A 111,684-nucleotide genomic window follows, 5' to 3' on the forward strand; every position below is an offset into this window, starting at 1 on the left:
TAACAGCGGGGCTCGGCTCGAGCAACAGCACCCGCACCGAAATCGGGGTGGATTTCGTCTTTGACCGTGCCAGTCATCTCTATCTTTTGGCCGCTGCGACTGGACAGCTGAGCCACAGCGACCTGCAGCCGTTGAAACCCCGGATGCCTGCCCTAATCGCTTCATCGGAGCAACCTCCTTCTGCGGCGATAGCCGCCACTACCTCGTCCAGATCCATGACGCGTATCTCGACGCATTTGGTAGGCCGATGGATCTGGACTTCGTCCCGATCGAGGTCCTCCCGGAGCTTGGCTGCGAAGGCGTCCGCCGCCTTCTCTGGTTCCTCGCCCCCCGTGGCTGTTGTCCTGAAGCGCACGGAGGGGAGGCTGACCTCGCCGAGTTTAACTCGGCTTTTGGCCTCAGCGAGAACGCTCTCGTACCTGGCCCCTTTCTTCTCGGCACCCGGTTTCAATGTGATCGTAATCACCCCGTTGCGAAGAGGGCGAAGTTTCCTTTGCTAGGGGCCTTCTTCTCTTCCTTTGCAGTTTGTTTGGGTTTCGCCGGGTTTTTGGGCGGCTGTTCGGTTGTTTACGAACAACGGCCGTCCATGACGTTCCGGAACTGCCCGGCTTCGATGGCGCTGGAGGGGCAGTTGTATTACCCGCAGCTGCTGCTGCTTCTTGAGCAGCCTTACTGGGCTTTGTCTTCTTCTTTTTTCCCTTGGCTTGAGCCGGTTTACAGCTCTCAGCTCTCGCCGTGTTCAGAGGGACGGGCGGCTGCGATGGAGTCATCACCCGTGCAGCTGCGACTGCAGTATGCGCCGTCTTTTGGTCCACAGCCAACGGAGGTCGCAGCCGAGACTCCGGAAGGAGGCGCCGCTCGATGCCTTCCATCCGGGCATTCAGCATATTGCCGAACTGCTCCCGGTTGGAGAGCAGTGCCTCCTCCATTATGCGCTGGATGGCTGCCTCGTCCATGTTCGCAGGCTGCATGCGCATCAGGGCCACTTCCCTTCTCAGCTCGGCCAACTGGCCCGAGAGCTGTGCGTTCGAAGCCTCCAGCCGGGCCACCTCTTCTGACATGGTCAAGGCTCTCAGATCCGCAACTGCACCTTTTATGGTGTCAGCGGCAGTCTTCAAAGCCCTAACGAAGGTGCCCTTCAGGTTGCCCGATTTGTCTACAACCTGAAGCACCACGTCAAGCGCCTGCTGGACCTTCGCGTCTAAGGCCGCTGACTTCTTCGGTATGTCGGTTTCCATTCCGGTCGTCGGCGTGCGATTCGTAGAGCGAGCCGCCCTTTGTTCCATAGTGCCGTTCCTTCTCCTTTTGAGACAACGTACATCCGGTGAGTAGGTGGTCTGCCACGCCCTCTCCTACTCGAGCGTTTCATACACTTACTCACTGACGATTCCGAGAATTCTGCGTCGCTAAAATTTGCGCTCGCAGCGCTCTCGGAGCCCGAGAAGCTATATGCCGTGCGAGACCGCTTCTCCCCTTTCCATCGTGTATCAAATCCGGGTTGTTTGGTGGACGAGCCCGACTCAGAGAGTCGTTCAAGTCGCACCACTGGAATTTTACGTGCTATTTGCACGCCATGGGGGCGCCCAATTCCATCTCCTCATGCGTAATCGTACTTATAATACTATTTATATAACTTAAACTACTTATACCTACACCTTCTCTTTCCGTTTCGGTGTCCATGTTGGTTTCGCTGTGGTCGTCGTTAAAAGGCTCTGGTGCGACTTTGTCCCTCCAGATTTCGAGTTGGGACGGTCCGACCCGTAAAGCGGTTCGGAGAGGGTGTGACATCCTCCTGGAGAATTATTTTCTTTAGTTGCACTCATTGTTTTAAAAATTGCCGGGCCTGCCGGCGTGACGCAGTCTTAACCGGAATACCCTCCGGCCATGCATCCCATCGCGCTGCGTCGCCACTAAGAATTCGGGTACACAAAAATAAAACAAAAGAAACAAAATATACACACCTCACCACCACAGGACCATAGGTTCCTTCAGCAGGCAAGGGTCTATGTTTGCGCCCACATCCAACTCCTTACTATTTACACTATTACATCTACTATCTACAGTACTTAAAAATAGGTGTATTTTTAACTTTTAACTTGTTGGCAACCTGTAGCACCACGTCTAACGCCTGCTGGACGGTAGCGTCCAAAGTGGCGGACGTTTTCGGTGAATCTTCGGGTCGTGTGTCGGCTTGTCGGTTCCTGCATCGAGCTGCATGGAGGATAGAGAGTCTCCTCCATTGCCGACTTAGCCGCTTCGTTATAAGCGGCCAACGCGTCTTCGGTCTGGAATCGATCCTCCTTCGTCTCGGCAGGTTTAAGCCACCTGCTTGCCGAGGATTCCGAGTTTTCACTCAGCTGCACGCTCGCGTCGCTCTCGGAGCCAGAGCAGCTATCCTCGGCTGGGTCCGCTTTTCAACCTTCCGCCGTGTCACATCCTTGTGTGGTATGTCTATCGACTCCACTGTCCGTATGCTGCAGACCGACGAGTCCGACTCGGAGAGTCCTTCAGATCGGCCAGCAAGTCCCTCCTTCGTGCCATGGCGCCCGCCACCACCACCATGTCGTCGTTGTACGATCGTTAAGGAGATCGGAGTCCTTTTTTAGTTTTTTGTTTTTTGTCTCCCATATAAAATCCCACGAGTAAGGGGGAAGTGACGGTCCATTCAGGTGGTGCCCCCTGTACCTGGATAAGCCTTACGTAACTCGTCGAGGGTGTCGGCCGGTACCCTGACGAGGATCGCAGTAGCGACTGAACATCCCATCAGCCATGCATCCCCTCGTGCCGCGTCGCCACTTGGAATTAGGGGTGATTTTTATAGAGGTTGTCTTCCTCACGGTCCGGCCGGTTAAGGCAAGACCCACGGTCCCGCTCTAAGCCGCAAGACATGTTCCACGACAACTCACTTAGCAGGATTACGCGTTACTCCTTCAGGTCAAGGTAAAAAAAAACCTTGGAGACACAGCAACAAAACATGCTACATACGAACTTACAAATTCTTACAAATTAATAACAACAACATAGAAACGATTAACGACAAGTATGTTAACAAATACAAAACAACACAACAAAACGTTACACGAAAAACTCCCCTTTGCCACGAAGCCGCTCGCACAGTCCTCTCTGCTAATCAGAGAAGTACCAGGAGCGGTCCGTGGCATCCTGTCAGTCTTAGCCGTTGCCGACGACAAAAGGTCGTCGACACCGTTGCCCAGGGTGCGCCACGAGGAGGCGACTAACATGCAACAACATTACCTTTTTTTTTTCAGAACCGTGACGGACTCCCCCGAGTCCGCCACTGGAGGCTAGGCGGCAGCGGATTTAAAGGTCTGCTGCCACTACGCTTTGTCCCGATCAATGCATCCGGCCTTAATATCCGCGGTGCCATCGACCAGTTCTTCGTCGACGCAACGGGAGGGAGTTGGTGTCGTCCTCTCGCTGTCGTTCAACCTTCTCCTTGGCGGACATTACGACCTCGCTAAATGCTCGTAATGCCGCCCACGCTTCTTAACTCACGACCATTTTGCGCACTAAGGCCAGAAGCGAAATGTCTGGTCCAATGGCCATGAACAGGGCTGCGCGAGGCCCCGCCCAGGCTGGGCACTCTCCGCGTGTGTGCTCGCTGAGGCCCTTCTCCTCGGCATCGGGCTTTAATGTGATCCTAATCACCGCGGTGCGAGGAGGGCGAAGTCTTTTGCGAGCCCTTCTTTCTCTTTGGCAGGGACGGTCTTCGGTGTCTCTACCTTCGCCGGTTTTGTGGACGGTTCTACCGCCTTCTTGGGTGGCTTGTTCGGCCGCTGCCGAACAACAGCCAGAACCAGAACTGCCCGGCTTCGTAGTTGGCGCGGGGGCGCCTCCTGGGCAGCCATAGTGGGGCGTTTTGCCTTCTTTTTGCGCTGGGTGGCTGTGGTGCTTCCAACGTTCTTAGCGACGTTACCTGATAGTGTCGTCGTCGGCTCAGCTGGTGCTGTCACTCTCGCAGATGCGGCTGCATTCTGCGCCGCTTTGCGGACTGCGGCCAGCGAAGGTCGCAGCCGAGGCTCCGGAAGGAGGCGCCGCTTTATGCCCTCCATCCGGGCGTTCAGCATGGTGCTGAACTGCTCCCGGCTACACCTCAAAGTTTCTTCCATTATCCGCTTCAGTTCGTTTGAGTCGCTCAGTTCCGCGGGTTTCTGCCGCATCTGGGCCACCTCTCTACGTAATTCGGCCAGCTGGCCCGATAGTTTTGCGTTGGCAACTTCCAGGCGGGCCACCTCCTCGGACATGGTCAGGGCTCTGAGATCCGCAACTGCACCTTTTATGGAGTCAGCGGCAGTCTTCAGAGCCCTGACGAAGGTGCCCTTCAGGTTGCCCGATTTGTCGGCAACCTGGAACACGTCTAGCACCTGCTGGACTTTAGTGTCTAAAGCGGCGGACGTCTTTGGCATCTCGTCGGTTACGGACGGCGCGCGATTCCTCAAGCGGGCCGCCCTTTCTTCGATGGCCGCCTTGGCCGCTTCGGTGTATGCGACCAGCTACCCGCCGTGCGGGACCGCTTCTATCCTTTTCGTCGCGTGTCTTGTCCGGTTTATGTGTCAATTACCAAATTGTCATATTAATTTGCCGGCACTGCACCGCACCTTACATATTATTATCATTACATAGTAAAACGAAGTCGCTCACCGCTGTCTGTCCTCATGTATACTATTATGATAATTATGATGCGTTTTTTTAATAGAGAGGAATCGAGAGGAAGAATTTTGTATATAATACTTACATGTATAACAGTAAAGAAACAAGAAAATTTTTGTATAATATTGTATCATTAGTTCCGTTCCTTACAAACCAAATTTGACCGTTTTTTTTATAATTTTAGTATAGTTTATAGATATTATAGAAAGTATATATAATATAGATTATTTTTATATTAATAAAAAATGTATAATACAGAATTAATGTATATCTCTATGTATATTACAATTTGGACAAGGGGCATAACTTGTTACTTCACGAGGTGTGTGGCTCCATCTCGTAGAGCATATGCCCTTCCGCCTTTAGAATATTAAAAAATTGAAATTATATGTAATGCTAAAATGTAAAAATGCATTTATGTAAAATAATCAAAAGCAATATTAGGTTAATAATTCATTGTCTTTATGTAAATATATGGAATAAAAGCAATAATTTAACATCTATGTTGTTTTATTTATGGATGGGTTATTTCCAAGGTAATATCTCGATAAGCTTGGTAAGTCAACGTCAAATAATTAGAGACGCTCAGGGTATTCAAATAAATAGACGTAACCAAAAAGTCAACAATATCGGTACACACAAAGTTTTCTTATTCTAACAATTTATCATAAAAATAATTGTAGACTAAGTTACTCCACATTAAATCAGCTATCTGCCAGTGAGAGTTCCGTCAAAATCAGTCCAGCCGGTCCAAAGATTAGCCGGAAGAAACAGACGGACAAAAATTGTTCAAAAATCAAAATCAAAATAAACTTTATTCAAGTAGGCTTTTATAAGCACTTTTGAATCGTCATTTTACAATTAAGTGAAGCTACCACCGGTTCGGAAAGTAAATTCTACCGAGAAGAACCGGCAAGAAACTCAGTAGTTACTCTTTTTAAAAATGTTATTTCGGTATATGTACCATGTATAAATATGCATTGAGTAAAAAGGGCTATTTTAATATTACAAACAGACACTCCAATTTTATTATTATATATGTACAGATTAACAGTACTATTGAAAATTACATACTAAGAAATAAATGTATTTGTATCAAACACATGGCTACACAAAATAATTTATTTAATTAAGAAATAGTTGATCTCTAAACAGTAGTCGATCATGGCCCGAACTGTGTTTTATAAATACCTACATAATAATTCGTTCAAATAATTTCAGTGTATTTTCATATTGTGCCCCAGATTTGAAATTAAAAAACACAATCAGGCGAAATTATTTATTCACAATTATAAATATTATCACAATTATTGAGATACCTTGAGATTTTCAGTTCCGATTCTTGTTCCTTTTCCACTTCACTTCTAAAAAAAAAACAAAATACGTGTTAATTTTATTACATTTTAATCCTCACACAATGTTGCTTTACAACTAACTGCCAGGCTGTCCTCAAATTTGAGACTTTATGTATAAATATAAGTTATTCGACGACCTCCGTGGTCCAGTAGTGTGTACATCGGTTTTCATGGGTACGCCAATCCGAGGCCCCGGGTTCGATTCCCGGCCGAGTCGATGTAGAAAAGTTCATTAGTATTCCCAAACCCAAGACAACAGTCTTGATGCTACATCAAGTTGTGTTGTACTATACCTTGTGTTTAGCGGCGCAGTGCGCTCGTAGGGCGGAGGCCTGCGCGAAAGCGGCGCCGCAGGGGCACGTGTGCGGGCGCTCCCCTGTGTGTGTGCGCATATGCACACGCAGGACATATTTACGCTGAAAATGCAATAAATATTTAATTACTTATAAAAAAATTATACCTACAACAAAAAGAATCATTAATCCACATGATAATAAAAATACGAAAGTATATGACCACATAATTAAACTTGTTACAACTTGTTTTTTTTTTTTGTCAACGGTACTAGTATCAACACCGTCAGTTTGTAACGGGCGACGACCGAGTCGACGCGATGCCGTTCCAGTACAGGAGATCAACACTACGAGAGTGAGTTAAAAGGTCCTGCAAATACACATATATATATGTGGGATATAGCTAGATTTAATGCACAACACGGTTATTTAATTCATATTAACTTTATTATTTCTTTCAACGTAATTATATCAATCTTAGTGACAGACAGAATATAAAAACTAACAGACGTTTCTCACATTACAAGTGGCCAGTCATTATCAAATACATAATATACTTAAAAATATATAAACTATTTCCACATATATATATATATATATATATATATATATATATATATATATATATATATATATATACGGAGTATGGTCTCACGGAGAAGACGCGCGCGCAGAGCGGGCAGGGCAGCGCGCGCGGCGGCGGCGCGTGCGCGCGGCGCGTGTGCCCGCGCAGCGCGTCGGCGCTGCTGTAGCGGCGCGCGCACTCGCCGCAGCGCGCCGGCTTGTCGGCGCCGTGCGCCGCCGCGCCGTGCGTGGCCAGCGTCGCCGCAGACGCGAAGCGCTGCTCGCACTGCGGGCACGCGTGCCTGCGAGCCGGGGCGCCACCGTTAGTCTCCGGCTAACTCATGCGGCTGAGGTCTCATAGTTCTGAGTAGGGTTGTTGAGGAAGAGGATTTTTCGAATGCAAATTTAGAGGATGCGGATGAGGATGAGGATATTTTTCGAGAAAGAGGATGCGGATGAGGAAGCGGCAGAGAGAGCGGATTAGGATGATAGGAAAATATAAATACTAGCGGACCCAACCGAAAAGCCATTGTCCTGTCTGTACATAACATGCATACATAGTTCTGAGTTAAAAACTCAGATCAGACCCATTATTGGATTTTTAACCGATTTTAAATTGAATTGGATTTTCTTTTGAGGTAGATTTCCGTTTGGAAATATTTTAATTTGAAGTATAAGTACCACTTCTGAGGGTCGGAGTGTTTTTTAAAATACAACTTAATGATAACTGTATTTTGTAACATAGAATATGGTATTGAGATTTTAACCGATTTAAAAAAAATGCATTGGCTTTTTGAGGTTTCCATTTGATTTCATTCAAATTTATAGAGAAATTGAAATACGTAATTTATTTCCTCGAAATATTATTTAAATATACCTTAATAATATTTTTATTTTGTAACATAGAATATTACATCTTAACTTGTCAGTATTGACCATCCCATATCTTGAAATTCGTTGCCCTGTTTGTGTCATTATCCTTAAGAAAGATCATTTCATAAAATTTAACCTCAGTTCACTTTGCTCAAACTAACTTTAAAACAAAAGGCGGATGAACATCGCCTAACGTTACAGTGAAGCTACAAAATGAATCAAGAGTTACGTTACCTTAAATAACAAAATTCAGTAAACAAACTCACTTGTACGATGACGCGTCTCGGTGTCTCTTGGCTCGTTTCAAGTGCTGTTTCAAATTATCCTACGAAAAGAAAATATAGTACTTCTCTTAGTACTGATATATAGCGATGGAGACTTCTTAAAGTAGTCGAGTAACTCACCATCGACTTGAACATGATGTCACACTCCACGCAATAATAGTCCTTACGTTCGTGCACCGACTGCATATGTTTGGTCAGCTGGGTGGCGTAGACGAACGAGCTCGTACATATGTCGCACTGATGCAACTTTTTACCATCGTGACGCCTGGTTTGGGGAGAAGTTGCATTCATTATGTTACAACATCTAACAGATATAGGTTTAGGTTTAAAGAGAAGTTTATTTCCAAAAAGAACAAAGTTCGCTTACAAAGGAAATTTTAAAATTATAACTACAATTAAGATATTACAAATAATAAACAGTAGTGATATTAAACAAGATCAGTGAAATCATCTAATATATGGGTTCTTAATCGTTTTTTAAATAAATTTAGAGATTTTGAATTTACAACACTTATGATATAACAATAGTTATCTTACTGATATATTAAGTTTCATGTTTAGAACTGAATTACGCTAAAACAGCTGAACGAGTCTTAATGAAATTTTACACAGTGATAGATAAGTTTCTGGGATAACACAAATTTCACAAAGTTTATGGTGCCATGGAAAAGCTAGAGACATTCAAAATTACTTACATATCCTTATTGATTACATAGTATACAACAAAGTCGCTTACCGCCATCTGTATCTATGTATCCTTAGATCTTTGAAATAACGCAACGGATTTTGATGCGGTTCCTTTTAATAGGTAGAGTGATTCGAGAGGAAAGTTTTTGTATATAATACATAGACAATATAGTTAAGAAACACTGATAATTTTAGATGTTTGAAATGTCTTAAATAAACAAATTCTGTTGAATATTTAATATCAGTATTGTACCCGTGCGAATCCGGGTCGCTAGTGCAAGATCGATATTAGTTTTATAAATGTGAAAGTAACTCTGTCTGTCTGTAGATCTGTCATGATTAAACCGCAACTCAATTAGTTGAAAATTGCTATGAAGCTAACTTGAACACCAAAAAAAGTCATAGGCTCATTTTTGTATTATTATAATTATAATTGTATTTAACTAACATGACTTTGTATTTTTAAATGTTAAAAAAAGAGTAACTACTGAGTTTCTTGCCGGTTCTTCTCGGTTGAATCTACATTCCGAACCGGTGGTAGCTTCACTTGGTTGTAAAATGACGATTCAAAAGTGCTTGTAAAGGCCTTCTTGAATAAAGTTTATTTTGATTTGATTTGTGCCTGACATATGACAACCAACCAATGATATTCTAACAAACAGATACGTTATACCCATACTAAACAACAGAAAAAAGTGTGCCGCGCCGGGGACCGTTTATTTTAGTTTATTTTTACATTTCGTTAAAAGTAAAAAGGATAGCTTGATAAGAACAATAAGTAAAAGGGACAACTAGATGTTTTAATTACGCAAAACGTATTACTACATAATTATGATGTATTATAACGTATCACTACGTAAAACGACTAAAGGCAAACGTCCCAATTGGGACGTTTTCTAGTCTTCACTTTTTGCGCGTTAATGACATATCTGTTTACTAGAACATCATTGCAACCAACACACTAAGCGCGACCCAAGCCCGGGGCGACTGCTAGTATAATATAAACAACTCACATAGTATGCACTCGCAAAGACTCCTTGCTCTTATAAAACTTCCCGCACAGTTTACACTTCAGAGGCTCGCTAGTCGAATGCAACCTCACGTGACGCTGCATCACTGTGCGCTTGCTGAAATAAATAATAATAATATTCTAACCTACGATGTTTGATTGCCGTTTGGGGCATGTGAGCCAGTGTAGTAGCCCACAAGGGGCATAACATCCTTAATTGTGTTAGAGTAAACAATTAACACAATTTGACATAACATATGCAGACAAAAAAGGCAGTCATAGGTCATAGGCAATTTAGTGAGTATGGGGCACTTAGGACGTAATAACATTTCTAAAGTTATCAACAGTTCATACCTAATAAGTGGTAACGGGGCAAATGGGATATCTCTTCAAAACTACTTGCAACGAACTATCATGGCGCTAGATGCGTGGGGCACTTAGGACATATTTATAACACAACGTCCTAGGATGGTATTATTGAACCCTTTACATAACTGGACCTACATATGCTCCTATGGCTTCCAAAAAAAGCGAGAATAAAAGATCATAAATATTTAAGGGCATGGGGCACATAGGATATATCACGATCATAAAATTTACAACAGCTTAAGTGGACTTATTGGTGACGAGGGATATAGAAAATCTGTTTATACTGCTACTTGCAACAAACGATCATGGCGTTTACATGCGTGGGGCACTTAGGATATATTTATAACTCTGCTAAATCAATAGCAGTCCATACGTACTTAGTGGTGTGGGGGCACTTGGGGCATCTATACAACGCGGCTGAATCCGTGTGCTCTAGCGAGTAGTGTTCCAGTATGTGCTGTCGCGATAATCTAATTAGATCGCACAATTTACATTTATATCTGAAAAATAATTAGTTATTACCGACCAAGCAATAGACATATAACTATATGATCATGTAATTAAACTGGAATTTCCGTTGTTATTATTAAAACAGCTTTTTACTAAATGCATCTGTACGTATACACGGTATATATACCAAATTATATATTCATCTTTGTCTGTCCATCTGTCTGTTTGTTCCGGCTAATCTCTGGAACAGCTAAACCGATTTTGACGGGACTTTCACTGGTAGATAGCTTATATAATAAGGAGTTACTTAGTATACACCAATAAGATTTTTTTTTTAATTCAAACGCGCAAGCGGGCACAGCTGGTATACAACATAAACCGAAAATAATTTCGTTCCAACCCACGACGGCCGTCGTTTGCATTTAGGGTCAAAAACAATATTAGCCGTACACAATATTACCAGACGTCCAGGACAATCATATAAATAGTTGATACACGAACATAAAACATTTTTATACTGGTGGTAGAATATCTGATGAGTGGGTGGTACCCAGACAGAGGGTTTGCACAAAGCCCTACCACCAAGTAAACACACACTTGTATTAATACAGGTGTCTTACCTCGTCGAATGCGACTTCATATGACCCCGCAGTGACACTTTACTTGGACAAAACTGTTCGCATATTTCGCACTGAAACGGACCGTTGCTCTGAGGAAGAAACCTTATTATTTAGCCAATTCATAGCACAGACACACAGACATTAAGAAAGAAAGAAAGAAAGAAAGAAAGAAATAACACTTTTATTTGGGACAAGATGACAATTGGTACAAAATAAAAAGTAAAAATAATATTTAAAAAAAAAATTAAGTACTAATAAATTATCATTTACACAAAATAAATAAAATGAACAATAAAAAAAGTAACAATACAAAAAAAAAATAAAGAAAAAGAACAACTACAATATACGTGACGTGTCCCAAATAGGTATACCATTCAGCAATTCATAGGTGTGGACACCTAATGCTGGTTTTCTTGAACTATATATTTAAAACAACATTATGTATGTTCATAGTAAGATCACTTTGATAAATAATGTGATCATTGCACAAGAAGCAAGGATAAGCTTATAACGCCAAGTTTCCGACTTCGCAAAGTCAATAAATCCTTCTTGGGGCAAGGTATCTTATCTATAATAAAATTCCACAGACATTTTTAGCTTTGCCGTTTCCAAAATTTATACCATTTGTAAAAAATACACTGGTAAAGAAGACATATTATTCGATACAAGATTTTATAGACGATAAAAAAGCGTGGAGTTAATACCTGTTGACTTACAGGCAGGATATATTACGTACATATATAATTGTGTTTAACTAAAATGACTGTATTTTTAAATGTTGTAAAAGAGTAACTACTGAGTTTCTTGCCGGTTTGTCTCGGTAGAGTCTACATTCCGCACCGGTGGTAGCTTCACTTAATATATTTGTTAAATGACGATTGAAAAGTGCTCGTAAAAGCCCACTTGAATAAAGTATATTTTGTTTTGATTTTAATTGTAAAATACACATTATTGTATCCATATTACTACGCCTTAATTAAGCTATTTGTCATTCTTCACATTGTGAAATTATATATAATTATACAACGAATTAATTTTGGAAATTTTGGAAAATATGTTTTGGTACCAAAATTACTTTGATTCTTTATGGACATTTCTTTTACCTTATATTCCATCACAGCGAATCTTATTAGCAATAAGGGAACTATAAATAGTCCTATAGGTATAAATCCCAATAGATATTTTCCCTAAAGCCCAAAAAACATCGTAAATAAGAGCATACTTACAGGGGAGTGCTTTTCCATATGTGATTGCAGAACGTCCTCGAAGTTGAATCCTCTGACACACTTCTCACATTTATACGGTAATATTTTATACTTCTCGCTGTTCGAATGTTCCTTCATTTCTTCCAATATCTATAAGGAATAGGTAAGATAAAATACCTACCTGACTCTAGCCCTACCTATCATGAACAAGATAGCCAGACTGAGAGAGTGAAATGGAAAAAGGACCACTTGTGAAACCCACTGCAACTTTTGCGTTAAATGCGATCAAAACTATTTCTTTTCTCTCCACTATTACTATGAAGAGGAAGGAGGAGAATTTTGTTTGTTTATATATTAGCCATAATCTCCGGAACTAACATTCATATTCCAAAACTTTTTCATTGGAATAGCTATATTATACTTGAGTGCAAATTTCGTCGAAATTTGCTAGTATATAAAATACAAATTGGATCATAACTTCCATCGTGTCTATAATTACACTGGCTTACTCTAGATAGGCTTGAATAAAGTAAGTTGATGGTGCCTACTCAGATGAGATGAGATGAAACAAGTACAAATCCTACTTAAGGATATCTTACTTACCTGTTCCTTCGTTAGTTTGATAACAACGTATTCATTCGTTTCGGTCACCATTCTCGACGTAAATCCTTCTTTCACCTGTTTCTTCTTGGTTTTCTTTGTTCCACCGTTCGGAATGACATCGTCTAAATCGTCGAAATCTTCCTTTTTGACTTCAATTTTGTTATCCTAACATATAACAAAGATATCCGCTCTTTATCGAGGAATACCAGGTGCTAATACCACTAACAGCTGTTGTAATACATTTTTGATTATATACCGATCCAAATGCTGTTCTTCTGAATAACACTCAGGCTAATTTTAATTTCCCAATAATATTCCCAATAATTTAATAATACTGCTGAGTAAATGTCTCATTTTCCTTTAAGGAGGTTTGAAGCTTATGCCACCACTCTCTAATGGGGTTTAATGGACACACATGTGTCAGATTTCGTTGAAATTAGACACATGTAGGTTTCCTCACGATTTCTTTCATCGCCGAGCACGAGATGAATTATAAACACAAATTAAGCACATATATATAGTGGAGATGCACACGTTCTGACCGAGCGACCATACATGGCATTTTCATTATCTATTGGCAAATCTATGACTGGCATGGGATATAAATAATATAAATATGAGACAACATCACATACATTACTCTGATCCCAATGTATGTAGTTGAAGCACTTGTGTTATGGAAATCAGAAGTAACGACGGTACCACAAACACCCAGACCCAAGACAACATAGAAAACTAATGGTAATCTACATCGACTCGGCCGGGAATCGAACCCGGGACCTCAGAGTGGCGTACCCATGAAAACCGGTGTACACACCACTCGACCACGGGGGTCGTCGTGTACTAAGATCTATTATCAACACTTACCAATGGCTCTTGATAGTCATTACAATCTTCATCGTTGCTCTGGTTCAGTAACACTAACGGTATGTCGTCTTCGGCGTCTGATTCCTCGTCTTTGAGGGCATCGCTTGCAATCAAGTCTGTACCGTTATTTGGCCCTATGTAATAGCAGGTTGTTTTTGATGTACTTAAATGTTCTAATCTTACTTTTGGAAACACGCCCGGATTCTGTAAAGAATACTTATTATGTTAACGACATATTCAAAAAATCAAAATCAAAAAAGTCTTTTTACAAGAAGGCTCATAATGGCAGTTTTGAATTGGCACGTCAGAACTGAAGAACCGTAAAGAAACTCAGTGATTACTCTGTAACCAACAAATATTTTTAATATAATCTTGCATTGAGTAATGCGCCATATTAATCAATATTTTTTACCATGTACGTTCTTAAACGTTCTTGACGTTTGCCACTTATGCCATAAAAAAGTCCTACCAAGTTGGAATTGCACAAAACCTGGGAGGGTTATAGTACAAACCAAGAAACAAAACACTATCTATAAATCTTCAGGGTTCTTTAGGCTCTAAACTTACCTCGTCATAGTAATCGCACTCGCCGTCGCGGTTACTGTGATTTAGCAAAACTAACGGTATCTCGTCTTCGTCATCTGATGCCTCGTTTTTGAGATTAGCTTCTACTTTAAAATTTAAACCATTATGTTTAACATACTTTTTTGTTATTTTTGATTTACCAAAATTATCACTTATCGCTTTAGGTAAAACTTCTGGAATCTAGAAAGAACACTCACTAATTAAAAGCAGTTTCAAATTATCGTTAATAAACTAGTTTAAGAATCGCAAATGGCTAGAGTAAGGAATGAGAGAGTCGAGATGGCCCAGTGGTTAGAACGCGTGCATCTTAACCGATGATTGCGGGTTCAAACCCAGGCAAGCACCGCTGATTCATGTGCTTAATTTGTGTTTATAATTCGTTTCGTGCTCGGCGGTGAAGGAAAACATCGTGAGGAAACCTGCATGTGTCTAATTTCATCGAAATTCTGCCACATGTGTATTCCACCAACCCGCATTGGAACAGCGTGGTGGAATATGTTCCGAACCTTCTCCTCAAAGGGAGAGGAGACCTTTAGCCCAGCAGTGGGAATTTACAGGCTGTTGTTGTTTGTTTGTTGTTAAGGAATGAGTATATAAGAGGATATTTGAAAAGGGCACCGATAGCCGAGATCTTATGTGGAAGGCGGCTGTCATGGTGCAGGCATGTAACGCGGAGGAATGAGGAAAATATTGTGAGGAAGGTCTTAAGGTGCGATAGAGAAGTATGGTGGAAGAAATGCTGCGCTGACCGCAAGGACTAAGCAATAAGACAACGGATAAGCACTATAAATATATTATTAGTATTGTACATCAGAATATACAGAGCTTATCCAGCAAAGATAACGAAATTGAATTATTTTTAAAGTACTATAATATTGACATATTTTGTATTAGCGAACACTGGATCTTGTCACATCAGCTACCACCTAGTATTAATAACTATAAATTGTCAAGTGCGTTCTTTAGAAAATTAACTAAACATGGAGGATCATTAATATACACAAAACAGAATATACATTGTAAAGAGCGAAAAGACATTGTGGATCTTTCAATAGAGCGCACTGTTGAACTGTCATGCGTGGAACTCGAGCATACTATAGCTATGTGCGTATACCGACCTCCACAATCGGATTTTAACCTTTTTGAATGTGTGATGGAGGACGCCCTTAAGCGAGTCTGTACTGGGCGAAAGAATATAGTTATTTGTGGAGATTTTAACATTGACATTTTAGTGCAATCTTCTATAAGTACTAGGTTCATAAATTTATTTCAATCTTATAATCTAAATAACATATTTTGTGAACCTACAAGAATATCAGCGACTTCCGCAACCTGCATAGATAACGTGTTTTGTAGTTGTGAGGCCGTTAATAAGAAAATCTTATCAAACCTTACATCAGATCACTTTGGCCAAATGGTGTCAATAGGTATAAAAAAAAATCAAAAGAAACGAAAAATCACTTGTAGGCCAATTACTGTAAAAGGTTTAATCAACTTCAATAATGCTTTACACTGTAGCTTTCCAAAATTGAATCTTAGCTCAAATGATCCCAACTCTTTATATAATTCTCTTTTACAAGTAATTAATAACGAATTTAATAAAATATTTCAGTTAAAAACCTTTTATCAAAACAATGAAATGCAGTTCTCAGACTGGGCCACTACCGGTATCTATATAAGTCGAAATAAATTGTATGAGCTATATGAACTTAAGAAATATAATCGTGATTGTAAATTTATCAATTTTGTTAAAAAATATTCCAAGTTATTTAAACAAGTTTGTCAAACAGCTCGTTCGTTGCATATTAAAAATAAAATCTTAAAATCTAATAATAAAATGAAAACTACTTGGGATATTATAAGTTCGGAAACAGGTAGGTTGAAGTTTGATGCAGGGCAGTTATCCCTTAGTATAAAAGGCAAAATTGTAAGCAAAGATCTAGATGTGGCCAATGAATTCGAAGAATATTTCTCTAATATTCCTCTGAATATTACTAAAGGACTTAATGCGTCTCCTAATGACGCTTTAGACCTACTCAAGTGTTATGTTCCCCAGAATGAGTTAGAATTTTCTTTTGAGAATATAACTCCGTACGAAATATTAAAAATATTTAAAACATTAAATCTGAAAAAAACCTGTGATCTTTGGGATTTATCAGTCACAATTATTAACAATGTAATTGTTGACTTGGCTCCTTATTTAGCTATAATCTTTAATAAATGTGTACAATCTGATATTTTTCCTGATATGTTTAAATTAAGTAAAGTAATCCCATTATTTAAGTCCGGTGATAAAAATGATCCAAACAATTACAGACCGATCTCTATTTTGCCAGTATTAAGTAAAATTTTTGAGAAAATCATGCTTAATCAATTGCTATTATACTTTAACTCGAATAAGCTATTGCATTCTCAACAGTTTGGTTTTACTAAGGGTCGCTCGACTGCTGATGCGGGTGTAGCATTTGTTAAGCACATTTATGATGCGTGGGAAAAGTCACAAAACGCTATTGGAGTTTTTTGTGATTTATCAAAAGCTTTCGATTGCGTTAGGCATGATATTCTCCTAGAAAAGCTTAAATATTATGGTATCAGGGGCCCTGCATTGAAATTAATTTCCTCCTACCTTAGTGAAAGAGTTTTGAAGGTTGTGGTTAATGGTGCAAAATCAAATGGCGCTGTGGCGCAAATGGGTGTACCACAGGGTTCAATTTTGGGACCTCTCTTGTTCTTAATATATATAAATGATTTACCTTATTTCGTAAAAAATACTTGCGATATTGTACTGTTTGCAGATGATACATCCCTCATTTTTAAACTTGATAGAAAAATAAACAACTATGACGTTGTAAGCAGTGCTCTGTCGCGGGTTCTTGGTTGGTTTGACATAAATAATTTAGTACTAAATGCTAAAAAGACTAAATGTGTTTTGTTTTCCTTGCCAAATGTCAAATCAAATCCTGCTGCAATAACTTTGAAAAATGAAAGGCTTGAGTTTGTTGAGTCGACGGTCTTTTTAGGGATAACCCTTGACTCCAAACTGCAGTGGGGCACCCATTTGTATGCCCTGGCAAGAAAACTAAGTAGTGCCATTTATGCAATAAAAATAATTAGAAAACTTACGGACATAAGTACTGCTAGACTAGTTTATTTTAGTAATTTTCACAGTATTATGTCATATGGAATGTTGTTATGGGGTAATGCAGCAGAGATTGAAGTTGTTTTTATTCTACAGAAAAGAGCTATCCGATCTATTTACAATATTAGCTCCAGAACATCATTACGCGAAAAATTTAAAGAAATAGGTGTATTAACGGCTGTTTCACAATATATTTATGATAATATAATCTTTATACAAAAGAATATTAAAAATTATTCTATCAATGCTGATGTACATACTATTAATACAAGAAATAAGAATAAACTTGTAACCCCCAGTTTCCGTTTGCATACGGTAAATAGAACGTTTTTGGGCAATGGTATACGCATATATAATAAGATACCGGAAAATATAATCAATTTACCATTTTCAAAATTTAAAAATATTATTAAGACTAAATTAATAAATAAATCATACTATTCATTAAAAGAGTACTTTTTAGAAAGAAACGCCTGGAGTTAGGCTCGGGTTCCATGATAGGACGCTAATTACTGTCAATAACGGCATTGTAAATGTGTTTATTTGAAAAGAGCAACTATGCGAGTTTCTTGCCGTTTCTTCTCGCTAGAAGCTGCTTTCCGAAACGGTGGTAGTATTTGATTATTGACGATTCAAAAACGCTTCATTGTGAAGTTTACTTGAATAAAATTGATTTGATTTGATTTGATTTGATTTGATTTGACGCTGTAAGGAATATTTAACATTCCTTATATCGATAATGCCACACCAACCTTAGGCACAAATAATTTAGACATTTGAGCCTCTAGTTTTACTGCCTCACTCACCTGCTTCATGCCAAATTCGTTTTTAACTAACCAACTAATCTCTATGATCTAAACTTACCGCTTCTTCATCATAACCATTACAACCTCCATCACCATTGCTGTGACTCAATAACACTACCGGTATCACATCCTCATCACCAGTTGCCTCATTTTTAAGATTGATTACTTTCAAATCTAAATCACTATTGGGTCCCACATAATTGTATGTTGTTTTCGATGTACCCAGATGGTCAACTCTTACTTTAGATAATACTTCTGGATCCTAAAAAGAAATATGATTAAAGCAAAGCACTTTCTCATAAGTTACCATTAATGAGGCGTGATGCCCCAGTGGTTAGAACGCGTGCATATTAACCGATGATTACGGGTTGAATAGTTATATTTAATTAGTGTTTATATTTTATCTCGTTCTAGGCGGTAAAGCAAAACAATGTAAGAAAATCTGCATGTGTCTAATTTCATCAAAATTCTGCTATATGTGTATTCCCCCAACCAACATTGGAACAGTGAGGTGGAATATGTTCCAAATCTTTTCCTGAAAAGGAGAGGAGGCCTTAGCCAAACAGTGAGAAATTTACAGGCTGTTTTTGTTGTTGTATTCTATATTTCATCCAAAAAAGAGTCCTTTGTAAGCAACACTACACTAAAAAAGAGGACTATTCTAATATATATATTTTTTAAATCCCTAATCAATAACAGGTATAATATACAGCCAATAAATACTTACTTTACTGAACGCTTCCTTTATAAATACATCTGAGAGGCGACATTGCTCAATAAATTTCACAATTCTGCGCAAAATGCTTTTACAGTATATACAGATGTACATAATAATTAGTGGATCTTCTACCTAAAATAGTTTAACAAATTGAAGTCTCGCCACACACTCTATACAAATAAACAATACAATTAAACATGCCCCATGTGGTAATAATTTATATGCACCATAAAATATACTTGGGGCACTATGTGTAATTTATTTGTTTGAGGTGTTATTTGTGTGCAAATTTTACTTAATCTTATTTCCAATAATGGTTTTGCAGGTTTTATATTTAATAATATGTTGTATTTTGTGTACCAATAGGACAAAAATTGATTATGTTTTATTATGTTTGCTGATTTCATACAGCAATAGAGCCAAGGATTAATTTATTCACAGAAAAACATAGGGGCTAAAGTGTGCTGTGTTATAAAGCAGAAATAATTAAATTGATTGTTGTAAGTAATCTTATTGATTCGTGATTATTAGTAAATTTTATATTATTTTAAGAGTAGCGATCCACTCGGGCTTAGCATGGATGTGATTTGTTAATAAAGGAAATGTTATAATAATTAAGACCTGAGACATGCCAGTGGTAAGGAATGATTACTTGATTGAACCCAGACAGGAATCACTAAATATCTTAATGGAAATTCAAAATTTAAGATTCATCTCAATCTCGGTAAAAGAAAACACTGTAAGGTAACCAGCATGTTTTTCAATGAAATTCTACCACATGTGTATTTGAACAATGTAGTAATATTAGTTACAAACAGTCTCCTCGATTTAAAATAAGGCTTTAGACTAGCAGTTGGTCATTCACAGTTGGTCATTCATACTTCTCCTTTTTTAATATAATTTATACTTTATAACTCTCAGATACAATGTAAAATTATCTATACTATTGAATTTATTTAGAATTTGATCATTAGTTCCCTACTTACGTACAAACAGACCAAATAGACCTCTTTATAATATTATTACACATATAAATTCAACTTTTATCACTTGTAAAATGTGATGTTCATGTAAATTATTGTCTAAGGAGCAAGGGGGACAAATGATTGTCAAAACTGACATAATTATCATAAACTAGCGACCCCGGCTTCGCACGGAGGCAATGCTGATACTAAATATATTGCAGAATGTCTTACAACATTTACAGCTAGATTGTCATAAAAATTGTTTATTTACATCACATAAGAAACCTCTAAAATTATCAGTGTTTCTCTACTATATTGTGCATGTATTATACATAGAAACCTTCCTCTTGAATCAATCTATTTATTAAAATAAAACCGCATCAAGATCTAAGCGTACATAGGGACAGACAGCGGTAAGTGACTTTGTTTTATACTGTGTATTAATAATAATAATGACTCAGAAATTCATAGGATTTAAAGCCGCATGTAATAGCTAGGTTTTATAAATTATACCTTCGTTATAAACAAGCGGTAACGTTTTAAATCTTCGACAGACATGGGCTGAACATAATCGCCAGTTCTTAGACAAGCTTGACATATTTCCATATTATTATATGTTGTTCCTAGTTTAACATTCATATGCTCTTATTTATCTTTCTTCAAGACTTTGTGATATACACAATTGCAAACGAAAACACTTTGAAACACAAAACAAAAATCGTGTTTTTAGTATTCAAACAGTGTTTACACTTGTCAAATTTTTTTTTTTTATTTTCGAAACATCAATTCAAAACAAAGCAAAGGTATTGCGACATACAGTCAAGAAAAGTTAAATTTTAAATATTTAACCCTTACTATCTTTTTGCGTTAATTAAATTTATGTATTCATTTTATAACACATGATGAAATTATATAAAAATTAACCGTCTTTGTAATAAAAATAGGAAGCTTCTTCAACTAAAAAGTAGGTATTTAGCATTTTGAATAACGAGAAAATGATTTGTTAACATTATAATATTATCTAGTAACTTTTCCGAATATCGCGATTTAGTTGAATTAAACTTAAATCTGACTGTACAAACAATCATGTTTTATTTAAGCCATTTAGCTAAATTATATTTAAAGGTTGTTTCATTAGACAAATAACCAACGGCATACGCTGGCTTTTCGATGCTGTGATTATAACTAATTAAAAAAAAAATCATTATTTTATACACTTTTATACATTTTATTCTATATTTCGTTTATTACTGTATGTGTTTGATTGATTACTCTTATATTTCTAATTATGTCTTTTATTTAATTATTTTTTGTGTGCATTTACTGTGTCACCTAAGGAGTCAGCATCCGTCGAAGTAACTACATCGACGAAATTTCTATATAATGAGGATGTTAATCCTTAAAAAAAATGAAAAAAATATATATCGAAAACAAACTTTATTCATATCACAACAAAAAAATATTCAAATTATTACAATATTTTAAATACATATATCATTACAGCAGTATATACAAATTATTTCATCGTCTATATATAAACAAACAAAAAAAATTATGTCAATAGACAATTTACAATTTTTTTTATTGATACTATTGTTAAATCTAAATATTATATATCCAAGGAGGCACTTTTATCGAGACACAGTATAAGCCGTCACCTTTCGACTTTTACCCTACTATAAGTTATTTGTATCCTTAATAAAAATAAAGACTAAACATAATCAAACATCAGCCTAGCTATTTTGTACATTAGATTAATTCAAGTTGTACAACCTCGAGGTCAGTGACGTAGCTATCGTAGGGGCAGTAAACCAGGGCCCCGGTGTTCAGGGGGCCCTCTAAACTAAACCTTAAGCTTCTGAAGCTAGAAAATCACGACACTGCGCACGGAATTCTCATTTGATATCTTTAATTTTAAAGGGTAATTATTATTTAAAGAGGGGGTGAGGGCCCGATTCTTTTTCTATGTACCGGGGCCCTTCCTCACCTAGCTACACCACCGCTAGGCCCGTACTCTGCTCGACCAAGACAAGCAGGAATACCACGATGGTGATGGTATAACCAACCAACATTTCATGATACAGTATTTGATGTAATTTTATATCTTCCGTACATTACGGTACAGTACTACATATTAAATAACAAAAACAATTATTATGCATACACCCCAATTTATTCCTGATTGTTTCAAAATATTGCTTTTCAAAGATAGATAGAAAGTATCGTGTCTGTTAAAACGGGGTATTTATTATGTCTTTAATTTTTTTAGTCTTGTGAACAAGACATTCGTAGATAATATCGAAACATACCACCAAAAAAAATAATAATCAAAAGCATGTTAAACATCCCGTTTTAAACACTTTTAGTAATTAAAATAACCATGTTAATTTAAAATCATATATAGTCTGTGTTTCACAGCCAATGCCTGTACTAGATTCGATAAAATTTAATCTTAACCGAGCTTGAAGCATACGGAAAAATATGGGGTAATGTTTTATATGTATAACCTACCACAAATAAATTAAATTGAATGTACATTTCTATCGTAATAAATATTTATGACAACAATAAAACTAATAATTTAAATATATACAATAAAATTACATTATTTATATACCTACAAGTTCAAATTTGTAATGCATTAAAATGAGTTATATTAAATAATTTAGTAAAGTAAATAAAGTCTAAAAAAGCCTCCTCTTCCATTAAGGAGGGGGTTTGGAACATATTCCAACACGCTGTCCCAATGCAGGTTAGTGGAATGCACATGTGGCAGAATTTCGATGAAATTAGACACATGCAGGTTTCCTCAAGATGTTTTCCTTCACCGCCGAGGAAGAGATGAATTATAAACACAAATTAAGCACATATGTATAGTGGTGCTTGCCTGTTCTAACCACGCGGCCATCTCAGCTCATTGTAAAATAACTTATAAATAATTAGTTGTGATGATAAATATACACCATTTGGAATCTTTTTTTTTATTAATAACAGTAAGTCTTTCAACGGTCTGATTAAGCGTAAATGAAAAAAAAATCACCTAAATCTATGTAGAGATCTCTCCATCCAAAGAGGTCTCATGTTAAATTAATAGCTTAAGTTAGTGTGTGTGATGCTCGTGCTTACATTATGTTAGTGTGCGTAAAACAACGAAACAGCGAAAACGAAAAATAAACAATATTCATTATTTTATAATTTTAACGTAACGCCTTCGTAAATGAATATATCTATAATATACTTAATAATAATATATATATGTAAAAAATATCTATAGTCCGTTCCCAGTGGCGGATTTACCAATAGGCTAAGTAGGCTGGAGCCTAGGGCGGCAGATTTAGCCCAAATTTGTCTCCCAGAAATTAAAAAAAATCTTATAATTACATGTATACACATTACGTCCGTAATCTACTCGTCACTACATAGCGGGTTGGTAAACTAACCTAGTAACTGACAGAAATATCACCTATTTTATAATCACACTAATAACGGGAAAGAACCGATGTAATGAGGACGATAGAACACAAATCATAAATGTTGCAAAAAAATAGGGGCCGCAAAAATTGAATAGCCTACTAGCGGCAGATTTGTAAATCCGCCACTGTCCACTCCATTAGTCGAACTTCTGAGGTATTAAATACTTACCTCATTTAACTTAAGTTGTATTAAATTATACAACTTAATATCGTGAATAATGTCAAATTTATTATTATCATACTCTTATGGTCATTTATATATTGATAACATAACTATAAAACAAAAAAAAATCGATTGATAAGCATTGACACGATCATTGTCCCTATTTCTCACACAAATCAACCTAAGCTGAATCACGATGTTCTTAAATGTTAAAAAAGTGTAACTACTGAGTTTCTTGCCGGTTCTTCCCGGTAGAATCTACTTTCCGAAATCCGAACCGGTGGTAGCTTCACTTAATTGTAAAATAACGATTCAAAAGTGCGTGTAAAAGCCTACTTGAATAAAGCTTATTTTGATTTGATTTGAATCATTCTACTAATTTATAAGTATAACAATACGTTCTCGATTTAAATCCGATCGATTCGCAACTGGGTCGTTAGTTGTTGAATTGGAATATTCCAAAATGGCAGTTATTTTTCCATTTGATTGCAAAAATGTATCAATTTATTAGTAATAATCGGATCAATGATCTGTGTTGGTTTTGCATTTCTATATACATAGTAGGAATGTTAATAATGTCTTAAAACAGCTCAACGTAACAACCACTAAAGAATAATATTCTTATATAGATGTTAATTGAGCCAAAATACAGCTTAAAAGTATTTATAATACTTTTTCTTTTTATATGGTATTGGTTGGCGAACGAGTATATGGGCCATGTGATGGTAAGTAGTCACTATCACCCATAGACAATGACGCTGTAAGTCATGTTAACTATTCCTTACACCGTCAATGTACCACCAACCTTGGAACTAAGGTGTTATAACCCTTGTGCCTGTAGTTACACTGACTCACTGTTCAAACCGGAACACAACAATACTGAGTACTGTTATTTAACGGTAGAATAACTGATGAGTGGGTGGTACCTACCCAGAAGGGCTTGTACAAAGCCGTACCACCAGGAGAACTACTACGCATGACATTAGGGTACATGTCGATTTAAATTAAAAGCCTCGTGAACAAGACATTAGTAGCTAACATCGAAATGTAACTCCACCAAATGAAAAAAAAAAAGATAAATATCCTGTTTCAAATACTTATAGTAATAAAAATAACCATGTTAATTAATGTTATATGTCAACAAAAGTATTACATGCAAAAAGTCCCCGTTTTGACATAAATAATGACAGGCAAACGAGGAGCATCCCCGAAAGAAAACTACGTAAAATGAGAAACGAGTCTGTACAAAACTGGTCTACGTCTTAATTCCATCAAGATATAGCTTTTGGTCTTGTTACTGTACTGACCTTATTCCATTCGAGGGTCGGAAACGTAAACACTGCATTTCAATAGATTCCAAGTTGCGAGGCAGTATTTTTGGACCATTGTTTGGTCTAATTAGCTTGAAACGAGGATTAAACCTGTAACCTCAAGATCAGCAGCATTATAAAATAGCCGCTAGGCATAATTGTGCCACACTAGGGAACTGTACGAGTAAGTTGTATTTGGTTGTTTACACAAACAACGCCAAAACTTACGCTTCTCCAAAAATTGAGCAAACTAGAAAGTGTTGAAGTAACTGTCAATAGAACTCTCGTCTTTTCATAGGAGATTATCACAAAGATCATTATATTTTTAGGTATCAGAAATGATTTTCTATAAAAAAAAAATAATTAAATATCAGCTACGATTAATTTAAGGTGAACTAAATCAGTTAAACAATCTATTTATTTTGACATAGCCGAATCGTGTGAACACTCCGACGACCGACGAGCAAATGCTCCCGACATTTTTTTTTTTTTTCGACGTGTGTATTGCCGTTGGCCCTATTGGCCTCTACAGCGTCACCGGGTGGGGTAGGCGAGCTAAATACTCAAGCCTAGTGATGGGAGCCCACTGAAGGGCTCAGAATACGCGCATCCTAAGGGTGCCTCCTATGAGGCCGGACCTCGGCTTAGGACGCCGTCGTCGACTCCAGGGAGGAATGACGTGTGCATTCAACGCCATACGCCTAGGCTACTCTTCGTTTGACGTTTCGTTTTATAGGCACGTCGCTGGTGTTGCTACTTGTCAGTCCTATTTCCTAACAAACGAGAAAACCTAAAAGGAAACATCCCCCCCCCCCTTCAAAAACCGTTTAATATCTAAGTCGTAAATACTTTGGTTTCATCACTGATCAAATATGACTTAACAAATCAAACAATACTACGTTTCTAGAAGTGGTAGCTTGAATTTTAACCCAAAACAATTGTCGATCATACAGGATATATAACTGTGTATGTACGAGTATATAATATCGAAATACAACTCAACGATTTATCACGAGATCTATAACTTGTACAAACAGAAACTATAACTGGTACAAACTTGAAATTTGACAGGTAGGTTTAAATTTGACAGGGTGTAGAAATCCGCTAAGATTGGATTCGACGAATTACCCCTAAAGGTAAAGGTAAAAGGTAAATTGGAGTTTGTGATATGCGTTTTAAAATTTTCACGCGGGCTAAGCCGCAGTTTCAACTACTTACTTATATCTTTTCGGGCCTTTTTAATTACTTGTAATTAATTATTATTAAATAAATAAATATAAACAAATTTCCATACTATTAAACCCTAAAAAGGTACTAACTTCATACTAACAAAATTGTGACCAAAAGTAGTAAAATCACAGATATAATTATGGCAATCTCTTGCCATTTAGGACATCTCTAATCATCATCATCACACAGTATGAAACAAAGTCGCTTACCGCTGTCTGTCTCTATGTATGCTTAGATCTTTAATACGCAACGGATTTTGATGCGGTTTTTTTTAATACATAGTGATTCGAGAGGAAGGTTTTTGTATATAACACTATTGGTCTAAAGCTTCCTCTCCCTTTGAAGAGAACGTTTGGAACACATTCTACCACGCTGTTCCAATGCGGGTTCGTGGATAATACATGTGGAAGAATTTCGTTGAAATTAGACACATAATCAGCATGTGTCCTCACGATGTTTTCCTTCACCGAGCACGAGATTAATTACAAACACAAATTAAGCACATGAATGTTCAGAGGTGCATGCGTGGGTTTGAATCCGCGATTAAGTTAAGATGACATTGACATCGGCACAAGTGAATGATCTCATGGACGAGAATCGAAACGACGTAAGTCGAGACATATAAGATTGAGATTATTTCGTTTTCATCTTCTTGGGAAATCAACTTGTGACGAGGCAATGTCAACTTAATTCCCCAATTCTAGAAATCGAAACAGCTGACGTAGGTTTGAAGAATGGTGTCAAAACATTCTTGGACGTCACTTTTTTTTTTAAATGACTTTTCTTTGTACCAAGAGGGCACAGATTATTTCGCCAATGTCACGTGCGATTGGACGTAACTTGAGACATAAGATTGAGATTACTTCATTGTTTTTTGTTAGCACTAAGAAACAACTGAATTCTCCTATACTGAAAATCTGACGTATGTTTGAGGAAGTGTCATAACATCGTCGCCGTAACTCGAAACAACGAAAATCGAAACGACGACGTAAGTCGACGACTGCTGTTACATTCATCCCTATCTTGAAACAGACCATTAGAAACTCTTTTAAAAAACTCATATTGCTTTAAGGCAAATATTTATCAACAGTCCATTCCACGAGTTGAACTCCTAGGGAATCAAATTCTAGCATCTGATTGGTGCAAATGTGCATAAGACATAAGAGACTAATCCGGCAATCCTTAGAAATGAACCTTCTTCATTTCTAAGGATTGCCGGAATCCTTGTCAATGTAAACCCACATATTGACTACAGTAGAATCCCGATTGTCTGATCGATTATCCGAATAACCGATTATCCGGACTCATTCGTCTCGTCTCTAATTAGTAAAAAAAATAATTTAAAAATGTTTTGACGGCGCAACGAGGCATGTTACGACTAGTTTGCTCCCGCCACCGACAGTGTACTGCCGCTCTTATTTGTTTGCCGGTTCTAAGTAAAACCAAAAATATTAAATTTTAAATATTGTTCGATTTGCTTCATAATCGATTATCCGGATTATCGATAGTAGGGAATACCCTTGGTTTTATTAGATCCGGATAATCGGGATTCAAATGCAAGCTACGGATTCCTTTTGGGTGCTCAATTAGATTCATAGAATGGACTTAAGATGTATCATCATACCTGTATAGGCGTTAAACTCTCAATTTTACTAATCTTACACTGTAGTTTACCTCTATTCCTTTTCTTTTTATTACAATTGTGACGTATAAAGAAGTAGGACCTTTTAAACGTCATATTACAGTTATTACAGTGATGCTTCTTCACTTCTCCATGCTTCTCATCGTAATGCTTCTTGAAATCCCTATCCAATACCACCATTTTGCATATTTCACATTCAGTCGTTGTGACACGGTTGCCAGTCGGATAGAACGCTGTCAAATCAAGAAGTACCTTGCATTCTTGTACCCTTACATTCTTGTTATCAGTGTATTTTCTTACTAAGAGAACATTGTCACTGGATTTCTTAATTTCTACGATACTATCTGTGTTTAGAACCTTTTCGAACCAGACTTGATTGATTTGTTTCTTACTGTACGCCGGTATTTTGGTTACTAGATTGAAGTGCGACCGTCTTATGTGGTACTTCAGCCCTCCCTTGTTGGAGAATGACTTCTCACAGGCACTGCAGGTGTTGGACGGTAGCTGTTTCGTTTTCAGACTGTAAATGAAAGTTATTAATGAGTAATGTGAAATTAACCCAACGTGGGTAAGAGTCAAAATGGCCCAGTGGTTAGAACGCGTGCATCTTAACCGATGATTGCGGGTTCAAACCCAGGCAAGCACCGCTGATTCATGTGCTTAATTTGTCTTTATAATTCATCTCGTGCTCAGCGGTGAAGGAAAACATCGTGAGGAAACCTGCATGTATTCCAATGAAATTTCATAGAAATTGCATTGGAACAGCATGGTGGAATATGTTCCAAACCTTCTCCTCAAAGGGAGAGGAGGCCTTTAGCCTAACAGTGGGAAATTACAGGCTGTTGTCGGGTGTCATGTGAAATTAATGTTTATCAATCTTAATGTTGATGTCTGTATATATTGTTGTCATCTTTATGTTTCTAATTTATTCGTCCAATTTTTACGAGCCTTCAGGTCATTGCCCTCAGCAATGTTTATATGTAAGGCTGACCTTTTTCCATTTATTAAAATAAACAAGAGGTCCAATAAATAAACCATCAGTTTGCAAGTGGTCACCTCATGTTGAAACTAAAAATTAGTAACCATCCCTAACATCATAAATGGTACCATAACCTTGATAACTAAGATGTTGTGTCCCTTGTGCTCATATTACAACTGGTTTATTCACCCTGTAAGCCAGAACACAACAAATCTAAGTGTTACTGTTAGATATTACAATATTGGTTAAGGGGGATAGTACCTACACAGATGGGCTTGAACAGAAATTTTTTTTATATAGTATAGGCTAGCAAATGAGCATGTGGGCCAACTGATGGTAAGTGTCACCAATCATATATCTGTAAGAAATATTATCCACTCCTTAGGAGCTTAAATGTTATGTCCCTTGTGCCTGGAACACAACAATACTATGTTCTGGTGTTTGGTGGCAGAATATGCTGATGGGCAGGTGGTAGCTAGGCTAGGCTTGCATAAAATTCGTCAATGGTTGATCTACTGAAACGAATCTTTGTGAGTTTACTCATCAACTCGCAACAGTGATGGATAATGGTGGTCAGGTGGATGTTGTGTACACGGACTATTCAAAAGCCTTTGATAAGATCTCTCATTCTTTGTTGGTAAAAAAACTTGCTGCCGTTGGTATTCACGGTGACTTGCTTCGTTGGCTCGAATCATATTTGAGGGATCGTAGCCAAGCTGTTTCTATCAAAGGTTTTTGTTCATCGTTTGTGCCCGTTACCTCCGGTGTTCCTCAAGGTTCTCATCTCGGGCCATTATTATTTAATATTTTTATTAACGACATTAGTCAATCTATTCATAATTGTAACATATTACTTTATGCGGATGACATGAAAATTTTCAAAATAATTAAGTCGCCTCAAAATTGTTTAAAACTTCAAACTGATCTCAATAGCTTAGATAATTGCTGTGATAAAAACCTCTTACGCTTAAATATTAAAAAATGTAACATTCTAACATTTACTAGGAAACTGAGGCCAATAATATTTGATTATAAATTGCAGAATACCTGTCTGGTTAGAGTTTCCGAGATTAGAGATTTGGGTGTTTACTTAGACCAGAAGCTAACTTTTACCTATCATGTGAATTATATAACAGCTAAAGCGTATCAAATGCTGGGATTTATTCTTAGATTGACTAAGGAATTTAAAAATAGCTTTACCTTAATTCTACTTTTCAATGCTTATGTTAGATCTATCTTGGAATATTGCTCTACAGTTTGGAACCCTTATTATAAAACGTATGTAAACAAAATAGAAAAAATTCAGTCAAAATTTTTGAAACATTTGCGATTAAGAGGTGGCCTTTCTGATAATACTGACAATAATGATATTTCGGGTATCATTCCGTTAAATATGCGTAGAAGTATAAGAGACCAAATATTTTTATATAAAATTGTTCATAACATTGTTGATTCTAAGAGCCTTAACTTTATTTTTTGTACCCCTTTGTAAGTGTGACTATTCAAAGAATATGTTCTTGTTACGTGCATGTAAAAGTTATAACAAACATTGTACAGAATTAGATATATTTAACTCAAAACTTAGCGAATTTAAATTTAGTTTACGTTTCACTTGCATTCTGTGCTTTCTGTTTTTGTTTTTGTTTTTAATATAATATGTCATTTATTTGTATTAATTTTAAGTGGAAACTTGATTGATTTATGTTTTTCTTATATTTGTTTTTTACTATTAAGTGTAATTATAATTGTTTGTTTCCCAAAAAATAAATAAATAAAATAAATAAATAAAACATTGCCACCAAGTATGGATAGGTAAGATGCTACATAATAGCTATGTTTCAATGTACTTAATTTAATTTAATGCATATTCCATATCATGTGTAAAAACTGCTTTTGTTTTATGTACTACTTCAGTAAACAATTTCAAATCAAACTTAATTTTATTCAACTCAAGTAGGCTCATACTTGCACTTTTTAATTGTCATTTTATAAGATGTAAATTATATTTAATGTAACCACCATTTAACAATACAGATTATACCAAGAAAAACAAAAATTTATGTTAGTTTTATGCATGTCAAAATATATTTCAAAATTTTATTAAATTGGTTCATATATTTTGCATGAAAATCCACAAATACTAACTCTAACTCCATGCTATTTTATCGTCTAGTTATTCTTTTGATCCCATTCTTAGTCAGTCATAGAGACTAACAATATAAACAGTATCTTAAAAACTAGTAATATTCTATGTGTTTCAACTTTGTTATAAACATCGTAAGATATATCGTTAATCTGTGTTACGTACCTTTTATCGTTGTGGATGTAGTAAGCATGCGTAACGAGATTGCCACGGTTTTTAAAAACTATATTGCACCATTCGCAAGTACGGGCACTAAGGCAAGTTAGTACATGTTCCTCTATTATTTGTTTCGTTAAAAATTTCCTCTCACAATAGTGGCATATGAAATACTTATTGAAACTACTTGTATGTTCAAATTTAAACTTATTTTCTTCCGAGTTTGAATATGTACTTTTCAAGAATGCCATTGTTTACAAAATGTTTGACCATTTTATGTTATGTACATGTTTATTAACGGTTTTGATACAAGTTTTGAGATAACATTTTTTATCGTTTGTTTTGTACGACCATCTGTTTGGGTCTTTGTTTATTGTTATGAAATATTACATTTATAATTCGGATTTATTACAAAAAAGTACATTTTCGCACTGTTCTGTTGACATTTTTGTTTATGACAACAAATGGACACAGATAATAACCTAAAAGTTATATAGATCAACGACTTCGAATGATTCGTTCGATTATCCAACACTAATTAATTATCCCAAAATATTCGATTCTAAAACGATATCAAAATACTTTTTTTTCTATTCGTACAATAATTTTTAATACATTATTTGTGATTTATAATTAGATCGTAAGAATATCGTATATTTTTCTGCCTTGCAACCAACTTGCAACTGTGTAACTTAAACAAAAATGTAACTTAAAACAGCCTTGAATTACAGACATTTATTTTCTATTACAAATTGTAATATACGCTTTCCTGAATTTAAGTACCCATTAATAAACCAAGAACCAATTATAAAAACATTATAACATATACCTTTTTTATTATTTATTAAATTATGATGGCTTGGCAACATTGACTATAATATTTCTTTTTTTGTTTATGACGTTTAACAATAATTACAAAAAATATTAAAAAAGTATAATTACGTGATGATTTACTTTCAAAATACGTGATGTTTTAAAAACTATATGTTAATTATTTAAACTCTATCGTAAGTTATAATTTTATTAACGATTTAAAAATGGGGAAAAACAAAATGATAGCGAAGAGCTGCCCAAAATGCGAATTACAGGTAAAAAAACTCTTTTTAATTCTCTGCCTAATATAGTTAAAAAAAGGACATAAGCTTACCAACAAAGAATCATAACTTATTATAAGATAAATTATTTTAACTCGGAAGTTAGATCAGTTTTACCTCTTCCGTTTTTTTTAATACACAGATTTTATTCAAAAGTTTTATAAATCTTTCATAACCCTTTGATGTTGGGTGCCAATTGACCTTAGTCAAAAAGACCTCCGGTTTATTATTATATTTAATATTTTTAGGATTTTTGCCAGTATAACACTTTCACTCTGTTAGGCATAGAAAAAGCTATGTAAAATTTAAATTAATCCAAAAAGCTTCCAAAATAATCTAACATGAACAATCTGTTTGTAAGACCTACCTACTTCCTACCCTTCCTACCTACCTCTACCTTTAGGTCATAGATATTGATTTTAAATTGCTAGAACTTCCAACAATAACAATATATTTATTAATAAATTAGTTATTGATCTAATATACTACATGATATGATATAATATATATGGGGAAATGCTGCTAGCATTCTTGCCACGATTCCACGCGGTCAAGATTTATACAGTAACTAGTTTTAGTTAATATTTGTATATAATATATTTAAGCATTTAATGTTGTTAATTCTTATGTTAATAAATTATCAGCACACAAAATATATGCACTAAAGTTTTGTAGCTTGTATAAATATTCTTTCACATTTCTTTATTAATTAGCTTCAAGATAGTACTTAATGGCAGGCAGGCAAGCCTGCTGAGTAATACATACTGATAAAATATTCTAGCACCATACAACAATACTCAGTTTTGTTGTGTTCTTGTCTGAATGGTATGATATTTGAGTTAGTGATAACAGGCTCAGGACATAACATATGTTAACATTTTACTATTATTATTATATTAAAATAAAACAGAAAATTTAAACATTAAAACATTTTAATTTAATACAATGAACATTACAATTAGTACAATAATCTTACCTTTAATTTACTGTAACCATCAAAGCCCTAAAACGAACTGATAGTAAATCTATGCACACAGTGCTTTTAAAAGCTTTAGCCTTAACATTTACAATTTATTTAACTACCCGCTTTGCTGATTTTATTCACATTTTAATAAAAATAGTCAAATCATAATCATATTTATGTTTATATATTGTTTATTTTTAAATGGCTTACACATAATAGTTCCCAAGGTAGGGAGTGCATTAGCGATGTAAGGAATGGTTAATTTTTCTTACAACACCAGTATGTGTAGGGTCTAACTGGTGGCCCATTTAACCATCCTCTAATGATTTAATATATCAAAATGTTGTGTTTCTTTCTACCAGATTTATAGCGGTCAGTCATGCTCCAGAGTCTTCCTACAAATTAAATGGTTCTTTTATTGGTGAAATCAATTCTAAAAGGATGTCAACCCTATAAGGAACCTACCTATCAAATTTCCCGTTTGTAGGTTTTATAGTTTCTGAGATTTTAGTATCAATCAATGAGCAGTATTTCACTTTTATAAATATAGATATATATATTGCATAAATAAGGAATATATGGAGTTTGAAATGTACATAATTAAATAGTATATTGATAAAATAAAGTCATCAATTTACATCAAGACTCATAAATTTTTAATTACTGTTTTATTTTGATTTTTTGTTTGTTTGGTATTTGTACCAAAGAAACAAAATATAGTAATCAGAATGGGTAATTAATTAAAAAAAACAATCTACCAACAAAACACGCTTATTTTATGTTTTATCGAAATAAAGAATTTAACCATAACTTTTATTACACTAAATGGCTGACAATAATAACAATTTGCGAACGCCTTATATAGCCTATAGCAGGTAGGATGGTGTGGTAGGGATGACACTCCTTACAATAGAAAAAATTAAGAAGTAGGAGATGTTAATTAATATTATAATTGTAACAAGTTTAAAGAATAGATAAATTTAATTTGTACATAAGGAACTCTGGAGTACCCTTTAACTCTCTCTTATTATTTAAGGTTATGGTGAAAAGTTACCACCTCGTAGATCATCTGCCATAATGGTTGTGATTTTGTACATATCGCAGGTAGCGGTCGCGTCCAAGTCGTGTAAATGCGGGCACACGTTCTTCGCAGCGAGACGCGCTGCAGACACTCTACCAGCGGTGGAAGACATTAAACGCAGGACCGGTAGGGTGAGGCGCTCTCAGCCACAGTTCTACGACGCCCAGCATTATCAGAAGCAGAAGAGAAAGGTTGGTATTGAATTACTTGGTATTGGGACCGAGATGGCCCAGTGGTTAGAACGCGTGCGTCTTAACCGATGATTGCGGGTTCAAACCCAGGCAAACTCCACTGAATATTCATGTGTTAAATTTGTATTTATAATTCATCTCGTGCTCGGCGGTGAAGGATAATATCGCGATTAAAATACATGTGTCTAATTTAATAGAAATTCTGCCACATGTGTATTCCACATTGCAATGGAACAGCGTGGTGGAATATGTTCCAAGTATTACTTTCTCAAACGTTACGGTGTCTAATAAGTCCCGTACCGGTACTTTGATATTTTTCATACGAGGTCTTAAACGCCCCATACTGCAGGAATGTAAAAAAAAATGATTTCGCAAATAAGTTAAGGCTCACTCACCGGCTCAAGGGATACAACATCTTAGTTTCCAAAAGTTGGTGTCACATTGGCGATGCAAGGAAGTGTTAATATGTTTAACACGATCTATAATTTAAATAATTGTCTTTAATTAACATGACGTTGTATTTTTAAATATTAAAAAAGAGTAACTACTGAGCTTCTTGCCGGTTCTTCTCGGTAGAATCTACTTTCCGAACCGGTGGTAACTTCACTTAATTGTAAAATGACGATTCAAAAGTGCTTATAAAGTTACTTAAGCCTACTTGAATAAAGTTTATTTTGATTTTGATTTTGATTATGGACCGGCCGTGCCTCTTTTGGACCACCAGTTGTTCTTATTGCACGATGTACGCCATGTACCATAAAACTCATACATGGCCGTAGGCAGGCGGGGGTTTTGGGGGTTCAAACCCCCCCCCCGAAATTTTTTCACTAACCGCTATCGTATTATCAAAAAAAATATTTTGCGCTAATTAAACAAACAAAACGTAAGTATTTATTGATTTCTTCAGAAAATTAAGCCATTTTGTCTAGATACGACAATAAATCTAAACAAAATGAATCATTTTACGCAAAGACTAGGGGCAATAAATACCCTTATTCACATTTTATTAAGATACTAATTTTTGATGTCATAATATCACGTTAGTAATTTTAGATACTAAAGAAGATAAAAGAATGTAAGACAGATTGTAAAATTTCTGATACATGTACTGTACATATGTACAGGGTTATTGGTAATTCGACGTATATCCGTTAGGAGGAATAATTTTAACCCCCATATGCATAATCGAAAAGTGAACCATTTTTGAGTTATCACGTTTTTGAGCTTTTTTCAATTTATTTAAAAAAAGTATCAATTAATAGCTATGTTTTTCTTTTGTTATATAAAAACGATTAAACACTGGATATTTGTCAATATTTAAACAATAATTATCGGTCCAAATTTAGAAATGGGAGACGGAAAACGAAATTTATTCAATATTTTTTCTCAAAAATGCCTTAAAAACTAAAAAAAATCATTATAATAAATCTTGGCGTGCAGATTATTTTAAAAACATAACCGTTTTCTTAGCTTTAAAAAAATTTATTAAAAAAGAAGGAAATTATTTCAAAACAATCGAAATAAAATGATCAGAAAGGACGCTGGTGGAAATTCGTAGTCGAACATGAACGAATTCGTACTAATGGTCGCTCTTTAAAATTCCCTCAAAATTAACTAAAAATAACAACCAATGAAAAAAAAACTTACTTACTTAATACAAATTTAAAATAAAATTTAGGAACAGAAATAGTTCAATAGCTAAGTTATAAATAAGAGATTTTGTAATATAGCTTAAATAAAGTATTAATAATCGAATCCGAGAAACTATCTATAAAAGAACATAGCAAACACGGCATGTTCTACAGTGTATAATGCAGAATTCTATCCTTACTATTCTCACGAAGAAGGAAGGAAAGGAAATTATTTTTTTATAAATTTGAGCTTAACGCGTATTCAGGAGTCGCATCTTATTTGGAAAATAACTCTGAACCATTAGAAGCTACATTTGATCAAGATGGGGTTACTAAATATCATAATGGCATGTTCATTGGAGTGAAAAAGTGTACAAAAATATCCTCATGTGAAATCCTCCTCAATAGTCCAAATAGTCACCCCTTATCACCGTCAAATTACCAATAACCCTTATATATATATAAGGTAAATTACCAATAACCCTGTATATTTTATTGAGAATATTCCTACTATATTATTAAAAAACGGATAGTCGGCGCTCTTTACCGAATAGTCGCCGACTACGAAAGCAGCCGAACTCCTGGAAGACTACTTTGGTGCATCCTATCCCTAAAAAGAGCAACCGCCCAGACCCGTCCAATTATAGGCCAATAGCCGTCATCTCCTTGTTTCGATTCCATCGGGGTCGTTCAGCCAGTGATCTTCTAGCCTTCTTACCTTAGTCATAGATGGGCGGAAGCAGTTGAGAGCAAGTGGGAGGCATTGGCGGCCAGTCTGGACATAGCGAAGGCCTTCGATAGCGTATGGCACAAAGCGCTTCTTTCGAAGCTCCCTTCCTACGGGCTTACCGGGAAATTATGCAATTGGATCACCAGCTTTTTGGCAGATCGGAACATTAAAGTCGTTATATGGAGCATGCTCTCATTTTAAATTCGTTAATGCCTGTGTTCCACAAGGCTGCGTTCTATCACCCACTCTGTTTCTTCTGCATATCAGTGACATGTTGCAAATCTGTAACATTCACTGCTACGCAGATAACAGTACTGTAGACACCTTATACACCGGCAAGGCTAATATTTCTCAGGAAAACTTCGGAGAAAACCGGAACAAACTTGTGTCTTGTGGCTCGAATTATTGACAATCAAGCCCTTTTCGACCTGCTCGATTCTTTAGCTTTGCGTAGAGATGTTAGATCACTCTGCATCTTCTACTTTCGAATATTTCACGGAAAATGTTCGGACGCATTGTTTGGATTAATCCCGGCTGCGGAATTTCACCTTCGGACAACTCGTCAAAATTCTAAGTTTCACCCGCACCACCTTAATGTTCGAAAAACCACAACATCATGATTTTTAAGACTTTTCTACCTTGCACAACCACTCTGTTGCGCCAGCATTCGCCGACGCTTTTTCCGAACTGATACGACTTCGGAACCTTAAAAAAAAGAGCGTACTCCTTCCTTAAAGGCCGGTAACGCACCTGCGAGCCCCACAGATGTCCATGGGCGATGATAATCACTTTCCATCAGGTGAGCTTCATGGTCGTTGGCCCCTATAACATAAAATAGCCATCGATTGTCTTTTAAACAAATGTGTATAAATTATGTCTAATTTTAATATATCTACTTATGCTTATTAAAAAAAAAACCTGTTGTTTTTTTTTCCTAGAGCACGAAATGAAATCCCCCCGAAATGAAATCCTGGCTACGGCCCTGAAACTCAATACCAAATATATCATGACATTACTTTATAATCAGTAAGAAGTATTTGTTGATATTAATTTATTCCGTTTCAGTCGCCGAAGAAGAGGATAATATCGAAAACGTACAGCGACGAAGATTACAAAGGGAAGGGAAAGATCGAAAGTGGTATGTTTGTTTGTAAGTGAATCTTTAAAAGGTGATAAGTTGCTGGGCAATTTTATATATAACAATAATCATTGTATTACAAGGCAATATGGTTTATTTATCTCTGTCAACGTCTGTTCGTCACCGTCCGCTTCTATTCGTCAACGTCCGCTTCTATCCGTCAATGTCCGCTTCTATCCGTCAATGTCCGCTTCTATCCGTCAATGTCCGCTTCTATCCGTCAATGTCCGCTTCTATCCGTCACCGTCCGCTTCTGTTCGTCATCGTCCGCGTCTGTTCGCTACCGTCCGCTACTATCCGTCACTGTCCGCTTCTATTCGTCACTGTAAGCGTCTGTTCGTCAACGTAAGCGACTGTTCGTCACTATCCTGGTCACCACATAATGCTACTTATTTCTGCGTCCGTCCGCGTTCTTGTTTATCGCTTATATATGGACTACTCTCGTTTTTCACTGTTTGATAAGATTCTTCATCCATCTAAGATTAGACATTTTATAATAAGAGTCAATATGTAAACATATTTTACATATATATAGCAACAGCGAGGGCCAGACGACGTCGCGCCCTCCGCAGAGCCCAGCGGGAGCCGCCACAGGGCGACAGGACGAGGGATCCGACGCCACAGCTCAGGCCGGCGCAGCTCGCTCGCTGTAGACTGATCTTATCTGAGATAAATAGAAAAATGCGCGCCGTTACCTGGCAACCGCCAACGGATGCATGAACGTGTACTTGTGATGATATTACAGTACTAAATTAATTATAAATAAATTGATATTGTATAAAGTTACATAAGGGGGGGGGGGCATATTCATTTATTACGTAAGACTATTTTCGCTAGTTCTTGATACCCTTGTATAATAATTATTACATAAGAATCTAAAAAAATGATTGAATGTTGGGTCTATTTTAATTTCCAAGTAACAATTTTTTGATTTGTAATTTCGTAGGTACTACAAGTGTGTAGGTACTAACCCGTTTTTCTTTTTTCAAATAATTTAAAATTCTTTAAGCACTTTTAAGCACTAGCGCACATTCAAGTCCGTGAATGTGTACAGATGCAGACACAAATGTCACCCAATTGTCACGTCGTAACGTGCGCGCACCTCCATACATATTCATGGACTCGACAAGAGTGATCAAACAGTCACCGTTGCAAAAGTCAACAGTGCGCGCTAGTTCTTAAACTCCTTCACAAGAAAATATAAGACATGTTCGACTCCCCTCCCCCCTAGATCGTTTTAATAAATGAATGGCCCCCTAATGAAGAATTAAAATCGATTATTTCTACATATCGATTTTATTTTAATCTATTGTATATAAGATAAAATCAATTTTATTTGAATTTGGAAATCGATAATGAATTATAGAATAAATTAATCTGTTTTAAAATACAATAGGTATGACAATTGAATCGAAATTATTTATAATAACGTGCATACAGACAAAGTAGTTTCCAATGGGAAGATGAGTGAAGAGAAATGAAGCTCTAGGATCTTAATATGCCATGAGATCTAAATTAAACAAATACTTTCGTAGATATTACAGATTTAAAACGCAGGGACATAGCGGTTTGTATATTAAGACATTCTGTAGTGTATTTAGTACTGGCTGTGCTCGTGACCTTGTACGCGTTTGGATTTAACAAAAACAAATATTATTGTAACCTAACTTATTCCCTATTGTAGGATTTATCTGCCCGAGAAAGTCCCGTCAAAATCGGTCCAGCCGATCCAGATAAAAAGACAGACAGACAAAAATTGTAAAAAATGTTATTTTGGTATATGTACCATGTGTACATACAATATGCATTGAGTGAAAAAGGGCAGAGTGATTTACAAACATACACTCCAATTTTATTATATGTATAGAACAGCGTTGCGACCGTGCGATGCCGTGCCGGATAGCTATGTATAAAGAGATAGAAAATGTAAATGTAAGGTTTGTTTAACTTTACTCTTCTTGCCATTGGAATACAATTCATAACAAGCACAGATAAGAAATAAACGTATAAAAAAATGGAATAGTATCAAGAACGAATTTATTAAATGTAATTAGTTATTTTTAATTAATTTTTAATTAAAGATCTCGCTTATAAGTTTAAATTTTAATTTTTTAAATGAAATGATTTTTTTTTGTCGTCTGGCAACATTAAATTTAATATATTAAGTATAAAACAATTTTATTTCCTATTATTGTAACATAATTTATAATTGTAAATAAATAATTATTATTAATAAGATTTTTTTGTTTTAGTCTGATTCATAATAAAAAGCTTTAGATAATTCTAAAATCTTCAACAAAGTTCCCCTTTTCGATATCCCAAACATTTTTGCGAATTTTCTTAATATTAAAACAAAAAACAACAACAACAATTATACGCAGTCAACAGTACTCAGTATTGTTGTGTTCCAGTTTGTGAGTGGGTGAGCCAGTGTAACTACAGGCACAAGGGACATAACATATTAGTTCCCAAGGTTGGTGGCGCGTTGATGATGTAAGGAATAGTTAATATTTCTTACAGCGTCATTGTCTGTTGGTGATGGTGACCACTTACCATCAGGTGGCCCACATGCTCGCCCGCCAACCTATTCCATAAAAAAAAATCGGCAAAATAAACGTTTTGCCATCAAAATAAGTTATATTTTAAACGTTTTTTTTTAATCATAATTCAAAATAGGAAAAGGTTTACATTCGTACACGTGTACAAATTCTAGCATTGAAACTTCAGAACCGTTGTTTATCAAATTGCCTGGTGATACTGAAGTTTTTGCCTATATGACGTCACACCATGGTGACTCGTGTTTTGGTTTTGTATATTTTTTTTTCAGGCAACATTTAAAAATTCTTCGTTGTGTAAAGACCATCCTCGTATAGTACGACACAAATTAGATGTAGCATCGGAAAATACAATGGAATGAAAATAAAACCGATTACTGCCGATTCACACAACCAATAGAAATAGCTCCCTATCGCGCCATTCGACGCTATTCGTCGCTATAGATTCACGCGTCAGAGAAGGCAAGTGCATGTAAATCGACGCGTCAAATGGACGAATATATTCGGTCATATGATATTACAAGTTATCACGTTTATGCAAAGATCATATTAGCATAAGAAATATATATTGATAATTTGGGATAGCGTACTCAATTCGGATGTGATCGGTTTTACGAATTTTGCCGATGCGACATCTAAGTTGTGTCGTACTATATATACTTCAAGGAATATTCTAATTTACTGCACTTAGCAGCAAATTCATTGATTCATTTGTATGTTATAGTTTAGCTTCAGCAAATCAAAAGCAAAAAATCACAAAGACAAATATCAATAAATATATTAATATAAAATATAGCAATATCTTGGTGGTAGAACTTTGTGCAAGCCCGCCTGGGTAGGTACCACCCACTCATCAGATATGCTACCGCCAAACAACAGTACGCAGTATTTATGTGTTCCGGTTTGAAGGGTGAGTGAGCCAGTGGCAGACACAAGGGACATAACATCTTAGTTCCCAAGGTTGAAGGGCGTTGACGATGTAAGGGATAGTTAATATTTCTTACTGCGTCATTGTCTATGGGTGATGGTGACAACTTACCATCAGGTAGCCCAAGCTCGTCCGTCAACCTATACCATAAAAAAAAATATAAAAATATCGTTTCGCGTCGACGCGAGCAGCGAGACTCGAGTTTGCCGCCGCTGACAGCGGACCGCGCGTCAATTATAGATACCAATTTCAGTTCAAAAAGATTCGTGACCCATTCGAATGCGCGCGAATTGCTATAGATTGTAGTGTTGGAATAAACAAGCAACATCAGCGTCAAGTCATACAACTTCACTATTTAAAAAAAAAAAAAGGCGGGAGATTTGTAGTTGACACATTGAGAATTGCAATTATAATTATTACTGTGTAATGTGATTATTGATGGTTATTTGTGTTGTAGACTAAATGTTTTTCTTTTGTGGTAGATTGATTGTTATTATAAATTAAAGATAATTGTTTTAGAGGTTAACCTACTTCCTACTTCTGGTTCTAAAAGTAGTTATTGTATTATATACTCTTTGGTATTCTCTTCTACACTTGACAGATTTGTAAACGTGTGCGTCAAATTATACATAATAATTTCAATCAATTTGATACGAGTGGTCAGACGTGTGAACGTTTCACGAGAAGATTAACTATATTATTTATATCGCTCGAAGGGAGTCATAGATCACTGATGAGATAACAGGCGTGTATATGAACTGATTTATTGAATAGTTCCGTTATTAACTTATGAAACATGAGAGAATACACAAAATGGTTCCTTGTAATATCTGTGCTTGGAGGCGCGAATTGTTATGTGTAAGTTTTTTTTTAATTATGTATGTTGATGAACATTGAAATTCTTACAGCCGATTTTGGATCTGTTTTCTTAAAAAATATAGTCTTGATTTTGAAATTAATAAAAACAATTTAAGATTTAAATAAAAAATGACTCAATTAAAAAAATACTATAAATCAAAATTATTGTAAATAATTCGAGCCCATTAAATACTTTAATTATATATTTTGTTTAAATTTATTTAGGTTCCAAATAAAATATAAAAAAACAGGTTTACGAAAAACATAAACGCCATGAAACAGTTAACATAATACGATTAAATTCATCAATGTTGTATGGAGTCGTCAGTATATATTCCTATCTGTCTTTATATACTTATATCATAGTAAAATTGATACCTTCATGTTGCTAGGAATATAGGAAAGGACATATAATTTAAGATACCTCCTCCTCTCAAACTAGGCTGATGTTAACTAATCATTACATAATATAAAACAAAGTCGCTTACCGCTGTCTGTCCCTATGTATGCTTAGATCTTTGAAATTACGCAACGGATTTTGATGCGGGTTTTTGTAATAGATAGAGTGATTGGAGGGCAAGGTTTTTGTATATAATACATGGACAATATAGTAAAGAAACACTGATAATTTTAGATGTTTTGCTAATGGCGTAATATAATAACAGACAATTCAAGAGCAATTTGTAAATAAGATAGCGTGCTACATTAACCTTATTTGTTAAACAGCCGATGTTTTATCTGTGGTCGAAGGTGATTGACGCTAAGGTTAAAAATCAATTAAACATAATATGTTATCAATACATATGACAAAATTGGAGTGTCTGTTTGTAAACTAAAATGTAAATTAAAATAACAGCTTTTTACTAAATGCATATGTCTATGTACATGGTACAAATACCAAAATAATATTTTTTACTGTTTTTGCCTGTGTATTTATTTCTCTGGAACGTCTGGACTGATTTTGAGGGGAATATTACAGGCAGATTTGTAATAAGGGAATATCACTGTCAAATAACTTTTTTTTTTCGAACTGATTGTTTACTGTTGGCCAGAGTGGCCTCTACAGCGTCACCGGGGATCAAATAACTAGCGGCTCGCAGCATCAGCTGATTCCTCTATAGATGTTTTATGTAATAAGTCTCGTGCTTTGAAAGCAAGTACATCCGATATTCCTACGCCTGTTTTTTAACTCTTCCCGGTCTTTTTCTTTGGTTGGCTTGCGCATAGATATGCGTTATAATAATCTGACAATTTGAAAAATAAATTGTGAATGATTGTAATTTGTAATCAGTGTATATTATGAGTTTAAAAATGGTTATTTAGTAACGAAAGTTGATTTTTTGCGTTATGGTCACCTGTTGGTAAATGGTCGCCACTACAGACAATGGTGCTGTAAGAAACATTAACTATTCCTTACATCGTCAATGCGCCACCAACCTTGGGAACTAAGGTGTTGTGTCCCTTGTGTCAGTAGTTACACCGACTCACTCTTCAAACCGGAACACAACAACACTACGAACTGTTGTTTGGCGGTAGAATATCTGATGAGTGGGTGGAGTACCACCCAGAGGAACTTGCAGAAAACCCTACCACCAAGAATTTTCTTATATTTGTTATTTATACATATGTATATTTATGTACACCCATAGCCCCGCTCTTTACCCGGTCAGTAACTGTGCAGTATTAAGAATTGATGATTGATATATATATTGTTATATAATACAATAAAATTAAAATATCAACAACAGTTTTGTCGACGTTTTTTTTTTCAAATCCATAGTGAATATTATAAATTTAGAAAGCTCTCCACTAACGACATCGCATCACTTTGTTGTTAAATTTTGTTTATTTGGTTTTTCTCCTTTCTATGGTTGGAATAGAGTAAAATCAAAATAAAATTTATTCAAGTAGGCTCTGACTAGCACTTTTGAATCGTCATTTAACAATTAAGTGAAGCTACCACCGGTTCGGAAAGTAGATTCCGAATTTACGAAACGGCAAAGTTAAAAATGCCTGCGGAATTTTGTTAGATATTAGAAAATAGCGGAAAATACGTAAATCAAATATTTGTTTATTTTTATTCCTACGTCTATTGGTAAACCGAAACGACTGAAAAGAGTTCAAGCGCTTCCAATGCTTTAAGCGTTTTCCATAGGTCGGAAATGCAAACACTGTTAACATTCTGATTCTTGGCAGTTGCCCTTATGATATTGTTTTAACAAAAGAGCCTTTTAGTGGCTTTGAAGCGCTTTCCAGCCTTATAACCTAAACTGTCATTATAAGAGACGTTTTTATTTTATTACCAACTATAAACTAAGACTAACTAATTTATTCAAGTAAGCTTCGCACACGCACCAAATAACCGTCATTTTACAATACTATTTTAAGTTTCGTTACGATGAAAATACTAAATTTTACTGAGAAGACCCGACCCGGCAAAAACTCCATAGAACTTATGCTTTTCAGGCATTTTAGGTTAGTTAAATACAAATGTAACCTAAATCCTGCCTGGTAATGAAGAAGTATGGCCCATAAAAGCTGTGGATTTAATTTTCTTTAATAATTACTTATGAATACTGTCACTAAATTGATTGACAATTTAAAGATAAATCGAAACGTTTATCCGTTCTGAAATCAAATATTGAATAAATACTCTTTTGTTTTATTTAACACTGTTTATGATAATATTGTATTACTATGTGATAATCGTTTATTGTTAATATTCAATCCGTTTCGCTTATCAACTTATTGTGATAACGATAAAACGAAATGTTACGAGACATCGTAATCGGAGTCTCTGTCTCAACCCTAAGCTAAGCACGTGTGACATTTAACGTCAAAGTTATCAATAATCAAATAAAGTGATGAATTTGTGAATTTTCATTTTAAAAATAATTTTATAATACTTAGATTACGCCTATATAATTACGTAACAAAAAACAGCATTGGATTATTAAGAGTATATATCTTTATTCTGCGTAGAACGAAATATCTTAACAAATATTTAAGGTATGTTTTTATTTTTTTTTATATAGAATCGAATAAGAAACAAGTGTTCTAAGAAACGAGTATTTTATCACGCTTGAGATAAAAGCTATTGTTCAAATCCGTATTTATGCCTTTGTTTATTCCTGCAATGGCAGTTTAAATGCTAATAATAAAAGCATAACGAATTTGTTATTGTAATTTACGTATTGTTAAACATAATAGATACTAAACCTATTAGATGATATGAATTTATTTACATGTATAGAATTTTTTTAAATAATATTAATTTAATAAGTGAGATAGAAATCAATAAAATGTTTTTTTTTTATATTACATTGGCAGAATATTTTGCGCACAATAGGCGTACGATACGATACGCGCCAGAAAAAAATAATTGTATTAAAATATTTTGTTTAATTTATCTACTTGGCAATACATAAATATATAATATTTATAATCAAAAATATAAGCTGTAAATGTATACATTGAACTAAGATATTCACTTATTAGCTGGCCGAAATTTCATAGGCAGAAAATTCAATTTAAAAAAAATTTGCTGATCAACTTGACAATTTGATACTTTGTATGTTTGTAGATATTATTTAACTATAGTCTGTTCCAGTTGAACTAGGAATAATGATATACAAACCTTAGATATACATAGTAAATTTGCTAATGAATGGATAATATATCTTTATTTATAATAGAATACTAAGCCTTTCAACTACTTATACCCACTAATCAAGCCAACCCATTAATCAATAAGTAAATAATCTGTGAAATATAGATTATTCAGGCTCTTGACGAATGATATTGCATCAATTTAATATCAATAGACTCTGTATAGCATCTAATTAACATAAGGAATGGTTTATATTCCTTACAATGCTGTTGACTATATGGAGTGGTGACTGCCTCATTGGCCAGTATGAATGTACAATTTATAACATACTAGTGACCCGCACCAGGTATATTGTTCATGTATTAAGTATAAAAACCTACCTCTCGAATCAATCTTATCTATTAAAAAAAAACCACAAGATCTGTTGCATAGTTTTAAACATTTACGCAAACATAGGAATATAGGGACAGGGAAAGAGACTTTGTTTTATAATATACAGTAATTAGATATTTTATAATGTTGATTACTTAATAAAGTAACATTGTACTTGATTACTTAATAAAGTAACAATAAAGTAACATATATGATTACCACAACTGATATACATTACAACACAAATGTAACTTAAGCATGATTTAAAAAAAGAAGCAATTAGTTTTTAAATCATCTGCTTGTTAATGACAATGTTCTTGATGAAATTTAAATATTTTAAAATGTTCCGTATACGAAAAAATAGTTCTTTACATTCAAAGTGTTTTAATATGTTACCAAAGAGGTAGGAATATTTAATTTTATTTCAATCCAGTTCTCCTTCTGTAATCTTAAGCAAAAGATTATTCTAATGAATAATTTCTGAGGTTATAAAAACTCTTTACCTCCATAATGAATATATTTTTATATAAGACATAATTGGATTATTAAAATAGTGTGGGATTGTAAATAAGGATATTTTAATCAAGAACTGTTTGTAATACTCAATAAAGCAGAGCTATTAGCAAATCATATTGAATATGTTAGGGTAAGCTATGTTTATCTGTTTTCCTTTGATTGTGGAAGCATAGCAAACAAAAGTATAGCATGGTAGGATTAAAATAACTGAATAATCGGTTCTATTAAAACAGATCTGTTCAAGATCTTTTTACCAGTGAAATGTATGTAAGCCCTAAAGTTTATAAGCATTATTTCTCTTTCCTACTCTAAACATTGATTCGACATAAGAAAAAAAGAGACGACACTCTGCCACCAACCCCTACATGAAATTTATTGGATAGTTATCTCACTTGTAAATCCTAAATATTGTTATGAGTTCAGCTTTAGTTTAACAAGGGTTTAGTCATCTCTATCTGCGACTATTGATTTGGCATTCGAAAAAAAGAGATGGCTATATATCATCAACTCCCTTCCAAAATTATCTGAAATTACTTCATAAGCCTAACTAATGTTTTCAATTCATACATGATTTTGACGTCTTACAACAGCTGATCATTATGAAATTCTGCAACCATTCTCAGTACAGAATGGGTTACAGGGTTATTCAATGATATTCTAATAAACAGATATGTTATATCCATACTAAACAACACAAAAAAGGGTGCCACACCGGGGACCGTTTATTTTAGTTTATTTTTACATTTCGTTAAAAGTAAAAAGGATAGCTTGATAAAAACAATAAGTAAAGGGGATAACTAGATGTTTTAATTACGCAAAACGTATTACTACGTAATTATGATGTATTATAACGTATTACTACGTAAAACGACTAAAGGCAAACGTCCCAATTAGGACGTTTTATAGTCTTCACTTTTTGCGCGTTAATAACATGTCTGATTACTAAAACATCATTGGGGTTATTCTTATTACCACATGGATCATTAAAGTTTACTTCAAAAATGCAGAAAATAGTGCTAAATAAAGTATTTCATTCCGCAGTTCCAGTATGCCTAATAACTATGACACGATCGTGGTCGGTCTCGGCTCGGCTGGCGTGACAGCGGCTTCTACCCTCGCGAATGCCGGCAGGAGGGTCCTCGGCCTTGAGGCTCAAGACCGGATTGGTGGGAGGGTCATGACTGTCCCATTTGGTGATGGCGTCGTCGAAGTTGGCGCTGAATGGTAAGTACTATTTAATTATGTACTTGGTTTTGGCATCTGATGTCAAGTGGTTACCACCTCCCATAGACAACTGCCCTGCGCATTAGGACGCAATAACATAACTATTCAAGATTGCTGTTTGCACAGAACCTGCCGAGATGGCCTATTGGTTGGATCACGTGCATCTTACTGAATATTCATGTGCTCAATTTGTGTTTATAATTCATCTCGTGCTCGGCGGTGAAGGAAAACGTCGCGAGGAAACATGCATGTGTCCTATTTCATAGAAATTCTGCCACAAGTGGATTCCACCAAACCGTATTGGAACAGCGTGTTGGAATATGTTCAAAACCTCTTCCTCAAAGGGAGAGGAGGCCTTAGCCCAGCAGTGGGCAGTTTACAGGCTGTTGTTATCGTTGAGTGAGATGTACAGTCGGAGTAAGAAAAGGTTCGTCACCTTAAGATCTATTTTCGTGTGCACATTATGAGCGATAATCTGCTTCACCGATCGAGAATGACATATCGCGTCGCAATGATTCGATGTTTAGTTACAAAAGGTACTAAGAGTTGAAGACTTGATAAAGGAATGAATTTGAAAACTGACGAAGGTTTTCTCTTACTGTACTATGTTTTGACTGTAATTTCTTTAACAGGATACATGGTACGGAAGGAAGTCGCGTCTATCAGATGGCCATTCAGAACAACGTTTCAGTCCTACCCCAGGACTTGGGTTTCCAGGTGTACATGTCAGACGGGAGCCTCGGTAACAAGGCGCTCGTCAACGAGCTCATAGAGTTTTGTCTTCAAATCGTAGAGAGTCCGCCAGAGAAGCCCGAGGCGCTGGGAAAGTTTATTACCAGAGAGTGAGTATATCTTAAACGAATTAAAAAACAAGATGACTGTGATTGTGTTTGTTTATTTCAGCGTTACGTCATTTGTGAATAGATTTGGGTAATTGCAAGTGTTTTTGTAGGTTCGTTGCACATAAATATAATATAGTATCTTTATTATTGAAATGGAAACTTCCTGGCGACTGATTTTTTACGCCATGTTTAAAAAATTTCGTTCTATTTCAACTTATTTACACAAAGTCTTAAGTAAATGATATACCAAAACCTTCCTTATGAATCACTAATTATGTTATATTCTATTAGAGAAAACCGCAAAAAATCCGCTCAGTAGTTTCATTTTCTAATATTTAGTGATAACCTACCTAGACGGGCCTGTACAATGCTTACCAATGATAGAAAAACCACTGATTCGATTTAGATATTAGTTTGTATGATCAGAGCTGAGATGGCCCAGTAGTTAGAACACGTGCATCTTAACCGATGATTGCGGGTTCAAACCCAGGTAAGCACCACTATATATATATATAATTTTGTGGTTAATTTGTGTTTATAATTCATCTCGTGCTCGGCGGTGAAGGAAAACATCGTGAGGAAACCTGCATGTGTCTAATTTCATCAAAATTCTGCCAATGTGCATTCCACCAACCCGCATTGGAACAGCGTGTTGGAATATGTTCCAAACCCTCTCCTTAATGGAAGAGGAGACCTTATCCCAGCAGTGGGAAATTAACAGGCTGTTACTTTACTTTTTAATTTTTTGTATGATTGAACAACAATTTAAAATTTAAAGGATTACATGACGACTAACCCCGAAAATGCGAGTGCAGCCGCGTGTCTCAACTAGTATCACATTAAAAATTAAACATGTTTTCAGATTAATGAAATACATAGACGAGAAACATCCAGAACTGTTGAACGATAAAGATTTCATCGATGAATTTTTGGAGATGATGAACCTTTTCATCAACAACTACGAAGCGTCGAACGATTGGAACGACGTCAGCGCGCAGACGAACTACGAGGAGCTTGGTGGTCACCAGCACACGAGCTGGCACAGACACGGCTATAAGACCTTCTTCGAAATACTCTTGGTAAGTGTTTTAAGGACAGCATTGCCAATGGGCGGGGAATTCCCCAAAATGCGGGGAATTGCAAGTCGATCGGGAATTTGTGTGGGGATTTTCACTGTGCGGGGAAAACGAGGGGAATTTTATATTGTACCAAAAAAGATTGGTAATTGATTCTTTAGCCGATGTTTTGTTAGTACGAAAATTGAAATTGTAGTCGATTATTAGTTGGCATGTTAGCAAATACTTTTTCATTATACGACACCCTTAGTTTGTGTACAGTAAAGGACTACACATAGACGAAATAGTTTCCTTTGTAGAGACGCAATATAATGTAAAAAAGGTCAACACGAAAACAGACATCGAATACCATGTTTTTCCCTTTATTTCTGTGTGGGAAAGTGGGTCATTTTTTTCCCCGACTTTGGGTAATTTCGCTTAGAATTTTAGGGAATTAGATGAATTAGCATTGGCAACCCTGGTTAAGGTAGTCTGGCATTAGGATTAATTGATTTCCATACAAGATTATTTTGGGTAGAATCTATATCCCCAAGGAAAATGTCGTGAGGAAACTTACATGTTTCAGATTAATACAAAGATAATACAGTGGTTAGAACTCGTGCATCTTAACCGATAATTGCGGGTTCAAACCCAAGCAAGCACCGCTAATATGTGCTTAATTTGTGTTTATAATTCATCTCGTGCTCGGCGGTGAAGGAAAACATCGTGAGAAAATCTGCATGTGTCTAATTTCATCGAATTTCTGCCACATGTGCATTCCACCAATCCGCATTGGAGCAGCGTGTTGGAATATGTTCTAAACCCTCTCCTTAATGGAAGAGGAGGCCTTATCCCTGCAGTGGAAAATTTACTAGCTGTTACTGAATACAAGCTAACTTAATAGTAAGATTGTTGACCCACTATTTTGGGGGTACAGGGTCTCTTTAATGTACGGATCATTTATCATAATAAAATAATTTAAACTTCTATGCTAATTTTATAAATGCGAACGGTAGCTCTTTCGAAACCAAACCACTGAACCGAATTCGATGAAATTTCCTATGAGACAAAGCATCAGGACAGAAGAATATCAGGATATAAGCCCCTAAAACTACTAAGTCTACTAGTAATAATTATTGCTGTTTAGTGGTAGAATATCTAATGAGCCCTACCCCAAGTAAGAAGGAATTAGTTAAAGCCTAGGTTATCTAATTAAACAATCCTGCCAACAGAATACGTACAACAACGGCACAGGCCTACCAACGTTAGACATCAAATTGAACAAGGAGGTTACATTAATAAAATGGCCGAAGAACACAACGGGGAATGTCCAGGTTATATGTAAAGATGGCGACGTTTATACAGCAAGTAATGTGATCGTTACCGTCTCACTTGGGGTCTTGAAGGAAAGGTAAGAATCTTGATAATAATTACAGTGGACTCCCGGATATCCGGCACATCATGTACATGTATATTTTAGTTGAATATTATTTTGATTGCTTGTGACACCGCTATTGTTTTAATTATGATTGCTTAGTTGGGATTTGACTACATTGGTAGGATGTTTGGTACTACAGAGTGTAACATACAGAATCTGTCGTTACATATGTAATTTGTCGGATTACAAGGTACACTTTTTTGTTTTGGGTAGTACGCTATTATATGAAAAATTCGATAGTCCGACACAGCCCTGCAAAATTAAAATTGTTTGTCGGATTATTGAGAACATACTGGTAATATGTTGATTTTGTTCGAATTTTGTACACACCGCTAATACTCATTTTTTTATAAATATATGTAATCTCTTTAGCTATTGAATAATTTATGGGGGGGAGGCGTCGCTTGTGTATTTTTATGTTTCCTTATTTATAATCAAATAAAATTAAGAAGTTTTACGTAATGTATGTTCTAGACATTTTATCGACATGGATGACAGTTTCGTTGGTCTAATGGATAGGTAGTAAAGCTGATTTCCGAAAGGTCGTGAGTTTTGTGGCCTTGGTCTCTGTCAAGATATTCTTTATCTAGACAAATTCAAGTAACAGAACTGGAGAGCAGCACCGCGTGTAATATTGAACGAACTTTTGAAGCCACTTTTGATTCCCTCATAACTCAAAAACTATTTCAAAGAATCGTGTAAAATCTGTCTCATCTCTTGAGATTCATGATAACAATGTTACACTACCCTTCAAACTGCAAAATGTACTATGATTAGCTGGCAGTACTTACCCTAACAAAGATTTACCAACAAGTATATACAGAATTACAGACTGTATCCATTTTGCCATAAATAGATGAGTTGCTAGTATTGGAAATAAATTACAAAAATATCTTTGAGGCAATTAGTATAAGTATCCCTATCTTTTAGTTTCGACTTTGACCCAAAATCCCCAGTGATTTAGTAACAGCCTGTAAATGTAACAGTGCTGGGCTAAGGGGCTCCCACCACGCTGCTACAATGTCTTAAGAATGCAATACCATAACGCTCTTCACTTTTTAGTGAAGCAGTCGTTTGTCCTAAACCCATATCAGCTACTGCGAAAGTCTCAAATTTCTTTGCCATTCTCAGATTAAGAGCAGGTTCATTCTGGCAAATGAGATGCAGACAATTTCGAGTAATTTAATTGTAAAAGACCTAAGTAATCCCCTTTCCAAATTTTATATATATAGGTATATATATATATTTTATATAACGGTATAGGACGGTGTTGTTTTTTTAGGGTATAGGTTGGCGGACGAGCATATGGGCCAACTGATAGTAAGTGGTCACCATCACCCATAGACAATGACGCTGTAAGAAATATTGACTAAGGAATAGTCAAGAAGGTACCACCCACTCATCAGATATTCTACCGCCAAACAACAGTACTCAGTATTGTTGTGTTCCGGTTTGAAGGGTGAGTGAGCTGTAACTACAGACACAAGGGACATGGCATCTTATTTCCCAAGGTTGCTGGCACATTGACGATTTAAGGAATAGTTAATACTTCTTACAGCGTCATTGTCTATGGGTGATGGTAAGTCACCTAAGTGGTCTAACTCGCTCGTCCGTCTAACAAGCTCGTCCGTCAACCTGTACCATAAAAAAAACGGCTTTGATGTTTTGATTAAAAAAAAACAATTACAGATATTCATCCCTTTTCTCACCGCCGATACCCGAAGCGAAAGTCACTTCGATTGATAAGCTATCGATAGGGGTTATAGGAAAAATAATTCTATCGTTCCCTGAGAAATGGTGGAATTACAACAGTTACATATTCTTCTGGAAGAGTGACCATAGGAAACTCTACAGCCGCGAAGATTACTGGGTCACCAAGTTGCAAAGCACATCTTCACCAGCTGGATCTAGCAATACGATGACCTTCTGGACTTCTGGGGATACAACCAGATTGGTCAGTTGCTTCGATACCAAACTCATCATCACTCAGGGAATGATCATTATGACCAAAAGCAAAATACAAAAACTTCGCTTTCACTACTGTTCCATATCATAGAAGTGAAACTTCTTAAATGTAACACGTTCTCGTTAGGTGATTTTTCTTCTGTAAAAAGCTTAAATTTTTTAAAGAAGTTTCACTTCGAATCTGCTATATCGTACCTTATATACAAGTCTCAGCTGGTAACCGTTGAACAGTTCTTGGGGCTAATACCGATCGTGGCATCAGGTCTAACTTACCATATACTAGCATTGTCATTGGAATCTACTTAAATGTTACACATCAAACTTTTTCAATTAAGCAAGATTTGATGAAACTAACATTGCAAGTTGATAAAAGTTTTTGCAAATGGAATTAAATTGACTTAAATTTTCGCGATTATTACACATTGAAATAAAACTAGTTATAACGGATCTACCCGTGATCACGAACGCTGTAAAGTGCTTGAAACGTCGGGATGTTAAAAATAACTAATATACGCGATTCAAATCCGTTGTAACTAGTTTTATTTCAATGTGGAATTAAATTGGTTGGATTGGATTTCTTTCATTAGCGCCTTTCAAATGGGATCACGTCTCAATTTGCATGGTTAACTATTATGATTTGATTTGATTTGGTAGGCAGATTAGTAGACATTAGTACTGCAGGAAATATTAATCTAAGATAACGTCCTCAATGCATTACTAGCTTTGATAACTTAGGAGTTGGTAAAAAGCAGGATACTCACCTATTGAAAAGCGACTCAAACGCTGATTGATATCTGCAACACCACGGAGCTCGTGCTCCTAGATGGTTCCAAGGTATCGGTACAGAAAACCGCTGGTGGAAACTTATGCCTTCTGCGTGCAACCGGAACGTTACTCAAGATACCAATTAAGAAATCGTTGGCGGTAGTTGTAAATAATATTTTTTTTTTACATCAAATAGACAAATGTCACCTCAGTCTACCCGCGACCACGAACGGTGTAAAGTACTCGAAACGTCGGGATGATAAAAATAATTAATATACGCGATTTAAATCCGATCAAACCAGTTTTATTTCAATGTGTAATAATCGCGAAAATCTAAGACTACATTATGGTGAAAACTTGTTCATTTAAGATGCGAATTAAACTTCGAATTTTGACGCGATATCCGAAGGTGAAATTCCCTTTAAAATGCGCTGGAAGATGCAGAGTTATCCAACACAGCTAAGCCTAGAATTAATCAAATTGTAAAAAGCTCGGTCGTTGATAAATCCGACAAGACAGAAAGCGTTCAGACCACCAGAGATAGGACCAGCAACTTTACGTACTTTCTGAAGATCAGGAGTTCACACTTCCGACTAGATTCCGGGTTATAACTGAATTTTTTCGATAGAAAAATCCAATTATATTTAACTTCCTTAACTCGGGATCGGCGGCCATATTGTCTTAAAGCTAGAGGTATCAAGAGTAATTGGTATTCGAAAAATAAATCCATGTAACTTAGCAATGCTGACAAGATGAATGCCGAAACGATTGGAGTAATATCTTGGTGAGGCATTTGTTTGACGCGCTTTTTCTTATCCAATGATTTCTTCGTCGTCTAAAAGATGTATACAGTGGCAAAAGTGAAAAGTATAGTATCTTTTTGTTTGTTTGGAAAAACGATCTTTTTTTCAATAGCTTTAGTAATTTAGTGTTATCAATAAGAATAATGAGTAATGTATTCTTCTTTTACTTATTTTAATGCGAATTGTATTGTTGATAAAATGTCTAGAATGTTTTTTTATTTTTTATTACGGGTAATTGCTTAAAGCAATAGTCATAAGGTACTAATTGAAGTATTGCTTCGTAAATTAACAGCTAAAATTTACTTATATATAATTTGAAGAATAAACGCGGAGTACGATTGAATTAAATAAAAAAATATTGCCATATGAAAAAAAAAATTAAAAGAAAACAAACGAAATTTTCGCTTGCAGACATTCACATCTTTTCTTACCGTCATTGCCGCAGGAAAAAATAACGATAATAGAGAAAATGTCGATAGGAGTTATGGACAAAGTGATTTTGAATTTCGAGAAACAATGGTTACCTAACGGTACATTCTTCGGGTTTATTTGGAAGGGGGAGGATAAGAAGAGGCTAAGTAAAGATGATTACTGGACGACGAGGATATTCGGGGTCTCGACGCCCATGGGTTCGAAAACTGCTCTGACGTTTTGGACCAGCGGCGATGTCGGTAAAATGGTATGTCATTGTCTATTAATGTTGCCTTATCTGTGTTCTATTTTTGACGTTTGAATATTTACGCGGGAATCGGAATAGATGCGTTCATAAAACGAGCATATTTTTTTTTTATTTGAGTTTGTAAATAGAAAATTTCTTGTATTCTATATATTATCAGAGCATGTGATACCATATTCATAAATGATGGTGATATTTTTGGTTTTATTTTTAACAATTACAAGCTTTGACCTCCAAATTAACAAAATCAGTGTTATGGCAAAGCCTAAATGTTTAAATATTTGTCATAAAATATGGTTAAAAATAAAAACAGAAAGATGCGATGCAACGAATGGCGGGAATTTGTTATTAAGTTAATGCTAAATGCATTGGGCTATGTCAATTCATTATTTACATAAATCATAAATGCATGTAATTACAGGGAATTTTATTTAAATCCATTAATTGGGTGCTGCATAATATTAAATTAATTACTTTAGAAATAATTGGTTTATTAAATTCATTCTGACATCACAACTGTCAGACGAGAACTGTCAACTTGATAGACAGTTATATTTCCAAAGATTAAAAATAGAAATAAATAAATATTGTCTAGAACAGTCATTTAAAAAAAAATAGAAAACGTCAAATTTCTTCTGTCGTATGAGATCGGTTTTTTAATACGTGTGCCTGTTTTCGATCTCGACAATATGTTCTTTTTGTATAATGGATTAAAACATACAGACGAGTTAATCGCTTGGTGCTTTTTGTAGGTAGAAACGTTACCCGAGGACGTTGTCAAGAGGAAAGCTATGGAGCTCTTGAGGAAGTTCATGGGGAAAAATATGACGATACCTGAACCAACAGATATGATAAGGTATGTGAAGTTTCATTAATTAATAATTATTATAATTGATTCCACGAAACGAGCTCCCAAAGGAAATTTAGCATGCGCTCTCATTGGTTCAAACGCGTGACTTTCATTGGATGAATCATTTTTTTAAATTGCGTTCCATCCCGGATTCGTCTGGTTTATGTCAAGTCGCGCGAATCGACCAATGACGTGCGAATGTTTTGTGCTCTAGGAGTTCGATTGGTGGAATATGCAGTAATGTGTTCCGTCGCCCCTAAATTTTCTCCATTTTTATTTAAAAAATGTACGGCTAGCTGTGGCAGTTAATACTTTGATATGATGGCAATTGTCCAACAGTTATCTCTATATCGACAAACAACCCTTAATAAAACCCTTTGCAATGTTTAAAGGTAAGCTGTTATGTCTCATTCTGTGTAGTCCTTCCGACTCACTCTCTTCCTCCCCCTTAAAGTAGGAAAAAAATAAATAAACCTTAGATGTGCGTATTTCACGCGTTTCACTAATAGCTCAGCTATAGTGCGCACTACTAAGAGTTTGTGAATCATATATCTTTATTTATAACAACACTATTACACTTAACCAATTATATCCAATTTAATTTTACTCCCAAAATTCCGATAACAGTTACGTCGACGTTCAGAACGCCATTTTTTCGCAAATGATAAATTGAATTCTTGGTTTAGTGTTGAGCCGTCAGGGCGAAAGCCGTCTTCGCGTTCGGACTCCACTGCCACTAATAATAATCAGATGGAGTGGAGTCTTATGTCTTTTTTATGGTATAGGTTGGCGGACGAGCATATGGGCCACCTGATAGTAAGTGGTCACCATCACCCATAGACGATGACGCTGTAAGAAATATTAACTATTTCTTACATCGTCAATGTGCCACCAACCTTGGGAACTAAGATGTTATGTCCCTTGTGCCTGTAGTTACACTGGCTCACTCACCCTTCAAACCGGAACATAACAATACTGAGTACTGTTGTTTGGCGGTAGAATAACTGATGAGTGGGTGGTACCTACCCAGACGGGCTTGCACAAAGCCCTACCACCAAGTAAAAGTCTTACACGATTGTTACTAAAAAATCTACCAATATCCAGTTTAATTTTATTTGGAACATTTCGATAATTGTTTTTTTCACGTTCTGAATGCCACTCATTCGCAGATCCGTAGCGAATATGACAGATTAATCAAGCAATCAAATGTTACCATCATTAAAAAATACATTCCTTACAGATCGACGTGGTTTTCGAATCCATTCACGAGAGGCAGCTACACTTACGACAATCTCCTCGTGCACGAGTATCCGAACGCGAGGGCGATTCTAGGGGAACCCCTGGTCGACGATTCGGGGGCTCCCAAGGTACTGTTCGCGGGTGAGGCGACGGATCTGACTCACTTCTCGACCGTCCACGGGGCCAGCGACTCGGGCTTCAGGGAAGCGATGAGGCTCCTGCCTACCAGTAAGGTTTAATAATATCATCACACAGTATAAAACAAAGTCGCTCGCCGTTGTCTTTTCATATGTATGCTTAGATCTTGAAAATTACGCAACGGTTTTTGTATATGTCACCGTAAGATTACAAACATCGTTAGATTACAATCTAACTTGTTAGATTGTTAACTGTCGAAAGATAAACAACTTTTATACAACTTACAATAAAACATACAATTTCGGTAGTTCATAATATTTCGGTTAGGTTAGAGTTTTTATAATTTAACTGAAATTTACTTCGATAGATTATAATCTACCAAAGAGTAATTGTTAAGTGTTAAATAGGCTATTTGAGAATGCGAAAAATAAATTGTGAATTATTGTATTCAGTGTATATTATGAGTTTAAAAATGGTTATTTACTAACCAAAGTTGAAAATAATACTTAAGTTATTCAAAAGTCCATAAATAAAAGTGCATTTTTTCAAACGTTTGTCACGTGACACAAAACGCTCCTGATTGGCCGGGCTTATGATGAAGTCACTTTCTTGTTAACCTTGCTTTTCTACTATATGTACCACAGATTAAAATACAAGAAAATGACGTCACCGACCCCATTGCAGCGCCATATTGTCCAAGTAGGGTTTTCGCGCGTTATTTAAATATGGAATTTTTAATACATTTTTCGGCAAATAGGTACTCGATATAAAAAAAACAACTTTTACTGGGTTCCTTAACTTCTACTAAATAATATAAAATGGATTTTAAAAACCAGTCAAATAGCCTATTGTTAACAATATGTTATGGTTCATAATCTTTCGACGGTTCGCAATCTTGCGAGATAGATTATAATCTCACGGTTTTACGGTGACATATATAGTACGTGAACAATATAGCAATGAAACAAGAAAATGTCTATAGTATATTTAGTATCAGCATTGCGCCCGTGCGAAGTCGGTCGCTAGTGTTTTTATATATCTAACGTACAGTCAAAATCTGTTATAACGACATCGGAAGGGTAGTCATAATTATTATTATTCTACCGAGGAGAATCAGCAAATAACCCAATATAGTAACTACTGTAATTTCAGTAGTTCGTAATGGCCAAAATAATATTATCGTTTTACAATGATGCTCCAATCTCTCTATGTTTTGTTACAATGCCACGCTGTCGTCCAATTGTTTTCTAATGACAGCTCAGTCATATTTAAAATAAGAAATAGTGTTACATGCCAGTATTAAATGCTGTGCCGTATAAAATAATATTAATTACAGTTTAACAAATTATTGATCAATTAATTACAATAATAATTGTATATAATAAAGTAAATTCAATAGCCTCTGCTATATTCATAATATGCAATAATAATGTGATATAAATTATGATGTAGAATCAAATGTCATAACACCGTTTTGACGGCTAAGGTTACTCTCGTAACACTACTTTCCCTCCATTTTAATTATAGACTATATCAATAAAAGTACAAATAAATTTATCCTATCTAAAAATTAACACATACTTTACGCCTTTTTATCTGTTTTAATATTATAAATGCGAAAGTAACTCTGTCTGTCTGTCTTTTACGACCAAACCGCTGAACCGAATTTGACCTCCAAGAATAGATATAGGTTACTTTTTTGCCTGACCTATGACAACCGACGATCGTATGCGATAGAAGGCTTTGCAACTACTAAAAAAAACAGTGACATTTTATAGTCTGTCATTATTTACAATTAATCTGATATAGATGTCTTTGTAAACGATTCTGACTGTATTTAATTTTTTTTTTGTTTTTTACTTCCAAAATTTCGATGCAAATATTTTTCATTTTATCTAGAATCTGTGTCAGATATGTCACATTAAAACGTTGCACGCAGTTTTGGCGCAAGTGTTACCCTAATCTCCCAATTATGTCCAAAGAGGTTTTTTTGAAATTATTTATTTTATTGTGTGTGACCAATGGTGAAATTGTTCCTAATTGAGATTTCCATATTTAAATCAGAGCTAACTTTTTTAAAATATATATTTTGTCGCATTTAAAGATAAGACTTACAGTGTAGCTTTGTCTGATTTTATTAAGGCCCCCGCCTGAAGGGAGGCCTCGAAGTTTCAAAGTCCAATGTTAATCGTTTAGTTTTGTAAAAGTTTTCTGGTTCTTAAAGGCCCTATACGACGAGGCCCCTAAGACAACTCTTTTTTTATGCATTTTTAATAAACTAGATGATTACAATGTTATATATCCTTATTAATATACAATAACATATTTTTCTAACATAACATAAATGTATGACTAACGATGCCTTTATATATAAAACTGTTCCATTTTTAGTTTAAAATAATTGATACAATAACGAATTTACAATGCTGTATTTTTTTCATACTGATTTCAGAAACATGTATAATTAACTTGCTATGTCTTTCTATCGTTACATGCAAGAAAGAGATAAAATATTGTCAACGGTTACAATACCCGTTTCTATTCCAATGTAACTTCCACTGAACTGCCATTGATGACTTTGTTTTGATATGATTGTTACTTTTTGATATTGGTCGGTATTATTCAATTAATTTATATAGGCAAATGTCTGACTATAAAAACGTGTTTAATTAGATTCATACCTATCGAGGCTAACAAAGATGGCCGTCAGTAAGGTAATAATAATCGTTTAGAAATATGAACTTTTGAGGCCTGATAACATCGAGCAATATGCATTTTGTAAATTATGTCTGAGAATAAAAAAAAAAATTGGCGCCAATATTTTGACATTCTGTCAAACCGTCCGTCACAAAATGGATCCATAATTGATTTACATTTCTTTATACGATCTTTTATTTAGATTGCGAGTTAAATAATTTAAATGGATTATTAATATGTTTTACTAAACATATTGAGCAGATATTATCTGTTGTATTAAAAAAAAAATTGTAAAAAGTGTGTTTTAGCTAAATTATTTTCGTCTATTGCTTTTAATTCCGAATTGTTCTCAATTGTTATTTTTTAAATTTTATTATTAATTATAATTTATAAGCCACAAGATGTCTGTAACGCCTTTGTCATATCAACTTAGTAAATAAAAAAAATGTGTAGTCATTTGTGGTAAATATTTTTTTAACATGAATACGTGTTTTTTTTTAAATCTAGAATTGACCTTGGATTATATGTGAGATAAAAAGGAATTGTACGATAGCCATTTTTATACCAAATTTTAAGAAAAAATAACAATATATTTTATATTAAGAACTATTTATATATTTATCTTCCAAATATGAAATGTTATGATTGTAATACAGATGTATTATTTGTACCATTTTTACAGCTTTTAATAAAATATATGGAAAATAAGAAATTGTTTTTTTTTTTTAAACTTGTAGTGAGGCTTGAGATGTGATTGATTGTGATTTGTAATTATTTTTTTATAGCTTTGAAATTCAATTTAATTCACATTATTTTTAATATTTCTAACTTCATAAAACAATGATTCGTGAAATATATTTCAATTATATTTTGCTTTCTATTTTTTTATTAAAAACAAAGTGCGTTCCAATTAAAACGAATTCGTCCAAAATAGCGGGAAAATATGACATTGATGCTCATTTGAATTTCGAACATGTCAGAAATATTTGCTCGAATAGTGTTCCGATTTGTAAAAGCAACGACTCGAATATTTGTGCCACGAGAGTTATTAGTGACAAAATGGAATACAGAGATTTTGAAAACTCCTGTTTTTTATTCATAAATAACATGTGTCATAATTATGGTAAAGGTGAGGTCTTAATTTTATTTTAACTTTTTATTTGTAAAGATTTAAATTATAGATTAAAAAAAAATTAAAGCTAAAATTGTCATCGAAGTATTTTGAACTATTTTTCTCGCTTTTGTTGTTTTTTTTCAAGTAGGTATAAACAATTGCTCATTAATTTACAATAATAGCCCGTAAATGTTTCACCGCTGGGCAAATGCTTTAACTAATTATCATATGACAGATCATTCCAGGTTTCCTTTATTTCACTACATATTATGAAACAAAATCCCCCGGCCGCGTCTGTCTGTCTGTATGTTCGCCATAAAATTCTAAACTTTACTTGGTGGTGGAGCTTTGTGCAAGCCCGCGTGGGTTGGTACCACGCACTCGTCAGATACTACAGCTAAACAATAGTACGCAGTATTGTTGTGTTCCGATTTGAAAGGTGAGTGAGCCAGTGTAACTACAGACACAAGGGGCATAGCATCTTAGTTCCCAAGGTTGGTGTTTCGGTTTGAATGGTGAGTGAGCCAGTGCAACTACAGGCACAAGGGACATGACATCTTAGTTCCCAAGGTTGGTGGCGCATTGATAACGTAAGGAATTGTTGATAATTCTTACAGCCTCATTGTCTATGGGCGATGGTGACCACTTACCATCAGGTGGCCCATATGCTCGTCCGCCAACCTATACCATAAAAAAAATTATCGAACGAAGTTTCATGGCGTTTTCACTAATAGACAGACGGCTTGAATTGAAAGGTTTAGGTATATAATATATTAAGGTCTTGTGTAAATAAGTTCAAATAGAATGACAATTGTTAAAAATGTCGGACAAAACAATAACAAAAGTATATAAATAAAAGGTATAAAAAAGCAACTTATGATCCCGTTTTTTTCGCTGGAAAAACGCTTAACGCGCTTCCCCCACTTGATGGGAAGGGGGGAGACTCCCCAGTTTCCTGGACGCCGAGTGTGCCCAGGTCCACCGGGTTTACCCACTAACAAAACCAGCGGTACCACTTACGCATGCTACCGTGACGCCCTGAACTTTGACCCCCTATGCGAAGCCATTAATTTCACAAAATCAATAAGGAAATAATTATCAAGTCTATCAACTATCTTTCAGAGTTTTCAATTATTACAACTGGCCGATGTTCTGATTATTTCAAATATAGAAGAAGTGAAGATGTCAAGAATAAAAAAAATGTGAATACTAGCACTAAAATTAAGACGACTCTCACTTCGAAAACTACGAAAGGGGGTAAACTAATCACGCCTTGAATTATTTAAAGATTTAGGTTTTTTTTATGGTATAGGTTGGCAGACGAGCATATAGGCAACCTGATGGTAAGTGGTCACTATCACCTATAGACAATGACACTGTAAGAAATATTAACTATTCCTTACATTGTCAATGTGCCACTAACCTTGGGAACTAAGATGTTATGTCCCTTGTGCCTGTAGTTACACTGGCTCACTCACCCTTCAAACAGGAACACAAAAATACTGAGTACTGTTATTTGGCGGAAGAATAACTGTGGGTATAAGTGGGTGGTACGTACCCAGACGAGGTAGCACAAAGCCCTACCACCAATTTAGGTAGTGTCGAACTACAAAAAAAAAAAGACCGCCCCAACTTTACTTCTCCCTGCTTTAATACAGCTATTCTTGACAGGCGCCGAACGTCATACTACTTTGCTAGTAGTGTTGGGCGTAATAGTTCGAAACTGAGATCGCTCAGTTTAGGTGGCCGAACCTAAAGGAACCAGTTTGCTCTTTCAGTTCAGCTCCCAGCTGCTCTGAAAGCTGACGAACAGATGAACTAAAGCAGAGGTCTGACTTTTATTGACTCAAAAAAAGAACAGATCGTTCACTTGTTTTGATACTGCACTTAAGAGAGATATTAAAATAATTAAAATTAAATGGATTCAAAATAAAAGATAAACGAAATGAATGCATGAGTATTTGACGATATTAGTTTCATTGGCTTTTCTACGCTCTTTCTAACTATGGAGCTAAAAATCGAGAATCTAGTTCGCGTAGTTCGTCTGTGGATTCTTGTACTAACATTATAATTGTTTCTTAATCAATAAAATACATAAACATAAATAACGTATTAAAATTTGAATACTTATAACTGTAAAATAATTGTAACTATCAAACTGACGTTTTTACCTTTAATCATAGTAGTAGGCTGGAGCCTAGGGCGGCAGATTTAGCCCAAATTTGTTTTACAGAAATTAATAATATAACTTATTATTATATGCATACACATTACGTCCGTAATCCGTATACTCGTCACTGCATGGCGGGTTGGAAAAATAATCAAGTAACTGACAGAAATATCACCTATAGTCTGTTCGCGTTAAGAATGCAGTGAGTTGTCATTGTTTACCGGCCTTACTCCGCCCCCTGACCAATCAAATCTTTTTAAAAGAAGGATAAAGGTTTATGTATATTTGTGTTAAAATTCCAACAAATTATATTCGTTTTAAAAAATACACATTAACGTAAGAAATCGAAATTAAGTCATTAATATTTTAATCACTATTACTAGTGTCGTCGTTAGTGTTTATAGTAAAATAATTTTCTGCAGCGAGTTCCATAACATCATCTAAATCCCACATGGCAATTCTTGTAAGACGTGGTCGCAGAATTTAACGCACTTTTATTTTTACAAATTGGCGTGGAATCCTTTTTTTTAAATATCAGTTAATAATAATAAAAAAATAATTTAAATTATAAAAATATCAATTAATAATTAATTAAATCCACAACCGTCACGTTCGAACTTATGTCTTTACTTGTTCAATGTGAACTTGACTTTGTAATTTGAAAAGATTTGATTGGTCAGGGGGCGGAGTCAGGCCGATAAACAATGACAACTCACTGCATTCTTAACGCGAACAAACTATAGTTCATAATCATAATAATAACGGGAAAAACCGATGTAATGAGGACGATAGAACACAAATCATAAAGATTGCAAAAAGGAGCGGCAAAAATTTGAATAGCCTACTAGCCTACTAGCGGCAGTTTTGTAAATCCGACAGCACAGACTTGACATAATACAGCCATTTATTATTCAGACATTATTCAGCCGTGGTCTAGCCGTGACCACGAACGCTGTAAAGTGCTCGAAACGTCGGGATGTCAAAAATAACTAATATACGCGATTCAAATCCTTTATAACTAGTAAATGTGTAATAATCGCGAAAATTTAAGACAACATTATTATACAGCCATTTTTTTTAGTGACAAAGAAACCAGTAATACGTTCGGAAACGACAATGAGCGCTCTATATGAAATAGACACGGCGTTTGATTTTCACATCTGTCCACTGTCTTGTCCCAATGTCTACAGCCCCGTGTGTGTTGGCGTCAACCGTGGTCACGGATTGTATTACAAATTCTACACGTTCGTTAACCACTGTTCCGGTGATTTGTATTACTGTAAGAATTGGAGAGGTAAGTATCATTACATTGTATAAAACAAAGCTTGCGTACTGCTGTCTGCGCCTATGTATGCTTAGATCTTTGAAATTACGCAACGGATTTTGATGAGGATTTTTAATAGATAGAGTGATTCGAGAGGAGGGTTTTTGTATATACGTGGACAATATTGGAAAGAAACGCTGATAATTTTGGCTTCTAATGAGATGTCGTAAATTAACAAATTCTGTAATTTTTTTAGCAATATTGCCCGTGCGAAGCATGGTGGGTCGCTAGTACAAAATAAACCTCTATGTAATGTACTGTAAACAATCTTAAAACAACATTTACAATTGTTTACAGTACATTGCTGATTATATTTATAACTGACAAAGTAATTACTTTAGAAATGCGTCAAGCTAAAGTGTCCTTATTTAGTTAATCATTCATAAGAGTTCTCCGGTAAAAAATCATACTTCTTTCATTTGTATATTTACTATTCCTACTCTCATTTATATTTTTGTTTAAATATTATCTTTGATACCAATCAAAGATATATTCTATATTAATATTATAAATGTGAAAGTCTGTCGTTCTTCACGGCCAAACCGCTGAACCGAATTTGACGAAATTTGGTATTAAGTAAACATGATCTCTAAGGAAGGACAAAGGACACTTTTACTAACACATGGCAACCAACACCCAAAAACGCGAGAGAGACCGCGGTAGAATACTAGTGTATTTATAACCTTTTGATATTTCTTTCATGAGAATTCAGCCCACCTCCCGATGAAGAAGAAATGGTGAAAAGTTCTCCATTGAGCTGGTCGTATTGCGCAGCAAATAGGCAAGTCAAGTATTACTATGGTATTAGATTTCGTCCTCTAGGTGACCAGCGCTCGTAACTTTTTATATAAGTAAGTGAAAAATTTGGGGACAATCGACCTGGTCGAGTAGTTTGTACACCGGTTTTCACGGATACACTGCTCTGAAGACTCGTGTTTAATTCCCGGACGATTCGATGTTGAAAAAGTTGATTAGCTTTCTATGTTGTCTTGGGTCTGGGTGTTTGTGGTGCCGTCGTTACTTCTGATGTTCCATAACACAAGTGATTTGGCTACTTACATTGGGATTAGAGTAATGTATGTGATGTTGTCTCATATTTATTTATTATTTATAAATTGCAAACAGACAATAACGCGTAATAAAGATTTTTAAGAGATCTATTATCCTAAGACTTGATTATGATCGGCATGACGCCCCCTAAAACAGATTAAGACTGGCACTAACAAAGAATCTATATTTTAGATACATTCAATTCGCAAGGTTCACAGAAATGACGTCATCAATGGGCCACTATGGATGGCTGGCTGGTGATCACAAGTACGTTATCCTGTTATCATTAACGTATTATAATCCTGGACTTTGAAACCAGTATAAATAAAATTAAGTAAGGAACGTTGGGCAAATCCAGATAGTTATTTTCGCAACTCCCTTTATAATTACTAAATTTAAATTAATTACATTAGCTGCGATATTAATAAGAAGGCACATAAAACAAGGCATATAAAATCAAAATCAAAAGAAACTTAATTCTTAAACTTAATTTTAAAAAATACAAAGTCAAGTTAGTTAAACACAATTATTCAACAGGAATTAACTGCACGATTTTTTAACATCTAAAAATCTTGTATCGAATGTGCCTTTTTGACCAATGTATTCTTTATGAACGATTTGAAGTTACGAAACGGCAAAGTTAAAAATGTCTGTGGAATTTTGTTATATAGCCCACGCAATTCTCTTAGACTATCCAATTCTCCTCAACCCCTACCTCACACTGCTACTAAAGCTTCAAGCTCTTCAACAACTGCCTCCCACTTCACTTCACTCATTACTAGGCATGGGCATAGGATATTCGAATTTCGTGACATCAGTTGTATAACAACGACAACAACAACCTCTAAATTTTCCTCTGCTGGGTGAAAGTCTCCTTTCCATTCGAGGAGAAGGATTGTGTATAAAACACCACTCGTTCCCAAAACAAAGACAGTTTATTCGTTTGAATTTTCCAGTCTTATATATTTTCCTTAGACAAAGTATATCGCCATTTAGAAAATGAAACTTTTTGAACAACGACATCTATTAACAAATGTTTGAAAATCATACAGATTGGGGTGATCCAATTCTTTCAATAGGTTGGTGGAATACATATGGTTATACACAAGGTTAAGAGCCTATTCCACCACATTGTCCATTGCAAGGTGGTTTTACATGCGTCAGTTTCCTTGAAATTAGACACTTGTAGGTTTCCTCACGATGTTTTCCTTCACCGCCGAGCACGAGATGAGTTATAAACACATAAAAAATCAGTGATTCTTGCCTTGGTTTGTACCCCAATCATCAGTTAAGATTTAGGCGTTCTGAAGACACGTTGCGTCAATTTGCTAATGATGAATGAAAAAGTTATTTATTTGGCTTTTCTCGTCTTGTAATAGAATATAATATGTATGTTTGCCTCGCTCGTGAAAAACATTGTGAATAGATGTTTATTTTTTCAGACCAACTCACATTGTGGAGCCGCATGAACGAATACCAGGTTATGGATAAAGAAACTAAACTAAATAATAATTGGTGGCGTTTTAATTTTAGCTAATAAGTCATTTTTGAAGTGAAAACTTATTTAGGCAAGTTTGGCACTTTTTGTTAAGGGAAAATCTTATGGATTCGCAGCAGTCGTGTGCTGTACGCTGTGCTGTTTGGCTGGATGAAATGACATACTTAATAGCGTAACGTTTATTTGGCTTTTCTTTTCTTGATTGGAATAGAGTGTAGATTTTATTCCGATCCATTGTACTTTTTGTAAGGTTACGCTACATAAAGTAAAGTAACAGCCTGAAAATTTGCCACTTGCTGGGCTAATGGCTTCCTCTCCCATTAAGGAGAGGGCTTGGAACATATCACCACGCTGTTCCATTGCGGTTAGTTTAATGCATTTGTGACAGAATTTCAATGAAATTTGACACATGAAGTTTTCCTCACGATGTTTTCCTTCACCGCCGAGCACGAGATGAATTATAAACACAAATTAAGCACATATATATAGTGGAGCTTGCCTGAGTTTGAACCCGAAATCATCGGTTAAGATGCACGTGTTCTAACCACTGGGCCATCTCGGCTCCTACATACGCTACATATTCGATTCTATTTTCAATCCAACTTCAAACGACGACGACCTCCGTCGTCGAGTAGTGTGTACACCGGTTTTTCATGAATACGGTATGTTAGTAAAATTGGGAAACTACTAGACAGCAGCACGTGCATTTCGATTCGATTGTGTATTTTTATTATTAGAATTGTAGAATCCTGGTTCTCACGGACAAACTGGGGTTATAAAAAGGAGTCCAGCAGGGGTCAACTTTTGGTCAGTTTTTGTTTTTAAAGTACATCAATGATATTCTGTCATATGTCTTCAGTGTTTAGTATGTTATTATTAACAAAACAAAATTACTTTTATAACAAATCAGTAACAACAAAATACTTAAATCAATTTCTGGTTTTCTTATAATATTACAAAAACAGTAAAACAATGATACGCCTGACCGTATTTCGCGCCACCACCCGCCAAAAAGAGAAAGAATTTTAAAAGCCATCTGTCAGCCTGACGTATGACGTTCGAAAAGTCACACTAATTCCCCTTATGTTATACATCAGCAGCCTGTAAATTCCCACTGCTGGGCTAAAGGCCTCCTCTCCCTTTGAAGAGAAGGTTTGGAACATATCACCACGCTGTTCCATTGCGGGTTGGTGGAATGCACATGTGGTAGAATTTCTATGAAATTTGTCACATGCAGGTTTCCTCACGATGTTTTCCTTCACCGCTGAGCACGAGATGAATTATAAAGACAAATTAAGCACATGAATCAGCGGTGCTCGCCTGGGTTTGAACCCGCAATCACCTTAACCTTACATACGTAACAACTAATCATAATTTGGCAATTGGCAATTAAAGAGGCCTATGACCAGTAGTGGACGAACATGGGCTGTTGGTGATGATGAATTATAATTAATTAAAGAGGTGAGTTAAGAGTTACGAGAGTTACCCTAGCCTTCAATACGGTTTTATGACATTTGATTCTATATCATAATTTATAGCACATTATTATTGCATATTATTAATATAGCAGGAGCTATTGAATTTACTTTATTATATATAACGGAGCAGGCATGTCCGAGCGCGTTTTTAAAAAGCATGACGTCAGCATAGCTGACGTCACGAGTGTCAGAGTTTCGATCTTTAACCATTTTCGGTGGTATGAAATAAAACTCAGGAATTAATCCTCTCTGATTTATTCCAATATGAGACGGTCCGATCGCTCCGACGGCTCGACCAAGTCTGTCGAAACTAGCGGTCGCTTGATCTTTTATAACAAAAATAGGTGGGTAGACTTATTCACTCAAGATAACAGTTGTTTACAAACATTAAATTTTTCAGAGTAATTTAACATTTCAAAATTCACTAGAAATTATTCATTTAACAATGAAACAGTTTTAAATTAATAAAATAATCATTTCTGGACACGTGTTTTTCTTAAATTCGTGGTTCCGCGCCGACACGGCCATTCTGACAAGCGGTGCGCGCTCTGCACCTGCCTAAGTTGTGCGATTGGAAATCTGCGAATCAAAAAACATTTTTGAAGCAGGTATCTGTAAGCAACACATCATGTTGACCTTTGATAATTGTTTTGTAAAACAGTACACAAAGAAATCTCTCATGCACCTTTATTATAATAAATATGGGCAGATTTTACGCATACTATGCTCATAACTGTGTCATAATAACTGTTAAAGTTTCTCGTAGATCTGTGGTGTATACATGTCTATACCACGGTCCACAAGGTCTCCCTACGGTATCTCATGGTTCTCTGTGGATACATCAAGGATCCGTGGGTAGCTCGAGGGTAACACGTGGTTAGCTCAGAGGTATCACTCTCCAGACTATGGTATATACATGGCTACTAAAGGTTCTCGTAGATCTGTGGTGTATACATGTCTAACCACGGTCCACAAGGTCTCCCTACGGTATCTCATGGTTCTCTGTGGATACATCAAGGATCCGCGGGTAGCTCAAGGGTAACACGTGGTTAGCTCAGAGGTATCACTCTCCAGATTACGGTATATAAATGGCTACCACGGCTCCACAACGCCTCCCAACGGTATCTCATGGTTCACTTTTGGATACATCAAGGATCCGTGAGTAGTACGAGGGTAACACGTGGTTAGCTCAGAGGTATCACTCTCAAACGAGAGTGTACGTGTGTAGTTATGGTTGCATGAGGAATCTCAATGGTAATTAATATTCAAAATTTTTTTTTTTTTTTTCTTTTTTGTTATTGCTCTTTTTTATTTCTTTAGATTTTAAGAGATAAGATAAGTAAATTTTGCCTCACAGTTTTATGCGATGATTAGTTCTCGTCGATGCTGACCACTCGCACTGACTGACCAGCTCGTGATATGGACGACAACTCCCACTGTCACGGCCATTCTGCGGGACGGTGCGTGCTCTGCACCGGTCGCGTTTCTGGTTGTGGTGCTCGGCGAAGCTGATTACGAGCGCCCTCTCCCGACCACCTTCTCCGCTGTCGTAATTTTTATGAAACCTGTAAACCTCGAAAGGCACACCTAATTAGTCATATCAAGTAATAGTGGTTACGCGGACTCTTAATCTTTATGTTGAAAATAATTAATTTTAGTTTTCTGAGAATAGAAACGATGACCGTTATATTTCGAACAAGAGTCATTCGTTGCTGTAGTTGTGTTATTAGTGCCATTCTGCGGGATGGTGCGTGCTCTGCACCAGTCGCATTTCTTGGTCGCCCGGCTGCGGTGCACGACGAAGCTGATCACGAGCGCCCTCTGCCGACCACCTTCTTCACTGTCGTTATTTTTATGACACCTGTAAAAATCGAAAGAGACACTTAATTAGTCAGATCAGAAGTAATGGTGGTTACGTAGACTCTTTAATCTTTATGCTGAAAATAATTAATTTTAGTTTTTGAGAAAAGAAGCGATGACTGTTCTATTCCGCACGAGATTAATTCGTTGCTGTAGTTGTGTTGTTAGTGTTGCAATGTCCTTTGTTTGGTTATTGATGTAGATCAGGTTTAAGAAGTTCAGATGGTATGCAAAGTTTTCTTTGTGTAATAAGTGAGTGGTGCAACTCCATATACTAAATGCACTGTTCGGTCTCATAGTTCTTCATTATCATTAAATCGTTTTTGAGGGTAGTAATAATTCTTTCCACTTGGCCATTTGCTCGGCTGGTTCCTGACGTGTTGTTTATCTTAGTGTCTCATTTCCCCGTGATATCCATGTTCTCCGTGATCCACATGGTCACTTGTTGATTTTTCAATTAAGATGTTCCACACATATGCATGGCAGCATGGCAAATGAGGATGCCCTTGAAGCGTATTGTTCTTAATTGTAAGAAGTAGCCGCCTCAAGTGTTGCCGAACTGGGTACTCCCGCACTAGTCGGCCTTGGAGCTGATGAATGATTTATTGGATTCGTGGTTTGCGGTCCTCCCACATAGATGAGCCCCGTTACACCGAAGTTGCAGGCAGTTAGTGTGCAGTGCTTAGAGATCTTCTTATCACTTCGCAATATGGTTTTGTCTTGTAGCGATCCTTATGTGACAGGTGGAACCGAAGCTGATGAGGACGCGGCAGAGATCGGAGCTTGTTCCGATCCCGCTTCTGATAACGGAGCAGGCATGTCCGAGCGCGTTTTTAAAAAGCATGACGTCAGCATAGCTGACATCACGAGTGTCAGAGTTTCGATCTTTAACCATTTTCGGTGGTATGAAATAAAACTCAGGAATTAATCCTCTCTGATTTATTCCAATATGAGACGGTCCGATCGCTCCGACGGCTCGACCAAGTCTGTCGAAACTAGCGGTCGCTTGATCTTTTATAACAAAAATAGGTGGGTAGACTTATTCACTCAAGATAACAGTTGTTTACAAACATTAAATTTTTCAGAGTAATTTAACATTTCAAAATTCACTAGAAATTATTCATTTAACAATGAAACAGTTTTAAATTAATAAAATAATCATTTCTGGACACGTGTTTTTCTTAAATTCGTGGTTCCGCGCCGACATATATAATTATTATTGTAATTAATTGATCAATAATTTGTAAAACTGTAATTAATATTATTTTATATGGCATAGCATTTAATACTGGCGAGTAACACTATTTCTTATTTTAAATATGATTGAGCTGTCATTAGAAAACAATTGGACTATAGCGTGGGGCATTCTAGCAAAAGATAGAGAGATTGAAGCATCATTGTAAAACGATAATATTATTTTGGCCATCCCGAACTACTGAAATTACATAAGAGTTTTGGTATAAATAAAAAAACAGTTCTTTATTGGTTGTTTATAATTTAATTTACATAATAATATTAATATTTTTATATCTTTATAATTAGAAAACACATTCCAATTCGAATATAAATAATCGTCTGAAGTTTGGAGGGGGGGGGCATGTGTACTACACCTCCCACCCGCTCCCCGAACATTACCCTCGTGACAAGCGGCATTACTTTAGTTTGACATATTTTGGCTTTGGGTTATTGACCTTCTAATATTTTTATAATAATATCTTCGATAATCTTAAAGGATGTTGTAAAGTAATCAAATGAAAAAAAATCCTGTAGTTAGCGACCCGCCCCACCTTCTCACGGGTGCAATACTGATACTAAATATACTAAAGAATTTGTTTATTCACATTATATTAGAATCTTCTAATTTTTTTTTTTATAGTATACGTTGGCTGACGAGCATATGGGCCACCTGGTGGTAAGTGGTCACCATCGCCCATAGACAATGACGCTGTAAGAAATATTAACTATTCCTTACATAGTCAATGCGCCACCAACCTTGGGAACTAAGATGTTATGTCCCTTGTGCCTGTAGTTACACTGGCTCGCACACCCTTCAAAACGGAACACAACAATACTGCGTACTGTTGTTTAGCGGTAGAATAACTTATCAGTGTTTTGTTACTATATTGTCCATGTATTATATACAAAAACCTTCCTCTCGAATCCCTGCATCTCTAAAAAACCGCATCAAAATCCGTTGCGTAATTTTAAAGATCTAAGCACGCATAAACAGACAGGGGTAAGACTTTGTTTTATACTATGTAACGATAAATTAAAAATTCATCACGCCATGATACCATGAGTCCTTAATATGGATATATCTATGACCTTCTCATTGACGGATTGGTTTGGGTGGTGAATTAGATGCAAGAGAATCCTGGGCTTGCTGTTAGATGACCAATCACAGAGGGCGCATTTGAACGTATCACTCTTTGCCTTCTTATATCTCTTATCTGGCTTTCCATGATCCATAATCTTGTGAACAGTCAATAATGTTTTCGTGCAGGTTTTATGGTTGCATTCGTCACACTTCTTCTGAGTCTTCTTGTGGACGCTCAACGCCTCCTTATCATCGAACACTTTATCACATGTCCCGCATTTCGTCACATCCTTATCCGCAACGTGACACTTCCTCTTGTGACACGCGAGACCGCGTCTGTGTTTCGCGATGTAGGTGCAATTTGGACACTTCAGCGGGTTATCTGGACGATGGATCAGTTCGTGCTTCTTCAGATTCTTCTTGGATACGTTCGTGTGGGGGCAGAATGAGCACTTGTAGGGCTTTATGCCCTGGTGTATCCTCACGTGCTCTTCAAATAGCACCTTATTACACGTGCTGTAATCGCACATCGCACATTGGAACGGATTCTCTCCTCTGTGTATCTTTCTTATGTGTCGGATTAGCTGTTCTTCATTTTCGGCTGTGTATCGACTGCATTCGGGGCACTGAATACGTCTAAAAATAAAAGAATATTAATCAAATCAAATAAAATCAAAATAAACTTTATTCAAGTAGGTTTTTGAATAGTCATTGAACAATTAACTAAGCTACCACCAGTTCGGAAAGTAGATTCTATCGTAACGAACCGACAAGAATATCAGTAGTTACTTTTATTCATCATTTAAAAAATACAGTCATATTAGTTAAATACAATTATATATGTATGTAATATATCCTGCTCGGAAGTCAACAGGTATTATCTCCACGCTTTTTTATCCTCTATAAAATCTTGTATCGAATAATATGCCCTTTTTACACAATGTAAAAATGCCTTTTTTATACAATGTAAAAAAGGCCTATTATTCCTTACTTATATCTTAAACCTCAATAGCTTCAATATTGTAAAACTGTGATGGTAGGTTGTGTGCCTACTTGGGAAGGTACCACTCATTATATATTGTACCGTCAAACAGAAATACTTAGTAGTGTTTCAGTAACCTAAGATCAGTGTAAGGTTTATGGCGCAGTGGTGATATAAGGAATAGTTAATCTTACAGCGACAATGTCTGTGGTGGTGAACACTTACCACCAGGTGACAAGCTGGCCTGTGTCTAACTATAACATAAAATCTATACATGTAATAATTTTGGAGTGTCTGTTTATAATTAAATAGCCCTTTTTACTCAATGCATATGTATGTATACACGGTACATATACCAAAATTAAACATTTTTTGCAATTTTTGTCGGTCTTTGTGTCTGTTCCAGCTAAGCTCTAGAACTGCTGGACCGATTTTGACGGGACTTTCACTGGCAGATAACTGATATAATAGGGAGTAACTTAGGCTAGAATCATATATATTTTTTTAATATTCAAAGGTCGCGGGCACATCTAGTAATTAATAAAAATAGACATTAAAATTAAATCACTGTTCAAATTTGAGTATATATCTGGTTATCTCAAAAGAAATAGTCTTAGGAGCGTTCAAGTTTACGTAACGCAATTTTTGAAGATTTTGACCATCTTCCTCTTGTGTCGCATCCTAACGTTTTTCTGTATAACAAATTAAAAATGACGACTAGACTAATAAAATCGAGGGATTCCCGTAAAACGCAAATGAAAAGGGTTGCCAATGGGAGTTTTGATTCCCTAATTTTTTATTTAAAAAAAAACAATGTTACATAAAGTGTTGTAAGACCCTCTCCGGCCCCTGTAACGCATAATAAAAATAAAACACCAACAACAACAACAGCCTGTAAATTCCCACTGCTGGGCTAAAGGCCTCCTCTCCCTTTGAGGAGAAGGTTTGCCATCTCGACTCAAATCGAGGCACCCCCTCCGCCTAAATTGCGTTACATAATACTTGAACACCCCCTTACAGCACAGGACAAATTCCAGTGTGTGGGTAAATACAAGTATACTCTATTCCTTCTCCAATTAAGTAACAACTGATGAAAGGACTAATTGAACATTACCAGAAACTGTTCAGGCACAAGATTAACCACTTTTGAGGAACTTAAGTTTATGCTCTTAAATTGTGAAGTCAAAAAGTCTTTCAGCTAAAAGCATATTACGCTTTTAGCATAGCTAAGCCCTATACCAAGAGTAGAAATAAAAAAACATATTCAGTTGTATATTGTATATGTATAACATGCAAGTGACGGATAGTGCGCTTAGGTAAAGTTTTATTAATTTTGCAGCTGGTTACTTATAATACAAATTCAACATTGTTAAGCTGCACAATACTGTTAGTATAACATCAACTTACTTTAAAAATAAATATTGAACAACATCACACACATTACTCTGATCCCAACATAACTAGCTGAAGCACTTGTGTTGTGGAAGATCACCCAAGACAACATGGAAAAGTAATTAGCATATTCTACATCAACCTGGCCGGGAATGGAACCCAGGACCTCAGAGGTTGTCTAACTTACTTTGTTGCAACTGTTGTGTATTCAACATCATCGCTGTTCAAATTCTCCGCCACTTCTATGAATACTGGTGCCTCATTTATCTTTTCCTCCATTTCGTTATAAATTACAGATCTTACTGAAAAAGAATGTCTTTATTAAAACCAATAGCATTTGCTTAAAACTATGAAAAACAACAGAAAATTATTAAAAAAATTATCTAATTAATTTACCAAATTTTAATTAATAAATGGTACAGTGTGTTTTAGATGTGTACTTTTTATGTGTTGTTACAAGCAGTGTTTACCTATAATTAGTTGTTACACTATTCTATGTATATATTTTAAATGTTTTATGTGTTATATTCAGTGTAAACAACTGTTGATAAACCTAAATAAAATAAAAAAATAAAAAAAAGATGTTTTAGTATATAATATTATTGTTTAAGAAGCTGCAATATTGACAAGGCAATAGGTTGATTTGATACCTCGGTTGTTCTAAGCCTGTGGAAGCTGCTATACTCTTAGTCAAGTAGGAAATTGATATAAAAAAATCTATTTAGTATTTTTTTATGTTTTTGCAGTATCAGCCTCTCTTTTAAGTCTTTAAAGTTTGATGTCTGAGTTTAAAATAACTACTAAAAATACTATAAGTGTAAATTTTAAGTTCTCCTAATACTTAGGGATTTCTGCTTGCATACATCTGGAGCACCAACTTGAACAATTTATGCATCAGATGTGTATACTCGACAATATGGTATTGTTTTGTCATGGTGGTGAGCCAGTAATACAAAAACATATAACAAACTTTTTGGATACTTAAGTTGCCAGTAAATCATATGTAAGCTGTTTGATATGGATCATTTGCACAACTAAATTAAAAATAAATGTTTTGTACATTTTTAGTGTGTAAAAACTGATGATTTTTAAAAATTAAAATTAAATTATGTAAAATAATATCTAATATTTAAAATTAATTGCATTTAGGCTTTTATAACAGTATTAAGCTATAACTTTCTTCTCGTCAAATGCTACTTTGGCGCCCTGGACACTGGACTTGTATTAATCGAGCGCTTACCAATTTTTTTGTTTACAAATAAAAAAACTTTATAGATTTATACATACTTCGCTGACGCATGATTTATAATGAAAAGTTTCAACGTTTAATGAAATAAATACCCTATATATCTTACCTTATTCGATTATAAGAAGAGTTATATTTTGTCTTATTTAACTTTTTTATATAAACAGTCAAATAGTTTGTTGTGTTACGGATTAGGCCGTTTACGATTAATGATTGTTTTATCATTTATGACATACCATAGTTTGTTTTGATACATTACTTTTTCTTCTATGATTTATTGCTGTGGATACTACAGTTTTAGCCCACAGAATAAAGAAAATGATATGAATGTTTTTAAATAATCGGATTTTTTTGCCAAAGCGCTTTCTTGTAATTGGTGAAAAAAATACAGCCCGCAAGTGTCCCACAGCTGGACTTTTTATCTTTGCAAAGAGAAAAATACGAATATATTCTACCAAACTGTCATAACGTAATAGGTACATTAAAAAATAATGCTGTGTTTATTTTTTTAATATTGCCTTGCAAGCATTTATATATGTATGCCAGCATTACTATAATTGATCAGTATTTGCAGTTTTTTAATTGGAATTCGATCCTTGTTTTGCACAATCCACTACAATACATTCTTATACATTGTGAACTAATTTATTGTAACTCGTTTTGTTAAATGTTTTCGAATATATTTTTAAGTAAATTCTAATGTTGATCAAAATACGTTGCGAAAATTTTTTTAGAACATCATAATATGTGTTTTGGTAACTCTGGCATAATATAGAGTATAAATAATTTTGAACATCTTAAGAGTTGTTTCATTCAAATTAATTTTTTGAACATAAATGAAAAATACCCTCAAAGATTTAAGAGATTCTATAAATTTGAATATAATCAACAGTAACAGATCTAAACGGGAATGCTTCAAGATGTCTAGACCAGCTTTACGAAAACCTAAATTTTCAAAAGAATCGGATAAGAAGAATGTTGTTGATCAACAATTTATAATATTAACATTAAAAAGTGGAATGAAACTAGTGGTATCCTCCGACAGTTTCCACGGAATTCTCATGATAGGAAAGACATATCGCTGCGTGTTTTGTGACGTGGAAATAGAGACTGCGGCCTTCAAGGAACAGCATAAGAATTTAGTTGGACACAAAAAGCTATTAAACAAATTTCCATACGTCGCAGAGCTTTCCGAAAATTTAATAAGACAGGTGTGTTCATTGTTTTTTTTAATTTTTGTACTATCTATATTTGGTTCAGAGTGTTCTAGCAGATCTGCTGGGATGCTCCTGGAGTTCTAGTTAATAGATGTTAATAATAAATTATGTCAAAACAAAAGATTGGTACTATGAGACTTGCTTGTGTTTATTTAGTCAAATTAAAGTAGATTATGGTAAAAATATTTTCATTTCTTTAAGTAGATAGTGGTTATTGTAAACACATTGATATTTTGGGCCCATTCCGACATTCCATGGGTAAGATTTTTTAATAAAGAATATGATGTGATATAGTTATAATTTATAACACTTAAGAATAACAGCTTTCTACCAGTTTTTTTTAGAATTGGAACATTAGTTCCACAGATTACACTCTATATGCAAAAGAAAACTACCTTTTTTATTACACAATATTAAGTACATAGTACAAATAGATTATGCAAATAATATTTATTCTGACAAATATAAGCAATATATATTTACAATATATATTTTTTTAATTTATGTTCATCTTAATTTTTGTTTTTATACTGTTGCTATATTTGTTATATTGATTTGTTACAGATAAACAAAATAGATTGTTATTGCACAATTTGCAATGTAACAACGGGATCTGTATCAGTAATGCTTCATATTAGGACAGACGAACATATTAATGAACTAAACAGAGCTATTTTAAGAGCTGACACTTATAAACCTCTAGATGTAAACAATAATGTTGCATAAGTTTAATATATTAATGTTTTTGTATAATTTTTTTTCAATTAAATTAATTCATATTATAAAATTGGGTTTTATTGATGTTAGGATTTATAATTATGGTCATGTACATGAATGAAATGGCAAATTAAAAAAAAAACAGCTGATTAATTTAAAGACTATATTTGTTACTTAGAAACATGTCTTACATGTAATGTAAGAAATAATTGGTGTGGTTTGGAGTTTTAAGTTTATAGTACATATGTTAACCTTCAGTAGGTCTTTTTTGTAAAACCACTTGTTAAAAAACATTGTTGCACTGTGTGGCAATAGAACAGGTAAAAGAGTGTTAAATAAAATCACATTTTTATACACCTATGGGACTTAACTACCGTCGACGTTTCTTAGATTTCTTCTTTAAGCCCTTTTTAGATTGTGTCAATTTCGCAACTTTACGCTTGTGCAGCCAAACAGGATACTGGCCGTTTTGGTCTTTTAATGTTTTCGTACTGAAGATCCTTTTTTTACCGTTATCAGCGTCGACCTCAACTTTCTCATCATCTGAACTCATTTCAACGTCCTCTTCCTCTTCTGGTGGTTTCTCCTCTTTCTTCTTTTTGCCTATTTTTCCTGCATCCAAGAATATTACTTGGTCAGACTCCATAACCTCATTTTCGGTAACTTTTTCTTCTTCCTTAATGCCTAACATTTTCTTTAAACGGGCCAGTTCTTTTACTGCATATCGTTCTCGCTTTATTGCCCTGCATTTCCTCTTCCATTTGCTTCTGATTGACTTCGCCATTGCTCTTAAATTTGTTTTTATTTAAAAATAAATACTTGACTTCTGTCAAGTAACACGTGAAAGGATATTTAAAAACAAATTACTAAACGAGGGTTGCCAGTCAACTTTATATTGATTTTTTGAAATGGTTACATTATATTTTAAGTATTTATCAAAATACGTAAATGATAATTAAATGTTGTGTTTTTATTATTGTTGAAGAAACTATAATTTTTCAAAAAAATTGGCGTTACTTTTATATTTTTCTTAGAGTCCCATAAACTAAAAAATTGTTGTCTATTACTGTAATCGGAAATCGGAATATCAATTCTTGTTTTTTGCTGACTGCTGGGTGCTGTCATAATTTTCTTATTTTCGGGTATTTGGGGATGATATTGCCTTTAGCTTGGAATCGTTCCAATTTCGTGAAATAAACTGTTTACCTCTTAAGATTAAGCTTACTCACCGGGTCGTCGTAATGAATCCGCAGTCCTTTGTGTCGTGTGTATTTTAGTATTGACTTCGAAGGAAGTCAAAAGTGGTATTTTGTGGGTCTTATACCAGTATTTCTGCTTTAAAATGGGTTCAGTGCACATAGAATGTGATACAAAACGCGAATTGGATGATAGCGGCTGCGTACAAGATGGTAGTATAATATATTTCAATTAAAACCTTTGTTTTCTTTGACTTAAAAGATCGCTGTCGATAATCAATAAAAACAAATTGGTATTGATTTTATAGGAAAAGTATAAATAAATGTATGAATCGATTTTATTGTATTAAATAGACCGTCCTCCTTGGTGTATTATATATTTTATTTTATTTATTGCTAAGTGATCTTTGTCTATTTTGCTTAATAAAAAAAAAACTTGTTTTCAATGCATGTTATATCTAGATGAATATATTTAAAATTTCAAAATAAGATAATTATATGTTTATTTGATTTTTTATTTATATCCAGGCTCCATTCTTAATATCCTCTATATGCTCTTAAGAGAAATTAAATTAAATTTAAAAATAAACAATTATTTAAAAAAGAGTTTGTATATTTTAATATCTATTATATACAGTGCTTATAGGGCATTACATATTATGACTATAGTTATAACAAAGTAGAAAAAAAAGCATTATTTTTTCAAATCTTTTTTATTTCGACTGTAAATATTTTGTGACCCATTATTTAAATTCGTTCATCCAATGAAGTTATTTCTATTTATTTAAAAATAAATAATTCAAATAAATATCAATGTTTGAAATAATTAATATTTAATAAGCATATTTGATTCCATTGGAGTGATATTGATATAACTTTTTCTAAGCGCAAGTGTGTGGTCATACCACCCACTCAGTAGATATTCTACTGCAATACTTAGTATTGATGTGTTCGCGTTTAAGGGGTGGGTGAGTCAGTGTAATTAAAGGCACAAGGGACAAAACATCTTAGTTCCCAAGATTGATAGCTTTAAATTTCTTATGGATTTGATATCTATAGTTCAGTATTGTGATAGGTTTGTCTTCCATGTTAAAAAAAAAAAAACAAAAGAATTAAGCATATATAGTGTAAACTCGTTATAACGAAATTCAAGGGACTGAGCAATTTTTGTCGTTATAGAGAGTTATTGTTATATGGAGTGAACAAAGAAAAACCAAATTGATTGAATCTAAATCAAAATAGAAAAATTAGCTTATAAATTATTGTTTGCACATATAGTCCGATAACTTTGTGTGACTTTTTTTCTATGCCAGTAATTTTTATGTACGTATTTTATTCATTCATCATAGATATGTGGTGGAATCGTTTTGATTAAACAACAAAAATAATTCTATCAACTTAGCAACAATTGGTGGTGATTCGGTTTCGTCCACTTGATCATCTTCTTCATCTTAATTAAAAAAATACTGGTTGTATTAGCAGCGAAAAATGCTAACTCTTTGATTCGAAGATTAGATATGATTGGATGAGCAGGATAATAAATAGTTACTGTCTAAAATTATGGACACATTTCTTCTTGTTTACGAAGAAATGTGTGTGTGTGTGGATGGCTGTATTGCTATAAAGAGTGTATCAATATGTGGGTTTTAACGCAAACCAACCAAGTCATGCTCACTTCTACTTTATAGAGAGTTTAACATTATAGAGTTTACACTGTATTTACAAACTGCATATTTACAAATTCAATATGCATATAGGTACATGCTTTAATACACTTTAATTTTGCTTCTCAAGGTCCATAAATAGCTTTTTCAATATTCAATATTTCGGCCAATTACATAGCAACAAAAAAAGGTTGATATTGTATAAACAACTTTAACTCCAATCACAGAACCAGTAAATAATTGAGTACTCGTTCTGTGATTGGATAAGGTTGTACACACTTTGTTAATTAATAAAATTTTGTAATTCTAAGTGTTTTTTTTTTAAGTTTACGATTAAATTAATTAGTTTTCTTAGCGGCCATTCTATATAAAGACTCACTATAGGCATGTACACTGTAAATAGTAAAGTAATATTGTACTGGTGGCATTAACTTATATATAGTTGTAAAAGAGAATTTAAAAATATATTTCTGGAAAAAATATTTAATGATTTTAAAAAAAAATGCACGGAAAAAAATCTGTGTTGGAAGTGATATTTATGATAAAGTCTATTTCAAAATTTAATGATTTATAATTTATGTGCTCTGTGAACAATATGCACAATAAAAATTAAATTGAGGTACAGATAATATAAAGAGTGTCAATATTAAAATACCATAAACAACAGATAATTTTTATTATTATTTTAGGACAGATTTAGACTATACTAGATATCTATCCAATTGGATTCTGAATATTACTGAAATAATTTTTGAAATAACTAACTTGACTAAAAACAATTAACTTTATATGTTATATATTTATATATATTTATTTACATCAAAATACTAAATATTTACATACAGATGCCTACTAATTTCTTTTTTTTAATATTTCAATTTATTTATTATTAGCTCGCTTTAAATCAGAACACATAAAGTAGTATTGGTAGTAGACTATATATTGCAACAACAACAACAATCTGTAAATTCCCATTGCTGGGCTAAAGGCCTCCTCTCCCACGCTGTTCCAATGCGGATTGGTTGAATACACATGTGGCAGAATTTCTATGAAATTTGTCACGTGCAGGTTTCCTCACGATGTTTTTGACAATTTAAGCACATGAATCAGCGGTGCTTGCCTGGGTTTGAACCCGCAATCATCGGTTAAGATGCACGCGTTCTAACCATTGGGCCATCTCGACTATATGTATATTGAGTTGTTGTTATCTACCAGACTTACTTATTATAAAAAAAAGTCTGTGTGGGCCATTTCCAGCGAAGATCTGCTGAAGTGTAGTAGTAATATCTTGACGACCTCCGTGGTCGAGTAGTGTGTACACCGCTTTTCATGGGTACACTCCGAGGTCTCGGGTTCGTCCGGCCGAGTCGATGTAGATTATCATTAATTTTCTATGTTGTCTCGGTCTGGGTGTTTGTGGTTGTTACTTCTGATTTTCCACACAACAAGTGCTTTAGCTATTTACATTCAGGATCAGAGTAATGTATGTGATGTTGGCGAATATTTATTTATTATTTAAAATGTAAAATATGAAACGCCTCAAAAAAAGTGAAAACATCGTGAGGACACCTGCATGTGACTAATTTCATTCAAATTCTGCTACATTTGCATTCCACCACCCTTTCCTTAATGGAAGAGGAGGTCTTATCCCAGCAGTGAGAAATTTACAGGCTGTTACTTTACGTTACTTACTAAAAAAAAGGTGGATAGACGTGGATGTTTAAATTAAATTAAAAAAAAAAAACAGTCTACACTGAGATAATTTAACAGATCATTTATTTGTTCGCAGATTTCGTCCACAACAGTTACAATCAAATTAATTTGTTGGATTTGTCTGATGACGTCCTACTCTACGTCCTACGCTACTGTTCTCCGAGAGATCTGAAAGCGCTTGGTTTGTAAGTGTCACTTAGCCCTAATCAGCGGTGCTTATAGTGGTATAGTACGACACAACTTGGATGTAGCATCGGAAAATGCAATGAAACCGATCACAGCCGATTCACACAACCAATAGAAACAGCTCCATATCGCGCCATTCGACGCTATTCGTCGCTATAGATTCCCGCGTCAGTTCGACCCGAGACAGCGAGTGCGTGTAAAGCGACGCGTCAAACTGACGAATATATTAGGTCACGTGATATTACAAGTTATTACGTTTGTGTAAAGATCATATTCACATGAGAAGTCACTATATTGCCAAGTCACTATAATTATAATATAAAGAAAACTATTGATACAATTAGTAAATGTTGATTTATAACTACATAATAATTTGAATAGGACTTGGCTTCTATGAGATCTCAAAACTTTTTAAGATGGAAAGACTACATCGAGAGATTTGGCACCTTTTTACATTAAGTGTTTTAGGTGGGATTGATAATTCGGGATAGCGTACTTAATTCGGATGTGATCGGTTTTACGAATATTACTACATTTAAGTTGTGTCGTACTGTACATAATTATTTTTGTAATTTGTACAATCGGGGTAAGAAGAGGTTGGTCACCTTAAGATCTATTTTCGTGTGCTCAGTGTGAGCGATAATCTGCTTCACCGATCGAGGATGACATATTGCGTCGCAATGATTCGATGTTTAGATTCAAAAGGTACTAAGAGCTTAAGACTTGATAAAGGAATGAATTTGAAAGCTGACGAATGTTTTCTTACTCTGTGCATATGTTTTCTACGTTGTATGCACTGTTTTTCATAATAGTTTTTTTTTTATTTTTCTGCTGGCAACATTATTTCGATTAAAACTTTTTGATACTATTTTATAATTCTGAAATGGTAGGAGTAACCAGCACTTTCATCACAGTTTCTTCATAACATTTGGTGTCTTTGATGAAACACTCGTTGAGTTTTTACAGACTAACAGTTTTTATTTGAACGGAAGACACAATGACAGAACAAGTAGGGTTGACATACCTAGAGACAGATGTTGCTAGTAGTAATTAAATTATTATTTCGTTATATAAATTTAACAGTCTTCTTAAGCACTTTATGCCCCTTAAATCGTCTCATCTAATTAATGACCCCTTTCACCTGAGTTTTAGGGTTGGAGATCGAGTCTTAGGTAAAATGTAGCCTGTGTCCTTAAGTTTTAAGCTGGCTTCAAAATAAATCATTACATAGTACAAGACAAAGGCACTCACCGCTGTCTGTCTCTATGTAAGAATGCTTAGATCTTTAATACGCAACGGATTACGATGCGGTTTTTTTTAATAAATAGAGAGATTCGAGAGGAAGATTTTTATATCTAACACATGGACAATATAGTAAAGATACAAGAACAATTCTGTATTATATTTAGTGTGAGCATTGCATCTCTAATATAGACAGATAGAGTTACTTTCCCATTTAATATAAGTATGCTAGCTGTGCCCGGGACCTAGTACGTGTTTGAATTTAACAAAAATAAATAAATATTGTAACCTAAGTTACTCCTCATTATATCAGTTATCTGCCAGTGAAAGTTCCGTCAAGATCGGCCCAGCAGTTCCAGAGATTAGCCGGAACAAAAAGACAGACAGACAAAAAATGTTATTTTGGTATATGTACCGTGTATACATACATATGCATTGTGTTTAAAAGGGCTATTTTAATATTACAAACGGACACTCCAATTTTATTATATGTATAGATATAAAGTGCCAAGAGTGTAATTGTGTAATTACTCGCTGCGTGACCGCGTCACGTTTTTCGAATCACGTGTATTGTTTCCTTACGATCCTAGTTTAGCTTTTGGCGAATTAATACGTAATTTTATAAATGGCGTGGTATTTAAGGATTTGGCGCAATGATGTTCTAGTAAACAGATATGTCATTAACGCGCAAAAAGTGAAGACTAGAAAACGTCCTAATTGGGACGTTTGCCTTTAGTCGTTTTCATCATAATTATGCCAGTAATACGTTATAATACATCATAATTATCTAGTAATACGTTTTGCCTAATTAAAACATCTAGTTATCCCTTTTACTTATTGTTTTTATCAAGCTATCCTTTTTACTTGTGACGAAATGTAAAATAAACGGTCCCCGGCGCGGCACACTGTTTTCTGTTGTTTAGTATGCGTATAACATGTCTGTTTATTAGAATATCATTGATTTGGCGGTAGTTTTTTAAAGTCTGACAGTGTAAGGAAGAAACTCTTCCATTAAGGAACAAACTCAAATTCCTTTATTCAATATGGATTTAATACAAGATTATATAGACGAATAAAAAAGCGTTGAGTTAATACTTGCTGTCATCCAGTCAGGATATGTTACATACCTACATGCATAATTGTATTTAAATAACATGAATTTTGTAGTTTTAAATGTTGATAAAGTGTAACTACTGAGTTTCTTGCCGTTCTTTGCGGTAGAATCTACATTCCGAAGCGGTAGTAGCTTCACTTATTTTTTTTGTTAAACGTTTCCATTTCGAATTTTTCCTTGCTGTTCGATTTTTTCCAACGCTGTACCAAAGTTTCATTGCTGAGCACTAGATAAACAAAATATCTATGATTCGACTGCGCCCTAGTACATCGGAATTCCCCCTTGATAATATTGGCGGTACTCTTAGGGTGGGTCCTTTCAGGAGGCTTCATAGGATCGCTTTCGTATGCTACCTTGATTCACTATTGCCTTAGGTTAGGTTACCTATAATTTTCCGATAAAGTTAAATGATTGAAATGAATTCAATGCTAAAAATATATGTCAGCTTACATTTTCGATAGATTTTTTTGCATAATAAAAAAAAATAAGCTGATCGTAGATAATTGATTCACAATTTTATGTCAGCTTACAATCTCGATAACTTTTTGCAAATAAAAATAAGCTAACTAGAGACAATTGGTTCAAAATTTTATGTCAGCTTACAATCTCGAAAGTTTGTTTTGAAAAAAAAAAATGGTGGCTAGAGGCAATTGATTCAAAAATTTATGTCAGCTTACAATCTCGAAATTTTTTTTGAAAAATAAAAAAGATATGGCGACTAGAGGCAATTGATAAAACTGTGTTACTAAATACAACTCATGCTAGTTTAAAAATCCATGTGTCTGATGGAAATCTGTTATCTGAATGAAAGCCCACCATTGGGACTTAAAAGGTGTTATTTGTAAATACAGCTCGTGCATTCGCCTCGGTCGTCTCGTCCGCGAGCGATCGCTGTGGAGGCGGGTGGACACTACCGCAGTGCCCTGCAGCGAAGCGAGGCTCAAGTGGCTCCTCGATAACGCCCTCCATCAAGACACCCGCGTTTTGATGGTCTCCGGATACGCGAGGAACGCTGACGGGTAAGTGTGTTTCAATGGCAAGATTTTTTATGCTGCCACCTGATGGTAAGTGGTCACCACCTCCCATAGACCATTGTCTATGTCTTCATTGGGAACTAAGATGTTATGTACCTTGTGTTTGTAATCACACTGTCTCACTCACCCTTCAAACCGGAACACAACAATACTGAGTACTGTTGTGTGGCGGTAGAATGTCTAAGATGAGTTGAGATTAATAAACTTTTGACCTTGAAATGACGCGATGTCATTGGTCGAGAGTTATATAATCTGTGGTGTTGGTGAATGGTCTTGAATGTCGACGAAGTTGATTTGGATGTTAAATTAAAGTGTATATAAGTAGTTACATGTAATAGTGTTGTGTTATAAATAGAGTTATATAAATCGAGATAGTTATATAATCTAGGGTCGAGATGGCCCAGTGGTTAGAACGCGTGCATCTTAACCGATAATTGCGGGTTCAAACCCAGGCAAGCACCGCTGATTCATGTGCTTAATTTGTCTTTATAATTCATCTCGTGCTCAGCGGTGAAGGAAAACATCATGAAAAACCTGCATGTGACAGATTTCATAGAAATTCTGCCACATGTGTATTCCACCAACCTGCATTGAAACAGGGTGGTGGAATATGTTTCAAACCTTCTCAAAGAGAGAGCTTTTAGCCCAGCAGTGGGAATTACAGGCTGTTGTTGTTGTAAATAAAGAAGTGTTTGTTGTGCATTGTGTAGCTGTTATCGAGAGATAAGGATAGTAATAAGATAGACGGTAACTGGTCACTATCGCCCATAGACATTTACTGTAAGAAATATAAACCGTCCCTTATAAGAGCAACGTGCCACCAACCTTGGGAACTAAGATGTTATGTCCCTTGTGCCTGTAGATACACTGACACACCCTTCAAACCGGAACACAACAATACTAAGCATTGCTGTATGTCTTCCAATCGGTGTATGAGAGTTTGAATTGTTGGGCAGGACCTAAGGATCCAGAGTTGCATAAGCAATGTGCCATCAACCTTGGAAACTAAGATGTTATGTCGCTTGTGCCTGTAGTTATATTGGCTCACTCTTCAAACCGGAACACAACAGTACTGAGTACTGTTGTTTGGGTTTCGAATATGCACTGGTCTTCAAATTGGCTTACTAGACATATGAGTTTTTAAGTCCTGTTTAGGGTTATCGTGATAAATTTTCACGCTGTTCCTAGATGCCTTGGACTCATAAACGTGACGCGTAAGGAAGCCGCCGAGGAAAAAGATGAATCGAGTGAGAGCGAGGCAGGTACGAATAATGAACCTCGCGTGTGCGGTGAGTCTTGTGTTATACGTACAGTACGACGCGACTTAGATGTCGCATAGGTAGATTCAATAGCACCAATCACAGCCGATTCACACAACCACTAGAAACAGCTCCCTATCGCGCCGTTCGACGCTATTCGTCGCTATACAGACTGTCAAGTAAGTAAGTCGGTAAGTTGGCGTTCCTGTGGCAGCACCTGCTACACCATTTGTCTCACCACTTTTTTGTTTATTTTACCAATATCTCCCTAGAAAATAATTATCTACGTCTTATTTTTAATAGATTTTCGGTAAGTTTTCTTAATGAGGGTAAATAAAACAAATAAGATATAAATGAACAAGAAAAATTAGTACATGTTTTTGCCACACGCCAACTTACACTCGACGCGCTATAGATTCCCGCGTCAGTTCGACCCGAGACAGCGAGTGCGTGTAAAGCGACGCGTCAAATTGACGAATATATTAGGTCATATGATATTACAAGTTATTACGTTTGCGTAAAGATCATATTCACGTAAGAAATAGATATTGATAATTTGGGATAGCGTAGTCAATTCGGATGTGATCGGTTTTACGAATTTTGCCGATGCTACATCTAAGTTGTGTCGTACTATAAACTCCTGAGATGGCCCAGTGGTTAGATCGCGATCGTCCTAACCGATGATTGCGGTTTCAATCCCAGGCAAGCGACGCCAAATTTCTCCTCAAAGGTAGAGGAGGCTGTTACATTTCTTTTGTTTTCATGTATTTCCATTTCCCTAATTACAGTTTTAGTCAATTTTATTTAGTCAGTTTTATTTAGTCAATTGCCTGTATTCATTTTGTCAGTTTGTCCGATTGTGTTTTTTTTTAAATTGATACTTTACAGATAATGTATGTAATGTTGTCGCTATGACAGCGAATACTAAAAAGTGGTTCTCCTATACAATGGATATGATTTGGAGACGACCTCGGTGGTCGAGTAGTGTGTACACCGGTTTTCATGGGTACGCCACTTCGAGGTCCCGGGTTCGTCCGGTCGAGTCGATGTAGATTATCATTAGTTTTCTATATTTTCTTGGGTCTGGGTGTTAGTGCCGTCGTTACTTCTGATTTTCCACAACACAAGTGCTTTAGCTACTTACATTGGGATCAGAGTAGTGTATTTGATGTTGTCTCATATTTAATTTTTTTTATAGATAATGGTACGGAACCCTTTTCCGACGGACTCGCACTTGGCCGGTCCAACCGATGATTGTGGAAACCCAAGAAAACACCAATAAGTGTTTATATAATGATCTCTTTGAACAGCTAATGAATTTATTAGATGCCCAAAAGTAATTGGTGAAAATATTGGATAGATCTTTCTAATAATATGTGTATCTTGTCTCCAGAACAGATCCACGAAATACCGATCCCCGTGCACTTGGAGAGGCATCACGCGAGGCTCTTCATCAGCGCGCAGAGGACTCCAAATCTGCCGAGGTGAGAGCTTCATTAAACCAAATCAAATCAAAATAAACTCTATTCAAGTAGGCTTTTACAAGCCCTTTTGAATCGTCATTTTACAATTAAGTGGAGCTACCACCGGTTCGGAAAGTAGATTCTACCGAGAAGAACCGGCAAGAAACTCAGTAGTTACTCTTTTTCAACATTTAAAAAATACAAAGTCATGTCATGTTAGTTAATACAATTATTTAAATGAATATATCCTGCTTGGAAGTCAACAGATATTAACTCCACGCTTTTTTATCATCTATAAAATCTTGTATCGAATAATAAGCTTTTTCTACCAATGCATTTTTTTACAAAATTTACAAAATCATCAGCTCATATATATTGTATATTAAAAATAGCCAGGAGGTGATCGTTTCATTCCCAAGGTCTATCAATCATTGGTGAATATTTTTCAATGGTCAATCTTTTTTTTGTCACAGATACCGTGGTTTCCCATCGTGGACCGACGAGAGCGACATGGGCCGCAGTGGGCCGCAGCGCTGCAACGGGCCCCAGTTCTCGTTCTCGCCGCAGCTTCTCCAGCAGTTGGTCACCACCTGCACTCAGCTGACCACGCTCGCCGTGGACTACTGTAATATAGACTGTAATCGGGTAATTATAACTATATCTTACTTCTAATCTACGTAATTGAATTAACTATAGGCTGTGCTTGATTGCTTCTTAAAATAAATTTTTATGGATTAGGTTGCCGGACGAGCATATGGACCTGATGGTAAGTGGTCACAATCACCCATAGACAATGAAGCTGAAATATTAACTAGGTATTCCTTACATCGTCAATGCGCCACCAACCTTGGGAACCAAGTTGTTATGTATCTTGTGCCTGTAGTTACACTGGCTCACTCACCCTTCAAACCGGAACACAACAGTACTGAATATTGTAGTTTGTTGGTAGAATAACTGATGAGTGGGTGGTACCTACCCAGACGGGCTTGCACAAAGCCCTACCACCAAGTAGGTGGTGGTTATGTTACTAAGTACAGGTTAAGGAACCCAGTACGTCACTTGCCTGTATTGTAATCTGTGGTACATAATATAATTCACTTACAGTAGGCAGACGAGGTTAACAAGCAAGTGACGATATCATAAACCCGACCAATCAGAAGCGTTTTGTGTCACGTGACACACGTTTAAAAAATGCTTTTTGTTTATGGAATTTTGAAATAGCCTATTATATTATATATATGTTACTACTTATCGTCCTCGGGATGTGTAAGCGGGGGGGGGGGGGGGGTGTCGTAGGGTGGTAACTAGTCGCCATCTTGAATTTTAACTACTTGATGGTAGTTGGTGGTAGGGCTTTGTGCAAGCCCGTCTGGGTAGGTACCACCCACTCATCAGTTATTCTACCGCCAAATAACAGTACTCAGTATTGTTGTGTTCCTGTTTGACGGGTGAGTGAGCCAGTTTAACTACAGTCACAAGGGACATAACATCTTAGTTCCCAAGGTTGATGGCACATTGACGATGTAAGGAATGGTTAATATTTCTGACAGCGTCATTGTCTATGGGCGATGATCACTTACCATCAGGTGGCCCATATGCTCGTCCGCCAACCTAATTCCATAAAAAAAACTACCGAACGAAGTTTCATGACATTTTCACGAATAGACAGACGGCTTAAGTTGAAAGGTTTAGGTATATAATTTATTAAGGCCTTGTGTAAATATACCATACACATATATACCATAAAAAAAAGGAATTTGGTAGCCATTTTGGATTTACTTTACAGTCTCTCTATAGGTTTCTTTAGGTTAATTGACTGAGAACGCTCGCAATATCGTAATATGCTTGTTCGTTGTTTGCAGACGAGCCTTGGTCACTTTCCGAAGATGCTGAAGAAGCTGTCCCTCCGCGGGACGAGGTGCTTCAACATGGCGGTCGACAAGTCGTTCCTGTTCAAGATACAGGATCATTTACCGGTGCTGGAGGTGAGTTAGTGTCCAGCTGTTCTGACTTTGCTGGGTTGGAATAATGGCGGTTAACTTTGGCCAATATTGTGGCGAAGGAGTATGACCAATGCTGATTGCCGTTATGTGTAATGGGTGTTTGGTATTTATTGGAATGTTGGTCCAGAAGTTGGCGCAAAATTCGTGTGGTTTCGGTTCGTTCGGACAAAAAAAAGCGGCCTGTAAATTTCCCGCTGGGCTAAGACCTCTTCTCCCTTTGATGAGAAGGTTCGGAACATATTACACCACGCTGTTCCAATGCCGGTTGTTGGATTTACATGTGGTAGAAATTTCTTGAAATAAGACACGTACCCAAAAAGCCGTATATTTTCGAATTTCTTTCATCAACTGACGACCGTTCTTTATGTAGCATTATGTCCTGAATATTTATGTTCTGACTCTTAATAATGGACCTCTTGAGTTGGCCGAAAAGCCTGTAATTTTCCCACATCTGGTCTCCTCTTCCTTTGAGGAGAATGTTTGGAACATTCTATCACGCGCTTTCAATGCGGTTTGGTGGAATGCACATGTGGCAGAATTTCGATGAAATTAGTCACATGCAGGTTTCCTCACGATGTTTTCCTTTACCGCCGATAACGAGATGAATTAGCGGAGTGTGCTGACACTCCGAGTTAGCGTGGTATGAATTGTTGGTGACGATTTTTGGTGATGCTGTTTTGGTTACAGAGTCTGAACGTGTCGGAGTGCGAGTGGATGGATCCAGCGACGCTGCTGCCGCTCAGCAAGATGCCTAAACTCGAGGAGTTGTTCATGCGCGACTGCCCCAAGCTGGCGGAGTTCGTGGCGTACGCCTCCCTGACCTCCAGATACGGTTTCAGGACCCTGAGGGTGGGTTGAGTTAGTTTACGGGTTTAAGTTTGGGGAGTTGTGACAGGCAAAAATGTAGCCTATGTCTTTTCTCGGAGTTGAAGTTTGCTTCATACCAAATTTGATGAAATTCGGTTCAGCGGTTTAGTCGTGAAAGAGCGAGACAAAGAGAGTGGCTTTCACATTTATAATATTAGTAAAGATTAAATCATTATCATTACATAGTATTAAACGAAGTATCTTACCGCTGTCCCTATGTATGCTTAGATATTTGAAATTACAGTTTTTTTTTAGTAGATATTACCTGTAGTCACACTGACTCACTCACCCTTCAAACCGGAACACAACAGTGCTGAGTATTGTAGTTTGATGGTAGCATGTCTGATGAGTTGGTAGTACCTACCCAGACGGGCTTGCACAAAGCCCTGCCAAGAAATCATTGTTATTCAAAATTCCGGTCAATCAATAATGTTATATATAGTAGAAAGAGACAGATAGATTGGAGAGTGATTGAGAGGTATGACGTGTGCGCCGCAGTCGCTGGATTTGCGCGGCTCGCCGGTGGGCGACTCGGAGGTGTCGGCGCTGGGCTGGCTGCCGCGCCTCGAGAACCTGTGGCTGGCGTCGCGGCGCCGGCGCTCCGTGCGCTTCAAGCACCACCACGCGCACTACGCCGACGACCCGCCGCGCGCGCACCGACAGCTCGACGACTGGGAGGCGCAGGTGGGTGACCCATTGCTCTGGAGTCCAACTCTGAAGATAGAAGTTGTCCAAGCATTCGAACCTTTTTTAGGCGCAGGTGGGGACCCATTGCTCTGCAGTCCAACTCTGAAGATAGAAGTTGTCCAAGCATTCGAACCTTTTTTAGGCGCAGGTGGGGACCCATTGCTCTGGAGTCCAACTCTGAAGATAGAAGTTGTCCAAGCCTTCGAACCTTTTTTAGGCGCAGGTGGGGACCCATTGCTCTGGAGTCCAACTTGGAAGATAGAAGTTGTCCAAGCCTTCGAACCTTTTTTAGGCGCAGGTGGGGACCCATTTCTCTGGAGTCCAACTCGGAAAATAGAAGTTGTCCTAGCATTCGAACCTTTTTTCTAGAATATTAAGTATGGACGGTATAGACTGGCGTCGCGCGTATAATAGTTTTATATAGTTATAAGAAAAGAACATAGGGAAGCTAATATTTATGTAATCCCCCCCCCCTACTCTCAGTGAGATTCAGTCTCGTGAGGACCATACAGACACCAACAACAGCCTGTAAATTTCCCACTGTAGGACTAACGCTTCGTTTTCCGTTAAGGAGAAGGTTTGGGCCATATTTCACCACGGTGTTCCAATACAGGTTGGTGGAATACACATGTGGCAGAATTACAATGAAATTAGACACATGCATGAGAACGAGATGAATTATGAACACAAATTAAGCACATGATTATTCAGTGGTGCTTGCCTGGGTTTGAAACACGCAATCATCGGTTAAGATGCACGCGTTCAAACCACTGGGCCATCTCGGATCTCCCCAGTGGCCCAATAGGTATTATTTCCTTATGTTTCTCTATTTTTACAGGAACCGGATTACTTCAAATCGAAATCGAGTCCGGAATCAAGCGATTCCGCAGACTCTGATAACCCACAGCCGTCGAGTAGCCATACGGCGCCGGTCGATGGGGGCACAAAAAACGTGACGTTAGTAAATTATCCTTTATTATAACCAAGGTACATTATATGTGTATATTATTTAAATATATAACACTACACACACATATACATAGATATCGACAGGCCCCACGCATAAAGTCGTATAGTACGACACAACTCAGATGTCGCATCGGCAAAATTCGTAAAACCGATCACATCCGAATTGAGTACGCCATCCCAAATTATCAGTATTTATTTCTCATGTGAATATGATCTTTACACAAACGTAATAACTTGTAATATCATATGACCTAATATATTCGTCAATTCGACACGTCGATTTACATGCACTTTTTAAAAATAATTTTAATTCAATTAAAAGCCTTATTATACTCTGTAACATACAATCTGTACTGTGTATAAAAATAGATCACATACCGAATTTGTTGGCTTAGCAACGCAAATATGAAAGTTAACGCTTTACTGATAAATAACATTTTCTTACATACGACTTTATGCGTGGGAGGTGTCGACATAAAGTTTAATTTACACTCAAACATTGCGTTTATAATCTCAACTGACGTAATATCTTTGTTTTTAAGTTTGTGTGAGGAATTGTCATTAATTGTCTATGAATAATGAAAAGTACTTGTCAGAAGTCTCTTAGATATATTTCAATGGTAGGAGTGGTCTAAACAAATATTACATTTCAATAATTATGCATTAATTTCATAAGTCTTTTTACAAATACAAATAAATAAATATTGTACAACATCACATACATTACTCTGATCCCAATGTAAGTAGCTAAAGCACTTGTGTTGTGGAAATGAGAAGTAACGACGGCACCACAAACCCAGACCCAAGTCGACATAGAAAACTAATGAACTTTTTCTACGTCGACTCCTGAAGCCAGTATAACTACAGGCACAAGGGACATAACATCTTAGTTCCCAAGGTTGATGCACACTGACGATGTAAGCAATAGTTAATATTTCTTACAGCTTCATTGTCTATGGTTGATGGTGACCATTTACCATCAGGTGGCCTATAAGCTCGTCCGCCAACCTATACCATTAATAAAAGAAATTATGACTGTCCAACAACGATACACTGACTGACTGACTGACTTTTGAACGGTCATATTACACTGTCTAATGTAATGTTACCACGGGTTTTGAAAGTTGATTCGACGTAATACCGTTAACAAACTCAGTATCTCCTCGTTCCATTTTAATTACAGAATGTTATGATCAAAGTGCAATGATACAGTATGTATCAAAATTAAAATAAACTTTATTCAAGTGAGCTTTTACAAGCACTTACGAATCGTCATTTAACAATTAAGTTGTCCTTACTTGTACTATTAAATGAAACTACACACTGTTGTTAAAACTCAAATTTAATTAATGCAAAGAAATGTATTGTACAAATAAATAAAGAAAACTATTGTGTGTTCTAGGATTGGGTACAATGCCATCTACTGGTGGGAAGCGAAAAACAAATAAAATTGTATGACTTAATATAATTTTTACTTGAGCGAAATTATACCGCGATTCAAAAGTATACTAGCCCCATCTGTTACTCGTATGCTTAGTTATAACTTACAATACTAATAAAATATATTAATTATTAACTTAAATCTGACAAATTAATATTGGATTCAACATAAGTGAAGCTACCAACGGTTCGGAAAGTTGATTCTACCGAGAAGAACCGGCAAGAAATTCAGTAGTTACTCTTTTTCAACATTTAAAAAAATACAGTCATGTTAGTTAATACAGTTATTTGAATTAATATATCCTGCCTGGAAGTCAACAGGTATTAATTCCACGCCTTTTTATCATCTACAAAATCTTGTATCGAATAATACGTGTACGTATTGTAGTATTATACCTTTTTTTTGACATGAGCTTCAAATCCTTTTGAACCGTCAGCTTCTCTTAATACAGTTGTTTAAATGACGATTCAAAAGTGCTCGTAAAAGCCTACTTGAATAAAGTATATTTTGATTTTGATTGATTTGAATTTATTCGATAATAAATTACGTCTGTGGTTGGTCTTTAAGTAATAGGTAAAATGTAATGTAAATGGCCTTGTAGCTCCAAATTTAATCAAAATTAATTCATGTTTTTGATCCCGAAAGCGTAACATACAGACAGGCATACAGTATCTTTCCCATTTATAATATTAATATAGATTAAGTTGATCGTAGTTATTAATGTGTAAAAAAATCATCTTTCAGATCGGAAACGTCCAATGTAAACACCGATAGGGATAAAGAGGGTTCCTCCAAGAGGAAAACGGAAGACGGCAGCGGGGACAGCGCCGATATGAACGGGGAATCCCCGCTGAGCAAACGTCAGAAGGTCAACAATGATTCGAGTGACGCTCAAGGTCAAAGTAATGATTCAAAAAACGAAGAATATCCGAAGAATAGGATAATGAAAATCAACTGCGAGATTAACGTGAACGTTATCGGCGTTATCGAGACGGATAGTGATGATCCAGACGCGGCGAACGACGAGGTTATCGATAGATTCGATAACCAGGAACCTAGGAACGAGAACGAAGCGAGGAATGACGAAAATGGTAACAATGAACCGAATGGGCAGAACGTTCCAAATTCAAATAAAGACGCTCAGGCCAATGATGATGGTAGGAATGAAAATTTTCGCGCACAAAACGCTAGAGGCGGCAGTCCGGACTGCATAGTCGATTGCATAAAAATCGATCAATTAATCGATGTCGGGGAACTTCGATGCGGTAGGCAGAACGAGGTTATCGTTATAGCGAGTACGTCGCGCGCGAAACTGAACAATACACGTCAGGAAGAGGGAACCAGGAACCAGGAGAAAGTACAGGCTGATGATGCTAAAGCCGAGGAAACGGCGAAGCCGATAAACGACGATCAGAACGATCCAGAACCGAAGCAGAATCTGAAACGTCCGAACGAGAATGTGAACGAAGGCGCGTCGACTTCGAAGGACGGCGAGAAATCCGATGAACCGAAGGAGAAGTACGTCTGCTTTCGGAAAAATCAGGAGCCGGTCTACGTGAATTGCGCGCCGGAGAACGCCAATCAGAATCAGCAGAATCAGAGGCGGGAACCGCTTCCACCAATCCAGTACCAGATCGAGCCGCGACATCACGTGTTATACGTCAGCGTCGGGCCTCAGTTGAACACTTATCGCTTCCCGCGCGACTCGTCCGAATTGGACCGCCATTTGAATTTGAACTTTCGGTCATCCCACGTAGACTCAAGTTCGCTCGTCACGGATTTCGCGATGCGACGTTTCGGCCGCGCTGATGGCGAGGACGTCAATATAATCCACATCGGTCCCAATGGTCCGATGGTCGTCGGTCACGATACCGGCTCCAGACCGGACCGGTCGAATCTACGGTTTCTCTCCGTCACGGGTTATAGGAATATCACGGACCGGAGTCTGGTTCATCTAGCAACGGCCGCTCCGAACTTGGCGAGGATCGACTTCACGGATACGAACATCAGCGAAAATGGCGCTGAGAACTTCCGGGGCATCCGGCCGGACTGCGAGTTGATTTTTAGCAAATACACAGATAATGTAGATTAATTATAATTAATCGTTCGCCTGTAAACAGATCTCATTAATCGATTTTAATTTTACTCGATTTTTAATCGGCATCGACCGACGTGAAGGTTTTAATGGATATATATTTTTTTAATGTTCGAAATCTTCTTGGAATTTTTCAAAATAAATTATTATCATAAACAGTAGATTATAGTTGATGATATTTTGATTAAATGTTCTAAGTGTATCGGTGTAATAAATGTAAAGGTGGATGCATACTGTTGAAACGACACGCTGAAAAAAAATAAAGAAATTTTAGCAATCTCTTCATCGTGGACTATAACAAAATAACTCTCAGGTAAGATCCCACTGTTGGGCAAATGGACTGTCATGTAGCTTTCCTTATGATGAATTTATGTTGCCCAGACATAAACACTGGCTGAATCATCACACTGAATATTGTATAAATATTAAATCTATATTTGCAGCAAAAACAGTTGAGACCTTAGCTAGCGAAGTTATGCGAGTTAGTTTTAGCTCTTCAAATAACCGAGGCCGGTTTTGAACCACGAACAATCTGCGTGTCACAAGCTTTAATAAAACAAACGCGTTTACATAACAACAACAGCCTGTAAATTTCCCACTGTTAGGCTGAGGCCTCCTCTCCCTTTTGAGAACATATTCCAACGCGCTGTTCCAATGCGGGTCGGTGGAAAACATTAACACAACAAATTCAAATATATTTCATTTGTTGTGATATCGAAATTGTTATTGCAAGGCGTTTATAATAGTTATTTTTCTTGCTTCAAATTCGGTTCAGCGGTTTGCTCGTGAAACAGACAGACATACAAAGCTATTTCACATAAATAATATAAGTAAAGATACACATCATATGACATTAGAGGGCGGTTGGATTATATGTCATCGTGACGTCACAGCGTGACGTTTTAACAGTGTGCTTCGATCTTAATAGTTTTTTTTTAATTGATGTTTCGTAAACGAGAGATAGAGTCAAAGTGCTATTATTGTATAAGCGACTTCGGAGTAGAGATTGAGAAGTTGGAGATTGGAATGTAGACTTTGTGTAGTTTATCATCTGAGTGTATAAGTGTATATAAGTGATTAGAGAAGTGATTTGTTGATATCGTAGTGGGGGGAAGTGATTAGGTAAATGGGGGGTATTTTTATGCCCCAGGAGATGTGTAAATTATAATGATCGGAAACAATACTGTGGCATTTTTAATATTAATCGGGATTTTTTTTATTGAGTCAATTTTTATCACAGTGATTATACGACGATAGCTATGTAGATTAGTTATGTCATTTGGAAGAGCTCCAGTAGAAATGTGTAATAAATTATTGCAATTTACTGAATTATTGTGATTTATAATTATAGAGAGCGGATGAAAGTTACTGGCCAGAAAGAGTGGTGTTACAACTGTATAAGAAAAAAAATGAAATTTACAATATTGAAGAGAATTGTCATCGACAAACTTCAAATTTTTGAATAAACGCGGGCGTGCCTCTAGCATAGTATTGATAGGCAAAGGGGAAAACTTTTACGACCATAGACATTTCTGTAATAAATGTTGATTATTTTCATTACTATTTCTTTTTTCACCCAGTGGCGGTCGAAAGGGCCTCCCGCCTAAAATTTGAAGAAGTACAACATTGGGATCAGAGTAATGTGAAATAAAAACAAGGGCCTCGCAAACTGTATCTTGCCCATATTAAGATTCGATTTTGCGCCGCCACTATTTTCACGACTACCGTAACAGTAACAAATTTAAACATTCACTATTTGAATGTGGAATAAAATAAACACTTAATTGGCGGTTCAGCAATTTGACGATGTAGTTATCAATTAAAACTAAAACGCGCCTAAACTAACTGAAAAAAAAATTAGAACCACAGAATACAAAGGCATTAAACCGTCTAACCTTTGCCTATTTATAGATAGAGTATTATTATAAAACATTTATAATAATACTCTAAAAACTGTCAAACTTAAATTTTGACGTATACATATCCGTCTTACAAAAATATCATCCTATGGATACGTTCAGTTATATAAATTCTAAAGCAATTTACAAACTTGTTATTTTATGAATTGATTTACTCGTACAATATAAGAACCGTTTATCGTTATATATATTGGTCAGAATCGTGTATAGTCTGTTCGGTAGTTTTTGAAGGTAAGACAGGAATACCGTTTGGGGTAGTTTGTTTCATAATATGTAGTTATTAGCTGTGCCCGCGACCTTAAAAAAAGTATTGTAACCTAAGTTACTCCCTATTATATAAGTTATCTGCCAGTGAAAGTACCGTCAAAATAGGTCGAGGCGGAACAAACAGACAGTCTAAAATTGTAAAAAAATGTTATATTGGTATGTGTACCGTCTATACATGCATGGAGTATCAGGGCTATTTTAATGTTACAGACACTCCAATTTTATTATATGTATAAAAACCGTACTACGATATTAATGAATTAAAAATAAATAATTAGTCTTTAAGATAATGTAATTGTGTTGTCATCCATCTAGAGTTAATAATCAAAATAAATTTATAATATTATTTGCACAAGCTGACGCGTCGCACACACATGCCATAATAGTATTATATGGTTCGATTTCCTGACACCTCGCCATACTTTATAAAAGGCTAAATAAACCGTACTCAAAAGGCCGTATATTTTTGAATTTCTTTCATCAACTGACAACCTTTTTTTATGTAGCATTAATTCCAGAGTATTTATTTTCTGACTCTTAATGATAGACCTCTTGAGCCGAGATGACCCAAAATCCTGTTAATTTCCCACTGCTGGGCTAAGACCTCCTCTCGCTTTGAGGTTTGGAACACATTCCACTACGCTCTGGAATGCACATGTGTCAGAATTTCGATGAAATTAGACACATGCAGGTTTCCTCACAATGTTTTCCTTCACCGCCAAGCACGAGATGAATTATAAACACAAATTAAGCACATGCCTATTCAGTGGTGCTTGCCTGAGTTTAAACCCGCAATCATCGGTTAAAATGCACGCGTTCTAACCACGCGGCCATCTCGACTCCAAAAAACAGTTTAATGCTTTGTAAAATACATTTGGCTGTTGTTGAAACTGATTTCAATATAGTACGACACAACATAAATGTATCATCGGCAAATTCAATAAAACCGATTACTGCCGATTCACACAACCAACAGAAACAGCTCCCTATCGCGCCGTTCGACGCTATTCGTCGCTATAGATTCCCGCGTCAGTTCGACCCGAGAAAGCGAGTGCGTGTAATCGACGAATACATTAGGTCGTATGATATTACAAGTTATTACGTTTGTGAAAAGATCATATTCACATGAGAAATAAATTTTGATAATTCGGGATAGCGTACTCAATTCGAATGTGATCGGTTTTACGAATTTTGCCGATGCTACATCTAAGTTGTGTCGTACTATACATGCTTAGGTGTCAGGAGGATATTTATTGTGATATCGGGTTTGTATGTTGATATGTATCCCAGTGGAAGGTCGGAGTTTGTAAGTCTGTTATAAGATAAGATTATCAGTGAAGGGATAGTTCACTCAGGCTTGTGAACGATGATATCTTCAGGGTAGTTGTCTAGTCTCAAATATAGGGTATCATCGTCATTTTCGCCATCATCATTATTCCCATTAACTCTACCATAATGACTCACCACCCACACTAGCATCATTGCTACTGTCATAATCACCACAATTGTTATCACCACCACCACTTATCGACACTAGTACCACCACCATTTATTACCACCACCGCCATCGTCACCACTTATTATCACCACCACTACTCATCGACACTACTACCATCACCATTTACAACCACCACCGCCATCATCACCACTTATTATCACCACCACCACCACATTCATAACTACCATCGTCATGACTACCACCACCACTGCCACCAAAACGATCACTACTACCTTCACCACCTTCGCCGTAATCACCGATCACCATCTTCATCATCATCAAAATCACTAACCACCATTATTATGATCAGAATTGTATGTTACAACATCTTAAAACAAATATATCTACCATAGTATCTTAAGATATAACAAAGAATATGTACTTTTGAATAAAACTATATATATACTGTAGACAAGTAGTAGTAAAAATATGTTTAAATATTTCATTGAGCAAAGATGAAAAAGCTTAAGTGCCATAATGTTGTTTTTGGAAAATGAGCCTTAAAATAAGCTCTGTAATGTTTCTTGTTAAAAAATTGTATGCTATTGTATTGTTATTTATTTACTCTCTTTTTTATTATTGAAACGTATTTATCATCTTCCATCTCTTACTATGTTCGACTAATTTGTAATGCTATGTTTTCTTGTCTTAAGATACTAATATTAAAATAAAATCATCAAAGTGTGTTCATATTGATTGTATTATATAAACACCAAATGTTTCTGAACCAATGATCAACGTCCGGTTTTTTAAATCTGTCAAAATGCTTAGCTGTCATTGGTCGAATATCACGTCATTTGTTGCCATCGACCAATCATGTTTGATCAGCGGTTCAGAAACAGATCAGTGTGCGACGCGATCAATTCTAATGTACACTATTTCTTAAATAAATTATTTTAACAGAATAAAAATTATTGCTACACTTCCAACTGGCTTTCATTTATAGATCACAAAACGAACCAATAAGGAAGATTGGCCTTGTGCTGTGATTGCTTTCATTGGACAATTCGAATTTGACATATTAACTGGCCGCGCAAATCGACCAATGAGGGACGAGTATTTTGGTCCTTTAGAGTTTTGATTGGTTGAACGAACTTTAGCATTTCAAATTGTATTACTTTGAACTGTAAAAAGTAATTATATAAAAGCTGATATACATAATAGTAATACAAGAAATAAGAATAACTTGCGACGCAACAGCGAGTATTCCTACTTTGTTAAAAACATCCCGAAGAGAGTCTCTAGCTCCAAAATTATTAATAGACCGGATTGCTCTCTTTTGTAAAATAAAGATAGATTCAATATCTGCAGCGTTACCCCAAAGTAATATGCCATATGACATAATACTGTGAAAATAACCAAAATATACTAAAGGAGCGGTATCAATATCAGTTGTCTAACTTTTCTAAACGCGTATACTGCGGAGCTGAGTCTTCCTGCTAGGGATGATAAATAGGGACTCCACTGAAGTCTGGAATCCAATAGAATCGACACTTTCATATAATATTTGTATTTTGTTTATGGATTTTTGAATAATTTAGTATTATTCTTAACTTTCATTAATAAATAATCGTTTTGAGAGTTATAATATATACTGATTACAATAATTGACAATTTATTTTTCGACTATTTTTGAATAAGTACAGTCAGGGTAAGAAAACCTTCGTCAGTTTTCAAATTCCTTTATCAAGTCTTAAACTCTTAATACCTTTTGTAACTAAACATCAAATCATTGCGACGCAATATGTCATTCTCGATCTGTAAAGCAGATTATCGCTCACACTGAGCACACGAAAATTGATCTTAAGGTGACGAACCTTTTCTTACCCAGTCTGTACATATCGGAACCTAAGATACGCGTAAAGCGTTTGATTGGATATACTTTTTAACCGTTTAATAATATAAAGTCGCTTACCGCTGTCTGTGCTTATGTATGCTTAGATCTTTAATAGTACGCAACGGATTTTGAAGCGTTCTTTTAAATAGATACTATATATAAATAGATTAAAGAAAAAAGTTTACATATATGTATAAGGAAGAAGCATGTCCGAGCCTGTTTTAAAAAAAAAAACATAACGTCAGCATAACTGTGATGTCACGAGTGTCAGGGTTTCGATCTTTATCCATCCTCGGTTTGAAATAAGACTCAGGGAATATTCTTCTCTGATTTATTCCAATATGAGGCGGTCCGATCGCTCCGACGGCTTGACCAAGCCTGTGGATACACTATTTTTCAGACTAATTTAACATTTCACAATTCACTAAAAATTATTAATTTAACAATAAAACAGTTTTAAATTATTAAAATAATCATTTCTGGACACGTGATTTTCTTAAATATAGTATATGTAGAATGACTGCAAAACTGTGAACATTGTAAGACATTCTGTAGTATATTTAGTATCATATCAGCATAGCAAACGTGCGATGTTGGGGCAGGTCGCTAGTATGATAAATATTTTCAACGAATTGCCGCCATTTTGACCCCACGTACCATAGCTGTAAACAGCTATGTTAAAAAAAGAAGTATATCCCATCGTAAATAGTTCACTGGAGCGAGCAAATAAAAAGATTTGATGTCATCAGTCGTGACGCGCTTTCAATGAAGAGACAAAATTGTTCTACAAAAATTTACTCAAGCAACTCAACGGGTATATCTGTTAGATAATAAATTTCCCACTGCTGGGCTAATGGCCTTCTCTCAATTTGAGAAGGTTTGGAACATATTCAACCACGCTGTTCCAATGCGGGTTGGTGGAATACACATGTGGCAGAATTTCTATAAAAATAGACATGCAGGTTTCGCGATGTTTTCTTTCACCACTGAGCACGAAATGAATTATAAACACAAATTAAGCACATGAATAGTCAGTGGCGATGGCCTGGGTTTGAACCCGCAATCGTCATAAATAGTATTTTTTTTCAATAGTAGAGGTTGGCGAACGAGCATATGGGCCACCTGATGGTAAGTGGTCACCATCACCCATAGACAATGAAGCTGTAAGAAATATTAACTATTTCTTACATCGTCAATGCGCCACCAACCTTGGGCACTAAGATGTTACGTCCCTTGTGCCTGTAGTTACTGCTCACTCACCCTTCAAACCGGAACAGGACAATACTGAGTACTGTTGTTTGGCGGTAGAATATCTGATGAGTGGGTGGTAATTACCTACCCAGACGGGCTTGCACAAAGCCCTACCACCAAGTAAATATAATAGAATAGTAATAAAATATTAGTGAAGTTATCCCTGTTTAAATATTATTGTTTTTGATTCATTCGATGACCGGTGGTTAGGACGTATGCTTCTTAACACGTTCATTGCGGACCGAGGTCTTATACGCCTCGTATCTCTTGCGGTGCTAAAATAAACATAGCTGTCTCTGTCTTGCGGAGGCCGTAGCGTTTATTTGATATAATATTGTAGGACAGTGATAAATATATTTATATGATGCCCATCGAAAACAGAACGCTATGGTGTATCTACTTAATACGGGGTCTCTTTGACCACGTACTGCACTGAAGAAATAAAATTCGATCATATCACTTCAAGTTTCATTTTCTTAAACGTTACAAGGTGTAACAAATCCTGTACCGGTATTATTATAGTTTTCATACGAGGTCTTAAAAGCCCCGTACACGAATGGAAAAAATAATGCCGCTGCCAACGTCTTAATCGATTGCGGGTTCAAATCTATATTTTATTTAATGTTGTATAGTAAAAATGTGGAACCCTAAATTCTTACGGAACCATTCAATCCGAAAACTAGATCTCGTGCCTCGCGAATTTCCTTTAACGGATAACGGTAAGATTCGTTAACGCATGCGCGATAATCAGCTGCCCTACATAGCGGTCCGGTGACACTTTTTAGCTAAACGAATGTTAAAATGATAACATTAAACTTGGTTTGGAAAAGCAATGAGTGGAATTGATAATGAATTTTATAGAAATGTTTTGTATTATATTATAATATATTATATTCTGATTTAAATTTTATAGATTTAACAGCGCACGCGATAGCTCTCCAATGACAAGATATTTTTTAGAAATAATCTAAAGATCGTAACTTTATTATAGCAAAAAATATTTAGTATTTAAACGAGTACGCTCTTTTCTTGAAGGTTCCCATGTTGTATCGGTTCGGATAAACCGCCGGCGAAAGCTGGTTCACAAAGTGGTTGTGCGAGGCAGAAAATGTGTAAGAAATCGCGCTGTTGTGGATTTTCGGACACCAAGGTGGTGCGGGTGAAACCAATGATCACAATAAAACGTTAGTTATTGAGTGAAATGTCTCCTTGCAGTAAGATTTTTCAAAGCAGTCAAAAACTGTCAAATCCTCTTGTTTTACTTTTATAAAACATAGTACTCTGAATTGTCTTTAATGAGATAAAGGAAAAGTAAATGTTTACTATTATGTTCTCTTTCACTAACTTCATACGATATAAATAAATTGTGTTTATTTGGATTTAAATTTGCGATCTTTGCAAACACGACCATTATGAAAAAAAACACCTCGTATATATTAAAATCATAAAAGTCGTATAAAGTTTGTACTAATAATTATACTTCTATATTTAAAAATGCGTTCGATTTTATAAAATAAATTCAACACATTTGTTTATTAATCTGTATTTGAATTACAGTTTAAATAAATAATGTCACTTGCCATTTAGTGTTCTTAACGCTAATTTTAAGTTAAATAAAACAAATATTATTTGTGAATTGTGTTTTTACGAATTTGTTACTGTGACAAAACATGACGATTATTTTAAACTTCAGTATAGAATAATTTCTAAATTAGGCCGTATAGATTAATACATGCGACACCTTGACAAAGATCTTTTAAAAAGTATCCTTAATGCTTAGGGCTTTGTACAAGCTGTCAGCTATACATATATTCTAGCACAAAATAGCAATCCATAGGATTATTAGATTCCGGTTTGAAAGTTGAGTGAGCCAGCGTAATTATTGGCAGAATGGACATAACATCTTTGTCCCTAATGTTTGCGCGTTGGTGTTGTAAAGAATTGTCAAAATTAACGTATTAAAAAAAACCGTATGTCAAAGAAATCACCGCCATAAATGATTATAAAATCTGAGATTAAAATTACTTTATTAATTACTTTACAAGTAAACGATATTTCTTAATATATTACTTACTGAATTTACGAGCAAAACTAAAATTGTAATGAATCATTATATTTATAACGATCTGATAATCTGTATAGTATAAAACATAGTCGTTTTCCGTCTGTGTGTATATTAACTACGCCACGGATTTTAATGCAGTTTTTATCAACAAACAGACTCACTCAATACTATTGAGTGAGTCTGTTATTGAGTCAATAGTAAAGTTTATATGTATAAAATATGCATATTATAGTAGAGAAAAGCCGATATTTCAACTTTGCTAGCCAGAAAAAAACGAAAATATTTTTTAATGTTTTTTTTTTTAAATCTGAAACTTATATATAGGCCATTGTTTTACCGTAACCGGACAAATAACTAATGGATTTTAAAAAAAATGTATTGTTTAGTATTATTCTTGCCACCATTCCACGCGGTCAAGATTTATACAGTAACTAGTTTTAGTTAATATTTGTATACATTTAAGAATTCAATGCAATGATGTTTTAGTAAACAGATATGTCATTAACACGCAAAAAGTGAAGAGTAGAAAACGTCCTAATTGGGACGTTTGCCTTTAGTCGTTTTCATCATAATTATGCCAGTAATACGTTATTATACATCATAATTGCGTAGTAATACGTTTTGAGTAATTAAAACATCTAGTTATCCCTTTTACTTATTGTTTTTATCAAGCTATCCTTTTTACTTGTAACGAAATGTAAAATAAACGGTCCCCGGCGCGGCACACTTTTTTTCTGTTGTTTAGTATGGGTATAACATATCTGTTTATTGTAATATCATTGATTCAATGTTATTAATTCTAATTATATTAAGTAAATTGTTCAAAAATGCATTATACTAGACCATATTATACGATTAAATCAAAAAGGAAAGCTTAAACTATGACATTTAGCAGGCTATTAATAGCATTAAAATAAACAGGTTAGTAATTGTGAATTTTGTTTACACATCACAAGAGAATCACTACTTTCACAAATACTGTCCTCCAAATAACTCGTACCGTGCGAACTGTAACATGTTATTATAATGAAAGAAAGAGACGGATATATGTGACATACGAAATATTAAAATAATTTTCACAATATTTATTTATTTTAATTGTGAATTAATAGTATTGTTTAGTAAGCTGAAGTGATCATCAGTATCTTTATTACATATTATAAAACAATGTTGCTTACCGCTGTCCCTATGTAGGCTTGTATCTTTAAAATTACACAACAGATTTTGATGCAGTTTTTTTCATTAGATAGTTTCATTCAAGAAGAAGGTTTTTAGATATAACATGTGCACAATATAGTAGAGGAACACTGAAAATTTAAGAGGTTTTAAAGCGATGTCTTGAATTTTTTTACCTGTGCGAAGTCGGGGTGGGTCGCTAATTTAAAATAATTTGTTTGATTTTCACATGAGCTGTCTGATGGTTGTATACGGCAAAAACAAAAAAGAACCGCCCATAGACACTATACGAAGTATTAATCGTAGTTAAAGCGCCACCAGACTTGAGAGCTATGATGTTATGTCCTTTGTATAGGCACTTACTTAGTTAACCTAGTTCACAAACCCTTCAAAATGAAATACAATATATAATAATACTTAATATATATAATATATACATATATACATATATAATACTTATTATTGCTTTTTGGCGGTAGAATATCTTGCAGACAGCCCTACCACCAGCTAAAGTAGTAGAAGATGTGTTTTTTTAACGATAATGCCGAATTAAAGGGCAAAGATTACAACAATTGTTAAATGCTTTATTTGTGTTTTTAATGCATCTCGTACTCCATAGGGGTGGAAAACATCGTGAAGAAACCTCCATGAGTCGGATGTCAATTCGCCAAGCGTATCCACCAACTCATCTTAGAGCTCTGTTATGAAATAAGCTACTAAGCTTCTTCAAAGAGAGGCGTTAATATTAAGCCCTTACAAATTTACGAGTTGTCAATTCTAACTTTTAGGTTAGTCTCCAGTGAGCTTTAGTTTTCGTGATTGAAATCCAGCTGGAGTCCTCGTCAATGTATTTTATAAATAAATTAAATTAATAGCAATTTATATTTACATAATAGATTAATGAGTTAAAGTTAAATTCAAATTAACAACATTAAAAATTTGAAAAATATCTTATCTAGTATTTAATCAAGAAAATTTATAAGACTTCTTTACATATCTTGATGTGTATTTCACCCCTTTGGGTATTATCCAGAAACGCTTAATTAGGTATCTACTCATTTTTAATCAATATCCCAAAAATAAAGGTAAGTATATTATTTGTAACTTAAAATAAGTCGGAATTCCATACAAACTTTCAAGCCCTACAGGTATATTGTAGGTGTATTTTACAAAAAACCTCCCTTAGTACTACTAAGAAAGGATTATTCACTCACCAAATTTCATGGCCCTCACTGTAATACTTTTATGCTCGGCGATGATCGATCAGTCAGTCAGGGCAATTATTTTATAAGTATTGAAGATATGTGGAAATCCAATGTTCGTAAAGGACAAGACTAATCACTGAAATTTCTTAATAATTATTTTCTGTAGAATCGACAAGCTTTAGAGTATATGAAAGAATTATTATTACATTTGTCTTCTTTATTTCATTTACTAGACCCGCCGCGATGTATATACTAAACATACTACAGAATTTGTTTATTTGCGACATCACATTAGAACATTCTAAAATTATTAGCGTTTCTTTATTATTAGTGTCCATGTATTATATACAAAAACCTTCCTCTCGAATCACTCTATCTGTTAAAAAAAAACGCATCAAAAATCGTTGCGTAATTTCAAAGATCTAAGCATACATAGGGTCAGACAGCGGTAAGCGACTTTGTTTTATACTGTGTAATGATATGAATGTAATATATGTATGCCGGTGGTATTTCTTTTGCCAATAATTAGATAAGTGTACTTAAACAAATAAATCCTTTTACTTTGTAAAATTGTACAAAACATTCAGGTCCATCCAATTATTTAATTAAATCATAAAGACACATTAAAAGTGTATTTGATCTGACAATTTCCACTATAGTGGAGATCATACGAAATAAAGCATTAATATAAAAAAGTATATTATATAATATATATAAGTAGTAAAGTTAGAGCTGAGATGGCCATTAGAACGCGAGCATCTTAACCGATGATTGTGGGTTCAAACCCAGGCAAGCACCTCTATATATATGTGCTTAATTTGTGTTTATAATTCATCTCGTGCTCGGCGGTGAAGGGAAACGTCGTGAGGAAACCTGCATTTGTCTAATTTCATCGAAATTCTGCCACATGTGCATTCCACCAACCCGCATTGGAACAGCGTGGTGGAATTTGTTCCAAGCCCTCTCCTTAATGGAAGAGGAGGCCTTATCCCAGCAGTGGGAAATTTACAGGCTGTTCCTTTACTTTTACTTTATAAATAAGTATTACACTAACTAACATTATAAATGCAAAATCATATAATAAAATTGGAGTGTCTCTTTCTTATATTAAAATAGATCTTTTATACTCAATACATATGTATGTATACACGGTACTTACACCAAAATAACATTTTTTACAATTTTTATGTCTCTGTTTGTCTGTTTGTTCCGGCTAATCCTTTGAACGGCTGGACCGATTTTGACAGGACTTTCACTGGCAGATAACTGATATAATAAGGAGTAACTTAGGCTACAATTGTTCTTTTTGTTAAATTCAAACGCGTACAGTGGGCACAGCTAGTAAATAATAAATAAATTAATCATACGTTCATATATACCTAACACCTGACGACTTAATAACTTATTTGGTATGGTACATGACAATTTAATTACTCATTTATAAGGTTTAACATACTCTATTTTATTGTAAACTGTACCTGGATTATTTGCGCTCAACAACCATTAGTTACAGTAAATTTTTCTAATTAACAACGTAAGATGAGTAATTTGACTTACCGATTATTTCTAACACCAATTTTGTGCTTATTTCTTACATCAAAGAAAGGAGGTGGTAGTGGGCGGGTATTTCTTCTGGTTTTTCTAGTTGCAAGAACTTTAATTAGGCTAAATTACAAAATGTACAACTTATAACTTAATTGAGCTCTTAGTGTTTCTAAATTAAGTATATTTTACATATTTATTTAGAAAGTTAATTAAATATTGTAATAAATTTACCCTTTGGGAATTTTAAAGAGCGAAGAGATTTTTCGTGTCGTATTTTAAATTTTGGACCGTTAATTATTGGTTTTATTTTGACAAATAACCAGTGTTTAATCGTTTTTTTTAAATGAGGTTTTTTTAAATAATTTTGAATAATTATTTTTTATAATTTTATAAATAAATTTTAAACGCACCGGCAACGCACATGTTTGTGGGTGGTGGTAGTCACATTCCATCAGGTGAGCCTCTTGTTCGTTTGCCACCAATCACATAAAAAAATAATATATCAGGTAGAGAGCATATGATATTGCTATCATTAAAGAAAAGTAGATATTGACACATATTCTACCGTATTCTCGAGTCAATTATTTTTCACAGCTAAGCAATTCGTAACCTAAATATGTGAAAGATGCAAAATTAGTTATTATACTTACCTAAGATTATTAATACCTAATGCATATTGACTTACATACATATTTAACTGTCATGACTTTGTATTTAATGTTGAAAAAGATACGTACTGAGTTCATTGTCGAGAGACGAGATGGCCCAGTGGTTAGAATACGTGCATCTTAACCGATGATCGGGAGGTTTAAACCCAGGCAAGAACCACTGAATATTCATGTGTACATACGTACTCAGCGGTGAAGGAAAACATCGTTAGGAAAACTGCATATGTCTAATTTCATAGAAATTCTACAACATGCCTATTCCACCAACCCGCATTGGAACAGCGTGGTGGAAAATGTTACAAACCTTCTCCTCAAAGGGAGAGGAGACCTTAGCCCAGCTGTGGGAAATTTACAAGCTGTTGTTCCTTGAATTTGTTGTCGGTTCTTCTCGTGCATGCAAAACCAGTGGAAGCTTCATATATATAATTTGTTGAAT

The 111,684-nt window shown here is 35.6% G+C and overlaps 9 protein-coding genes across 13 annotated transcripts; 5 read left to right on the top strand and 4 right to left on the bottom strand.

The window, feature by feature from the left end:
• Positions 1-2,665: 2,665 nt before the first annotated feature.
• Positions 2,666-20,812, bottom strand: LOC124542128 (zinc finger and BTB domain-containing protein 11-like). The gene is made up of 16 exons (XM_047120062.1): positions 20,577-20,812; positions 19,108-19,230; positions 18,564-18,642; positions 14,447-14,491; positions 13,851-13,927; positions 12,984-13,148; positions 12,402-12,530; positions 11,176-11,264; positions 10,483-10,605; positions 9,741-9,854; positions 8,161-8,305; positions 8,023-8,081; positions 6,975-7,185; positions 6,320-6,442; positions 3,670-4,514; positions 2,666-2,795 (listed from the first exon to the last, which is right to left on the bottom strand). Exons 1-16 carry the CDS (start codon positions 20,700-20,702, stop codon positions 2,666-2,668), a joined length of 2,583 nt encoding a protein of 860 aa, XP_046976018.1. The 5' UTR covers positions 20,703-20,812.
• Positions 20,813-27,711: 6,899 nt separating this feature from the next.
• On the bottom strand, positions 27,712-31,597 carry LOC124542234 (zinc finger protein 320-like). Its single transcript, XM_047120181.1, has 2 exons — positions 31,169-31,597; positions 27,712-28,401 (listed from the first exon to the last, which is right to left on the bottom strand). Exons 1-2 carry the CDS (start codon positions 31,408-31,410, stop codon positions 27,858-27,860), a joined length of 786 nt encoding a protein of 261 aa, XP_046976137.1. The 5' UTR covers positions 31,411-31,597; the 3' UTR covers positions 27,712-27,857.
• Positions 31,598-32,044: 447 nt separating this feature from the next.
• On the top strand, positions 32,045-38,807 carry LOC124542236 (UPF0547 protein C16orf87 homolog). 2 transcript variants are annotated; one of them, XM_047120183.1, is made up of 4 exons: positions 32,045-32,247; positions 34,322-34,489; positions 37,916-38,000; positions 38,524-38,807. In XM_047120183.1, exons 1-4 carry the CDS (start codon positions 32,197-32,199, stop codon positions 38,706-38,708), a joined length of 489 nt encoding a protein of 162 aa, XP_046976139.1. In that variant the 5' UTR covers positions 32,045-32,196; the 3' UTR covers positions 38,709-38,807. The 2 variants fall into 2 exon arrangements, with proteins under 2 accessions (XP_046976139.1, XP_046976140.1); XM_047120184.1 differs by having other exon boundaries at positions 32,070-32,247; positions 37,916-37,988.
• A 3,271-nt stretch (positions 38,808-42,078) lies between these two features.
• On the top strand, positions 42,079-58,044 carry LOC124542252 (protein anon-37Cs-like). Of its 3 annotated transcripts, none has more exons than XM_047120200.1 (8): positions 42,079-42,329; positions 47,869-48,051; positions 48,684-48,893; positions 49,756-49,972; positions 51,181-51,359; positions 53,076-53,340; positions 56,348-56,451; positions 57,686-58,044. In XM_047120200.1, exons 1-8 carry the CDS (start codon positions 42,268-42,270, stop codon positions 57,921-57,923), a joined length of 1,458 nt encoding a protein of 485 aa, XP_046976156.1. In that variant the 5' UTR covers positions 42,079-42,267; the 3' UTR covers positions 57,924-58,044. The 3 variants fall into 3 exon arrangements, with proteins under 3 accessions (XP_046976156.1, XP_046976155.1, XP_046976158.1); XM_047120199.1 differs by lacking the exon at positions 53,076-53,340 and adding an exon at positions 55,331-55,598 and having other exon boundaries at positions 42,084-42,329; positions 57,686-58,039; XM_047120202.1 differs by lacking the exons at positions 42,079-42,329; positions 53,076-53,340 and adding exons at positions 45,136-45,338; positions 55,331-55,598 and having other exon boundaries at positions 57,686-58,039.
• A 1,326-nt stretch (positions 58,045-59,370) lies between these two features.
• LOC124542129 lies at positions 59,371-67,668 on the top strand. Its single transcript, XM_047120063.1, has 6 exons — positions 59,371-61,648; positions 62,756-62,809; positions 64,855-65,097; positions 65,833-65,908; positions 66,370-66,444; positions 67,620-67,668. Exons 1-6 carry the CDS (start codon positions 61,360-61,362, stop codon positions 67,666-67,668), a joined length of 786 nt encoding a protein of 261 aa, XP_046976019.1. The 5' UTR covers positions 59,371-61,359.
• A 5,515-nt stretch (positions 67,669-73,183) lies between these two features.
• Positions 73,184-76,002, bottom strand: LOC124542217 (gastrula zinc finger protein XlCGF49.1-like). Its single transcript, XM_047120163.1, has 2 exons — positions 75,892-76,002; positions 73,184-73,966 (listed from the first exon to the last, which is right to left on the bottom strand). Exons 1-2 carry the CDS (start codon positions 75,981-75,983, stop codon positions 73,294-73,296), a joined length of 765 nt encoding a protein of 254 aa, XP_046976119.1. The 5' UTR covers positions 75,984-76,002; the 3' UTR covers positions 73,184-73,293.
• A 1,694-nt stretch (positions 76,003-77,696) lies between these two features.
• LOC124542261 lies at positions 77,697-78,943 on the top strand. Its single transcript, XM_047120219.1, has 2 exons — positions 77,697-78,161; positions 78,732-78,943. The coding sequence occupies exons 1-2, from the start codon at positions 77,787-77,789 to the stop codon at positions 78,891-78,893; spliced, it is 537 nt and encodes a 178-aa protein (XP_046976175.1). The 5' UTR covers positions 77,697-77,786; the 3' UTR covers positions 78,894-78,943.
• Positions 78,944-79,173: 230 nt separating this feature from the next.
• Positions 79,174-79,738, bottom strand: LOC124542168 (protein LLP homolog). The gene has a single exon (XM_047120103.1). The coding sequence runs from the start codon at positions 79,666-79,668 to the stop codon at positions 79,255-79,257; it is 414 nt and encodes a 137-aa protein (XP_046976059.1). The 5' UTR covers positions 79,669-79,738; the 3' UTR covers positions 79,174-79,254.
• Positions 79,739-79,959: 221 nt separating this feature from the next.
• On the top strand, positions 79,960-98,207 carry LOC124542167. Of its 2 annotated transcripts, none has more exons than XM_047120100.1 (11): positions 79,960-80,293; positions 83,534-83,642; positions 86,851-87,018; positions 88,222-88,322; positions 89,686-89,776; positions 90,229-90,400; positions 91,618-91,740; positions 92,446-92,607; positions 93,124-93,309; positions 94,151-94,269; positions 96,467-98,207. In XM_047120100.1, exons 1-11 carry the CDS (start codon positions 80,227-80,229, stop codon positions 97,812-97,814), a joined length of 2,646 nt encoding a protein of 881 aa, XP_046976056.1. In that variant the 5' UTR covers positions 79,960-80,226; the 3' UTR covers positions 97,815-98,207. The 2 variants fall into 2 exon arrangements, with proteins under 2 accessions (XP_046976056.1, XP_046976057.1); XM_047120101.1 differs by having other exon boundaries at positions 88,222-88,295.
• The last annotated feature ends 13,477 nt before the right edge of the window (positions 98,208-111,684 follow it).

This window comes from Vanessa cardui, chromosome 30 (genome assembly GCF_905220365.1).
Source record: "Vanessa cardui chromosome 30, ilVanCard2.1, whole genome shotgun sequence".
Taxonomy (NCBI): domain Eukaryota; kingdom Metazoa; phylum Arthropoda; class Insecta; order Lepidoptera; family Nymphalidae; genus Vanessa; species Vanessa cardui.

What these genes read in the sequence shown, in the direction of transcription:
- LOC124542234 (XM_047120181.1), bottom strand. Translation starts at nt 31,410, where the DNA reads ATGGCATTCTTGAAAAGTACATATTCAAACTCGGAAGAAAATAAGTTT. An exon ending in TACATCCACAACGATAAAAG is followed by an intron (nt 28,402 to 31,168) that starts GTACGTAACACA and finishes TTTCATTTACAG; the next exon opens with TCTGAAAACGAAACAGCTAC.
- LOC124542129 (XM_047120063.1), top strand. Translation starts at nt 61,360, where the DNA reads ATGATTCGTGAAATATATTTCAATTATATTTTGCTTTCTATTTTTTTA. An exon ending in TTACTGTAAGAATTGGAGAG is followed by an intron (nt 65,098 to 65,832) that starts GTAAGTATCATT and finishes TTCTTTCATGAG; the next exon opens with AATTCAGCCCACCTCCCGAT. An exon ending in TGGCTGGCTGGTGATCACAA is followed by an intron (nt 66,445 to 67,619) that starts GTACGTTATCCT and finishes TTATTTTTTCAG; the next exon opens with ACCAACTCACATTGTGGAGC.
- LOC124542168 (XM_047120103.1), bottom strand. Translation starts at nt 79,668, where the DNA reads ATGGCGAAGTCAATCAGAAGCAAATGGAAGAGGAAATGCAGGGCAATA.
- LOC124542252 (XM_047120199.1), top strand. Translation starts at nt 42,268, where the DNA reads ATGAGAGAATACACAAAATGGTTCCTTGTAATATCTGTGCTTGGAGGC. An exon ending in GGAGGCGCGAATTGTTATGT is followed by an intron (nt 42,330 to 47,868) that starts GTAAGTTTTTTT and finishes TTCATTCCGCAG; the next exon opens with TTCCAGTATGCCTAATAACT. An exon ending in GTCGAAGTTGGCGCTGAATG is followed by an intron (nt 48,052 to 48,683) that starts GTAAGTACTATT and finishes TTTCTTTAACAG; the next exon opens with GATACATGGTACGGAAGGAA.
- LOC124542236 (XM_047120183.1), top strand. Translation starts at nt 32,197, where the DNA reads ATGGGGAAAAACAAAATGATAGCGAAGAGCTGCCCAAAATGCGAATTA. An exon ending in GCCCAAAATGCGAATTACAG is followed by an intron (nt 32,248 to 34,321) that starts GTAAAAAAACTC and finishes TACATATCGCAG; the next exon opens with GTAGCGGTCGCGTCCAAGTC. An exon ending in CGAAAGTGGTATGTTTGTTT is followed by an intron (nt 38,001 to 38,523) that starts GTAAGTGAATCT and finishes ACATATATATAG; the next exon opens with CAACAGCGAGGGCCAGACGA.
- LOC124542261 (XM_047120219.1), top strand. Translation starts at nt 77,787, where the DNA reads ATGAAAAATACCCTCAAAGATTTAAGAGATTCTATAAATTTGAATATA. An exon ending in CCGAAAATTTAATAAGACAG is followed by an intron (nt 78,162 to 78,731) that starts GTGTGTTCATTG and finishes GATTTGTTACAG; the next exon opens with ATAAACAAAATAGATTGTTA.
- LOC124542217 (XM_047120163.1), bottom strand. Translation starts at nt 75,983, where the DNA reads ATGGAGGAAAAGATAAATGAGGCACCAGTATTCATAGAAGTGGCGGAG. An exon ending in TACACAACAGTTGCAACAAA is followed by an intron (nt 73,967 to 75,891) that starts GTAAGTTAGACA and finishes TTTTATTTTTAG; the next exon opens with ACGTATTCAGTGCCCCGAAT.
- LOC124542167 (XM_047120100.1), top strand. Translation starts at nt 80,227, where the DNA reads ATGGGTTCAGTGCACATAGAATGTGATACAAAACGCGAATTGGATGAT. An exon ending in TAGCGGCTGCGTACAAGATG is followed by an intron (nt 80,294 to 83,533) that starts GTAGTATAATAT and finishes ATTTGTTCGCAG; the next exon opens with ATTTCGTCCACAACAGTTAC. An exon ending in TCGACGACTGGGAGGCGCAG is followed by an intron (nt 93,310 to 94,150) that starts GTGGGTGACCCA and finishes CTATTTTTACAG; the next exon opens with GAACCGGATTACTTCAAATC.
- LOC124542128 (XM_047120062.1), bottom strand. Translation starts at nt 20,702, where the DNA reads ATGAATGTTAAACTAGGAACAACATATAATAATATGGAAATATGTCAA. An exon ending in ATGACTATCAAGAGCCATTG is followed by an intron (nt 13,149 to 13,850) that starts GTAAGTGTTGAT and finishes GTTATATGTTAG; the next exon opens with GATAACAAAATTGAAGTCAA. An exon ending in ATGAAGTCGCATTCGACGAG is followed by an intron (nt 10,606 to 11,175) that starts GTAAGACACCTG and finishes ATTATTTTTCAG; the next exon opens with ATATAAATGTAAATTGTGCG.